General features: G+C 43.8%; 2 protein-coding genes across 2 annotated transcripts; one reads left to right on the top strand and one right to left on the bottom strand.

The window, feature by feature from the left end:
- Window positions 1-29329: 29329 nt before the first annotated feature.
- On the top strand, window positions 29330-110675 carry LOC122942147 (piezo-type mechanosensitive ion channel component 2-like). The gene is made up of 53 exons (XM_044299646.1): window positions 29330-29375; window positions 32358-32464; window positions 35435-35472; window positions 45065-45227; window positions 50766-50973; window positions 52029-52242; window positions 53122-53284; window positions 53918-54001; window positions 56105-56228; window positions 57307-57419; window positions 59288-59551; window positions 59628-59733; window positions 64593-64774; window positions 66482-66630; window positions 66931-67104; window positions 67202-67243; window positions 67387-67419; window positions 71100-71203; window positions 71924-72081; window positions 74895-75071; window positions 75177-75320; window positions 75475-75675; window positions 75915-76119; window positions 76877-76978; window positions 79782-79947; window positions 82917-83160; window positions 83248-83344; window positions 83423-83585; window positions 84056-84145; window positions 85052-85149; window positions 87546-87614; window positions 88535-88647; window positions 89113-89227; window positions 90002-90070; window positions 90155-90321; window positions 90415-90611; window positions 90687-90800; window positions 91891-92103; window positions 93920-94178; window positions 94998-95186; window positions 95389-95593; window positions 96535-96664; window positions 96785-96932; window positions 97025-97239; window positions 97991-98149; window positions 98270-98417; window positions 100543-100731; window positions 102588-102680; window positions 105765-105934; window positions 106018-106134; window positions 108152-108231; window positions 109074-109305; window positions 110388-110675. The coding sequence occupies exons 1-53, from the start codon at window positions 29330-29332 to the stop codon at window positions 110641-110643; spliced, it is 7806 nt and encodes a 2601-aa protein (XP_044155581.1). The 3' UTR covers window positions 110644-110675.
- Window positions 110676-111728: 1053 nt separating this feature from the next.
- NPEPL1 (aminopeptidase like 1) lies at window positions 111729-134757 on the bottom strand. The gene is made up of 12 exons (XM_044299255.1): window positions 134538-134757; window positions 130193-130378; window positions 129698-129868; window positions 129527-129616; window positions 128982-129063; window positions 128686-128828; window positions 124752-124829; window positions 124219-124319; window positions 121514-121637; window positions 120221-120397; window positions 116496-116606; window positions 111729-112205 (listed from the first exon to the last, which is right to left on the bottom strand). Exons 1-12 carry the CDS (start codon window positions 134685-134687, stop codon window positions 112053-112055), a joined length of 1566 nt encoding a protein of 521 aa, XP_044155190.1. The 5' UTR covers window positions 134688-134757; the 3' UTR covers window positions 111729-112052.
- Between the last annotated feature and the right edge of the window lie 9422 nt (window positions 134758-144179).

Here is a 144179-nt window from a genome sequence, read left to right as displayed (position 1 = left end):
TCCCTCCAAAACTCAGCTCTTCATAGTCCCTTATGGTAACTGTGGAAAATTACTAGTAAAAAATTCCAAAGTCTCTCAGTATTAGCTGGCTGTGAATTAACCTTTTCCACAGTGCAGTGCAAATGAAAAGGATGAATTACAATAAACATATAAAATGCAGTTCAACAATATGAAAGTGTATGTGCACTGAATGGCATAAATCATAGTTCAATTTAACTCTTTAAAGGGCATTACAGTAGGGAGCTAATGGCTATTCATAGCAGCAATAGGGCAAATATCCACAAAAATCCATACTCAAGAGTAACTTTGCTCCGGGGTACTACAACTCCAAAACATGTAGGACAGTTACATGGGTTTCCGGACATGAACAGTTTTTTTTTGTACTAATTTTAATCTTTCTATTTAAGCTTGCAGTTTTTAGGGTACGATCACATGTTCCTGTTTCCTGAAGCAGTTTTGGAAGCTAAAACCACAGGTAACATAGTAGTTTGCAAGGCTGAAAAAATACATCCGTCCATCCAGTTCAGCCTGTTTATCCTACAGGTTGATCCAGAGGAAGGCATAAAACCTAGTGAGGTAAACGCCAATTTTCCTAATTTTAGGCAAACAAAATGCATTCCCAACTCCAATCAGGCAATCAGAATAACTCCCTAATGAATTTAAAAAAAGAGGAGGTTGTATCTGTCCATCATGCTTTGTCTCAGTTTGCTATTTATGCATTGCAAAGGGTGAAATTCATGGTGGAAGTTGACATTCTGTGGATTTAAAATTCACACCGCAAGTCAATTTACGATTTCTTATGGAGGGATTTGTTTTATCCTCATCCACTCATCCATTGTAAAACACTGTGGATTTTCTTCACTAAGTTTACTGCGGAAACCCACATGATGGGTTCTTCTGGACAGATCATCAATATCAGATCGGTGGGGGTCCGACACCTGGCATCCCCCACTGATCAGCTGTTTTGGGCATCCTAGAAACTATACAGTGTATAGAGCGTAGCTTCATGCTCAGGGTGGTGGCTGTGTTGTGGCACTGCAACTCAGCTCGCATTTATATGAAGTCTTCTACTTCCATTCTGCACACAATATAGTTTCCAGAGCCGCAGCTGGCCCAAAAAGGTGTTCTGTCGGACCCCCACCTATCTGATATTGATGACCTAGTCTGAGGACAGGTCATTAATATTTGTAGCCTGAACAACCTCTTTAATGTAGAAGGAAAAACAAACTATAGCTCAACAGTGTTGTTCACCCCTTCAACCATTGCTGGTCCCTGTCAACATCCACTGTGGTGATGTCACTCATGGATGTCACCCCATTTCATAACAAGGAGTGACCGTGACTTGCAAAGGTTGAGCACATCTCAAGATGTTTTGTTGTCTGTGTCGAAATGGCAGAATTAATTTTGCAAGCTGCTTTTATGCTTACGGCACACGTTTTTGTTAAATTTGTACAGCCGTACTAATGACATTTCTGTCCAACACAGCGCTCTAAATATGAGCCTCAGAGGATGCGCTAGTCTATATCTTAGTTACTGTCTTCTGATCAATATACCATTACTCATTTACATTTAATATCCTGTGTGCAAAAAAAATATTTATATCATTTCAGTGCATGTGGCCTTAATGCATAGTTTAGTGTTCACATCTCTCCTAACATTTTGAGATGTATCTCACATTAACATAATGCAGTGTCATCATGTCCAGCCTGCTGCTAGCTCACATTAAACATTGCAAACACTTATATATTTTGCAATAAAATGCCCTCATTACTCCAGCTGTCATCACCGATGATGAGAAAGACTTGAGTTTCCTTTCCATTTTAAAATCTGCTGTATCTGGTAGCTTGTCAATTATATCCAGACATCCCATTGCTGATCATCGGCAGTTTCTTCTCTGCTGATTACATTTGTCCAGGGTCTGTTATTACAGCTATACAGACATCTGGAGCCAGCAAAGAATGTTCACTTAAAGCATTTTCCAATGCATGATATCAAAATATTCAATCCTATATATAACCTGCTTGCAGTGTCGGACTGAGGTACTTAGGGCCCACAGGTGTAACTGATTCTGGGGACCCACCTTAGGGCTCCTGCACACGAACGTATTTTTTTCCCGTGTCCGTACCATTTTTTTTGTGGCCTGCATGTGAAACCATTCACTTCAATGGGGCCGCAAAAAGTGGAAATGAATCCATGTGCATTCCATGTCTGTATGTCCACATATCCGTTCTGCAAAATTATAGAACATGTCCTATTATTGTCGGCATTACAGACGAGCAGGGGCATACATACAATTCATTGAGCAGGAATCTGAATTGGGCCCCCATGGTCCTTTCCAAGCCCCGCTGCCTACCCATCCCTGGTCTCTCCAACCTTCGTTGTCGTCCGTAGGACTGTATTTTTTGCAAAATTTTCCTTTGTTGTCTTTTTATTAAAAGTGGATGAGGTCAAGAATCGGTGGCAGAGCTGCAGGGACCAGTTCAGGAAGGAGATTCAGCACCAGGGGCGTAGTGGTTCCGGCCCACCGAAGAAAAGGCCCTACATGTTTAGGGAACAACTCATATTCCTACGTGAAGTGATGGAACTGCGTCCGTAAGTTAATTATAAACACTGACCACATTAATAATTGTAAACGGTTAATATACATTAATATCACCCAAATACGCTTACTATATAAACTTGATTTCTCAATCAGTTACACACACTAATATTAATGTGGTTATAAACAATATCAACAAATTTATACACTTTATTCAACAGATTTTTATTTATAATACATATCTACAAAACATTAAAAAAATATATAATGTCCATTATGTACACGATAGGTAACACAATACAGATGGAGTTTAGTGACATGACACATGTAATGATAGGTTTTTATTAAATCAGAATTAGGCCAACTACAACTTTATTAATGATGATGGTGAAACATGTATACATTTAGTGCTAAAAATGACACTTTATATTAATGAGGTATTAGTACATATTTCACATACCGTGTTCCAAACAATATATGTAAGCTCGCAACCCACGTCAAGGGTCCTCATTATCTTGCGAGTCCCTAACAAAAAATACAAAAACTAACAAAAAATTCACCATCCAGGTTGTGAAAAAAAAATATAAAATGGCAACTACAACCTTCCATGTGTCGAGTACTACTGCTGGAAAGGGAATGAACCGATAGGGGACATAAAATATTCAGAAAATAAGTCCCTCACGCTCAGTCCATCAGATCTTGATCTTCCAAGTTGGAAAGTGTCTCTTCCAGATGGCGGCCTATATACTTGGGGGTCTTCATCAGGTGTTGACTCATGGGTGCGTATGTAGTTGTGCAGCACTACACACGCTTTGATGACCACATTAACATTTTTGGGGGCCAGCTGTATGACCTAAAGAAAAACCCACCATTTGCTAGAAAAAATACCAAAGGCGCACTCCACAAACCTTCTGGCCCTACTTAAACGATAATTAAAAGTGCACCTCTTTTCATCCAAACCTCGTCTAGGAAAGGGACGCATGAGGTGGGTAGAAAGGGCAAAACCCTCATCCTCTAAGGCGCAGGTGGACCAGAGGAGCCACGAAGGTTTGCTGGCTGTGGTATGTCCAGTTGGTTGGACTGAAGCCACCAACCTATTCTGGAAGCCCTGAAGATGCAAGCATCTGCAGTACTTCCATAGGACCCAATATGTACAATTATAAACCTGTAGTTTGTGTCAGCCAAGGCCAACAAAACTACAGATAAAAACTGTTTATAATTATAGAATCGGGACCCTGAGTTCGGTGGCTTCTTAACCCGTATGTGCTTTCCGTCAAGGGCACCAATACAATTTGGGAATTGACCCCTTTCCAGGAAGCCCTGGGCTATATCAAGCCACTGCTGTCTAGTTGGATGTGGCAGCACCGAAGCTTTCAGTCTCAACCAAATGGTGGCACATGTAGCCTGTACTACGCCAGCAATTTGGAGGTCCCCTTTCTAATCTCAAAATGTAAGGACGAAAAAGAGTTGCCAGTCGCCAGATATCTGAAATGTAAAACAAATAATAATTAGCACCATTAATACCCAAAAGATCACGTTTAAAAATATTGAACATTATTTACAAGTATTTCATGGCAATGTGTCTGCCAAGTGGAAATAAAATTATACCATACAACAAGATTAGGACTCAATACTTTATATTGAAATACACTTTAATATAAGGAAAACCGTTTAGCTACATCAACTTCCAGACCATTATCATATACACACAGGTGACATATCCTCATCTTTACAGCCAGGATTAGAACCCACCCCCCCCCCCTCCCGCGGAACTTTAATCTGGTGTGACTAATCAATGACTTGATAGTACATCAAATGACTGTATAAAAAGTGGCCGGGGCAAAGGCACACACAGTTTCTTACTGTAAATGTACAATATACAATACATGTGTACTACAGAATATACAGGCCATAGACCATACTGCTATGTATTGGCATACAGTGAACAGTGGGTCATTCATGTCTGAGTCGAATAATATAGTCTTACTTTGAAGTAATAATGAGACGTTCTTCAGGTGACACACTCCGCCGCATGTTGGTGTCCTGGAAAGTCAAGGCAGGCCGCAACTCCCCCAACAGCCGATCAAATGTAGCCACCGACATGCAGCAATAATTAAAGAACTTCACAGAGTGCGCATGGAGGTCAGAGTGCAAGCCAACAAATTGACCTTTGCTGGCCTGCTGCGAAATGATAGGGTGCACCCACATCCGCTTCCTCCGCGGTTCCCCCTCTATCATTTCTGGCTGCTCTCCAAAACAGTGGGAGACCAGCCAGTGCAAAAACACATGGTCAGTGGATGACACAATGAAAGTGGACATCCTGCAAAGGGAAATCCAAAGACCAAACACACAAACCAGCCAAATGACCTAAATCTCCCCCCAAAAAATTGAGCTGTCCAAAAAACCAATGCGTGCTGGGGGTATTTATATGTGTATACAAAACGGACTGCACACGCAAGCAAAATCGTGCAATTATCATTGAACGCACCGTGAACGCATCGGGACCTAATCCGTCACGCTCATGTGAAAGGAGCCTAAGGCTTCATTCATATCTCAGGTGGCTGTATCTGGCAGGCTGTTCTGACAGAGAACATCCTGCCAGAGTTGACTGGATCCAGCATTGCTAGATTCTGCCGTTTACCAGGGATGCCCAACCAGCACCCTCCAGCTGTTGTAAAACCTTAACTCCCAGCATGCCTGGACAACCCAAAGCTATTACGGCATGCTGGGAGTTTTTCAACAGCTGGCGGGCTGCAGGTTGAGCTTTCCTGCCATAGATTATGGCAGACTATCAGCAGGGTTTTGGCCTGACAAAAACTGTTCTACTCGTGAAGGGCAGAAACCAGCAGTGGTGGATTAGTGAACTCTGGCAGGATGTTCTCTACCCCAAGGATCAGCAACCTCCGGAACTCTAGCTGTTGTAAAACTACAACTCCCAGCATGCTCCACTCACTTCTATGGGAGTTCCGAGAACAGCCAAGCAAGTGTGCTGGGAGTTGCAGTTTCACCACACCTGGAGTGCCGAAGGTTGCTAACCCCTGCCCTACCAGATGCCGATCACCAGAGATGTGAATGAAGACTAATGCGGCATCAAAGTGCAGCGATCAGATGGCTTTATTTTGTCTGGGTTCAGAGCTGAACCCCGGACTATATCCCCTTTTTCTCCCACTCAGCCCCTGTAACATGAGCATCGGAGCATTTCCCTTGCCCTGCGCTGAATCTGGAGAATTTTTCTGGAGATTTGGTGACGTCACCGGATCTGCAGAAAAAGCCCTTGCCTTGCGCAATTCAGCGCAGGGCAAGGGAGAGCATTGGAGCATGAACTACCATGATGCTCATATCAGAGGGGCTGAGTGGGGGAAGACGGGAATTTGACAACCCCTTTAACAGTCACAGTCATAACTAGTATTGAGTGAACTTGTATTTTCAAATTCGGCACACAAGGTTCGGGTCATCTAAGAATTCCGCTATGGATTCTGCTACCACGGACCATAATAGAATTGTATGACAGCATAGCATGGTCAGCATAGACTTCTATTATTATAGGCTTCCGTGATCGATGCCGTCATAGAATTTCATTGTGGTCTGTGGTAGCGGAATCCCTCGGGATTCTTAGAAAACCCAAACCTTGTACGCCAAACACAAGTTCGCTCAACACTACACATAATGCATTAACTAAATGTGAAAATGTGAAGTGTGTGTTAACTCTGTTACATCTGTGTATGTATATATATATATATATATATATATATATACACACACACCATATATACTGTACATATAGTACACACACATATATACATTTACTCATTCACATATATACAGGTACATTAGACAATTACACACATATATCACATACATACGTGCAGAATAAAGTACACTCCACAGACATAAGTACATATATGTATACACACACATATTACACTGGCACACACTTACCTGCTGAGCAGGTCTCCAGGGTAAACAGTCAGGATTGATGGGAGGACATCTTCTCCTCAGCCGGCAGTGCAGCAGGCTCTCCTCCCCCCTTCCTCTGTCCCGACTGCTGCACATGGATTACAGAACAGCAGAGGAGGACTCTGCAGTGTGCCAGGATCGGAAAGAGGAGCAGAGTGGGGGAGGGGAGCACTGGGGAGGCTTCTGATAGCAGCAGCACATCATGCTCTAGCTTCTGAAAAACAAGTCCACTGTAGTTTTTGCCCGGCTGCCTTTTGGCATGTTTGCCGTGCTGCGGCCGGACCTCCGGCCTGCCCCCATTATAGTGAATGGGACTGGAGGGGACTGGAGGAGACTTCCGGCGGCACAGTGGGCTAGCGTAAGCACGGATCCGGCAGGCTGTTCCTCCACTGCACATACACCACTGATACATATTTAACGCCCCAGAGGTGCATTATCACCATTGCACCTTGCTACTGTCTCCTATGGTTAACCACGTGTCATCCTATGTATTAATTTCCAGGTCCTGCAAAATGTGTATTCATATTTCTTATTTTGTAACTGTTCACGTGTAATATGCCTAGTCCACCAGCAGGTGTCAGCATATATGGCAGAGCTACAGGTACATAGAATGAAACCTTCCTTTCCATTCTAACCCCCCTCTGTGGTGTGGTGGGCATGTCCCACTTGCTGCAGGGAGGGTGGAGTTCAGTTGTAGTTTACCCCCTGCCAAGTGAGGGTATGTAGCAGGTGCACGTCACTGTTGGAAGTGGCCTTGTCTAGGCCAGCTGGAGCACCTTCAGCTCAGCTGGACATGGAGGCAGAAGCCTGCAGCCTCAGAGACCAGGAGTAAAGTGTTCCCTCGACAGATTACAAAGTGAAGTACAGCATAGAGAAGAAGCTGAGTTCTATAGTCAGCCTGCCAGTACAGCAGAGTCAGAGAGCAACTGATGTAGCAGAGAGGAGTTTGCCTGCCACAGTTAATGCCAAAGCCTGCTGGAAACCAAGATAAAGCCTGTAAATTGTTTGGAAGAACGTTTATTGGGAGTAAAGCTATTATTTAAGTTCATTACAAGGTCTGGACTTAAGTTATTTCTTCTAATTCCTCAATTATTCTCCCTATTGCTCTGCTTCGGACGACAACGCCTGGGTTCTAGCGTATCCAGGTAGGAGCACTGTGACATGTGCACCAACATTAAGGGACATTTAGGCCACCCTACACCTGGCGTCACAAAAACATTTACTTTAAGGGACCCATGGCCGTTGCCCGTGCGTCGCACATAGATCATATATAGCACACACCAATCACCCATAGGAAACATGCAATGCACACACCAATACATGTATGCCTAACCCTATCAAGTGTAGCACACCTAAAGGGGTTGTCTTACTTCAACAAATGACTTTTGTCATGTAGAGAAACACTATAGGTAGGCAAAGGTAAATAGTAAAAAAAAAGTGGCACACTCGGATGGGCGCACTTGAATAGACAATGATATACAATTTATTAAAACCTAAAAACATAATTCCTAAAAATGGACATACATAAAATACAGGCCCTATAAGGAAATATAGCCTATATATGCATAATAATCATGAGTCCCGTGTACCAGTGCACCACTATGCACCTGTCCAAGAGTGGTTCCTATAGCACCTATGCCAGCTGTATATAAATGAAGTGCAGCCCGTGCTGATGAATAGGCGAGGCCACTGAGGAAGAGGTACAGCACCTCGAAACGCGTCTGGTGTAAGGAGTGAGCGTTCCACTAACTAATCCAGCAGATACAATACCTGCAACAAGAAAATAAGAGAAAAGAAAATCGGCAATGTCTGGATCCGGTGTAAGCAGTCGCCTATCTGTGACGTCATCTCAGCTTTACCCAGTCTCCCAAGCAACCAGGTCACGTGGGATGCCACGCTGAGGTCTAGCACACCACGTGGAACGCCGCTGTTGTGTGACCGCCTGGAATCAGCGCTGCAAAGCGGCAGTGAAGACTGGTAAGACCCAGCTCCTGAGGAGTACCTATTCTGTTATTGTAAACTTACCAGGTGACTTTTGGAAGTGGTGCTGAGTTACTAACTGTGAAAGTTGCCGTATATATGAATCGGACCTCAATTGGGAACGACCAGAAGCTATTGTGATTGGCATCAAGCGCTATACAGCCATTAACATTGCAATACACTTGTGCATGTGTTGCACATTAAGTGATATACAGCTGGTTTAGGTGCTAATTGTACCATCTCCTTATATTTTGCAGTACACTGGTGCACGTGCTGCATTTCTAGTGCTATACAGCAGGCAGCGGTGATATATGTGCCATCTCTCCTATTCATCAGCACGGGCTGCACTTCATTTATATACAGCTGGCATAGGTGCTATAGGAACCACTCTTGGACAGGTGCATAGTGGTGCACTGGTACACGGGACTCATGATTATTATGCATATATAGGCTATATTTCCTTATAGGGCCTGTATTTTATGTATGTCCATTTTTAGTGATTATGTTTTTAGGTTTTAATAAATTGTATATCATTGTCTATTCAAGTGCGCCGATTCGAGTGTGCCCCTTTTCTATTGCCAATTACGTTTTTACTTTGGGCCTAAGGGTGGGCCATTTAGGTGAGCACCTTTTCCATTTACGGTGAGAGGTTGAGCCGCTGAGTTTTCCATTTCCAGGTAGGTAAAGGTGTTGGCCTATGCGCACTTCCAGCCTTTCCCTATAGTGTCTACGCACGGCCATCGCTGCTGGATTACACGGTGGTCGTAACCACGGATACGTGCTGTGTATAATGTGATGGAAAGGAGGCAATTGCTGCGGGTGTGACTGCTGGAAAACCCACTGATCATGATAAAAGGGGTCCTGAGACATTCAATTACATTACCGCCAATCTATGTACACTTATCACCTGTCGTGTCATAGCTGTTTTACCTTTTCACATTCCTTATCCTTAAAGGTTTTCTTTGGGTGTAAAAAATAAATAAAAAATCTGGGCCAAAATATGTGTTAAACTAAAATAGAAATGCTTGACTGTTAAAGGGGCTGTGTCCACTTTTCTAGTTATCCCATGCTAAATAGTTATATCACACTGGCGCTTTTATCCTCTATACCTATCGCTGACGCTGCGGTACCATAGCGGTATCACAGCTGCTACAAAAAAACAAGAAGTCTAATATCAAAGAATAGGTTCCGCACAACGCTATCCCACACTCTCTACAACACCTTCAACAGAGGCAGACGTGCATATATAGCATCAATACAGTTATACATAAATGTACCTGTTTGAATGTTGCTGTTGTTTATCTGCACGTGCCGTTCCTCCTTTATGTATTGGTATTCGTATACTTAAGTGGGGTAAGGAGCCGGTGGCACCGCTCAATATTAAACTCACTAGTTCACTCTCGACTTTGAGCGCTGTGTGACGTCACAAAACCAGAGTAAGAGTATCTAGGAGTGTCAAAAAGCTCCAACGTGTTTCGGATAATCGTTATCCTTTATCAGGGAACCTTTTCTAGTTATCCTCTATCCACAGGATCGGGATAACTAAGTGATCCGTGGGGGTCTGGACGCTGGAGCCCCCACTGATCCCCCTTCTTGACTGAGTGGCAGGTCGAGCATATGTCCTGCCTCTCCATCCATTCTCTATGGGGTCGCCGGAGATGGCAGAGTACAGCACTGGTTAATTCCAGTGGTCCCAAAGAGAATGAATGGAGCAGCAGGGCGTATGTGTAGCCTCTCACACCATAAAAAAGGGGGAACAGGACCCGTTCCTGGGATCAGTGGGGGTTGTAGATTCAGACCCCACTATTCATATAGTTATGCCCTATGGTGTGGAGAGGATAATTTGAAAACCTGGACAACCCCTTTAAATCCTCCACCACTCCACCACCAGTATCTCTTTACATGGCAGCAGTGATGCCTGTAAATACGGAATATCATCACTACCGCCATGTAAACCATACGTGTCGATACTGGAGAATATTATGCACTGTGCAGAATTTTTTGGGCATAAGTCCAAGCCCCTTTGCAGGTCACAACCTTTAACAAAGCCCAAGCAAAGGTGCTAGAGGAGCAACGTGAGCAAAGGGCACAAACGGAGGGTCATAACTGAAGCAGAGGCATTAGGGTCACCTGAGGCAGGGTAGTAGTGTGGACCCTAGAGCAAGGGTAATTGGAGAAGAGGCAATATTAGCGGTGCATTTAGAGTGGGGGCATCTGGAGCTGGGGCACTTATAGGGGTGCACCTAAAGCAGAGTCATTAAAGTCACCTGTGGCAGGGTAATAGTGGGGATACTGGAGCAGGGGTGTTAGGGGGGCACCTGGAGAAGAGGCAATATTAGGGGTGCATTTAGAGTGGGGCATTAGGGGGCATCTGGAGCTGGGGCATTTATGGGGGTACACCTAAAGTAGAGGCATTGGGGGGGACCTAGAGCAGAGTCCCCCCAATGCCACTCTGAACTCTGCAGAGAGCAGCACACATACACAGATCTGAGTCTGCTATAAACAAATCCCCTATATCACCCTTACAGTCTCCTACAGCTCACTACTGTCACATACCTGAGAAATCAGCCCAGCACCGCAGAGGAGTCCTTCTCTCCAGCAGCCACAGTTTTCTGACAGCAGGGAGGGCAGAAGGATAATGTATGTTCTCTCCTCCTTCACTGCCAGCAGCCTGGGAACCTTAGAAAATACTGCAGGGTCTCCTGTACAATTTACACCAGTAGGAGGCTGCATCACTGTGCGATACTGCCACCTAGTGGCTACAATAATTATCTCCTGAGAAAGGAGAAATAATTACTCCTCCATCTTATCTCTGGGCGCAGGAAACTGGAGGCCCACCAAGGAATCCCCCGCCTCCCCAGTGGGCCAGTCCAAGCCTGCCTGCTCATATGTTCCACTATATAATTCACAGTGACTGTCCTCCACAAATCAAGAGGACTGAGAATTACCAGTAAGTTCTACTGAAGACCAGAGTTTCCAGAGTGAACCGTCTGCTCTTCCACGTTCTTCCCAGCCCATAATTATTGGCCTCTCTTGGGGAGGATGGTAATTAAATTGTAAATTAAATTGTGCAGGTGTCCACAGCATTGTTTAGAGTGGCGGGAATAGCTACCTTCAATGCTATGGAGGATCGAAAGAGCTTCTCATCAAACATGGTTGATTTTTGTTTGAAATAATTGAATTTGATAGTTCACCCGTGATTATCTCCCATGGTAATTATTACGTTTCTTTTTGTATAATTAGACAGCACTCTGCTTGATTGATATCATGATAAGTGATATTTATTCACCCGGACATAATGATGCACAATGCACTGTTATGGCAATGTTTTGGGCTAAATGAAAGCCCTTCATCAGGCCCAAATCAGGCAACACATGAAACGCCGGCACCGGTGTGGTTCCTGAGGTGGAGCAAGGAATATAACTGTGACGCGCACCCCCAAATAAGCCAGGTTATTGTTGAGTGATGTGACTACTTGGAATTATACTATTGTTTAAGTGTCTGATTGTTAATAGCATCTAAATTATTTCTTGCGGTTGCCTGGCAACATGTTCTGCAGTCAGAGGGTGACCACCCTAGATTCCATATTTTTGCATACTTACCAACATTTTCGTTAGTAAAATCAGGGCATCTGACAAATTTAAATCCCATGAGAATACATGGGGAACTATTTATCATGCAACTTTTTCTGCAAGTGCATTCTCCCACATGTGAAGGCACTTTACAGGTATGTGCTGGTTGATAGAGACGATCAACTGATTGAGGAGTGTTTGCTTGTTCATTGGGTGATCGCCAGCACCTCTTACACAGGCCAATCATAAGGACCGAGCGTTTCCACAAATGCTTATCCGTGATAATTGGTCAGCATATTGGGCCGTGTAAAAGGAGCATCATTTGGCAAATGGAATTTGGAAATTCAAAACTGTCTGAGCATTGGATGTCACTAACATTTAAAGAAAATTAGGTTGTGTGCCGTTCAGTAGAATTAAGATGGTTGTTCTTCCCATCTTCGATGAATGTTTTATTATTTAAATGTTATTTAAAAGCATTTTGAGGTCAGTACAAGTCCTGGCAGAATGCGGAGTCCCTCTACTCCACCGTCCGAGGGAAGAACAGCCTTTCATTTTCAATGCAGCCCTGATGATGCACAGACAGCGGCATGAAAAATCGACATCAACCCCTTTTGCATTTCAATGGTTTGCCCATAACCCAGGTAACGAATAAGGGTCTATTTCTTATTATTTTGTGCCTGCGTTTCACTACAGCCTTAACTATGTTGTATAATAGATATACTGTATATGCTTTATCTGCCTTGTGGTATTGCTGTATATAAAGTGCAACTGCCGTTTCAATTTATTTTTAACATAGTGTAGAGACAGGGATGTTCAACATTTTTGTAATATACTTTATTAGGGAAAGATGTTTCTTTGTACTAGAAAACATGATGTATGAGTCTTCTTAGTAAAGCTTTGAGTGTTGCTAAGAAGGGTCTGTCTTCAGGATTTTATTGAGCGCTGAAGACATCTGTGTGTATGTGTGTCAGTGGGCAGAAGGATGGGCAGAGATAGTTAGGGCACATGTACTTTGTCAGGGACTAAGGTAGTGACGAGACGCAGGCTTGAAACCTCTATGTGTTACACACAGGACAGTTATGCTCAGTTACAGCTTTGCAAAGAAAACTGTTAGGCTGCATTCACAAATCCGCAAATGGGTCCGCATCTGTTCCGCAATTTTGCGAAACGGGTGCGAACCCATTAATTATCTATGGGGACAGAAAAGATGCGTCTGCGTCCACGGCTCCGCAAAAGAATAGAACATGTCCTATTGTCCGCAATTGCGGACAAGAATAGGCAGTTCTATGGGGGGGTGCTGACCGGGTGTATTGCGGATCCGCAATACACTACGGATGTGTGAATGGACCCTTACACCCAGTTTTCTTGTACAAAGAAACATGTTTCATTAATAAAGTCTATAAAAAATTTTTTGAACATCCACTATGTTAAAAATAAACTGAAATGATGGTTACACTTTAACTACAAGTGGAGAGAAGGATGAAGATGCGATTATTGACTAATGGTGTATTGTCCCCTTGACTTTTACAGCTGGGTAATTGTACTTGGCGAAAATGAGAGTAACTTGTATGGAAATAAAACAATTTTTTAAAAGTTAGTTCAAAGGAAAATTGATGCACCAAAAATGTTAATGCTTGCATGCTCTTAAACGGCCTCTGAGAAACAAAATCTGAAATCTGGTTGGTTGGTGACATCCTTACATGCCCATGGACAGAGAGGACAGTAGATTTCTATTGTTCTCAGGTCTGGATCAGGGGTGCACCTAGCCTTTCTGCTGCCTGAGGTGAAAACTGAAATGGCACCCTCCATGCCAATTTCTTAACCTAACCCCTTTGCCACAATGAAAGCGCTCATAGCCCATGGCCCTTCCACTGCCCCCCTCTTGCCCCTACCTGGTGCTGCCTGAGGCGATTGCCTCACCTGGCCTCATTGGTGGTGCACCCCTGGTCTGGATTATGTCACAGGCAAAAGGGACAATGGCTCTCCACCAAGGTCTAAACTTACATCATGGCGCCCATTGGAATTTTGTCTAGGTACAGTGTAGCATTATAATTTGACCACTACATGGCATTTTTATTTTGGCACTCTTTAATGTATGGTAAACTATTATGTAGACACTTTATTGCTGAAATTCTCTAAAAAATAAATGACAAGGGACACCACACATATTTGTTTAGGGGCCTCCACAGACCCTAACCTGCCTATACTAAGCACTGTACACAACACTGAAGGAATATCAACTTTACAAACATACACATGGAGCTGTAAGGGGGTCTTTAGGCTGGGGCTACATGGTGCTCTTATGACCAAGGATCACAGTGTAGCAGGGCAGCCATAGCTATGAATGGGATTGCAGAATTGCAAAAAATCCAACAAACCTTTAAGTCATTCCTATGGCTGCCTTGCTAGTGTGACAGCTGTTGCACCCAAGATCGTTGTGTTGCCCCGGCCTTAGGCCTAATTCACACGTCAGTGTTTTCCCATCAGTGATTGTGAGTCAAAACCAAGATTGGAGCCTCCACAGACATAAGGTATAAGGGAAGGATCTGCACCTGTTCTGTGTTTAGAGCTGCACTTGGTTTTGGCTCAAAATCAGTGATGGAAATCACTGACCGAACACTGACTGTGTGAATTAGGCTTTACTGAGAATTTTTTTGGTCTATGAGTGGCATATGTGGATTCTCACTGAAGGATGGCGAAGAAACCTAGGCAGACACAGATATGACAAGAACAATGGGTGTTACAAATGTCTTACAAGAGGCAATTAGCTTAGTGGTTACAATCTCACATGGCTTAGAAACTACTGTATCTCAATGAGGGCACAGGCTTAGTGGCAACAGGGTTGGCAGACTTACTCTCTCAGCAGATATTGCACCTAACCGGTCTCCTGGTTGACAACAATAAAGATCTCAGTGCAGCTTGAAAGGCTGTGTGTCTTTACTCCTGTCCTGGCACCTCCACAGGTCCTCTGCTGCTCTAGAGTACAGCAGCTAAGAAGTGCAAGTTACCCCTTCTCCAGCCTACCCCCTACCACTCGGGGGTTCAGCTGATTGACCCTCTCTTTGTCTAGAGGGGGTGTACCAAGTTGTGAGTGCTGTTCACCTCTACTTGCTAGCTACCATTGCAATGTAAGAGGGGGTGCACACCATTTCAACAACTCTTCCAGAGCCTACCATACATCTGTTTGCATCTACAGCCTCCTGATATATCATACCCAAGTTTTACTGTCAGAATCAGACAGAAATAAATTGGGATACGCCTCCATAGATGCTGCACTGCTGTGGTAGTGTCCCCTACATATCAAGTAGAAAACAGGCATATTTGGAGTATATTTCGGCGTAATCAGCTTCTAAAATTCTTCAAAGTGACATCCCACTTTTTGAAGTATTTTTTAAAACAGCGGTGTAAAAACACGTACCCATGTGAACTATGGTGCGTGTTTCTCATTGAAAACAATAGGAAGCTGATATTATGTGTTTTTGAAGCATATTACAATGTAAATTGCCTGATTAATGTGATAAAATATGCTGCGTATTTTGCTGTGTGAACACCTCCTAAGTGTATAGTCACATGTGGAAGATATGTTGCAGAAAATTTCTACAACTGTCCAGTAGAGATGGCCTTGCGGTACGCCCGGCAGTCGTTTTGTGGCAAACTTTGCCTGAGGGGTGTCATATACTTATAATATACTTTCTAACATAGAAAGTATATTATAGTGCATTTGTATTGTCCAGCAGTTGTGTGCGGTTCTGCTGAGATACCGCAGCTAGATAGAGGGACAAACGCTGTTGGAATAACTAATTGCAACTGGTGTGATATACCTGTTGCCCCCACAAAAAAAACTGATTGATGGTTGTGATATACCTATAATATACCTTCTAACATAGAGAGTATGTTATAGTGCATTTGTATTGTGCAGCAGTTGTGTGCGGTTCTGCTGAGATACTGTCACGGCCCCTCAGGTAACTGATGTCAGGAAATCAAGGCGATTGGCTGAGCTGGAGGAATCTAACAGCCTCCTTGATTTCTCTTGATTCAGTGTTGATAGGGTTAATGACCATTTCCCTTTTCTCAGCTGTTGCTCAGTGGTCATCACTTCTACCCTTTATAGTCTCACCCCACTCTTCTGACTATGCAGTTGATAGCTTCATTTGGGTTTGGCTGAGCTGGTGTGAGATTCTCTCTGGTGTTCCTGTTTTTCCGTCTCTACAGAAGTTAAGTGTTGCGTTTGTTTTTATTTGTTATATTTCTTGTATTGTTCCATTCGTCCATCTGGGGAGGAATGGGTTGTCTCTGGTCCTATACTTATTCCAGGGCCTTATAGTGAAATAAGGGCCTAGGTATCCTGCTTATGAATATTCCTACCTTCAAGTCTATTCATATTGAGTCAGGGCCTGGATTAGGGTTGTCAAGGAGATGACCTGTTTCTTCCCTAGTTTCCAGGCCCAGTTACTGTTCCCCTTCCCTCCTGTGTTCAGTGTGGAGCTTCCCCCCCCACACTGATCGTGACAGATACCGCAGCTAGATAGAGGGATAAACGCTATTGGAATAACTAATTGCAACTGGTGTGATAGACCTGTTGCCCCCCCAAAAAACTGATTAAGGGGTGCGATATACCTGCTTCCACAAAATATTGATTATGGGGTTTTCCTATGCCGCATTGTTATTTTCCTACAGAGCTTTTAGAATCACCAAGTAAAAGAATCAGCGCAACACACTACACCCCTTCCCTGCAGTTTTAAATATAAAGGGGGCTTTGAAAAATTTAATTAGCACAGCGCACTACACATGCCTTTTTTTTGTGCCTTTCGGACATCCATAGGCAAAATTCCTGGGTGCTCCCCTGCTTCCAGCAAATACTCATTAAGGGGTTCTATATACCTGTTTCCACAAAATACTGATAGAGAGGATTGATATACCAGCTTTCACCAAATATTGATTGAGGCCTGCAATACACCGGCTTCCACAAAATATTGATTGAGGCCTGCGATACATTAGCTTAACCAAATATTTATTAAGGGGTTTGATTTACCAGCTTCCAGCAAATACTCAATAAGGGGTTCTATATACCTGTTTCCACAAAATACTGATAGAGGGGATTGATATACCGGCTTCCACCAAATATTGATTGAGGCCTGCGATACCCCAGCTTCCACCAAAAATGTAATTAAGGGGTTTGATTTACCGTCTTCCAGCAAATACTCATTAACAGGTTCTATATACCTGTTTCCACAAAATACTGATAGAGGAGATTGATATACCAGCTTCCACCAAATATGGATTAAGGGGTTTGATATACCTGCTTCCAGCAAATACTCATTAAGGGGTTCTATATACGTTTCCACAAAATACTGATAGAGGGGATTGATATACCGGCTTCCACCAAATATTGATTAAGGGGTTTGATTTACCGGCTTCCAGCAAATACTCATTACCGTGTTCTATATACCTGTTTCCACAAAATACTGATAGAGGGGATTGATATACCAGCTTCCACCAAATATTGATTGAGGCCTGCGATACACTGGCTTCCACCAAAAATGTAATTAAGGGGTTTGATTTACCAGCTTCTAGCAAATACTCATTAACAGGTTCTATAAACCTGTTTCCACAAAATACTAATAGAGGGGATTGATATACCGGCTTCCACCAAATATTGATTAAGGGGTTTGATTTACTGGCTTCCAGCAAATAATCATTAACGGGTTCTATATACCTGTTTCCACAAAATACTGATAGAGGGGATTGATATACCGGCTTCTACCAAATATTGATTGAGGCCTGCAATACACTGGCCTCCGCCAAATATTGATTAAGGGGTTTGATATACCAGCTTCCAGCAAATACTCAATAAGGGGTTCTATATATCTGTGTCCACAAAATGCGGATAGAGGGGGTTGATACACCGACTTCCACCAAATATTGATTAAGGGGTTTGATTTACCGGATTCTAGCAAATACTCATTAACGGGTTCTATATACCTGTTTCCACAAAATACTGATAGATGGGATTGATATACTGGCTTCCACCAAATATTGATTGAGGCCTGCGATACACCGGATTCCACCAAATATTGATTAAGAGGTTTGATTTACTGGCTTCCAGCAAATAATCATTAATGGGTTCTATATAACTGTTTCCACAAAATACTGATAGAGGGGATTGATATACCAGCTTCCACCGAATATTGATTGAGGCCTGCGATACACCGACTTTTACCAAATATTGATTAAGGGGTTTAATATACCAGCAAATACTCAATAAGGGGTTCTATATACCTGTTTCCACAAAATACTGATAGAGGGGATTGATACACCGGCTTCCACCAAATATTAATTGAGGCCTGCGATACCCCAGCTTCCACCAAAAATGTAATTAAGGGGTTTGATTTACCGTCTTCCAGCAAATACTCATTAACGGGTTCTATATGCCTGTTTCCACAAAATACTGATAGAGGGGATTGATATACCGACTTCCACCAAATATTGATTGAGGCCTGCATACACCAGCTTCCAACAAATATTCATTAAGGGGTTAAATATACCAGCTTCCAGCAAATACTCATTAAGGGGTCTATATACCTGTTTCCACAAAATACTGATAGAGGGGGTTGATACACCGGCTTCCTCCAAAAATTTAATTAAGGGGTTTGATATACCAGCTTCCATCAAATACTCATTAACGGGTTCTATATACCTGTTTTTTCACAAAATACTGATAAAGGGGATAGATATACCGGCTTCCACCAAATATTGATTGAGGCCTGCGATACACCAGCTTCCACCAAATATTGATTAAGGGGTTTGATTTACCAGCTTCCAGCAAATACTCATTAACGGGTTCTATATGCCTGTTTCCACAAAATACTGATAGAAGGGATTGATATACCGACTTCCACCAAATATTGATTGAGGCCTGCGATACACCAGCTTCCAACAAATATTCATTAAGGGGTTTGATATACCGGCTTCCAGCAAATACTCATTAACGGATTCTATATACCTGTTTCCACAAAATACTGATAGAGGGGATTGATACACCGGCTTCCTCCAAAAATTAAATTAAGGGGTTTGATATACCAGCTTCCAGCAAATACTCATTAACGGGTTCTATATACCTGTTTTTTCACAAAATACTGATAGAGGGGATTGATATACCGGCTTCCACCAAATATTGATTAAGGGGTTTGATATACCAGCCTCCAGCAAATACTCATTAACGGGTTCTATATACCTGTTTCCACAAAATACTGATAGAGGGGATTGATATACCGACTTCCACCAAATATTGATTTAGGCCTGCGATACACCGGCTTCCACCCAAAATTTAATTAAGGGGTTTGATTTACCGCCTTCCAGCAAATACTCATTAACGGATTCTATATACCTGTTTCCACAAAATACTGATAGAGGGGATTGATATACCGGCTTCCACCAAATATTGATTAAGGGGTTTGATATACCAGCTTCCAGCAAATACTCAATAAGGGGTTCTATATACCTGTGTCCACAAAATGCTGATAGAGGGGGTTCATACACAGGCTTTCACCAAATATTGATTGAGGCCTGCGATACACCGGCTTCCACCAAATATTGATTAAGGGGTTTGATATACCAGCTTCAAGAAAATACTCAATAAGGGGTTCTATATACCTGTTTCCACAAAATACTGATAGTGGGGGTTAATACACCGGCTTCCACCAAATATTGATTAAGGGGTTTGATTTACTGGCTTTCAGCAAATACTCATCAACGGGTTCTATATACCTGTTTCCACAAAATACTGATAGAAGGGATTTATATACCGGCTTCCACCAAATATTGATTGAGAAGTTTGATTTACTGGCTTCCAACAAATACTCATCAACGGGTTCTATATACCTGTTTCCACAAAATACTGATAAAGGGGATTGATATACCGGCTTCCACCAAATATTGATTGAGGCCTGCGATATACCGGCTTCCAAATACTGAAAGGCCTGAATCCTTTGCGATAGTGAAATCTGGGCGCAGGCACGCGTGGTGACGTCATTGCGCGCCCCTGTATCGGGACTCAGCAGCACAGTGCCGGGACTCTGCAAGCAAGTGCAGGTAAGTATTTAGCTTTTAGGGTTTCTTTCTTTCTTTTTTCTTTTATGTGGCAACTTTGGGGGACATGAGGGGACCGGGGTGGACAGAGGACGTGTGGGGGCAAACTCTTATTTTATATTATAATGTGGCAACTTTGAGGGGCCCAAGGTGCACCCAGGACAGAGGACATGTGGGGGGCAAACTTTTATTTTATAATGTGGCAACTTTGGGGGACATGAGGGGGGTGCACACAGGAGGAGGTGGGGGGAATATGGTGGGATACTGTGTGACACAGTGGGGGGGCAATTTATTATGGGAGGGATGGTAATGTGGGGGACACTGCAGTGTGGGGGACACTACTGTGTGGGGGGCAGTGTGGGGGACACTACTGTGTGTGGGGCAGCGCGGGGGACACTACTGTGGGGGGGGGCAGCGTGGGGGGACACTACTGTGTGGGGAAACTACTGTGCGGGGGCAGCGTGGGGGGACACTACTGTGTGGAGGACACTACTGTGTGGGGAGCTGCTTGGGGTACACTACTGTGTGGGGGCAGCGTGGGGGACACTACTGTGTGGGGGCAGCGTGGGGGGCAGTGTGGGGGAAATTAGTGTGTGGGGGCAGCGTGGGGGGGCACTACTGTGTGGGGGGAAGCGTGGGGGGGAAACTACTGTGTGGGGGAAACTACTGTGTGGGGGACACTACTGTGTGTGGGGCAGCATGGGGGGACACTACTGTGTGGCGGGACTACTGTGTGGGGGCAGTGTGGGGGAAATCACTGTGTGGGGGACAGCATGGGGGGGACACTACTATGTGGGGGACTACTGTGTGTTGGAAGTTACTGTGTGGGGGTCACTACTGTGTGGGGGAAATTACTGTGTTGGAGACACTACTGTGTGAAGGGCAGCGTGGGGGACACCACTGTGTGGGGGTCAGCGTGGGGGACACTACTGTGTGTGGGTCAGCATGGGGGACACTACTGTGTGGAGGGCAGCATGGGGGACACTACTGTGTGGAGGGCAGCATGGAGGACATTACTGTGTGGAGGGCAGTATGGAGACACTACTGTGTGGGGGGCACTACTGTGTGGGGGCAGTGTGGGGGAAATTACTGTGTGGGGGACAGCGTGGGGAGACACTACTGTGTGGGGGGACTACTGTGGGGGAAATTACTGTGTGGGGGACACTACTGTGGGGGGTAGTTACTGTGTGGGGGACACTACTGTGTGGAGGGCAGCGTGGGGGACACTATTGTGTGGGGGGCAGCGTGGGGGACACTACTGTGTGGTGGACACTACTGTGTGGGGGACAATATGGGGGACACTACTGTGTGGGGGCAGCATGGGGGCCTTGCTATTGAGGAGGTACTGTAGAGGCCATTCTATTATTTCTGGGGACATTATACAGGGATTATTACCTGGAGCACAATATAAGGTGTTATTATTACTGGGGGCACTCTAGGGGACATTATAGCTGCTGTAGACACTATAGGGACATTTGGGGTAATTTATCAAACTGGTGTAAAGTAGAACTGGCTTAGTTGCCCATAGCAACCAATCAGATTCCACCGTTCATATTTTACAGCTCTTTTGGAAATCCAGTTCTACTTTACACCAGTTTGATAAATGGGAGTGAGAGCAGGATGACACTGTGGGGACACCAGGATGGGGAGGTTGATGGAAAAATTTAGAAATCTAACGTGTCTGTGTTACAAACTCTGTAGAGACGAGATGCGGCTAAAATAATTTCTCATGTCGGTCTAACGGAGGAGAAGAGAAGGTCTACATGACAAGAGATATCCCTGGATGTAAGAGGTATGTGGTCAAGTATTGGGGGGGTGCCAGAGAAAGGACCCGCCCCGGGTGCCAAACACCCTGGGCACGCCACTGGGCTACAGTAAAATTGTTATTCAGTGACTGCATAATGTACCTCGAGACAAATAATTTTTAGGGCCCATACTCCTGTGGCCTAAATTAAAATTTTTCTAGGTTCCAGCAGGGCACCTTTTTGAGAGTTTCCCTTTAAGATGCATAAAAATGGCCCCTAATTAAAATACATATTTTTTGTGGTGATTTATGTCATTGATCCCCCTCTAGTATGTCACTGTCCATGTTGTGGGACTATTTGTGCACTTCTAGTAAGTATTTGGTGGCTGCAAATCTGACCTAAAGGTTTTTCAGGTTCGCCTGCCATTAAAGTGAATGGGGCCCACCGCGAACTTGCGGTTCACAAACATTTGATCGCGTTCGCGAATCTTCCCGGCCGATGTTCATCCATCACTACTGTCCAGTTCATTGTAGGTTGTCCTGTGGCCGAAAATTTAAAAATAACTTTGCCACACGTGAACATACCCTAATGGTTAAATGGGTTTTCCAGGATTCTAATATTTGAGATCTACGCACAGGACAGGCCATTAACATCTAATTGACGAGGGTTTGTTATTCTGCACTTCTCTGACTAACTGTTTCAAAGTAACATTCATTTTAATGGAAGCTACTCTGAGACAGTTGATTGACGAGTTTTTAGACCCTCCCCCCACGATCACATATTGATGGCCTATCGTGAGGATAGGTCATAACTTAGTATTAAAATACTAAAGGCCATTAGTATATTGTCAGCCTAACCCGCCAAGAACAGCGAGTTCGGTCGACAGTTTGATGTGTGCAGGGAAGGCCCGACTCTTCCCTGACGGATGATTTTTGCTGAGAAGTAGATCGGGTAAATGGAATATTTTCTCCCAATCCTAATACTCCTGGACGATGAGCAGAGGTGGACTAGGAACTTAAAGTGGCCCTGGAAAAAATAGTAAAAGTGGCACGGTTTAATAGTCGGGTACAAAATAATGGAAGGCAGGGCAACACAAGTAGGCAGGGCCAGTGATACCATATTGTGGCACATTATACCATCCCAACAGAGCCAAATACTACAGTCCATCACAAAATACTGCAAACAGTACAAAATACATGCCCAAAAACTTCCACTTCCCCACTGGGAAGTTTTCCTGTAAGGTCTACGGCCAGTCCGCCCCTGGAGGTAAGTGTCATGCCCTGCTCCTATTTCCCCTCTTCACCATCTCAGGGAATCTAGGGTGTTTCAGCCCAGGCACGGGGACACTTCATTCCTACCACCAAGGTCTGAATATGGGCTGAGCAGTGCAGGGAGAGAAGTCAGGGATTAGCTAGGAGGTGACCCTTCCCCTGCTTCTCGCCTAGAGCCTGGTAGTTGGTTTATCTGTGAGTCTGAGTGCGCGTCCGCCATGACATTATAATCCGCTATAACTTTGACTGTCATTGCTCAGCGGTTTTGTGATGGCGTCAATTGAAGCGTTAGTTGACCGCATGCAGGGGCTATCCCTGGAGGTTGCGGAGCTACGTGGTTCGGTCACACGGTGTCAGAATGCTCTGGCATCAGGTGCTGGTCAAATTTGTATGGAGCCTAAAGTGGCTCTTCCTGATCGATTTTCAGGGGGTATGGATGACTTTATCCGTTTTAGAGAGTCCTGCAAATTGTACTTTCGGCTGCGTCCATCGTCGTCAGGTGATGAGAGTCAGAGGATAGGTATAATAATTTATCTGCTTAAAGGGAACGCGCAATCCTGGGCCTTTTCTCTGCCACCCGGTTCTTGGGCCCTCCGGTCGGTGGAGGAATTTTTTTTAAGGCTCTGGGAGTTGAGATTACGTAATTTATTTCAGGGGGAACAGACTGCAGAGGCTTACTGTGTTGAGTTTAGGAGATGGGCTACTGAATCAGAGTGGAATGATCCCGCGTTACGTAGTCAGTTTTGGAAGGGGTTATCTGAAAGATTGAAGGATGCCCTTGCTTTTCATGAATACCCAGACTCTTTGGAGAACGCCATGTCTTTAGCAGTATGGCTAGATAGACGTATCAGAGAAAGGTGTAGGGCTCCCTCTGCGCAAGGGATCCCTTCTGTGAGTGGTTTCGTCTCTACTGCCTCCCCGGGTGATGTTACAAGTAACTCTGGGGTAGCGGAGGAACCCATGCAGTTGGGTCAGTTTTCTTGCCACTATGTTACTATTGTGGAAAGAGTGGTAATTTTATTTTTGCTTGTCCTTATGTTAAACCGCAGGTGGAAGAGAAAAAAAAAACAACTTTGCATGAATGGTGTGGTGGAGCAGGCAGGTATGCAAGCTCCCTGCAGTTCCCGTTTTCTCCTTCCAGCTATGGTGGCGCTAGAGTCAAGAATTTTTTTTGTTGAAGTGTTCCTTGATTGTGGTGCTGGGGTAAACCTAATTGACTTTCTTTTCCATCAAAATCTAGGACTAAGTACTTGCACTTTAGAGAATGAGATTCGAGTTTTTGCAATTGATTCTTCCCCTCTTTCTCAAAGGAGCCTTACTCACATTGTTCATGGTATTCATTTAAGGGTGGGTGATTCACATATTGAGATTATTTCTTGTTTTGTCATGAAGGATTTGGCAGCTCCTATAGTTTTGGGGTTGCCATGGTTGACTAAACATAACCCAATTATAGACTGGCAAGCGAGACAAATCATTGGTTGGAGTGAGTTTTGTTCGGATAATTGTCTTGGCACATCTATCTCTGGTGTGTCCATTATGGCTTTACCTCAGTATCTCTCAGATTTTGCAGATTTCTTTTCGGACGGTGGGGCTCAGGAATTGCCCCTTCATCGAGACTATGATTGTCCAGTTATTCTCATCCCGGGGGCTAACCCGAAAGAGAGGTCAACAACCTCTCTCAACCCGAAAGAGAGGTCATGCGAAAGTATATCGCCGAGAGTTTGGCAAAAGGTCATATTAGGCCATCTAAGTCTCCGGTGGCAGTAGGTTTGTTCTTTGTAAAGAAAAAGGATGGATCACTGAGACCTTGTTTGGATTTCCGGGAATTGAACCGTATTACAGTCCTGGATCCATATCCCCTGCCTTTGATCTCTGACCTTTTTGATCAGATTGTTGGAGCCAAGGTGTTCTCCAAGTTGGATTTGAGAGGGGCCTACAATCTGATCAGAATCAAGGAGGGGGATGAGTGGAAATACGCTCGAGGGTCATTTTGAGAACCTGGTTATGCCTTTTGGGTTGACGAACGCGCCAGCAGTATTTCAGCTATTCGTCAATGACATTTTTCATAATTTGGTCTGGAGGTTCGTAGTAGTTTACCTGAATGACATTTTAATTTATTCTCCTGATCTGAAGACCCATCAGGATCATGTGAGACAGGTCTTGATGATCCTTCGGGAGAATAAATGATATGCCAAATTGGAGAAATGTTTGTTTGCGGTGCAAGAGCTTCTGTTCTTGGGATATCTGCTTTCTGATTCTGGTTTTCGTATGGACCCACGAAAAGGTCCGGGCGGTTCTGGAATGGGACCGACCAGACAATCAGAAAGCTTTGATGCGGTTCTTGGGGTTTACGAATTATTATAGAAAATTTATTTCAAACTATTCTACCATAGTAAAACCTCTCACTGATATGACTAAGAAGGGCGCCGACGTCTCTGTCTGGTCGGATGAGGCATTGCAGGCCTTTTCGGCTATTAAGGAGCGTTTTGCGTCTGCTCTCATTCTGGTGCAGCCGGATGTGTCTCAGCTATTCGTAGTGGAAGTTGATGCATCAGAAGTGGGGGTTGGAGCGGTGCTGTCACAGGGTTCATCCCCTGGCAAGTGGGTCCCGTGTGCCTTTTTCTCCAAGAAGCTCTCGGTCCCCGAGAGGAATTATGATGTTGGAGATAGAGAGTTGTTGGCTATCAAGCTGGCCTTTAAGGAATGGAGTCACTGGTTGGAGGGGGCGTCTCACCCCGTTACGGTATATACAGACAATAAGAATCTGGCTTACCTGCAATCTGCCAAGCGTCTGAACCCTAGACAGGCCAGATGGTCACTGTTTTTTACCAGGTTCAATTTTGTGGTTACCTTTCGCCCAGGGGTTAAGAACGTCAAGGCAGATGCCTTGTCTTGCAGCTTTCCTGGGGGAGGTGATTCAGAGGATCCTGCGCCGATTTTAGCAGACGGAGTGGTGGCCTCCGCTCTGTACCCTGAATTGGAGATGAAGGTGTTGGGAGCCCAGGAGGGGGCTCCTGGTTCTTGTCCCCCAGGGAGGTTGTTTGTTCCTGAGGGCCTGCGATACAAGGTGTTCAAGGAACATCACGATACTGTCCTTGCTGGACATCCTGGTGGTAAGTCCACCTGTGATCTGGTGTCCCGGAGTTTCTGGTGGCCAGGGTTACGTAAGAGCATTGAGAATTACGTGACAACTTGTGAAACCTGTGCTCGGTAAAAGGTTGCTCATACTCGACCGGCTGGTTCACTTCTTCCATTGTCTATTCCGTCTCGTCCTTGGACGCACTTGTCTATGGACTTTATTACGGATCTGCCGAGTTCCTCTGGGAGAACAGTGATTTTGGTAGTAGTTGACCGTTTTAGTAAAATGGCTCACTTTATATCATTAACTAGTCTGCCTAACGCCATGACTCTTGCGCAGATTTTTGTAGATAATATTGTAAAATTGCATGGTATTCCTTCGGATGCGGTCTCTGATAGGGGCACGCAGTTTGTCTCCAGGTTTTGGAGGGCGTTGTGCTCACGGCTTGGCATTCAACTTTCATTCTCTTCGGTTTTTCATCCGCAGTCGAATGGTCAGACGGAGCGTACTAATCAAAACCTGGAGACCTACGTGAGGTGCTTTGTGGCTGAGAATCAGGACTGGTCCTCATTCTTGTCCCTAGCAGAGTTTGCGTTGAATAACCGTAGGCAGGAGTCCACGGGTAAGTTGCCATTTTTTGGCTCATACGGTTTTCATCCTCAGTTTGGTACCTTTTCTGGGACTGGTTCCTCTGCGATGCCAGAGAAGGAGAGATTCTCTTCTGCCTTATCCTCCATCTGGCGGAGGATCCAAGGGAATTTGGAGAAGATGGGTGAGAGGTATAAACGAATGGCTGACAAGAGATGTGTGACTGGTCCGGACCTGTGTATGGGTGATCTGGTGTGGTTGTCCACTAAAAATATCAAATTAAGAGTGCCATCTTGGAAACTGGGTCCAAAATATATTGGTCCGTATAAAATATCTGCGGTGATCAATCCTGTAGCGTTTCGGCTGGATCTTCCGCAGACTTGGAGGATCCATGATGTGTTCCACAGGTCTCTACTAAAAAAATACGTGAAACCGGTGGAACCATCGCCATTGCCTCCTCCTGTTCTAGTCAAGGGAAACTTGGAGTTCGAGATCTCCAGGATTCTCGACTCTAGAATTCTTCGGGGTTCCCTTCAGTACCTGGTGCATGGGAGGGGATACGGCCCTGAGGAGAGGATGTGGGTTCCAGCGCTGGATGTCAACGCCAGCCAACTGGTGAGGGCTTTTCATAGGTCCCATCCGGATAAGGTTGGTCCGGGGTGTCCGAAGGTCACCCGTAGAAGGGGGGGTACTGTCATGCCCTGCTCTGACTATGTGCGGAGGTCGGCCAGAATAGCAGCACGTGTTTAGTGTGTTGTTTTGGAGCCATGCTGGATCCGACTCCCATCAGGTGCACTGGGTGGGGTCATTAGTTTAAATAGCACTCCATCCCAGTGCCCTGAGCGGATTATTGAAATCACTTTGGTCTTGGAAGCAAGGAAGGAAGGTTGTTTGTTCCAGCTCAGGAAAGATAAGTGTGGTTTCAAGTTTTGTTGTTTGCTGTCTTGGTTGTTTTTGTGTCATCTCTCCTATCCAGGTTCTATGCGAGCAGGCTGCTCCTATTTCCCCTCTTCAGCATCTCAGGGAATCTAGGGTGTTTCCGCCCTGGCACGGGGACACTTCATTCCTACCACCAAGGTCTGAATGTGGGCTGAGCAGTGCAGGGAGAGATGTCAGGGATTAGCTAGGAGGTGACCCTTCCCCTGCTTCTCGCCTAGAGCCTGGTAGTTGGTTTGTCTGTGAGTCTGAGTGCACGTCCGCCGTGACAGTAAGCCACCACCAGAGGTGTCCAGCAGCGGTGTTCTCCACTCTCCCCGTTGAATACACATACAGGGAGAGAGATTGAATGTGTACAACCACCCTGAGGAGTACATTTTCAATACTTGCCACTTCCAAAAGCATATTTCAAATCAGCGTCATAAAAATATGAGCGCAAATTTCCTATATAACCCAACGGTAAGCTTATTAGCAGTGTGTTATTAGCTTATTAGAACATTTAAAATGGGCGTTTTTCACAATGAAATACGGTGCTGATTTTTCCTTGTGAACATAGCCTCATTGTAAAAAAATGGCTCATGCATATGAATGTATTTTCATTCCAAGTCCGTTCTGTTTTTTCTGTGGACTGAATGCAGAACCATTTATTTCAATGGGTCCGCAAAAAAAAAAAATTATGCCACTTGAGGAATATTATAATGTCATTCAGTATCAGTAATGGAAATGTCTGTCAGTCAATGAGCAGAGTCAACAGCTGGCATTGTGTTTCCCTGACCTAAGCGTTGTCTGAAGGCTTCATCTCTGCGCAGTATTCCTCTGTGAACAGCTTGTTTGTGTGCAGCAGAGACTGGAGAAGGTGAGGAGTGAGATTTAATAGCAGTGTGAATTGCCCAGAGAGCAGTGGGATATGAGGGCATCTGGATCAATATGTTCCTTCCCTCAGCTCTCATGCACCTCCCCTCACCACACTGAAGACCTCTCACTCCCAGCTGCTCTCTGGCCAGTGTGGACACTCAGGTGGGTCTGTCCTCTTCATTTACACTAGCGAACCCTTGAACTTCTCAGTCAACCCTGGGCATGGGACGTAAATGTCAATCTACTACTTTCCTAGGTGTTCAAGATGTCTACCCTATTGTGACCAGACTGCTTAGCCCTTCCTAACCCACCTCGGCAGACTGGCATAGAGAATGGCAAATGAACTATTATGTGGGCTAGTCTTCCGTTTCCTCCTCCCCAGCTGCTTACTGGCAGGTAGGTATCAAAATCCACGTCTCAGACAATCTTCTCAAATGACGTAATTCTGTATATTATGTTATGTAGAATTATTACTTTCGAAATGACACTGTGTATTCTAAGGGATTATCCACGATGCATTACGTATATCTGTGTACTGTTATTAACAGAAATATATAGTCTCAGAAATATACAAATATATGTTTTTTAATTCGTTTTTATTATTATATGATTTCTATAATTTATGATCAATGCTGAAGAAATCTAATATCACTATTTTGCCTCCTGGAGCCATTTGCATCCGTTTCAATGGATTCTCCATAATCTATTTTGTGTACCTGATGCTGATCCCTCTTCTATCAAAACCAACATACACTACGATGAAAGGTAGACTTATCTGCTGCTTTGTGACCATATTCTTCATATCTTAAACTTCCGCTATAACCTTGTTTCATTGATTGCTTGTAATGTTATGAGCCTCGAAATTCAAATTTCTACGAGTTGGAATGTTTTTACTGAACCCTCTCTTTTTTACAAAGTAAATGGAGTAGGATTTTGTATATGACCCTTCATGATATTATTAGTTATCATTTATAACATTATTCCCATCGTCTGGTAACTATTTGCTGGGAATATTACTATGCCGTGCAGTTACATTGCCCCTTGGTCTATGTTGGATGACAACGGACTTGACATTTTTCTTTGTTTTTCTTCAGTTAGGCTTCTTACACACAGGTTTTAATGGGATTTTCTGCACTTTTAATGGGATTTTCTACTATTTTGACATCCCCTGCTCTATAGGGGAAAAAACATGAAAAAACACTAGTGAACAATCGCAAACTGTGTGTAAAAATGCCAAAACAAAGCCACCAAAACCTTAGCAAAAGCAACAGGTGGCCAAAAAGTGTTTTTGCAGCCCCAAAAAGGGCAGACAAAATGTATGTGCTTGTGTAAGGACCATAAGGGTGGCTGCACACTGTGCAGATTTGTGTGCCGCACATAAATCCGCACTCTTTGGGCTCATGCACACGAACATATGTATTTTGCGGAAACCAAAAAACGGATCCCCCAAAAATATGGATGATGTCTGTGTGCATTCCGTATTTTGTGGAACGCAAATCTGGCCCCTAATGGAACAGTACTATCCTTGTCCACAATGCGGACAATAATAGGACATGTTCTATTTTTTTGCGAAACGGAAATAGGGACAAACAGAAACGGAATGCACACGGAGTAACTTCCGTTTTTTGGACCCGTTGAAATGAATGGTTCCGCATACAGTCCGCAATGACACCGAATGAAAATACATTCGTGTACGTGAGCCCTTTATCTCAGAATTGGTGTGTTTTTTCGTGCAGATTTTCTGTTTATGTTAACAACCGCATTGAAGTCTATGGGGGAAACCACTCTACAGAAGGTGTGGAATGGCGTAAACAATTGACATGTGAGGGTGCCTTTTACACATTTCAGATTTTGTTGCAGAAATTTCCTGTAACTAAAAATAATTTCCACTCATTTGATTGGGCTGCTTTTTTTTTTTCGTGGCAAGCACATGGATTTCTGTAAGCCCCATTTAGGTGAACTATTTTGCATTTGCAAGAAAATTTCTTTAACAAAATCTGCAGTGTCTGAAGGCAACACATATAAATCCATTTCCATGTGGATTTATGTGTGTTTCTGCAGCATACCTGCACCAAAATTCGTAATGTCTACCAGCGGTTTTTGGTGTAGCTTTTATGTGTTTTTTCCGCCCAGCTAAAACGGCAAACATAATTGACCTGCTATTTATTTCGAAATCTGAATGGCAGGTCAAATTCCTGCACTGAAAAAATCTGAAGTGTAAGTAAGATTTGTGTAATCTCATACACTTTGCTGATACTGTAATACACTGCGTTTTTTCAGCACATAAATCGGCACGTAAAAAAAACGCTCTTATTGCGCAACATGTGCAGGTGGCCTTAATCTACTTGCACACATTCTGGATTACATGTGGGTTTTCCACAACGATTCTCGTACAGAAAAAAATGCAGCGTAATAGTGTATCAACAAAGTGTATGAGATTTCACACATCTAAGTACGGAAATTGACCGGTCGTGAAATCCTCAGCCTGTCAATTCTTTGTGTGGATTCCACCCTTTTCAACACAGTGGTGAGATCTGGGGAAAAAACACATCAAATACACACCAAAAACCAAGTAACATCTAGTATATAGTATTATAACCAAAATAATCATCAAAAAGATGAAAAATCATGTGTGAGCATAAACTCAATATGCCCAATATACAAGAACACACATATACATAAATAACAATTTTTTTTTGAATGGTCTCATAAAAGACAACAAAATAGACAGTAATAAAAATAATTAATACATAGCAGTAATGCAGTAGCGCTGCGAATCAGCGCCACACCAAAGATACACCGGATCACTGTACCCCCTTAATGCACCCCTCCTAATGGCCTGACAATGTTATAAGTGCAGAGATAATAAATCTCCCCAGCAGGCCAAAGGCAAACGTGCATTATAATAGTCATACAGGTGATAACATACCAACGGTTATTGGAAATAATATATGATATCAGTATCAAAAACATCAGACACACTCATGTGCCAAATCCATCTGAAACCCAAGTAACCACAACAGGCATGTAAACACCAATCAAACATGTAATGGGGGACAAACCGTAGAGCCTTGGTGAGCGCACCCCGACACGCGTTTCGCTCGGCTTCTTCAAAGGGGCGCCCCTTTGAAGAAGCCGAGCGAAACGCGTGTCAGGGTGCGCTCACCAAGGCTCTAAGGTTTGTCCCCCATTACATGTTTGATTGGTGTTTACATGCCTCTTGTGGTTACTTGGGTTTCAGATGGATGGGTGCATTAAGGGGGTACAGTGGTCCGGTGTATCTCTGGTGTGGCGCTGATTCGCAGCGCTACTGCATTACTGCTATGTATTAATTATATTTATTACTGTCTATTTTGTTGTCTTTTATGAGACCATTCAATAAAAATGTGTTGTTTATGTATATGTGTTCTTGTTTATTGGGTATATCTAGTATATAGTAGCCATACAAAAAAGTTGACAACCTTCCACCCGTTAAGGAAATAAAAGGGACCAGAAGGATAACTGAAAAATGAATAAAATAAAACTAAGTTGATGCATTAGCATGTATTCACATGTGTATCTTTTTTGTCTTCACCTTTGTAAAAACTACGTGCAATCTAAAATATCTATTGTCGTGAAATTATTTTTCAGTTCAGTGCGGTAAACTTGTGCCACAATATAAAAACTTTTAGGCCTTTTTGGATTGGAGGAATTTGAAGTTTTCATGTTTTCTCTATTTAATTTTTTAGTTTTTTTTCTTTGTTTTAGAACACACTGGAAAATTCCTAAAGTCCATATACTATACCAGCTTCTTTCTCCTCCTCATACAGTCCTCTTTCCAAATTGTGTTTAATTACATTCCACCTGAAGGTAATATACTCGTGGGCTAGGATTAAGTACTGGTGTGCGTTTTAAAGAGGACCTGTCACCGCTCCTGACATGCCTGTTTTAATAGCTTCGTGCATTCCCCATGTAATAACAATTCTGGAGCATCTGTTCTTATGTCTGTATGTTGTCCCATTCCTTTATTATTACTACTAGAAGTTATGAATGAATTGCTAGCAGTCTGCAGTAAGGGTACAGAGGGGAGGTAACCAGTTGGGGGGTGTACCTGCACAGTCTGAAAGTGGCAGCACTGATTGGATACAGTGCGTCGGTGCAGGTACACCCCCCCAACTGGTTACCACCCCTTACTGCAGACTGTTAGCAATTCATTCATAATGTCTAGCAGGAATAATAGAGGAATGGCACAACATACAGACATAAGAATAGATGCTCCAGAATTGTTAGTAAGCGGGGAATGCATAAAGCTAATAAAACAGGCATGTCAGGAGCGGTGAAAGGTCCTCTTTAAGGGGGTATAGTCTTAGGGTACAGCCACACAGTCAGGTTTTCTGATGCAGTTTTAGAAGCCAAAATCAGGAGTTGATCATAAAAGGAGAGAAAGTATAAAGAACAGCTACAACTTCTTCTTCTTTTTTTATTTCGCTCCTGGTTTTGGCTTCCAAAACTGCATACAGAAACCTGACCGTGTGGCCATACTCTTAGGGTACTCTTACACGTTTATCAGCTACAAGACAATTTACTGCTTTGGACTATAGCTCAATATTTAAAATTAATTTAAAAAATGCTACAAAAGTCTAGGTGTAGCCCCATCCTTATATGTGCCCTTTGTTTATTATCTGTTCCTTTGGCTTCAAAAACGGCATTAAAAACCTGAACATGTAAGGCCAGCCTACAGTGTCACCCCCTCATCATGAAAACAACAATTTATCTTGGACCCTATATCATATTATAAAGAACAAAAAACTATTGGAAGTAGAAATAAGCATTGATCAGAATACCAATAATGGTTATTTATGTGGACTATACAACTGCTTAGGCCTCTTTTACACAAATGTTTTTCCCCCGTGGCCATGCTACGAACCGCAAATTGCGGTCCACAATGCACAGGCACCGACCGTGGGCCAGCCGCATGCAGATCGCGACCCTATTCACTTGAATGGGTTCCGCGATCCCTCTGTTCCGCAAAAAGATAGAACAAGTTCTATCTTTTTTGCGGAACGGAAGAACGGAACAGAACCCCACAAAAGCACTCCGTAGTGCTTCCATTCCAAGAATCCGTTTCATTCCGCACTGCATCCGTGGATTTGCGGACCCATTCGAGTGATGCGGAATGCATATGGCCGGTTCCCCGTGTATTGCGGACCCGCTGTATGTGGACCGCAATACGGCCATGGGAGACACACAGTCGTGTGAAAGAGGCCTTAGGCTGAGGCTGCACCTAGACTTTTTGTTCATTGTTGATTCACAGATGCAGTGCATAAGATGGCATAAAAGTCAATTTACTGCTTCAGACTAAGGCTACGTCTACACAACGACATTTGTTGCGCAACATTTTGTTGCACTAATGTCGCGCGACAATTTTTATAATGGCAGTCTATGGTGTCGCACTGCAACATGCAACATGCTGCGACTGTGACACAACAGTCGCAGAAAATCCATTCGAGATGTTGCATGTTGCAGTGCGACACCATAGACTTCCATTATAAAAATTGTCGCGCGACATTAGTGCAACAAAATGTTGCGCTACAAATGTTGCAATGTAGTTGTGCCCTATCTGTCGCGCAACTTATTGTCACGCGACAAATGTCGTTGTGTAGACGTAGCCTAAAGCCTCATGCACACGGCCATTGTGCGGCCATAATGTGCATTGGGGGGGGTCGCAATTTGCGGTCTCCAATGCATGGGCAACGTCTGTGCGGCAGCAGGGACGGATTGAGACCCATTCAACTTGAATGGGCCCAAGATCCGTCCACACTGCAAAGAAATAGAACATGTTCTATTTTTTTGGCGGTGCAGAGGCACAGACAGAAACACCATGGAAGCACTCCGTAGTGCTCCAGATTGCGGACCCATTCAAGTGAATGTTTCCGCATCCGTGATGTAGGGAGCACATGGCCGTGTGCATGAGGCCTAAAAGTGCTACAAAAAGTCTAGATGTAGTTGCAGCCCTAAGGTACGGCCACAAGATTAGGTTTCTGGATGCAGTTTTGGAAGACAAAATCAGGAGTGGATCATAAAGGAAGAGTAAGCATTAAGGACAGATCCGACTTCTGCATTTTTTTCTGAATCCGCTGCTGGTTTTGGCTTCAAAAACTGCATCAATGTGTGTTAGCGGCCTTAGTACTGCATGCCTCCCAAGTGTCCCTCTTTTTGACCCAAGTCCCTCTGTCCCTCTTTGTTACTTATGTGTTCTTTTTTTTGACCTGGGTAATAAATGTACAATAATAAAGTTACTAAACTGATCCAGAAAACATCTGTCTGGTTCCTACCTATAAATTACACCTTAACTTATATATATTTTTTCATTATTTGGGCGATTGCGGACCTTACAATGTCTATATTAGATGATTTTTGTGTGGGGTATTCCAGCACTGGGGCTGCACATGCTGTAAAAAAAATAGCGGAATTATACCGCTTTACCGATTCTCCAGTGCTGCAGTTATTACAGTTACGGGTCCCTGAGGCCCCCCCCCCCCCCCCCCCCCCTTGCTACTGTCTCGACATGGCAGGAAATGTCTGTGGTTCCTCAATCACTAGCCGCAGCCATGACCTGCCTCAGCCAGTGATCTTATACACAATGAGCCATAAGTGTCCCTCTTTGACTGGCCAATAGGTTGGGTGGCATGCTGATAGTGTCCCTCTTTGATTGGCCAATAGGTGGGGTGCTGATAGTGTCCCTCTTTGTGCTTTTTAAAAGTTGGCAGGTATGCTATTGTACTGTGTGCAGAGTCTGCTATACTTGACAATGACTGTTATTTGTTCCTGTCTGTTCAGATTACCTCTGGGAAGAAATCCTGAAACACTTTGGAATTGTGAGGTAAGAAGTATCATTTTTTTCAGACTATAAGACGCGTCCATAATTAGAAGCATAAAATTAGAAAATACATATATGGGTGATACACAGTGGATATGGTACAGACACAGTAGAAAAGCCAAAACAGTGCCAGCGACAGTGTATCCTGGCTATGACAGCCATAGTGCCTCATCACATTACTAGCCATAGTGCCCCCTGACTATGCCAGCCCCAGTGCCTAACCACATTGCATGCCACAGCTCCTCCAGACTATGCCAATTTTCCAAAAAATGCTCGAACTGTAGAAATACATGGGGTAATTTATCAAACTGGTGTAAATTAGACCTGGCTTAGTTGCCCATAGCAACTAATCATACTTCACCTTTCATTTTCCAAAGGAGCTGTGAAAAATGAAAGGTGGAATCTGATTGGTTGCTATGGGCAACTAAGCCAGTTCTACTTTACACCAGTTTGACAAATGACACCCAACAGTGTTTGCAGACTTAAGGGGATGTTCACAAAGTGGGTGAGATTTTAAGAAAACTGTAGCGTAAAATCTCCACTGTGGATTTCACCTTTTGCAATGGAGAGAGCCAAATCCACAGCTATTTCCCCTGCAAAAATAGCCGATAATAGATGCAGTTATTGCAGAATTTTTTGGTGTGGATCTGAGGCAAAATATGCTGTAGACTTTTCATCGCAGGTGGATGTACCTTTAGGGCATGTTAACATTGCGAAAATATACCATAGATGATTTTGTTGCAGAAAAATGCAGTTTTTGATATCGAATCGCCAGCTTCTCATTGAATTCAGTGGGAAAAATACCAACCTGCACACGGTGACATGTTCTTCCCCCGCTGATTTCCAGTCTGCCTGAGAAGTGGCATTATTTATTTATTATGTTATTTTGTCTTGAGAACAGCCGTATATCAGATAACACTGATTGCTAGAGTTGTGATCTGGCCATACAATCCTCTGGTGACTTCTATTACAAACAATGTTATGGCCAATCTCATGGCTACAGTAAAACCATCAGCAATGGTCTACACTTTTTTATTTGTATATTTTTATCAGACATGCTTTCACATTTTTGTTGATTATTGATTGGTTTCATGGGCGAACTGGCCATAGACTCTACAGGGAAATTGCTGCTAGCCAGTTTGTGTTGGCTCTGCCTACTTCTGTTGCCCCATTTTCTAACAATTTGGATCCACCTACAACATGGGGCCATTATTAAAAAAAAAATCCAGGGCCACATTAAAGGGGTTGTGTCACTTCAGAAAATAGCATTTATTATGTAGATGAAGTTAAAACAAGGTATCTACTAATGTATTGTGATCCAGCCAGCAAAGGAGGCAAAATGGGTAATAACAATACATTAGGAAGTGCCTTGTATTAACATTCTCTACATGTTTAATACCACTTGCTGAAGTGAGACACCCCCTTTAAGGCCCCCAATCCACCCCTGATTGGTTTGGGGTCAAGGCCATTTTCACCACTGTGTGGCATCTCCCCTTCTTCTTACAACACTCAACAGACGTCTGGGGACCGAGGAGACCAGTTTCTCAAGTTTAGAAATAGGAATGCTCTCCCATTCTTGTCTAATACAGGCCTCTAACTGTTCAATCGTCATGGGCCTTCTTTGTTGCACCTTCCTCTTTATGATGCGCCAAATGTTCTCTGTAGGTGAAAGATCTGGACTGCAGACTGGCCATTTCAGTACCCGGATCCTTCTCCTACGCAGCCATGATGTTGTGATTGATGCAGAATGTGGTCTGGCATTATCTTGTTGAAAAATGCAGGGTCTTCCCTGAAAGAGATGACGTCTGGATGGGAGCATATGTTGTTCTAGAACCTGAATATATTTTTCTGCGTTGATGGTGCCTTTCCAGACATGCAAGCTGCCCATGCCACACGCACTCATGCAACCCCATACCATCAGAGATGCAGGCTTCTGAACTGAGCGTTGATAACAACTTGGGTTGTCCTTGTCCTCTTTGGTCCAGATGACATGGCGTCCCAGATTTCCAAAAAGAACTTCGAATCGTGACTCGTCTGACCACAGAACAGTCTTCCATTTTGCCACACTCCATTTTAAATGATCCCTGGCCCAGTGAAAACGCCTGAGCTTGTGGATCTTGCTTAGAAATGGCTTCTTCTTTGCACTGTAGAGTTTCAGCTGGCAACGGCGGATGGCACGGTGGATTGTGTTCACTGACAATAGTTTCTGGAAGTATTCCTGAGCCCATTCTGTGATTTCCTTTACTGTAGCATTCCTGTTTGTGGTGCAGTGTCGGTTAAGGGCCCGGAGATCACGGGCATCCAGTATGGTTTTACCTTGACCCTTACGCACAGAGATTGTTCCAGATTCTCAGAATCTTCGGATGATGTTATGCACAGTTGATGATGATAGATGCAAAGTCTTTGCAATTTTTCGCTGGGTAACACCTTTCTGATATTGCTCCACTATCTTTCTGTGCAGCATTGTGGGAATTGGTGATCCTCTACCCATCTTGGCTTCTGAGAGACACTGCCACTCTGAGAAGCTCTTTTTATACCCAATCATGTTGCCAATTGACCTAATTAATGTTAATTGGTCTTCCAGCTCTTCATTATGCTCAAATTTACTTTTTCCAGCCTCTTATTGCTACTTGTCCCAACTTTTTGGGGATTTATTTACACCGTGAAAATTTGAATCAACTTATTTTTCCTTTAAAATGATACATTTACTCGGATTAAACGTTTGATCTGTCATCTACATTCTATTACAAATAAAATATTGACATTTGCCATCTCCACATCATTGCATTCAGTTTTTATTCACAATTTGTTTAGTGTCCCAACTTTTTGGGAATCCGGTTTGTACCTAAGCTTTTTAAACTAATACAGGGCAAAGTGGGACCATTGGTATTCAGAGTCCTCAGAGGCAGTCCATATGAGCAATGAAGCAAGGATGCTAACTACAGTATCTAGCTAACAATATAAAATCCAAAGTCCATTCAAAAAGTGCATAAGAGGTCACATTGTTCTACCCGTAACAGAGTCCATACAATGGGTAAATTGCTTAAATGTTGCAGAACCATAGAACTTTAGTGCAAAAATATAGTGAAAAAATGTCACACTAGAAATCACAAAGAGCTCAGGTGCACGTTTGAGTCCTTTCTTTGGGTGCTGGCTTGTAACGTTGCAAAACCGGAACATACAGTATAGTGAAAAAAGTCATTTATAATCCACATAAGGTAGTAGGTAATTCCCACAGTGGGTAGTTTTCCTCACAGCATGAGGTATCCTCTGGGAGGGGTTGAAGTCTTTCTCCTGGGTCCCATATTTGAGGGCACAAAAATCCTTGTTAAGCTGTGTGACATCCTCATCGCTGCCACGGCTAGCAGTGGTGCTCTCTGCGGCTGCAACTCCAGCAGAAACTTCATCTGCGATCTCCTGGTGGCCTTCTGTGGCAGAATTTAGTACTGCAGGATCACCTTCCTCTGGAGGATCCTCTGTAAGCCTTGGCCTTTTCCTGGTAGGTGACAGATTCTCCAGTGTTTCATAGCAAAGAGCTCCGGATTCTTTGGTGGTTCTGGAGTGCATGGAGCAGTATCAGTAGATTCCTCCTTATCCTCGCACACCTCAGGGCAGTGCTCCTATTTGGTGGGCTCAGGCTGTACAGTAGCAGTAGTAGTAGGCCTGGAGATTTCTATAGTGGCAGTGATAATGGCCACAGACTGGCTTTTTTCTGGCTCTGCTACTCCAGTAGTCAGGGGCAACTGTGGTAACCTTCGCCTGGCAAATGGCCCGCTGCTCCCTAATGGAGGGACTGGAAGTCTTCTTCGCTGTTGTTGCAGTGGTTAAAAGTCCCAAGTGGCAACGACAATGGCCACAGGGCAGTCCTTCTCTGACCCCACTGTGGAGGTACCTAGAGGCATGATGTATGTGGCTGCAGCTGCTGATAGTGCTGATGGTTTGCTGCGATCCAAGTAGGGTGGCCACTGGCTTCCCCTCAGAAAGCCGGACCTCAGCGGCCACGTCCCTATACCAATAAACTAGACCCACGTCTATGAAGCCATGGCCCCATCACAGGCTGGTTTTTCTCCATGAAGAAGAGGAAGGTGACATCTATATATACAATGACATCTATATATACATTTTTCCCTAAATTTATTGTTTTACATGTCTTTGATATAAAAAAAAATGTTTGGGTAAAAAAAAAAATGGTTTGGGTAAAAGTTATAGCGTTTACAAACTATGGTACAAAAATGTGAATTTCCGCTTTTTGAAGCAGCTCTCAATTTCTGAGCACCTGTCATGTTTCCTGAGGTTCTACAATGCCCAGACAGTAGAAAAACCCCACAAATGACCCCATTTCGGAAAGTAGACACCCTAAGGTATTCGCTGATGTTCATAGAACTTTTTATTTTTTGTCACAAGTTAGCGGAAAATTATGATTTTTATTTTTTTTTCAATTTCCTTACAAAGTCTCATATTCCACTAACTTGTGACAAAAAATAAAAACTTCCATGAACTCACTATGCCCATCATGAAATACCTTGGGGTGTCTTCATTCCAAAATGGGGTCACTTGTGGGGTAGTTATACTGCCCTGGCATTTTAGGGGCCCAAATGCGTGCAAAGTAGTTTGAAATCAAAATCTGTAAAAAATGGCCGGTGAAATCCGAAAGGTGCTCTTTGGAATGTGGGCCCCTTTGCGCATCTAGGCTGCAAAAAAGTGTCACACATGTGGTATCGCCGTACTCAGGAGAAGTTGGGGAATGTGTTTTGGGGTGTCATTTTACATATACCCATGCTGGGTGAGATAAATATCTTGGTCAAATGCCAACTTTGTATAAAAAAATGGGAAAAGTTGTCTTTTGCCGAGATATTTCTCTCACCCAGCATGGGTATATGTAAAATGACACCCCAAAACACATTGCCCAACTTCTCCCGAGTACGGCAATACCACATGTGTGACACTTTTTTGCAGCCTAGATGCGCAAAGGGGCTCAAATTCCTTTTAGGAGGGCATTTTTAGACATTTGGATCCCAGACTTCTTCTCATGCTTTCGGGCCCCTAAAATGCCAGGGCAGTATAAATACCCCACATGTGACCCCATTTTGGAAAGAAGACACCCCAAGGTATTCAATGAGGGGCTTGGCGAGTTCATCGAAATAATTTTTTTTTAGCACAAGTTAGTGGAAATTGTTTTTTTTTTTTAGTTTTTCTCACAAAGTCTCCCTTTCCGCTAACTTGGGACAAAAATTTCAATCTTTCATGGACTCAATATGCCCCTCAGCGAATACCTTGGGGTGTCTTCTTTCCGAAATGGGGTCACATGTGGGGTATTTATACTGCCCTGGCATTTTAGGGGCCCTAAAGCGTGAGAAGAAGTCTGAAATATAAATGTCTAAAATATTTTACGCATTTGGATTCCGTGAGGGGTATGGTGAGTTCATGTGAGATTTTTTTTTTTACACAAGTTAGTGGAATATGAGACTTTGTAAGAAAAAAATAAAATAAAAAATCTATTTCCGCTAACTTGTGCCCAAAAAATGTCTGAATGGAGCCTTACAGGGGGGTGATCAATGACAGGTGGTGATCAGGGAGTGTATATGGGGTGATCACCCCCCTGTCATTGATCACCCCCCTGTAAGGCTCCATTCAGACGTCCGTATGTGTTTTGCAGATCCGATCCATGGATGCGTGGATCCGTAAAACGCATACGGACGTCTGAATGGAGCCTTACAGGGGGGTGATCAATGACAAGGGGGTGATCAATGACAGGGGGTGATCAGGGAGTGTATATGGGGTGATCACCCCCCTGTCATTGATCACCCCCCTGTAAGGCTCCAATCAGACGTCCGTATGTGTTTTGCGGATCCGATCCATGGATGCGTGGATCCATAAAACACATATGGGCGTCTGAATGGAGCCTTACAGGGGGGTGATCAATGACAGGGGGGTAATCAATGACAGGGGGTGATCAGGGAGTGTATATGGGGTGATCACCCCCCTGTCATTGATCACCCCCCTGTAAGGCTCCATTCAGACGTCCGTATGTGTTTTGCGGATCCGATCCATGGATGCGTGGATCCGTAAAACACATAAGGACATCTGAATGGAGCCTTACAGGGGGGTGATCAATGACAGGGGGGTGATCAATGACAGGGGGGTGATCAGGGAGTCTATATGGGGTGATCAGGGGTTCATAAGGGGTTAATAAGTGACGGGGGGGGGGGGTGAAGTGTAGTGTAGTGGTGTTTGGTGCTACTTTACAGAGCTACCTGTGTCCTCTGGTGGTCGATCCAAACAAAAGGGACCACCAGAGGACCAGGTAGCAGGTTTATTAGACGCTGTTATTAAAACAGCGTCTAATATACCTTTTAGGGGTTAAAAAAATCGCATCTACAGCCTGCCAGCGAACGATCGCCGCTGGCAGGGTGTAGATCCTGTCTCTTACCGGCCGATCCTGTGAACGTGCGCTCCTGTTTGCGCGCGTTCACAGGAGGTCGCGCGTCTCGCGAGATGCCTGGAGCTGCCGCCTCCGGACTGCGATTAAAGGTGATTGATCAGAAGCACTGGATTCTTGCTGCCTTCCATCACTACGACTCTACATGCGATCCTGGCCGGGGGGTTCAAGTCACAGGTGTTTTATAATTATCCTGATGACTACCCCCCAGTGAAGTGAGTGTTACTTGTGTAAATTGTCCTGAGGGGCACTTCACATTTTTATCATTACTAACTATACTATTGTTATTATTTTTATATGATTTTAGTCGGGCCTTTCTCTATAGCTGTGTGTGTTCTACCCGGTGTACTTACCATCTGTACTTCAGAGTCTTCTACCTGGAGTACTTACCATCTGTACTTCAGAGTCTTCTACCTGGAGTACTTACCATCTGTACTTCACGCTATTGTTTTATGATACATTTTGTGTCATTTAGTCACCATCACTGCGAGTGGTGCTTTCTATTCTATTTCATTTCTAACTGTGCTCTAAAACAGGGTTTGGCGCTCTCTCTCCCTCATTCCGTCCTTGGGGGTCTATATTGTAAGTGATTGACCCTGTTCAACACTGTAGATATATCACCCTGCACACTTATATACTATGCTATCCTTACTGCCAGACATGGCTTTTGATACCCTGTACCAGACTTGAGGGGTCAGTGTAAGCTAACATGCAATTTAAGTGTATGTTGCTATGGGCAACAGCAGCAGAATTGATGCATGGCTCCTTTAAACCACAACTGCTAAATTCTGGGGAGTATGATGCTCTGGCATGCAGATAATGGCCCCAAACAGTCTTTAGCAAGGTTATTTTCCCCAACAGTACTCACTCAGACCTCTGGACATTGCTTCTCAGGATCCAGGGAAGGAACTGCATTTTCCCTTTTCCAAAATCGCCACCGCTTCTACTTCCTGTAGGGGGTACAGTTCGTTTCTCTGTCCTCCTGGGAACTTGTAATGAGCACTATAGTTCCTTCTGCTGTAAGAATGGTTCCTCTGTGGAGGCAGGCTCTTTGGTTCCCACCCCTTTGATGGGTGGATGTCTTCCACTCAACACACAATGCCCAAATCCAAGATGGCTGATTAACCACTGTTTTACCACAGTGCTGCAACCGATGCAGATTCACACTATCCAGCAGTAAAAAGATGCTATAAAGTCTCTTGTAGGAGGGTTTACAGATAGAGTGGGCCTTCAATGCCCAAAAGTAGATCCTGTCCCCAGGGCCCTCTATTGCGTCCCAGGTGTAGTAAATGCCGAGTGGTGTAGTGCGGCCCAAATGTCTCTTTATGTGTGTCACGGTGCTCCTACCTGCTCATACCGCTGGACCCCAGGCTTTGGCTCCAAAGCAATAAAAAGGGGGAATAATTGAGGGATGGAGGAAAAATAAGTCGTGACCTTGAGATGAAGTTCAATGGCAGCTTTACTTGAATAAATGTTTTTCCAAACAATTTTCAGGCTTTGTCTTGGTTCCAGCAGGCTCTAGCATAAACTAGCAGGCAAACTCAACTCTGCTTTATCTTTTTCTCTCTGCTGTACTGAAAAGCTGACTGAATAACTTGGCTTCTTCTTGATGCTACACTTCACTCTGTAGTCGGACATGTTCAGTCAAGGAACTTTTCTCCTGGCTCCTGAGGCTTTAGTTTTCCGCCTCTATGACCAGCAGAGCTTAAGGTGCTGTGGCTCGTCATGGGCACGTCAGGCAGTGACGTGTCCCTGCACTCCTTTTCCCTGTCTAGAGGAGCCTAAAACAAACTGGAAACTTCTGCCCCACCCTTCCGGTAGGAAGCAGGACTGGCCCACTTCAGCCCAAAGGGGGGAGAATGGAATGGTAAGTTCTATTCTTTCTAACTATAGCTCTGCCATATTTGCTGCCCCCTGCTTGTGAATCAGGCACATTACATGTAATAAACAGTTGCATAACAAGATTAGGAATGCACATTGTGGAGAAGACCTGGAACAAAATACATAAGATGAAATACAGGTTAGCCCATTAGAGATAGTAGCAGGGTACAGGAGTGGTAACACCACTCTGGGGTGTTACAAACATTTTTAATAAGGTATTTATTTTTCAAAACATGAAGATTATTCAAACTATAAAGAAAGAGATACAATTTTCCAATCTAGCTTCTGTATCTATTCCACGGTTTTTAAGATCTCTGCTTGTCGTCGTTCTGCAGGAACATTCATTATTTTACTTCCATTGGATAAAAATGTGTCCTGTTCATGTCTTGATCACACTGGTACTGTAAATAGCCGTGTATCTGCGTGTCCTCTACCAGGACAAATATTTATCGGTCGGTAATATGCAATGAAGGATCCCACCAAATGACGGCAGATATTTCAATTTTTTTTGCAAATTTGCTTAATATTTGTTGGAGAGTACTTATAGTTTGTGCTTTGACTTAAAGGGGTTGTCTCCCGAAAAATATTCTAAGGTTTTCAAACCAGCACCTGGATCGAAATAGTTTTGTAGTCACATGTACTGTAATAAAAAAATTTGCAAAGCCACTGAGTAATTCAATAAAATGTATCTGTATGGCGCCACCTGCTGTATGTTTTTTCCCTTATTTCTTTGTCCGGCTCACTGACATGGCCACACATGCTCAGTTTCATCCTTCAATTGAGGTGTGATGCAGCAGAAAAGACACTCCCCTTGAGATGTCACCTTGATATAAATCTAGCACAGCAATAAATGGGGATATTTCCATGTAAGGTACAGGGCGGGTTCTAGCTTTGTTAGAAAGAGATTGTCATGTACTATATGGTGTCTGATTTTTATTTTTAACATTAGTCATGGGAGAACCCCTTTAAGTTGTGACATAAGACTAAAGTAGCTTATTACATGGGCCGGGGATCGGGACGCATATTGGGAGCAAACATTCCTATGAACACTTGTCTTTGATAATTGGTCCATGTAAATTTGCTGCTAATCACCTGAATTGTAATAGCAACCATACAGAGGAGATGACTGCGGCATGTATATACGGCTCCTATGAGCAGACAAACAAATGGTTCATTCCCAGTCATGTGTGTGTCTTGTAGTACATTCTCTTCCTCTTGCTCATACAATAAAGAATTTATTGTATGAATTTAAGTATTTTTTTTTTTCTGTTTTAGACTTAGCAACGTAGATGCTTGGAACATAGTCCGACTGTTGGTCTCCGATATTGGCATGTTATTTTCTGGATATTTTATACGAAGGGCCTGTAAAAAACTAGTAAGATCAGGAGCTCCCAAAATCAGTGTTCGCGTGAGCAGTGAGGAGGAAGAAGAAGATGAGGTGAGCCCATCATTTTTTGGTGTTATTTGTCATGGAAGGGTCATCTTTGCAGTTATCTCTCCCACACACACACATTGGTGGAGATGTACTAAGAGGATTCCAACTTAATTTTACCAAAAAACTAGCATATATGCACCACATTTATTTTGTGATTTTAGACACGTTTTGTGCTTAACTTTGCAAGGGGGTGTGACTTAATCGGAAAGGGCTTAGGTTAAAGAAATACTGTACTTTCACACAATTTAATAAAAAATGTTGTATCCACCCAAATAAAATTATCATATCATATATGGAGATGTCCTTGCGGTTCGCCTGGCGGTCATTTCATGGCAAACTTTGCGCATTCGCGATTCGCCGAACATGCAAACATAGGGCGATGATCGCATGCCTCATATTCTTTTGCATTGAGCTGAACTTTGACCGATGACACATCCATCAGGTGGGAAAGGACAGCAAATTGAGACATTTCAACCCTATAACAGAACCCGATCTGGCAGTTATTTTACATTCTGTGTTTTGCCAGTGTAGGGAGAGGTTGCTTTGTGGAGCAGGGACAGACTGTTAGGGACACCAAATGATAGCTAATAGGGCCACAAAAGTCCTTTTAAGGACTGGCATAGGTGTGCTATCGATAGGTGTGATATAGAGGGGTGTGATATACTTATAATATACTTTCTAACATAGAAAGTATATTATAGTGCATTTGTATTGTGCAGCAGTTGTGTGCGGTTCTGCTGCGATACCGCAGGTATATAGAGGGACAAGCGCTATTGGAACAACTATTTGCAACGCTGTGATATACCTGTTGCCCCCCAAAGAAACTGATTGAGGGGTGCAATATACCTGCTTTGACAAAATACTGATTAAGGGGTTCTATATACCTGCTTCCACAAAATACAAATTGAGGGGTGCGATATACCTGCTTCCACAAAATACTGATTGAGGGTTTCTATATACCTGCTTCCACAAAATACTGATTGAGAGGTTCTATATATCTGCTTCCACAAAATATTGATTAAGGGGTTCTTGTACCTGCTTCCACAAAATACTGATTAAAGAGATTGATATACCTGCTTCTAACAGATATTGATTGAGGCCTTCGATACACCTGCTTCCACAAAATACTGATTAAGGGGATTGATATACCTGCTTCCACAAAATATTGATTGAGGCCTGCAATATACCTGCTTCAGCAAAATACTGATTAAGGGGTTTGATATACCTGCTTCCACCAAATACTGATTAAGGGATTTGATATACCTGCTTCCACAAAATACAGATTGAGAAGTGTGATATACCTGTTTCCACCAAATATTGATTAGAGGGTTCTATATACCTGCTTCGATAAAATACTGATTGAGGGGTGCGATATACCTGCTTCCACAAAATATTGATTAAGGGGTTTTATATACCTGCTTCCACAAAATACTGATTAATGGGGTGCGATATACCTGCTTCCACCAAATATTGATTGAGGCCTGCGATACACCTGCTTCCACAAAATACTGATTGAGGGGTGCGATATACCTGCATCCAGCAAATATTGATTAAGGGGTTCTATATACCTGTTTCCACAAAATACTAATTGAGTGGTGCGATATACCTGCTTCCACAAAATATTGATTAAGGGGATTGATATACCTGCTTCCACCAAATATTGATTGAGGCCTGCGATACACCTGCTTCCACAATATACTGATTAAGGGGATTGATATACCTGCGTCCACCAAATATTGATTGAGGCCTGCGATATACCTGCTTCAGCAAAATACTGATCGAGGGGTGGGATATACATGCTTACACAAAATATTGACTAAGGGGTTCTATATACCTGTTTCCATAAAATACTGATTGAGGGGTGCAATATACCTGCTTCCACAAAATACTGATTAAAGGGTTTGATATACCTGCTTCCACAAAATACAGACTCAGGGGTGTGATATACCTGCTTCCACCAAATATTGATTAAGAGTTTCAATATACCTGCTTCCACAAACTATTGATTAAGGGGCATGATATATTTGCTTCCACAAAATACTGATTGAGGGATTCTGTATACCTGCTTCCACAAAATACTGATTGAGGGGTTTTATATACCTGCTTCCACAAAATACTGATTGAGGGGTTCTCTATACCTGCTTCCACAAAATACTGATTAAGGGGTTCTATATATCTGCTTTCCCAAAATACTGATTAAGGGGATTGATATACCTGCTTCCAACAAATATTGATTGAGGCCTGCGATACACCTGCTTCCACAAAATACTAAATAAGGGAATTGATATACCTTCTTCCACCAAATACTGATTGACGTCTGCGATACACCTGTTTCCACAAAATACTGATTGAGGGCTGCAAAATTCCTGCTTCCACAAAATATTGATTAAGGGGTTTGATATACCTGCTTCCACAAAATACAGATTGAGGGGTGCGATATACCTGCTTCCACCAAATACTGATTAAGAGGTTCTATATACCTGCTTCCACAAAATACTGATTGAGGGGTGTGATATATCTGCTTCCACAAAATATTTATTAAGAGGTTCTATATACCTGCTTCCACAAAATACTGATTGAGGGGTGCAATATACCTGCTTCCACCAAATATTGATTGAGGCCTGCGATACACCTGCTTCCACAAAATACTGATTAAGGGGATTGATATACCTGCTTTCACAAAATATTGATTGAGGCCTGCAATATACCTGGCCACTGCGTTTTAAGGATACTCCTTTATCACACGCCTGATACTCATCTGCAATCTGCACATCTGGAGGCGGTAAGACTGTATCTTACTAATTTTGTGATCTGTCCTCAAGCAACTAGACTGGATCTGAGGGTATGACAAGATAATAGTAGGGTGTGTTGATAGCGGTTCAGTCTTTCAATGTTTTTGGTGTTGTTTTTAACCTTATTGATCTATTATTTTATGGCATATCTAGTAAAAGTTATATTTTAGAATATGAGAATACCCTGTCCCCAGAGAAATTTTTTAAATGTTGATTGATAACCATTTTATGAGGTATTACAAATTTTTGGTACATTTTGGATTTTTTTTAAATAAAGGTGAAATATATTGAAATATAGATTTACCACTGTCATGAAGTAAAATGTGTCAAGCGAAAACATTCTCAGAATGGCTTGGATAAGTAAAAGCGTTCCAAAGTTATTACCACATAAATTGACACATGTCAAATGTGCAAAAATTGGCCTGGATACTGAAAGGGTTAAAAAGAACCTGTCATCAGAACAGGCACATTAAGCTATTCAAATCTTCACACTGGTCACACTGCCAAGGTTCAGAAACAGTTTTTCTTCAGTTGCCTAATAAGAGTCACTGGGGCGTGGAGTCACTAGCGGAGTCACTAGGGGGTGGGGTCACTAGCAGAGCCACTGGGGCATGGAGTCACTAGCGGAGTCACTGGGGCATGGAGTCACTAACGGAGTCACTGGGGCGTGGAGTCACTAAAGGAGTCACTGGGAGATTGAGTCACTAGCGGAGTCACTGGGGGTGGTGTCACTATCAGAGTCACTGGGGCATGGAGTCACTAGCGGAATCACTCCGGGTGGAGTTACTAGCGGAATCACTGGGGCATAGAGTCACTAGCAGAGTCACTGTAGCGTGGAGTTACTAGCGGAGTCACTGGGGGTGGAGTTACTAGCGGAATCACTGGGGAATAGAGTCACTAGCAGAGTCACTGTGGTGTGGAGTCACTAGCAGAGTCACTGGGGCATGGAGTCACTAGTGGATTCACTGAGGTGTGGAGTTACTAGCGGAACCACTTGGGCGTGGAGTCACCAGTGGAGTCACTGGGGCGTGGATTCACTAGCGGAGTCACTAGAGTGTGGAGTCACTGGGGTGTGGAGTCACTAGTGGATTCACTGGGGCAGGTCGCAGCCTGAGACGAGTGCGTAAGTCATGCTGGCAATCCTGCCCACCTCGCTGTTAGAGCCACCCATTCTATTCTGCAAGTCAGGCCATTCTAAATCTTGCGCAGGTGGAGAAGCACTCCTTCACATGGCCAGACGCTGACATGCCAGATAGGAGGTCCGGGCTGTAAAATTCACATTCAGGGCCATAATTATAATTAAACTGAGAAAAACTACCAGATGTCATAACTGCTCTGTAATAATACAGTGTAATAATCACTATATAGTTTGCACTAGCCAAAAAACATTAAGTAAGAAGGATTCTGTTTGACACGCCATAAATGTAAGTGGTGGTGCTGTGACTCAGATGGGAGGTGAGGATGGGAGGAGTGGTAGTGGCAATGAAGGTGGTAGTAGTACTCACAGCTCAGGGTTGCTAGCTCTACACTTGCGCTCCCTAGAGCCGTGCAGTGACTAGAGGATGCACGATTTCTTCCCTTGGGGCACATCCTGGTGCTGGGGCTCCTGCCTGGTGGTAGTTGGCATGCCTTTGATGGTAAATGGTTTGGCTTGGTGGAAGACAGGAGTGCTGAGGCAGAGGCTGACAGATGGTGGAGTCAATCATGGATGCAGGTTGCAATAAATAAAGTCTTTCTTTAATAAATTAAAGATGGGAGTAGTAGTACATACAGCAGTAAAAAGCACATATATATCACAATGTAAAGCTCCATTCACACTACCATATGGCCGCCATGCCCGTGTTGCGGATCGCATACAGTGGGTCCACAAAACATGGGCACTGGCCGTGAACTCTGTATCTCAGTATGGACACATTGACTTAAATGGGTCCGCAATCCACGAGATACGGCAAAAGATAGGACATGTCCTATCTTTTGCAGAGCAGAGGCACGGACGTGGAAGCCCATGGGTCGCCATATCTTGCAGATCGTGAACCCAATGGGTCCACACTGCGATGCATAGTTCACACAGCCGGTGCCCATGTTTGCAGACCCTCAGTTTGCAGTCCGCAACACGGGCACGACGGCCATACGGTTGTGTGAGTGGGGCCTAATCCTCTCCCAATATCAGTATATAGACATGAACAATGATGGTAGTTGTAGTTCTCCCTGGCTCTCTTTTCCCCTAAAGACACTTTGAAGTCTATCAACAGAACCACAGACATGCAATTAGTTGCTTACTAACTCTTTCTGCTGTTCCTGTAGATGCCGGAGACAATAATCCTTTTTACTGCACTAAAGTCTGTTATTCCATAAATAAGCGAATACCTTACTGACTTGTCAGCACAGCCTGGATATTCTATATTCTAAGCTGTCAGATCTCCCTCCCTCAGTCCCAGAGACTAAGGTTCTCTGAACCTGGATACTGGGAGCTTTGTCTTCTCCCTTGCTCTGCTCAGACAAGGCTTCTCAACTGATTAACTAACCAGGGGGCAGGCCCAGTCCATCACCCTGGTAAGCTAAACAGTTTGCCAATATATTAACCCTCTGGTTGCTATAAAATACAATAAATCACAACAATTTTTTTTCTTCTTGTAATAATAATTTGCAGTAGTCCTTCTAGAGAACTGTAGTGGGAAGACAAGCTACAATAAGAACATTTTATTACGTTTTTATTAATGATCTGATAATCTGATTTATTTTACCTCAGGAATCTGGGACAGAAAGTGAGACGGAAGAAAGTGAGAACGAGACAGATTTTTCCACAGAAGAAGACACTGTGGATAAGGACACCAACGACACTCGAACAAAACTCATCGAGAAGGTCACAGCCTTCGTTTCTGCAATGAAGATTTTGTTTGAGGCTCTTTTTACGACAGCCGGAAAAGTGGTGGTTACTCTTCTACTTGGCCTGTCAGGTAGCTTCTCAACAATTTTTTTGTGTTGCATGATCCAGCCCCCCCCCCCCCCTCCCCCATAGCATTTAGGATGGATACACTACACATTTGCCTTGTGGATTTGCATGCAGTGTTTTACAATTTCAGTACAATTAGGATTTTAAATTGGCAAGATTTCAGTTTCCATTTCCCTTTGCAAGGCATGGGGTGGGGGGGGGGGGGGGGGTCTTATGAAGACCAGTTTTTATTTGCAATGCTCCATGGGAAAATAATATCGAAAGATGTATCTCCCAGGTAAAGAGAACCATCTCTCTAGCGTCTGACTTTTTCCCAAACCTTGGAACCTGACAAAGCAAATTATGGTTCAGCTATTTTCCCTTGGAATAGGGAGAAATCTACTTTAAAAATCCATGGAAAATCCACCTCGACTGGTCGCAACCTAACATTGAATTATCTATTATCTGATTTACTGAACGTCTATGACTGGAATTACTTTATTACTTTCTTCCCTGCCTAATAACAAAGCTGAAATCTCCTCCACTGAATATGACGCAAATGTTCCATTTTAGGTTGTGCTTCAGAAAAATGCCCTCAACCCCTAAATGACCAATGCAGACATCATTAAACATTTATAGAACATTTTATGAAAAATAATTAGTGTATGGAACCTTTTTTTTTCCCCTAAGGTTGTATTTCCCATCAGTGTAATGTTAGTTTGCATTAGGCTATAACTGTGTTGCCACCCACCCTCCAAAAAGAACTGCTGAAGTAATGGAATCATCACCAAGCCATTAAAGAACATGATTAGGTCACATCATAGTCTACTGCAATCCAGTGATAGAAAGCACATAACTGATACTAGTCTAACTAAAGAAACTCATTATCAAAGAGTAAAAATTGCATTAAAGATGCAGTCAACTGGTTTCCATTGGTGGTTTTATAACCAAGAGTCAGCATTGCCGGGTGCGGCCGAGGCCGCATCTGCAGGAAATTGCATGTTCTCCCCATGCAGGTTTTATTCAGGTGCTCCGGTTTCCCACTCCATTGCAGTAACTGCTCCCGTCTGTCTTCTGCAGGTATAATTTTACCGTCTGTGACCTCTGCCCTGTATTTTTCCATCTTCATGTTTTTGTGTTCCTGGTGGGCATGTAACCGCAGTGTTAGCCTAGTGGTTTTCAGCAGTCTCTGCGTCATGGCTGCAGTCTTTAGTGCTGGTCACTTGACGGCTGTCTATCTATATCAGCTCCCCTACTTCCAAGAAGTAATTCCACCCCAGGATTTGTTTGCTAGGTAAGATTTTAAATGATTGTTCCTTGTATTATTATTTAAAAAAATGTTTTTATGCTTTTTTTTATCTGGGGTACATGCTGCCAAATACCTTAACCCATTATTAACCAGCAGTTTTTTAATTCTTTGTCATTGTCGCATTCCAAGAGCCATAACTTTTTTTCCCCCGTCGATGCGGCTGCATGAGGTCTAAAAAAGTGGGCGTGGCGTGGGCGAGGAAGGTGACGGGTAGGCAGACCCGTCTCATTTACCATTTTCTACGTGTGGTTTAGGCATAGAAAATTGTCTAAATGTCAGACAGCTGAGAAGCTGTCTTACATTTAGAAGCGGCGGTGGGGGTTATTAAGACCGGCGTCTAAAACGCCAGTCGTAATAAATGACCCCCATGTTTTTATAGTGTTCAATATAAATTATAAATAGCATGGTAAATGTATTCGCTTGGCCAGTATAATTGTGGTGATACTCAATTTAGATGCAGCAGTTGCTATTGACCATGGCATCTAAGGATTAAATGGTCTGGATTGGAGGTTTCTCTAATCCCATCTGCTAGAGTAGGAGACTGGCTGGCACATAAAATGAGTGCCAGATTAAAATTGCAGATTAGTAAAAAACAAATATAGGTGGTCAGTAGGGGTTTGGGACCACAGTAATCTGTATATTATTTGACTTTTTAAGTGCAGCATGGTATTTCCATCTGTATTTTCATACATCATTCATGCAATGTCCAAATATCTTAATGGCGTTCGCCGGTAAGTTTAGTGAGTCATGAGCCTTTAACACAAGTATAGGATGACCAGAGCCCATCGATACCATTTCATATTATTGTTTGACATGTCCAACGGAGCATTGTAAATATAGCCCTTTTTTATTTTACATTTTTAGGCTTTTTGGGATAACAGCAATTATCAGGACCAATCAGACGGAATCATGGATGATCCATCTTCACCAAGATCTACACTGGCCAGTTTTTGCAAACCCGTTTATGCTGCTAGTTTTATATTATACCTTAGTCATGTTGGTGCAGCAATGGGCTAAACTTCCAATGGTATGTCACAAATTGCTCCCAGTGCTTTTAGTCAGGTGTGCACAACTTATTCTGGTTAGAGGGCCACACTGTCATATTGAACCAGTCCCAAGAGCTGCAATAAAACTTGAAGGAGTATTTACCATCTGAGACATTTATGGTATATTGAAAGCACATGTCATAGATACCCAAAAGGTGCTTGTTCTATTTCCAAAACTCCCAAATATTGGGTGAATGGATGATCCCTTCTTCTCTGCTTACCCTCCTGAAATGAAGAGACCATGCATGTGGCTCTCTCCACTGTAGATTGCTGAAACAACCAAGTGTTTCACTGCTCCCATAAAACTGAAATGAAGATAGTTGCATGCACGCTTGGCCTCCTGTACACCTCATCTACTCCTTTTTGGAGTTCAGGAGACCTCAGTTCTACCAATATATAGACATCCCAGAGATGACCACCATTCCTCTTCTCTCTAAAATGGATAATACATATGAGCAGCCACCAGACACAGATAAGCATGACTGTGACCATATTGTTGGGGGACACACAGAACTGCATTGCGGGCTGCATGTGGCCCCCGGGCCAACGGTTGTGCACCACTGCTCTTGGTGCTACATTGGGGAGATCTATTGTTTTTTAATTATCTGTTGAAGGAGGAATCTACGGGTGTAACAGAAAACAGCCCCAAAGATGATCACCATATGGATGAAATGCTTTGGACCTCAAATGCTGAGCAAGTGAGTATTTCCATGAATTTTCTCCAAAATTAATCTAAACACAGGATAACAGATATTTACAGCCAATGAGTCTATTGTATATGCAATAAATATATTTTAAAGGGCTAAGAAGGATATACTGTACCCAACCAATAACATGGTTGATAAAGATTCATGATTTGAAAGAACCAAGCATTACTAGTGCATTGTGATTTTTTATATTTATAGAATTTTTCTTCAATTTTATATCCGTTTATCCTGCATTAAGATTAGTTAACTTCCTGGAGGTTCTCCCCAAATCAAATAATCCCGCCCTCTCACTCTTCTTCGTCTGCTGTCTACCCCCTTTCTTTTTTCTTGTATCTGAACTGACTATACGGTCATTGTCATTGCCACAAATTTTGCATAAATCAATAATACATGACAGTATAAGACATTGATGATATAGCTTATTAGGGGAAATGCTTCTTTCTCCACTTATCAGCACCTTTTGATCTACACCTCCCTAAACTGTTCAATTACTGTGAATTCACTGCTCATCTTAGGAGACAAGATGGAGTTTCAGCTCACTAAGGAAATTATTTTATGATGCTCATAGTTTTCGATGCACAGAGGAGGGGATGAAGGAGCTCTGCTTTTCTATGTATGCAGTGGGAGCCATCATAGCAGCTAGTCTCTAACCATTGGCTCAGAGCCAACTGAGAATGATAGACAGAGCCTGCAAAGGTGTAAGCTGGTGAAAGTTATCATATTATCATACACAAGTCATGTAATGGTACAGTATTACGGCAGTTTATTCTGAAAACTCACCTGAAACAACAGGCGCACTTTATGTCACACTACAAGTAATGGAATAACATGCTACTACACTATAAAACAACATGCAATCTGAAATGTAGCCAAAGTAGTCTCTGCACACACCGGACCTATCGCCTACACTTGATTATGTTACTGAGAATTAATAACTAATTCATGCAGACATAGTTGCCATCAGTCTTGAATTTACAGAGACAGTCCCTGCAAATGTATTTTTATTTATTTTACTCACTTACGGTATATAGCGCTGACATATTTCACAGCGCTTTACAGACATTATCATTGCTTTCTGTCTCCAATGGGGCTCACAATCTAAGGTCCCTATCAGTATGTCTTTGGAGTGTGAGAGGAAACTGGAGTACCCCCGAGTAAACCCACGCAAACACATGGGGAGAACATACGAACTCCATGCAGATGTTGTCCTTGGTCGGATTGAAACCCAGGACTGCAAGGCAACAGTGCTAACCACTGAGCCACCCTGCTGCCCAGTTCAGGCTGGGCAGCATGGTCTATTTGTCCCTAATTTACCAACTGCAATGTTTGTAAGTATGTGCGGTTCAGAGGAGAGGAGTCAACTCATTGACTATAGTCACAGTGTTTCAATTAAGCAGTCACTAACTTTTCGCAAAACTTTTTATATATCATAGAAACATATCAAAAGTTGAGATCGGAGGGGTCTGAGCGCTGAGACCCCATCAATCCCTAGATTGATGTGAGAGAAATGCATGCATAGAGTGCTCTGTCTCGTGCAGCGAGGAGAGAGAGTGTGCTATGTGTGCGCCCATCTCCCCTTGTTCTAGGGATCGATGGGGGTCTCAGCACTCAGACCCCCACCGATCTAAACTTTTGATATGTCTCTATGACATATTTACGTTTTGTAAAAAGTTTGTGACCCTTTAAAGGGGTTTCTTGGGCATTTTTTTACTGATGACCTACCCCCCAATAGGTCATCAGTATCTGATTGGTGGGGGTCTGACATTTGAGAAGGCACCAGCGCTCGTAGTAGCCTCGCAGCCTTCTCTCTGCCCACCAAACACTGTGCTGTACATTGTATAGCCGCAGTGCTTGATATCGCAGCTCAGACCCATTCACCTTTATGGGACTGAGCTGTGCCTAGGCCACGTGACTGATGAACGTGACATCATATGGTCTAGGAAAAGCAGGAGAGAAGGCTGTGGCACTACTGTGAGCAACTGTGCCTTCTCAATCAGCTGATCGGCGGGGGTCCTGGAAAACTGGTGTGTATCATCAATTATACGTTTTGATTTTGCCAGATGTTAATTGCCTGTTTTTTTCCCTACCTTTTAGACTGAATATCTGATGCCTAATGGGTGGCAAGAATTGCCTCTGCTTCAGTGTGAAGTACAACAAGCACATACTGATTTCTCTCTGCCTATATACCTTGAAGATGACATAAAAATAGTGGCGTCAGGTCAGTTTGTCGCAATAAGCCCTATAGTTATGTTTCTGGTTATTATCCTGTGCTCACCCAGAAATCTCACTAGCCCATGCCCTTTGTCTGTCTGTATGCACATGCTAAATACAAACATTTTTGCAAGACAAGGTTACAGTATATGTGTTTAAAGGGGTCTTTGGGACTTAAATATCGTAGTCCTGTCTACAGGATAGTTAATCAATATCAGGCCAGTGGGTGCCCAACGCCAGCACCCCCACCGATCAGCTGTTTGAAGGGGCCTCGCTAGTAGGGTGAGTAATGTGGCTTATTTCTTGCCCTGTGATGTCATATCCATGGATCACATGGCCTTTCTACAACTCATTCCCATTCAAATGAATAGGATTGAGCTCTGAGCTGTAATATAAAGCTCTACAATGTATGCCGCTGTGCCTGGTATACTAAAAAGAGGCTGCAACCCTTGTCCTAACAGCTGATCAGCCGGGGAGTGACAGGAAGCGGACCCCCACTGATTTGACACTGCTGACTTCTCCAGAGGATAAGTCATCAATATTTAAAGGCTTTGTACACATTCGGAGGCAATTTTTTTTAAATGATTGTATGTATTTTTGGCAAAAAATATTTTTTTTCAATTGGCCTTTATTAGAAATATTGAGCTGTTCTGTCACAAAGGGTTAATGGATTTTCTAGCTGTGTGACTGGTACATTCACTTTCAAATTCTGCTGGTCATCTAATAAGTCTTATTTTTAAACTACTGAGAGGTCATAAACACTTATTTAAGCCCCATTCTTATCCGTAAGAAAAGAACTGAGCTATAATGAGTGTCTATAAGGTCAGAGAGCAGAGATAAGGAGCCCATCTGCTCCCAGTATGACGGAAAAGACAGAAAATCCAAACGGGGCTACTAGAGCATGTCAGCTCTGTACGGAAAAAAGCACACACAAAAGTGTACATAGCCTTTAAGTCCTGAAAAATCCCTTTTAAAGATCTAAAAACAGTTTACATACATTGTATTACATTTGTAGATGTTTCTATTTCTCAGGGTTTTGCTTGCTGTATTTTTAAAGAATCAATTTTGTGTTTCATGTCACTTAGAGAAGGAGGAAGCAGAGGAGATCGCTCCAGCAGAGTCAAAGCGAAGTGGAATGGCTGTCCTTGGCCAGTTTATCATGAGGCAGAGTTACGTCAGTGCCTTAATTGTCATGATGGTGAGATGGCGTTTCATGCTCAAAGTGGATTCGTATATAGTAGTGCAAGTGTAGATTAAAATGAATAAACTGGTCACAAATATTCAGTTATTTTACATTTGGTTTTTAAATAGTTATTGAATGGTCGAGATGGGAAAACCAACGTAAGCAATGGCCCAGAGTAGGCAGAGTTACAGAAATGACTGAGCGAGCGGTGTTCTGCTGTTTCTGTAACTCACTCAGCATTCAATCGAAGCTATGGAAACAGCATAACAAAGCAAACTATACTGCTTCTATAACTCCCACATGATGGAAACAGTGTAGACTGCCATGCTTGGCTGTTTGAGTAGCTTGCATTCTCTCGTGTGGGAGTTAAGGAAACAGGGGACTACCACCCCCCTCTGGCCACCCCCAGCCATAGCTTATTGTGGTTAGTTCAATCTCAACCATAGAAATACCCCTTTAAACGGAGTATGTCAGCCCACAGAATCGCTAGTTAGAGACTGGGGAGAGCAGTAAAAGTAAACTTTTTAAGGAGCTTTTCTCATCAGGAGTAGTGTGAATATGGAGCTTTATTCTGCCAGATTTTGCTTCTGTCAAGAACCCAGGGCAGCTCTTCACTGTGAAGGGTTCTCTGCATTGACCTGCTTCACAGTCCCCCCCCCCCCCCCTCTGCTCTGAGTGACAACTGTATCATCCAACAAGTAGACCACTACAGTTGTCACTCAGAGCACAGGGAGGGGTTGTGAGCAGCTCAATGCAGAGAGAAATTCACAGTGAAGCTAAGGGCACATGCTGGAGCAGAGCCTCATAGAATAACAAAAGGTTTGTAACGCTCTCCTCAGCTAGTGCTGTCCAGAGTTTAGCATGGTCAGAACTGCTGACAGACTCCCTTTAAAGTAGACGAATAGAAGAAACTCAAAAAAGACACTTTAATGTAAATTAAAAATTAAAACTTTTTTTAAATATCTTACTTCTTTTCTGACATATGGGTGCTTGAAGTAACAGGACCAAAGCCTAAGTCTGTAAATCAGAAATTCTGATGACAATGTGTTATCATGGAGACCTTGAATAAAATTTACCGAATACAACTTGCCCCCAATGACAATGAATGGGGAGAAAACGAATGAGTTTTATTCCGCTATTGAGATCCTATGACGGATCTCAATAGCGGAATTGAAAACGCAGATGTGAAAGTAGCCTTATAATTCCTATCAGGTTTGGATAGTGACATTTATATGGGTATATGTGGAGACATTAAAAGGGTTGTCTCATCTCAGGCAATGTTAGATAGGTGTGGTTCCCACCTCTGGAACCTGGTGTAATTTTTAGGATGGGGCCCCCAAAATGAAGGAGCAATCACAACCACCCTATGGAAGTTCTGAAAATAGCCAAGTGTGCTCCATTCACTATTTTTGTAACTCTCACAGAAGTGAATGGAGAGTACACTGTGCATGCATACTGCAGTCTCCTTTGCTTTGGGGGCCCGGTTCTGTAGATATGAGCAGGTCCAAGGGGTGGGACCAGCACCTATCTGACAATGGTGACAAATCCTTGCAATATGCCACCAATCTCCCTTTAATGTATGTGGTATACTAGATTCAAATAAAGTATCTTTGACAATACTGCATCTGACAGAAACCAGAACAGGTAGAGTTGTCATGAGAATCTCTCTTCAGCCATTGGGCCTACAACTTCAAACCAGCATATCTCAGCTTAGAAGTAAGATGATAAAGCCTGCTCTTCACATTTCTTATGTACACTGAAGGGCTGTTTTTGTTCTGCTCATCGTCTTTAATGAATTATCGGGAATTAGCATGTGTTCTATCTGTAATTATTGCTAGTCTACGTGTTATTTTTGGTATAAATGAGATGCATTTGTTCCCTAGGTTTGGAGCATCACACACAACAACTGGCTGACATTTGTTTTATTAATATGGTCATGCATAATTTGGATGACTCGGGACAGGCGTCGTTATGCCATGCTAAGTGCACCGTTTTTGGCTTCTTATGCCAACATTTTAGTGGTCCAGAATTTTTTTGTTGGTCTCAATATCTCCCAAGAAGAACTATTCCCTGGAATACCCACAGCTGTTCTTATTGACTTTGACTTGAAGCCTTATACTATGCCATGTGTGCATCTTGGACTAAAGGTGAGACAAACTAAATATCTTTTTACCTGTGTGTGTAAAATTACTTATTGTTAACCATGGCATTTTTCTTTTTAAGATTTTCTATGCCTTTGTCTTCTGGACATTGTTAAGGCAGAATCTAAAAGAACGTCAACAGGAAGGAGACATGGAATCACTAAAAGAGGTTCTGGTGGAGGAAAGTGGTTAGTAGATCTCTCACTAAAGTCCTTTTTTAGCTATTATACATACTGGATTAAAAATCTTTATACTGCAAGTGCCAAAAGCTGTCAGACTTCATAAAATTATCATTCATTTTTTTATTTTTTTTATTCTTGAGCTGTCTATTCTTCTCATAAAAGAATGTATTGTTGGGACCAGGCTGGCCAAAAAATAGTCTTCTAGTGGGACAGATTAAAGCAGCCCTCTGACTCAAGAAAAAATATTCATATGAACTAGGGAAACTGGTGTTCTGTTTTTCATCTTTTCAGCTGCAGATTTGCCAATTCCCATAATCCTCTCCTCACATTTAAGATGGGCAAAATACTTCTCAGACCACCTGATGCATACCGTACATTTGATAGTCAAGACAGTTTGTGCTGCCTTATGTGAGCAGTACTGGCCAATCCAAGAGCAGAGCTGAATAAGCTGGAAGGGTCTTCGACTACCAAATGTACAGTGTGCATCAGGAAGCATGAGAAGCATTGTGTCCATCTTGGATGATCTGGGAATTGGAAGATCTGCAGGTGAAGAGGCGAAAATGAGGGCACCATGTAAATGTTCTGTTCGTTCCCTAGTTAATGTGGTTTTATTTTCTTCAACTTGAGGGTCACTGTTACGCTGTGCTACTACTCTGGGCATACATAGGTGGTCCTTATGTTGTTCTGGCCATCTGGACCCATTTGCCCATCTCTGCCCACCAGCAGTGGGTCAGGCTATTGGAGAACCAAGTATCTCTACCCAGTGGTGCCGCGTGGGTTGCCAGCACCTGGGACAAGCTATGTATTGCGCCCCCCCCCCCCTCCCCACTTGTGGACACGCCCCTTTTAACAGATAATGCAGTAGTCTTTTGTAACACCACAGATAACATGATGATAATTCTAAGTACAGATGATGTAGTAGATGGGTGTAAGACCCCAGAATTCAGAACACACACAGTGTGACCTAAAGTCTGGGGCCAGGATGCAGCAGATGGGCCATATTCTCAATCCACCCCCCAACCCTACTGTGAAACAGATATGTGGATGGACATTACATACATCCCTACAAAATATACAGTAGAATACAGCACTACATACCTCTTGTATCCATTGACATCTCCTGTGATGTAGACTTTCCTCAATGTCTTCATTTGGAGATAAGATCGCCATGATACCTTCTTTCAGCCGGGTCTCGTCTTTGCAGAGTTTCACAGAAAAAATGCTTAGATTCCTCACTTTACTATCATCCTCCCCTTCTTGGTGCCTCAGCACTCATCCTGCTGCTACACCTAATACTGTGGTATAGTCAGACAGATAGTCCCCATAATAACATGCTCCCAAACTGTCCTCCATGGTAATAGCGTTCCCTACAGCAGTGTTACTCACCTCCAGTCCTCATGGCTCACCTGATCGTCATATTTTCAGGATTTTCTTAGTATTGAGCAGATGATATAATTAGTGTTAGTGCGTCAGGACTTTCCACAGGTATTGATTCTGTAGGCTATTCTGAAATCATGACTGGTTGGTGGGCCAGGAGGACTTGAGTTAAGGAACTCTACCTTACAGTATCTCCAATAGCAACCCCATTAATATGTGCTCAATAAGAATGCCTCCATAGTGCCCCTAGTAGAAATAAGGCCTCCTATAGTGATCCCAGCAGTAACAAGGCCCCTCTATAAGATACCCCAATAAGAGCCTGCAGTAGTAATAAAGCCCCCTATAGTGTCTGTAGTAGTTATAATGCGTCCAATAGTGGTACAAGTATTTATAAAGATCTGCTGACCTTGAGTTATAATGACCCTCTGTAGTATACCCTGTATTAAACTGTCCCCTGTAGTGTCACTAGATAAAAGACCCCCCGTAGTGCCCAAATGTATAATGCCCTCTATATGGATAGTATATATAATGCCTGACCCCCTCTGTATTATTAGTGTATATATATATAAATATAAAATAGCCCCCTCTGTATAATATATAATAGCCCCTCTGTAATGGGCCATTATATATATATATATATATATATATATATATATAATAATACGGAGTTGGCCATTATATATAATAATAATACAGAGGGGTAATTATATATAATAATTATACAGGGGGAGCATTATATATAATAATTATATAGGGGGTCATTATATATAATAATTATACAGAGGGGCATTATATATTATACAGAGGGGCCATTATATATAATAATTATACAGGGGGAACCATTATATATTATACAGAGGAGGCCATTATATATAATAATTATACAGGGGGAACCATTATATATTATACAGAGGGGCCACATTATCTAATATATAAAGCTGAGTGTATGTGTGTATGTCCGCTAAAGGAATCCACACCGTTGCATTTACAATCACGAAATTTGGCACACAGGTACTTCAGGTGTCCGAGAAGGTCTCAGCTCTCTAGGACGTACCGTTCCTGAGATATTTCCAAAAAATGCATTAGCCAATAGAAGCTCACAGTGACTCTTATCAGCCAATAGAAGCTCACCGGTCCTCCAGCCTCCACATACACAGTTTTACACCAGGTTTCCATAACAACCCAGCCATTTATTTTCACTGCTGTAGGTCAGTTTTAAAGTAAATCTGTCATCAGGATAATTACTATTGAAGTAAAGCCATGGCCTAATAGCACTTAGTACCTTATTTCAAGATGTGCCTTTGTTCCAGCAATAGATGTTTTTATCCTCTGAAAATCCAGTTTATTTGAAATGCAAATGAGCCAGTAAGGTGCCAAAAGGGCGTCACTCTTGCAGGAAGGAGCCCAGACACGCCCCCTGTCACAATGTGTCCACCCTCAAATGATGAACTTAATACCCTGCCCCTGGTCTGGTTAGGCCATGCCCCTCCCACTCCTTAGCTGACAGGGATTGAAAAAATGAAGTTAAAAATCTACTTCTAGGTCCCGCTAAGCCACGCCCCGATCTGGTTAGGCCACGTCCCTCCCACTCCTCAGCCGACAGGGTTTAAAAAAATGAGGTTAAAAATTAACTTCTGTCAGCTGCAGAGGTGGGAGGGAGGGTGACTTTCTCCCTGCAGCTCACGCTCAGACAGCACAGTCTGCACCGCGTCATCACAGCATCTAGTGAGACCCGGCGCAGAAAGTCACGGTGGTGTAATCGCGATCTCCTGCGCCTTTCTACTGCCTCATACGCTTTAGGCCTGGCCTGAATCTTATGAGGCAGAACAGAGGGCGTATGGCTGCCTGGCGCCCCTGCAATTTGGTGCCCCCCCCCAATGCTACGCTACTGTCTCTACCTCATGAAGGATGTGGCCTGTGCTTGCCAGCCTGTCCTCTCCTGTCTGCCAGAAGGGCATGCATGCTCTCCCCAGCTCTTCAAGGGCCAACTAGGACACACCCTAATCTTCACCAGCTAATGGCTGGTCATCCTTAGGGAATTAAGACACCTTCCCCTCTTGAAAGGTACCTGAACAAAAGGGGTTTCTAGCATGCTAGTCCCCGTAAAGGTTTTCTGTCTGTTTGTATGCCAGTGTACCAACCTCTGCCTGAATTCTGACTCTGAATCTCTGCTGCCTGACTTGACCTGTGCCTTATTACTCTTTTAAACCTTAGCTGTTCGCCTTGACCTCAGCCTGTTACTGACTAGGAGCTTTGCCTGATCTCTCGGTGCTTTGCACCAGTGTGACTACTGTGGGTCACCTGTCAACTACATTGGGACTACTCCTTGAGGTAGCAGCCTGGTGGCTCCCATGCAGCAAACTCCAAATTCCTGTATAGGGGTTAAAGGGTGAATACCAGGGGACTGCTAGGATAGGACTCTTAGGTTTAGCCCAAAGTAAAACCAATTGGTTGACATAGTGGTTCCATACCAAATAATCCTTACAGTCATCTAAAAACAATATAAAGAGGCCTAGATATAACAGGGTCCATGAATTTCTGCAGTGGGTGTACCTGACTTGATCATCACTTGCTCATAGGGTGTATGACTTTTGGGCTAATTCACATTTAACAAAGATGCATAACCTTTTCTGGTCTGAGGGCCACATATTCTACCACTCCCAAGGACCGCAATTGAGAGGTATGCCCATCTGAGACATTTATGGCTTATCCACACTATCTGCTCTCTACATGTCTGAATGGTGGGAGTACCAGAAGTGTATGAAGAGTAATTTCCTGATCCCTTGAGATGAAGTGTCTGTAAATATCGACATCATAGTTTATGGATGTTAGTGAAACAACTGAGCATTTCACAACTTCCATAAACCACAATGGAGAGAGCCACACATGCCTGGCCACCAGTCAACCTTGTCTCCCCCTTTCTGGCTTGCTGAACCTATTAGACATTTATAGTACTGTATATCCTATGGATATAGAATTAATGTTTTACATAGAAATTCCCCTTTAAAGCAGAAATCTGAGTAAAACAAAAGCACAGTGTTATGCCTAGCACCAGGCCTTATGGGGTGGCGCATGACACAGGGATTCAAAATGGAGAATACCAGTGATGGTCCAAACTAGGCATAACAGTAACAGTCTTCTCCTTTCAGACTGCTTAAAGTATCCCCCCCCCCTCCCCCCAAGTGCCAGTCTGATAGTTGGGGGCTGAACAGAATGGCATTTTGGGCCACAGGTTGGGCACCCCTGACATATAACCTATCAGTCCTAATTAATGGTAAGATGCCACTGAAAGTGAATATGCATATATTTTATGTAGCTAAAAGGTGAGCCATGTACAAACTGGCTAATATTCAACAGAAATGTGCATTGGCATCCAGAAATGAAAATTAGCAATACTTAATAAACACGTCATGATTATAGTCAATGGGCACCTTACCGTTTTTAATAATTTCAGAAATGCTATTTCATTTTTATTTTGTTCCATGCAGAAATCGAGGAGCCTCCAAACGCATTCATGGAAGTAGTTGGCTCCTTGGTGCGGGGTACACTCGTGAAGTACTGGATTTACTTTTGCGGTGCCATGTTTTTTGTCATTAGTTTTAGCGGGAAGGTTGTGGTATATAAGATCCTCTACATTGTGCTTTTCCTGTTCTGCGTTTCTCTGTACAAGGTGAGGGCAACTTTTGACTCAAATCTGAAAGCTAAGCTCTTAAGGTGGCCATACGCGTTAGTCTAAAGTTGATCCAAATGGATAATTTCAACCACAACGATCCTTAGTCTGTGGAAATTTAACAAGATTGATCATTTTAGCCAACGAATAACAGACTATCATTGTTTGACAGGAAGTTACTCTGGCGGTTAATAAGACTTAAGATCTTTTGTTCTATAATTGTTCGTGGGCGAAAATTCCTCCTTTGAAAGAATGATCCCAGAAAGATCTTTCATCCATCACCAACATGCATGGGCAGTTTGATCAACTGTAATGACCAATATGGACTAAAATGTGTATGGCCGTGTCTGTGAAACCATTGTTCACCAGACGATCGTTTGCTCAACTGATGTTAAATCGTCAACCAACTTCTGTCTAATGTGTATGGCCAGCGTAAGAAGGCAGTTTCTTAAAATTTTGAAACAAAGTAAATAAAACTGGGTTGTACAAGCAGGCGGCACCTTTGTTGAGGGTGAGCCATTTCTGAGATTTTGCAGCTCTTCCAGTTGATCACTAGGCAATCATTCATTTGGATACTGGAGATCTTGGAACCCTGTGCTATAGTAGTGAGCACCCTCAAAAGCAGAGTTGTCATTACTGCAGTTTACTAACACCCACATACAGAGTCATACAGGTAAAATATGTATTTATTTGCTCTACAATTGGACATTGATTACAAAGGTGCCATTCACAAACAACAGTACCAAGTGTAGCTGCTACGAAAAGTATGACATTGTGCAGTATAGACCAGTGTAAACAATGGAGACCTCGTAGCTCTAGTCCGAGCTCTCTAGCTGATCTAGCTAGTCTTACCCCCACAGATTTAATACCTAAGGAAAGGCTATCCATTTTCAAAAGTCTAGATAAATATATGCTAATCCACTGGCGCTGATGCTCCCTAAGTAGTGTGCTGCAGTACCGCAATGGACCTGATTGTATGTATATGATATTAGAGAATACATAACATGCAATAGTCGGGAGTAATATATGCAATTATATGCCCCTGTAACAAGGTCTACATTGGACGTACAAAAAGAGGCACCGAAGGGTCTAAATGTGGAAATAGGGTCATTTGCTTGTGATTAAATGGGAGACATGTATGCATAATGAGAAAAATAAGAGGTTGAAAGTAAGATGTGACACATGAAGAGTTAAGGCAGGCAAACTAAGGTGGTATAAAAGGGAGGTATCGTTAAGTGCCAGATTGATTCCCTAACAAAGGACAGCGCATTGTCGGAAATGCGTTGGAAGTTTGGCACTTGTAGAGATCCGTAGCTTGGATAGTGATGTCACTAGGTCGCTCCATTTGAGCGCGAGCTTTCAAACTTATCAGTACGGAGAACGCCAGCGGCCGGGGCGCACTCCTGTGAAAGAGATACCAGACCCACAATAATCCTGTCATCAAGCCTGCAATAGGAGCTGGATAAAGATCACGGAGGAAGAATCAATAGCAAGGTAAACTTGATTCAAGTATTGATACGCGATAGTGGTCTAGTTCTGGCAGGGTTAGATAGGACTAGTAGTGGAGAAGGTAATGCGCGATATCTTGTATTTTAGCGTTTTTTAGAAAAGTCTAGATAACCACTTGAATTACATTTTTGGATTGCAAGCCCTTGTAATACATTGGACTGTGTAAATTGTGCAACGCTTTTCCTGGATAATTTGCAGATTCATTATGAATTGTGGAGAAGAATCCTAAAGTATTTCTGGATCACAGTGGTTTCCTACTCTATGGTGGTTCTCATTGCTGTCTATGTCTACCAGTTCAAGACCATCTCTGGATTTTTCCTTCAGATCCTAGGAATGTCAGAGGAGGGGTGAGAAAATGGGGATCTTATATAGCATGGTAATACGGGTTGGAAACATTTTGGTCACTACTGCATATGAATAGTAATATACTTGGGAACCAATAAAAGGTGAATTTCTTGACTCTCATATGACAAAATGCCATTATGTTTGGTAAAGGATCATACCAAGGCATATATTCAGATAGAACCCTATTAAATAGCACTTTCCTGTACAAGTCATACACCTGTAAAATTGCACAATGTACAATATACAAGGCTGCATTTAAGATTGGTGACCATTGCTTCTCCCAAACTAATATTTGTGGTCAGATTGAGAGACCTGGGTTTGGAGCAGTACAGCACTGTGGAGCTGTTTGCTGGGATATTACTTCCGTCCTCCTTCCTCCTCGCTTGTATCCTTCAGCTCTACTACTTCAATGAGGACTTCCTGAAGCTAACAGATCTTAATAACATCCCAGTCAATGAGGGAGGAATTCATGACAGGTCTGTATATCAAAGGAAATTGGCTTCTGTAAAGCAAAGTCTAGAAAGATATCGAAGTGCTTTACATTGCATTACTTATGTTTCCTTGTGTACACAGCAAGAAGAAACTGGAGAGCCGTGTCCTCATTCTGGCCAACGTGTGAGTAACCAGTTATACATACAGTATGTGGCTTCATGGAAGAATGAGTGAGAGTTTTCTACCCTAACTGCCCCTTGTGGGCACTTTCACTTATATGTATACTCTTCATGATAGAAATCTCTGTCTGTGCTTTCTCTTTGCAGGATAAAAGGCAACCTTGGCAATCTAAAGACAACGTAAGGAACCATCCACCATGTTTCCACTAACTCCAAATGCAACAAAATATTTTATTTCTATGTTTCCATAGTTTTACTATTTAAAATGTTTTCCAAAGGACTGGTGATACAAAATGCCTAGAATGCAACATCATTTTATTTATTTTTATTTTCGGGCAGTTTTTCTTTCTCATTTTGGCCGTACTATGCCACTCAAAAGGAAATACAAAAATATTTTCCTTATTATATGACCTCCTAAATAGATCAGTAAACCATTGGCAATTTACCATTGGCAAGGAGAAAATGTTATCTGCTAGCTAATGCTCATGATAATAGTAGATGTAGAATTTAGGATAAAAGTATGACAGCTCTATTGTTCTTTTGATGGTCCTAATAAAGTTGCCCACAGAAGAGCAAATTGAACTGATCAGTGCAATGTGTGATGCTCCAACTGAGTCAAGACAGGAAGCAGAATAGATGGATTGACAATCATCCACCTACGTTTTATTAAAATAATATACACATGGGCTATTAAGGCCTCATGCACACGACCGTTGTGTGCATCCGTGGCCGTTGTGCCGTTTTCCATTTTTTTTCGCGGACCCATTGACTTTCAATGGGTCCGTGATAAAATCGGAAAATGCACCGTTTTGCAGCCGAGGCCGTGATCTGTGTATCCTGTCCGTCAAAAAAATATGACCTGTCCTATTTTTTTGACGGACAACGGTTCACGGACCCATTCAAGTCAATGGGTCCGTGAAAGAACACGGATGCACACAAGATTGGCATCCGTGTCCGTGATCCGTGGCCGTAGGTTGCTTTATTACAGACGGATCCGAAGATCCGTCTGCATAAAAGCTTTTTCAGATCTAAGTTTTCACTTCGTGAAAACTCATATCCGACAGTATATTCTAACACAGAAGCGTTCCCATGGTGATGGGGACGCTTCTAGTTAGAATACACTACAAACTTTGTACAAGACTGCCCCCTGCTGCCTGGCAGCACCCGATCTCTTACAGGGGGATATGATAGCACAATTAACCCCTCAGGTGCGGCACCGGAAGGGATTAATTGTACTATCATATTCCCCTGTAAGCGATCAGGGCTGCCAGGCAGCAGGGGGCAGACCCCCCCCCCCCCTCCCCAGTTTGAATATCATTGGTGGCACAGTGTGCGCCCCCCATCGGGCCCCCCTTCCTCCCTCTATTGTTAGAAATCGTTGGTGGCACAGTGTGCGCCCACCATCGCCCCCCCTCTATTGTAATAAATCGTTGGTGGCACAGTGTGCGCCCACCATCGCCCCCCCCCCTCCCTCTATTGTAATAAATCGTTGGTGGCACAGTGTGCGCCCACCATCGGCCCCCCCTCTCTCTATAGCAGTAACAACATTGGTGGCAGTGTGCGGCCTCCCATCTCCCCCCCCCCCCCCCCCCGATCATTGGTGGCAGCGTGGTTCCGATCGGAGTCCCAGTTTAATCGCTGGGGCTCCGATCGGTAACCATGGCAACCAGGACGCTACTGCAGTCCTGGTTGCCATGGTTACTTAGCAATAGTACAATAGTAGAAGATTCATAGTTACCTGCTTGCTGCTGCGATGTCTGTGTCCGGCCGGGAGCTCCACCTACTGGTAAGTGACAGGTCTGTGCGGCGCATTGCTAAAGAACTGTCACTTACCAGTAGGAGGAGCTCCCGGCCGGTCACAGACATCGCAGCAGCAAGCAGGTAAGTATGAATCTTCTACAATTGTACTATTGCTAAGTAACCATGGCAACCAGGGCTGCAGTAGCTTCCTGGTTGCCATGGTTACCGATCGGAGCCCCAGCGATTAAACTGGGACTCCGATCGGAACTACGCTGCCACCAATGATCGGGGGGGGGGGGGGAGATGGGAGGCCGCACACTGCCACCAATATTGTTACTGCTATAGAGGGAGGGGGGCCGATGGTGGGCGCACACTGTGCCACCAACGATTTATTACAATAGAGGGAGGGAAGGGGGGCGATGGTGGGCGCACACTGTGCCACCAACGATTTATTACAATAGAGGGAGGGAGGGGGGGGCCATGGTGGGCGCACACTATGCCACCAACGATTTATTACAATAGAGGGAGGGAGGGGGGGCGATGGTGGGCGCACACTGTGCCACCAACGATTTATAACAATAGAGGGAGGAAGGGGGGGCCCGATGGTGGGCGCACACTGTGCCACCAACGATATTCAAACTGGGGAGGGGGGGGGGGTCTGCCCCCTGCTGCCTGGCAGCCCTGATCTCTTACAGGGGGATATGATAGTACAATTAACCCCTTCAGGTGCGGCACCTGAGGAGTTAATTGTGCTGATCACGGCCCCCTGTAAGAGATCGGGTGCTGCCAGGCAGCAGGGGGCAGTCATGTATACAGTTTGTAGTATATTCTAACTAGAAGCGTCCCCATCACCATGGGAACGCCTCTGTGTTAGAATATACTGTCGGAAATGAGTTTCACGATGTAGCTCATATCCGACAGTATATTCTAACATAGAGGCGTTCCCATGGTGATGGGGACGCTTCAAGTTATGTTCGGGTGTCCGCCTGGCCGTGCGGAGGCAAGCGGATCCGTCCATGTAAGTCAATGGGGACGGATCCGTTTGAAGATGACACACTGTGGCTCAATTTTCAAACGGATCCGTCCCCCATTGACTTTCAATGTAAAGTCTGGACGGATCCGTCTGAGGCTACTTTCACACTTAGAAATGTGCTGCCACTGGCCCAGGAAGAGGCCCTGACTTCTTCAAACAGCTGATCGGCGAGGGTGCTGGTGGTTGGACCCCCATCTTTCAGATTTTGGTGACCTATCCTGAGGATAAGTCATCAATATTGTACTCCCAGAAAACCTCTTTAATATTTGATTTTAAAAAATTATGGTTGCATTTTTTAAACATCCTAGCATCTAATTGTCACACTTTTAAAGGGAATTGCCTGGTTTAGAAAACCCTTTATCAAATACCTGATAAGGTAATTCTGGGTTAATGAGGGGTGGGGGTATCTACTCAGGATTCTCATCTACCACTTCAGCTAGATCTGAAACATGCATCACTACTTTTTCTTCAACATGTTAGACACCTTGGCAGAAGCTACTGGACCCTATTATAAGTACGTTGGGCAATGGATCCAGCTCTGCTTAGTGGTTTCCTTTTACAATGAATGTGAACAGAGCCTTGTATATCAACCTTTGTTGTCATGAAGGCAAACGTGAAAGCGTGGTGACTGTAGATCCCCTGTGGGATGTGCACCTAGAATGATTCTTTCCACCTAAGGCATCTTGCACACAAACGTTGTGCATCCGTTCCATGCATTGGGGACCGCAATTTGGGGTCCCCAATGCACAGGCAACATCCGTGCGACGGCTGGGACGGATCAAGACCCATTCAACTTGAAAGGGTCTGTGATCCGTCTGCACCACAAAAAAATTCTATTTTCTTGCGGTGCGGAGGCACGGACAGAAACACAATGGAAGCACTCTGTAGTGCTTCCGTGGGGTTCCGATCCGTATTTCCGTTCCGCATCTCCGGGCACACAACGTTCTTGTGCAAGAGGCCTAAGAAACATAATGCAAATAAAGAGAAAACTAAAGATGCATAAATTCCATTTACACCAAACGGTGCCGACTCACGTACGTGCATATAACAATCACACGTAATAGTGATTAGTGCATGTTCTCTATAGGTTGGATGCTGACAAAAAGAAAAGTTCAAGTCAGAACACACTGGAAAACATTACTAACAGTACTGAGGATGAAGACACAACCGAGGATGATACACAGTCTCCAGGTAATACACAGAAGCTTGTGCACAAAATCTAGTTGTCTCTTTTACAGTTTACTGACCTTAAGGCAATGCTTATTCTGTTTTCTGTATGTCCCTATTTCCATTCTGCAAAAAAATAGAACATGTCCTATTATTGTTCACATTACGGACAAGGATAGGACTGTTCTATGAAGGGTCAGCTGTTCCGTTCCGCAAAATACAGAATGCACACGGATGTCATCTGTATTTTTTGCGGATCCGTTTTTTTTGCGGACCGCAAAATACATGCGGTCGTGTGCATGAGGCCTTTAATGTCCCTCTTTTTGATCTGAGGTATAGATTTGCATTATTACATTTACAATATTGATCCAGAAGGTTTTTGTCTGGTTCCTCTCTGTATATTAGAGCCCGCCTTGTATATTATTTTATCTTTTGATGTAATTTCAATTTTAGAAATTTCTATATTCAGATAATGTTTGTGCTATTGTACACTAAGAAAACTATTAAAATGTATAAATATACAGGAAAAAATGAACCATAAGTGTCCCTCTTTGACTGTCCAAAAACTTGGGAGGTATGATACTGAGTATGATCTATGCGCTATGTAACCCAAAAAGGCTATGTATGGGTAGGAAGCAGTTAACTGGCAGTTCTTACTGTTAGTTACTGGTATACTTGTCTTCCATATGCACAGATGCTGGATCTTTAGGTTGCGAATAACTAAAATATTTAGTCCATTTCCAGATAAAAACCCATGGCTGCTAGTGATCGATAAGCTAATGTCCTTGCTGCTGAATCTGCTCAATTTCATTCATGATGTCCAAGTGCTCTTGTGGAGATTACTGGAACTGCACATCATCAAGATCGTCTCCGCCATAGTCATCTGGATCACACTCCAAGAGGTATTTAAGATATTAAGTGGACCCATGTGTCATAACAGCAGTGAAAACATTACATGTGTGTATTAATGAAGAGTCGAAAATTATGCACAGGTAAAACGTCTACGTATAATATCTATATAAAATAAATCGCTTATTTTGCTGTGGATCTGTGGTGAAAACCATGATGAGTGCTCCGCAAGATCAGCATTAGTTATATAAGGATTTTGTTGTAGATTTCACCCTGTGCACTGCAAAGATGAAATATGGAATGTAATCGGCAGCATTAATGAACATGCTGCTGCACCATAGGTCAATGTATGCAGCAGACCAAGCGGCTGCCTTAGGGCGCACCCTGCGCAGAGAAGGGGAGGGCGGAAAATGAATGACCTTTTTTATCACTTACTTAACTTACTTGCGACTCTGAGTTGGGGGGGGGGGGGGGTATTGCGCCAAAATGTAGCTTCGCTTGTGTTGGCAAAAATCCTTGCACCGGCCCTGAATGTATGCTGCAGATTTTTTTTCACACTGTATGGCTGAGCCATTTTGCTGGTCCTTTAAAACTCTGCGGATTTACTGCGCGCAAATCCACTGAGGCAAATCCGCAACCTATTCATGGGGATGTGTAAAACCGTGTACCAGGGTGGGCTCCCCAGGATACAGCGAAGTCACTGAAGAGGAAGGCAACACTGACACCAGCTTTTGCAAAAACAGAAACTTTAATGAACAGTAGAATTAAACACAATGTCAAATGTAGTGATACTGTCCTGAAGTTACATATGCTCGGCTTGGACGCCGAGACCCTTGTGCTGCACAGCACGGCACCCCAAGATGGCCGACAGACATTACTTGCAATGCTTTACCTATTGCAAGCACAACTATCACTGCCTCGCTTACCTATAGAGAACGGGAATAATTGTGCGGGATGCAAGATACAGGCAGCCCGCGGTGCAGCACAAGAGCTCACAATCTTAAAGGTATATACTATAATTTTCCCTTCCCTTGTTCCCAAACGACACTGTTGCACATGTCCTTAATACTCCCAGCCAAGACGCTGGAGTAGCTGAAGTTTGCAGTGAATAGTTTTAGCATCTTTGTAACCCAGTCCTTGTAGCACAATCCTTGTAACACAATGCTTGTGACACGATCCTTGTAACCTGCTGAACACAGAATCCCTAGCTGTCTAACTAAACGCAGGCTAGATCACAATCTCAAGTTGTTGTTTTTTTTTTTGCGGTGCGTGCACGATCTGGCTTACCGACAACCCGGTTATGGTCTTTATCCGATGGTGACTTAAACCAAATTATAAGTCCTTCCATCCACCATGAGGCTCTGCAGGGTCTGTAGCTCCTCTTTTCTGGACGACATCTGGATTGCTGACAGTCATCAGTCACTTCCAACAGTGACTCCGGCCATCCCAAGTCTCACTGACGCGCGGATGCCACCCGATGCTGTCTCCCAGCCTCTGTCTCTCCAAAACATGTCTGCTCTCTTGCTTGCTGTTTCTTGCAGCAGCAGCAGCATGAGTCATCAGCTCCACCTCTTATGCATATTCAATTACTTAGCAAAACTTAAAGGATAACTGTCACATTTAGACCCTAATTTCAATTTTCATATATGTAGTTACTAATAACATGATATTCCAGAATCAGTTGCTATTAGACTGACTTACCCCATATTTAATAAGATTCAGCCCTTAGCAACCAGTCTGCATAAAACTGCAATCTCACTATTCAGTTAAGATGGCCGCCACTGCCCTCACCCTGAGGCTAATCCCGCCTGCCCTCACTAGCCAGTAACAATAGCCACCCAAAAGTTTCATAACCAGAGCCCTCTCCCCTAAAGGGTTAATCTCCTGCAGCACAAAGGGGTCCTCTTACCACATGTTGCTTTCATTTATACACTGAGCAGACGGCAGATCTCCCTTCCCTGGTCTGCGCTGCACCAACTCTGCATTCTCCAGCTCTGCTGAGTGAGGGAGCGTCTGCCAAGCACAGGGACAGGGAGAAGTGCACACAGCCCAGGCACTGTTATCAGCTGCTGGGGAGGACCTGGCTTTAATCATTTACACACAGTCCCTGGCTGTCAGTAATCTGACCTTGCACGCTGCGTCCTTCGTCCTTCAACAGATAGACGGACCATGCCTAGCAACCCTATTTTAAGCACAGGTAAAAGTAGGCAGTACTGGGAACAAAAATGTGGAATTAAGTGGTAATTCAATACACAGTGAAAAGTTGAAATAGGGCCACCAAGGAGATATTAATCACCCCAATCCAATACTCCAAAAAAAATATATATGACAGTTATCCTTTAACTGTGTGGCAGAACAGCGGCCTCTTGTGGCCAGACAGCAAAATAACAGTTCTAATGAAAAGATGTGTACAGAAACAGCATGAGCTGTTTCTCCATCTTACAGATGTACCCTAAATGTCTCAGAGATGACATTCAGGCCATATTTACATGACCGTATCTGTTTTGTGGTCCACAAATCGTGGATCCGCAAAACACGGATACTGGCCTTGTGCATCCAGCATTTTTTTGTGTGTGGGGCCACGGAATTGAAATACAGTATGGATGCAGACAGCACAGTGTGCTGTCCACAGTTTTGCAGCCCCACTGAAATGAGTGGGTCCACATCCCATCCACAAAAAACGGACCGAAAATATGGTCATTCAAATCCCCCCTAGGGCTGGGGCTACATGGTGACTTTATCCCACGACATGTCACATGGACAAAGATCACAACAACGCAATGCTACATTACGACTAGTGAATGTGAATGGACTCTTAGTTATTTTTATGATCATCTGCCCCTTTTCTCTCATTCTGTGTTTCCAGGTCTCTCTGATGAATTGCCTTTTCTACCTGCCCTGGGTGTTTGCACTGCCGTACTCACACCTGCGTCCATATGCTTCAAACATCTCCACAGTGTGGTCCTGTGTGATGGTCATCTGCAAAATGATGTATCAGTTGAAGTTTGTCAAACCACTAGAGTATTCCTCCAATTGCACTGAGGTCTGGCTCTGTCTGTTTTTGCTGACCTGTTTCAATGGCTTATACATCTTAAATAAATATAAGTATAAATAAATAAATATATATATTTGTATGTCTTTATTTCAGGGCCTGTATCGCAATGGAAGTCTCTACAGTCCAATGTCAGAAGAGTTGCTACAGAAATCTTTACTATATACCGCCCCTGTGGACCCAGCATTGTGGTGTGGAGGACTGAGAAAATGTGCAGATAACGTCCTACCCTGCCTTCAGGTAACTTCTGGTTCCATATGTTTCCAAATTCACTTTGGTTCCTGAACTGCAGTGAAATAACAGGTATATATCTTCTGTAGTCACTGAAGCGCTGAGGTACATACTGTATGGAAGATTACGGCACTGATATTTGACTACTTGTCGTCCTCTACAGAACCATCTGACTATTCTGGCACTGATGGCTATCGAGTCCACCGTGTATCGACACCAGCTCTATTATCGCGAGCACAACAAGCTGACTACCCCCATCACCGGCAGCATTTTTGATAACATCACCCGCCAGAATCTTGATGACGGTCTTGTCAACAGTCTAAAATACTTTGTCAATTATTTCTTCTATAAATTTGGACTTGAGGTTAGTTATGAGGTTAAGACCATTTAGAGGGCCTAGTTCTCCAGGTACCGGCGGCTTCATGTGTGAAGGTTTCTGCAAAGTGGAATTAGCCCCGGCAGCTATGTGGTTGCTGTGGACAATATCTACTCAGTTTTTATCATCGTTCTGCTAGATTCATTTATTTCTACTGAAAGCCAAGTTACTTTTCCAGAACACGATGTTGAAGTATACTTGTATAAAATGTATTTTTTTCCTTTTAGGTTTGTTTCGTGATTGCAGTAAATGTAATTGGCCAGCGGATGGATTTTTACGCAGCTTTGCATGCTGGCTGGCTGATGTATTTGCTTCATTTGCGTCGTAGAAAAACGATTGCAGAGGTCTGGCCAAAGTACTGCTGCTTCATAGCCAGTATTATGACTGTCCAGTATTTACTCTGCATTGGCATCCCTCCGGCATTCTGTGCAGGTAATGCAAAATTATTTTAACAATGCCATGATCCTATGTAGACTGCAGGACACTCTCTGGAGCCACCAAGAAAACTGTGGTCCATGTACACTGTGTGACCTGACATGGAATCCACATGCAGATTACCGCTAATTGCAGGGCTGAATAGGTGCTTGTACGTGACACTAGCTCAGCAATTAGCATTAATCCATATGGGGATCCCTTAGGCTGGACCGCACCATGTATGAGCACTCTAAAACATTAGGGTTCCACACAGCTGTAATATAAACTGTGGGGTACTTATTTATATTTACTTCTATAAGTAGAGGGTATCATATGATGGCAGCACTATCTGCTGTACCTTCAAGCTCAGGGACAGAGACCCTCCCTGTATACAGCTCGGTATGCTGGCAGGATCCTGTGATTTTTTATGTTGTGAGACCCTGTCTCCATCAGTCACCTAGATAAAATAGGCCCCTTCCATATGGCCGGCTTTATAGGGTCGATGGTGATTGATTATGTGATTGATACTTGCTGCTTATAAACATGTCTCCTTGTGCTTGTGCTGCCAGAGGATGTCCGAGAAATACATGCTCTTCAGCACAAATATTGAGAATTTTCTGTATGATTCAATATACAGTGTACTATAGAGTGTGTTAACACCATCTATGTTCTTATTACACCCTACTGTATAATAGTTTGTCGTACTGTCTCTGATGATGCCCTGTGTAGTTTATTAGATCCTTGTCATTAATTATTCTCTTTGTTTCTGGTACAGATTACCCATGGAGGACACTGAAACTTAAACCCAACTCAAACCTTATCAAGTGGCTGTATCTTCCTGACTTTGCCAAAAGCCCCGATCCAGGATTCCTGCTTTGTATGTGACTTAACATTGTGCTCCTATATTGTGCTCGTAATAACCATTATATAGCATTTTATATGCTTATAAATGCCCTTGTGCTAAGTTTGACCATCAGTTTAACACAGTATGTATATATATGTATATAACAAAAATTCTATAGGTAAGTGACTTTGTCAAATACATTATATATATATATATATATATATATATATACAGTACAGACCAAAAGTTTGGACACACCTTCTCATTCAAAGAGTTTTCTTTATTTTCATGACTATGAAAATTGTAGACTCACACTGAAGGCATCAAAACTATTAATTAACACATGTGGAATTATATACATAACAAAAAAGTGTGAAACAACTGAAAATATGTCATATTCTAGGTTCTTTAAAGTAGCCACCCAACCCCATTTATAAGGCAAGAAATCCCACTTATTAAACCTGACAGGGCACACCTGTGAAGTGAAAACCATTTCAGGTGACTACCCTTTTGAAGCTCATCAAGAGAATGCCAAGAGTGTGCAAAAGCAGTAATCAAAGCAAAAGGTTGCTACTTTGAAGAACATAGAATATGACATATTTTCAGTTGTTTCACACTTTTTTGTTATGTATATAATTCCACATGTGTTAATTCATAGTTTTTATGCCTTCAGTGTGAATCTACAATTTTCATAGTCATGAAAATAAAGAAAACTCTTTGAATTAGAAGGTGTGTCCAAACTTTTGGTCTGTACTGTATATGTATATATATATATATATATATATATATTGTAATGTAATAGTAATATTTATGTAATATGTGTTAAATGTCTTTTGTGGGGCATCACCTATTTAATGCAGTGACTTGCATTCTGGATGAGTTGTGTTTTTCACATTACTGTACAGTGCCTGTTATACCAGTATATGGACTATTATTTCAGAAGACTTAAAGGTAGGCAGACCATGTCATAGAGCAGCAGGAAATGCTAGCAGAATGCTTGGGTGTATAGGGAGAGGCATTACTAGTAGAAAGAGGGAGGTGCTCATGCCGCTCTACAGAGCACTAGTGAGACCTCATTTGGAGTATTGTGCTCAGTACTGGAGACCATATCTCCAGAAGGATATTGATACTTTGGAGAGAGTTCAGAGAAGAGCTACTAAACTGGTACATGGATTGCAGGATAAAACTTACCAGGAAAGATTAAAGGACCTTAACATGTATAGCTTGGAAGAAAGACGAGACAGAGGGGATATGATAGAAACTTTTAAATACATAAAGGGAATCAACAAGGTAAAAGAGGAGAGAATATTTAAAAGAAGAAAAACTGCTACAAGAGGTCATAGTTTTAAATTAGCGGGGCAAAGGTTTAAAAGTAATATCAGGAAGTATTACTTTACTGAGATAGTAGTGGATGCATGGAATAGCCTTCCTGCAGAAGTGGTAGCTGCAAATACAGTGAAGGAGTTTAAAAAGGACCTTTCACCTGAAAATGCAAGTTAAACTAAAAATATACCCTTACTTGCCGTCCCCCGGTTGTGCTTATTCAGTTCTTCATTTTGCACTCAGTGCCCCCGTTTGTCTGCGGTGCCCCCCGTAATATTTCCCACCTTCTATGCTATTGAGCCATTCGGCTCAACTGGGCGGGCCTGCAAAAGTTCTCCCGGGCGTGTCTTTTTTCTCCCTGGCACGAAGCGCATCCAATCAGCGCGCTCTGCTCTTAGCCAGGGAGAAGAAGCTCCAGTTCTCACGAGATCTGGAGCGATTTCATCCACCCTGAGCCGGCGCCATCTTGGAGTCCCGCGGCGAGCATTGGAGCAGTGTCGGAGGCGGTGGCTCAGGAAGGATGAAATCGCTCCAGTTCTCAACGAATCTCGAGAGAACTGGAGCTTCTTTTCCCTGGCTAACAGCGGAGCGCGCTGATTGGATGCGCTTCGTGCCAGGGAGAAGAAAGACACGCCCGGGAGAACCTTTGCAGGCCCGGCCAGTTGAGCCGAATGGCTCATTGGCATAGAAGGCGGGAAATATTGGGGGGGGGGGGCATCGCAGACAAACGGGGGCACTGAGTGCAAAAGGAAGAACTGAATAAGCACCACCGGGGGCCGGCAAGTAAGGGTATATCTTTAGTTTAACTTGCATTTTCAGATGAAAGGTCCTCTTTAAGCATGCATGGGATAGGCATGAGGCCATCCTTAATATAAGATAGGGCCAGGGGCTATTCATAGTATTCAGTATATTGGGCAGACTAGATGGGCCAAATGGTTCTTATCTGCCGACACATTCTATGTCTATGACTACACCTCACAGGTGAAGACCAACATATTAAACTCTGTATAGTCTGTGAACAAGTAGAAAAGGTTGGGATATATGGGCACATTCAATTTTGCATAACAATGGGCTATGAAGTTGTCCATACACCTTCATTAGCTGTCGGGATAGCTATCAGTTCCTACACATACACATGCTTGGTTTAACCGATCATGTATGTGTTTTCAATGGGGAGAGAGGAGATACCAGCTGCCAGAGACATCTCCTGGGAAAGGATTGGTATGGTATTCTCTCCCCTGATATCATCTGTCCAGAGCTCCCCATATACATTAGGTTGCTGTCTGGTCCTGCTAAATATGGCATGTTTGCCCATAATGTGTATGGGGGCCTTTAGACATGTTGTAACTATGGATTGATGCTTGACAGAAGAAAGAAAGTCATTGCACAATTATAGATTTATTTATTTTTATTACATGATATCTATGTGCAAACTGTACAATGGAGTTCAAATGTTTTAATATTAACCTGTCATTGGATGAAGTGATTATCTTCTCTTCTCCATCTTGTCCAGATGATGCCATGCTGCTGCTCCTTGCTTCTCTGCAGTGCCAGGTATTTGAGGATGAGAACTTGACTTGCGTGCGAATGCTAGCTGGTGACAACATTGAGATTAGTAAGGACCTGGATCCAGGAGATCTGAGCCAGTATAGCCCTGTACCCAACTTCCTCCACTGCAGGTGAGTTCTGGCAAGCATACGTGGCTTCTAAAAGAACAATATCTAGATAGGTTTTTACTTCTTAAATATAGTATATTATCTATTCTTATAGTGAAGGATTGTGTAATGCCAATGCTTTTACACCTTTCAAATAATTTTACTCACAGCTCAGCAATATACTTAAAAAGATGTGAATAGTTTTGTCTTTTAAGGCTTGTTCACATCATGTTTGGCCTGTATATTGGCTATGTACAGTCGTGGCCAAAAGTTTTGAGAATGACACAAATATTAGTTTTCACAAAGTTTGCTGCTAAACTGCTTTTAGATCTTTGTTTCAGTTGTTTCTGTGATGTAGTGAAATATAATTACACGCACTTCATACGTTTCAAAGTCTTTTATCGACAATTAAATGACATTTATGCAAAGAGTCAGTATTTGCAGTGTTGGCCCTTCTTTTTCAGGACCTCTGCAATTCGACTGGGCATGCTCTTAATCAACTTCTGGGCCAATTCCTGACTGATTGCAACCCATTCTTTCATAATCACTTCTTGGAGTTTGTCAGAATTAGTGGGTTTCTGTTTGTCCACCCGCCTCTTGAGGATTGACCACAAGTTCTCAATGGGATTAAGATCTGGGGAGTTTCCAGGCCATGGACCCAAAATGTCAACGTTTTGGTCCCTGAGCCACTTAGTTATCACTTTTGCCTTATGGCACGGTGCTCAATCGTGCTGGAAAATGCATTGTTCTTCACCAAACTGTTGTTGGATTGTTGGAAGAAGTTGCTGTTGGAGGGTGTTTTGGTACCATTCTTTATTCATGGCTGTGTTTTTGGGCAAAATTGTGAGTGAGCCCACTCCCTTGGATGAGAAGCAACCCCACACATGAATGGTCTCAGGATGCTTTACTGTTGGCATGACACAGGACTGATGGTAGCGCTCACCTTTTCTTCTCCGGACAAACCTTTTTCCTGATGCCCCAAACAATCGGAAAGAGGCTTCATCGGAGAATATGACTTTGCCCCAGTCCTCAGCAGTCCATTCACCAAATTTTCTGCTGAAGATCAATCTGTCCCTGATGTTTTTTTTGGAGAGAAGTGGCTTCTTTGCTGCCCTTCTTGACACCAGGCAATCTTCCAAAAGTCTTCGCCTCACTGTGCGTGCAGATGCATTCACACCTGCCTGCTGCCATTCCTGAGCAAGCTCTGTACTGGTGGCACTCCGATCCCGCAGCTGAATCCTCTTTAGGAGACGATCCTGTCGCTTGCTGGACTTTTTTGGACGCCCTGAAGCCTTCTTAACAAGAATTGAACCTCTTTCCTTGAAGTTCTTGATGATCCTATAACTTGTTGATTGAGGTGCAATCGTAGTAGCCACAATATCCTTGCCTGTGAAGCCATTTTTATGCAACGCAATGATGGCTGCACGCGTTTCTTTGCAGGTCACCATGGTTAACAATGGAAGAACAATGATTTCAAGCATCACCCTCCTTTTAACAGGTCAAGCCTGCCATTTTAACCCAATCAGCCTGACATAATGATCTCCAGCCTTGTGCTCGTCAACATTCTCACCTGAGTTAACAAGACGATTACTGAAATGATCTCAGCAGGTCCTTTAATGACAGCAATGAAATGCAGTGGAAAGGTTTTTTTGGGATTAAGTTAATTTTCATGGCAAAGAAGGGCTATGCAATTCATCTGATCACTCTTCATAACATTCTGGAATATATGCAAATTGCTATTATAAAAACTTAAGCAGCAACTTTTCCAATTTCCAATATTTATGTAATTCTCAAAACTTTTGGCCACGACTGTACACCTTTGGAGGGAATTTTTATTTGATTGCATTTTACTTATTTTGAGCTAAAAATCATTTTTTTTCAATTGATCTTTCCTAAAAATATTGATAAGGAGTCCATCAGATTAGCTAATTTGTCAGAAGAGAGAAAATTCAGACCCCTTAATTAGAGGATCTCAGCTCTGTACAGAAAAAAGGGCTCCATATTTGTAATAAAAAAATATATATTTTTAGCTCAAAATGAGTACAATGCAATAATAATAAAAACAATTGCCTCCAAAGGTGTACATAGCCTTAACGTACTGTATATGTCATGATTGAAGTATATATTAAACATATGCCTCTGACGAATGCCATAGAGTGGTTATAGGGTTCCATTGTTCCAAAAGTATTGTTTTTACTTGATACCCTTATAAAGAATGGAACAGTCTACTGCGCTTTTCTGTACTTGGTGTATGACCAGACAGAGGCAAAAAGGACGCTCTGGCTGATAACCCTTTAGACTCCCCATGGACACAGTTGGCATATACATTGGGCGCTTTTCATGCTAAACAGACACTTATAAGCTGATGTGAACATAGCTTTACTCATAATGTGGACACATTTATTATTACTTTTGTAGAACAAGGTTTAAGTGTTAGGCTACTTTTACTCTAGCGTTTTCACTTTCCACTATTGAGATCCATCATAGGATCTCAATAGCAGGGGAAAACGCTTGCGTTTTGTCCCCATTCATTGTCAATGGGGACAAAACTGAACTAAATGAACGGAATGTACCAGAATGCATTTCATTCTGTTAGGTTGCATCCCCATCGTGGACCATGGTGTGGTGCGGAGCAAGACGGTTCTGTCATGACTCACAATGTAAGTCAATGGAGATGGATCCATTTTCTCGGACACAATAGAAAACGAATCCGTCTCTCATTGACTTTGACATTGCTGAGAGTCCATCAGTGACATGGATCTTCGAAGAGTGATGCCTGAAAGGAATGTATTTTGGTGTGTACTTGTGTGTTAATGGATTGGTATCTCGTCAGCTGTAACGACGGGTGGTGGCAGTGTGTATTTGGGGAGTGAGAATTGTGTCGGGAGTGTGATTATTGTTTAATTTGCAACCTAAAGTAGAATCTGTAACTTTCTTCTTCTGCAAACTGAAAGGTCTACTAGCATGACATATTTATGGCCTATTCTTTACAGGTCCTATCTGGATATGGCTAAAGTGGTGGTATTTAGTTACCACTTCTGGTTTGTGCTATGTTTGATTTTCATCACTGGTACCACCCGCATAAATATACTGTGTATGGGTTATCTGATGGCCTGTTTCCATTTCATGCTGTTTGGTGGTAGCCTTCTCTTAAAGCCAGTCCGTCATATTCTGAAGCTTTGGGACTATCTCATTTCCTACACTGCATTTGTAATCACCATGAAAAACATTCTTTCGGTAAGTGTGGAATAACCAGGTTTCTGGGTCATCAATAGAAAATGAACAACCAAAACCGTTGATTGTTCTTTTGTTTTTTTTCCTCAGATTGGGGCATGTGCCTACCTAGATAAACTGATGAAGAATAATTGTTGGCTCATCCAGACATTTAGTATGTTTTGTACCATCAAAGGCTACGACTTGAGTAAGCTGGAGTTCTGCTACATAACAGGTATCTACTGAATGCCTCTTGAAACTTCATCATTAGGGTCTTGCCTTACAGGTATCCCATCTGATGGCACATGTGAACTGCCAGAAAATGAAGCAGGAATTGTATGGGATGCAATCTGCTTTACATTCCTTTTGATCCAGCGGCGTGTGTTCTCCAGCTATTACTTCCTCTATGTGGTGGCAGACCTGAAAGCTTCTAAACTCCTGGCTTCAAGGTATGACTTTTCTGTCACATTTCTTATATCAATTGATAAAATCTTTTTACTTTCCTTTCAAATGAAATACTATAGTGAAGGTAATTCATTGTAGACAACCCCTGCTTAGAATGAAACCACCCCACCAAAAAGCTGATTGCAGCAGGTATGGCTTCTCTGATCCCCAATGATAAGCTAAACAATAGACTGAGGATTTTATCCTTTCGTGTGTTCTATGTATAGTATCAAAAGCTGGTAAATTCAAATGGGTATGATGTTATTAGTATAAAGGGATGAAGAGATTGGCCAAGGACATAGCTGGAAAGAGAGGAGGCGGCCGTCCAGGCATGTAGTCCTGGTGCTGAGTGTCACAGGAATGCTAACACACCACTATGCATGGGCCAGAGTACTAAGAAATAGAACTCTGTCCGGATAATGAAATGTCAGCCGCTACCAGTGTAAGTTTTTCTATTTCCTCCTTTTTTTGTCAGAGGAGCTGAGCTGTTTGAAGAGAAAATTAAGAAAGTAGTGGCTGCACGTCTAGAAGAGGAAAAAAAATGTGCCCAGGCCATGAAAAAACAGTAAGTGCTAAAAATTGTATGAGGTGATCTATGTCTAACTTTAATAATAAGCCTAATGTTTCTTCTACAGTTAGAGTACATGATAAACTGCATGGCATATTGTTCTTGTGTATTTATGACTATGTAATCATTTACAATAATCAGGATTTTCCTTAAGTCTTCTAATACTGTATGGTGTATGTCCATTTCAACAATGTGTCAGTCTTTGAATGGGATGAATGCTGATCTCCTACTACTAACCCACACAGTCCAAGCAAACCCTGCAGTTACTTTTGAAAGACAGGAATATACACTACCCCCTATCATGAGTAGTGTTTTCATGTGAATTCAAAGATTCGAGAATAAATAGGATTACACAGGCTAAGTGAATACAAATATTTACTAAGTGTGATTAAATATATTAAAACAAGACAAACAAGTCACATATATAGTAAAAAAAACAATTGCACTGATCTGGGTAGGCTCCTGTTTGCTTTCTGGCAGGTGCAGTCTCATAGCCGACACTCTTATCAACTGTCCTAGCAGTGCACAGACCCATAGCCGGCACCCATTCATGGTTGAATACAAGAGAGGGAGTCTTCTGACATACTCCCTTATGGATGGTCCAATGGAAGTTTGATGCTCTTTGTTATTGCACAAAAATGTGCACTTTTTAGCCCCCCTGAGAGGATTCCCAGTCTGCAGTATGCATGTCTTGTGAGTTAATAACTCTGGAATGTGGCCTGGTGGTCATCTGACCCAGACCCATGGCTTTGTACAGTATATGTTGACTATCTATCTCTGACTCACTACATTACAAGAAATATAAATGTTAATGGAATAATTAAAGCGGAAAGAACCAACCAGTACTTAATTAAAAATACCCTTACAAAACAAGTAATCTGTGTGTGTCATATGAACCTGCAGGATGGAGCAAATTAAATCTAAACAGAAGTCAACAAGTAACGAGAAAACGAGAAAGGAGAGCGGAGGAGAGGATACGTCTGAATCATCAAAAGACAAAGGTAAAAAATAAGAAGGTCTCTAATGGACGTGTAGTTCCATTACTGAGATGTTTATTGCAGAATTATCCACTCCAATCCGCATAACCACAACTTTCTTGTGCAAATCTGGTCCGATAATCTCAGAAATGTTCTTTTTTAAAGTAAATAAGTTTTTTGGTGCATCAGGCTTCCCCTGAATCATCACTAACAGCTCTGAAATCTCAGGGCCTTTCATCAAGCAATACAGGAGGCACAGGGTGGTGTTAAGGGGGAGCAGTGGTGCACCAAACAAAGTGGCCCTGCCTATCGTGCACTGAAAGCCGTATTTGCATAAAAATAAAAAGGAGCATTTCTCAGAATCAGAGAATCAGATTTTCACACCAATATGTTTCAGGGCATCTACCCTGCATGGTGGTATGTTTACTTACAAACTGATTTTGGAGGAGGCAGACTACTTGTAAGTTTAAGTAGTACATTTATCATTATCTAATCCTTCTAACTCACTCAACATTTCTTTTTAGGCCTCATGCTCACGGTCGTTGTTGTGGTCCGCATCCGAGCCGCATTTTTTTGCGGCTCGGGTGCTGACCCATTCACTTCAATGGGGCAGCAAAAGATGCGGACAGCACTCTTGTGCTGTCTGCATCCGCTGCTCCATTCCGTGGCCCCGCAAAAAAAATATTGCGGAAGGCACACGGACGGCTTTAGTTTTTTTGCGGATCCGTGGTTTGCGGACCGCAAAAAACGGAACGGTCGTGTGCATGAGGCGTTGCACAGAATGCTCAATTTATGCTTAACCTCAAAGGGAATGTATCACTGCAAATTTTTTTCTGCCAGTTAAAATCAGATAGTGGCATATCCTTTTTTCCTAATCTGTTTTTATTTTCAAATTGTATATTTTTTTTTCTTCTGTTTCCGGAACATGACTTATGTGGGAGAGTTTTCTAGGCATGGCCTGAGCAGGGTTCAGGAGAGAGTAGTTAAGCTGTGATATCACCTACCATGAATGGTAGATCCTGCGTTATCTAAATATAGGTGATATCTGTCATTCTAATCCTGCCTCTGATGATAATGAGATAACTTCTGAAAATGATCTGTACAGACCAAGACCATTGCATCCATTAATAAGCTTAGTGGCCAGTGTGAAAACTACAAGATTTAATGTTTTAAAAAATATATATATTGTGACTTGAAAACTACCAAAATATTTTTAAAAATGTTACAAAAAATCTGATTTTAACAATAGGTAATTTTTTTGACACATTCCCCTTAGGCTACTTTCACACTTGCGTTGCTTGATTCCGGCAGGCAGTTCCGTTGCCTGAACTGACTGCCTGATCAGGCAAACTGTATGCAAACGGATGTCATTTTTTCTGACTGATCAGGCATTTTTCTGACTGATCAGGATCCTGATCAGTCAGAAAAATGCCTGATCAGTCAGAAAAATGCCTGATCAGTCAGAAAAATGCATTGCAATACCGGATCCGTTTTTCCGGTGTCATCAGGCAAAACTGATCCGTTTTTTTTTTTTTTTCATTTTTAAAGGTCTGCGCATGCGCAGACCGGAAGGACGGATCCGGCATTCCGGTATTTTGAATGCCGGATCCGGCACTAATACATTCCTATGGAAAAAAATGCCGGATCCGGCGTTCAGGCATGTCTTCAGTTTTTTTCGCCGGAGATAAAACCGTAGCATGCTACGGTTTTCTCTTTTGCCTGATCAGTCAAAACGACTGAACTGAAGACATCCTGATGCAAACTGAACGGATTACTCTCCATTCAGAATGCATGGGGATATGCCTGATCAGTTATTTTCCGGTATAGAGCCCCTGTGACGGAACTCTATGCCGGAAAAGAAAAACGCAAGTGTGAAAGTACCCTTAAATAGGTTGTTTGGGTATAAATAACAGGATCATGAAAGCTTTAACATTTTTATATATTTTATTTGCCTGCAATGTCTGTTTTGCAAGATCCAAACTCCGATCACATGACCCCGTCCACCTCTCTACACAATGCTTCTGCTGACGTCACGTCCATCACTAAGCTTTAGAGTGTTCTCTTTAGAGGTCCAGGGAGAGACTCTGAGCATGTCTCCACCAAAATTATTTGCCTGGGTCAGTGGGTGGCCACAGAATCTGACCCCCGTTCTAGCGCATGTGCAGGTGCCTACAGTCCTGCAAACCCTTTGTTATGAGAGCATGTGCCAGGACTGGGGACAGGATTCATTGCAGGTATATAAAGTATATTAAAAGATTGTGTAAAAATTGGGATTCACGACCCTAGTTTTGCCTTTAATACTAGTAAGTGAAAAATGCAGCTGATTGGTCATCAGTGATGTATGTTATATGTAAAAACTCACTTCTGTAACATGTAAATGATGGCATCACTTCAGAGGTGACTTCTCTGTGTAATTACAGATGACAGTGAAAAAAAAGACAAGGATGGGAAAAAAAAATGGTGGCAGCCCTGGGTCAGTCACACAACAAGTAAGAAACATGGATCTGCTTATTTTGAAGTGTAACGTAGGGATATTAGAATATAGATTTGCACACAGCACGTCTTGGCAATAAAATGTAAGGTGACATTAGCTCTGAATTTTTGAAATTCATCTTTCCCAGTTGCATAATACTTGTGGTAGAAACAAAGACAACAGCAACCCTCCAAGGTCATCTCCTCGGTTCCCACATCTTCCTCTTTATTCAGAGGGGAAACGCCTTTAATTTCATCAGACGCTGATTTCAAATCTTAAAGGGGTTGTCCAGCCTTTATAAGTGATAGCCTATCATCAAGATAGGCCAGCACTAGCTGATTTGCACAGCACCGCCGATCACCTGTTGGGTGTAGCTCTGTCTCCGAAACTACACAAATACATCTGTCTTGTAATTGGAGGGAACGTGTTACTACAGCGCTGCTCCCATAGAAGTCAATAGGAATAGTGCTGTACTAACTAGCTTCCTTCACTACATGGTTTACAGCGCTGTGTAGTTCCGACACCGACTTCTGGTGACAGCGCTACACCAAAACAGCTGATCAGTGGGGGTTCAGAGTGTCCCAGAATAGGTTATCACTTAGTAGAGGCAGGACAACACCTTTAACATAAAGAAGAAGTCATGCCCCTGCTGAGATTGCTGAAATAGGTTTCTGTAAACCCTCTTTCATCTCAGTTTGATCTTTTTGAACCGTCTATTTTGTGTTTGTGACTATTACATATCATTACTGGTGAGAAAACTCTACTTCTGGGGTCAGCAACCTCCAGCACTTCAGCAATTTCCAACATGTTCCATTCACTTCTTTTGGAGTTTTGAAAACAGCCGAGCAAGTATACTGGCTGAGAGTTGAAAAAATAAATAAAAAATAACAATCTGATAGGGTCAGTCCTTTTTAAATATACATTTGTATTTTTCAGTGGTTCGTAGTGGAAGTTATAGCCTATTCGATACAGACAGCGAAGATGAAGAGGAAGAAACTCGAGAAGAAAAAAGAGAAGAAGAGCCCCCTAAAAAGAAGACAGCGTTTCAGGTAAATAATTTAAGTTCCACCATTTTGTCCCAAGGTCTAATAAAAAGGAACTTGCACTGGTACATATTGCTTGGACCTGATTGCAACCTTTTTATGAAACTTTGGTAGGTTAGCCATATTCTTTCAGCATAACCATAGCTATTGCCTACACATTTGACTTCCTAGTGCAGCTCGTCTCTAATTTTGCTGAGTATAAGTATATGGCCACACACTCAGGGTTCATGATGCAGTTTTAAAAATTAAGAGTGGATCATAAAAGGAGAGAAAGTATTATGGACACGTACCACTTCTCCTTTATTTAATTAACTCTTGGTTTTGGTTTCCAGAACTGCATCTGGAAACCTGACCGTGTGTCCGTACTCTAAGCCAGGTAGTAAGCTTCCAGATTGACCAATGTATGAGAAATCCATACTAGTTTCCTTGTGAGTAGAAATAAAATGCAAAGATGTTTGCCTTTGTCTGCAGCTAGCATATGAAGCCTGGACCACAAGCTCTAAATCTGCATTGAACCTACGGAAGAACGATGAGATGACCATCCAAGAACAAATCCGCAAAGAGATGGAGAAACAGCAACCAGATGGTACATTGTGATCAACCTAATTAGTCTGTTTACTTTTTTGACGACCTTTAACCTTGGATGACTGTAATCATTTTTTTCTGTAGATTAATGAAGGTGTCCAGTACTTGTGTCACCAGCTTATTTTGACCTTTTTATCCCAGTTTCCATATTGCATAAACAATTAGTCTACATATAAAACTGTAAGTTACAACCTATATTATACTCTAGAGCTGTATTTAAAATTCCATGGCTTCAGAGCTGAAATTTCCCAACATTCCCTACTGGCTCAGTGCCTGTGCAGAACTTGTTCTGGTGCACTTTTAAAATGCAGTCTCTTTTGCACCAAACACTCACCCTCACCAGGTTCTAGTCTTTCTTACATCAGTAGTCTGATGTAAACTATTTGGGGCACATTTATTAAGACCGTCGTTTTAGAAGCCAGTCTTAATAAACCCCTAAGCTGGCGGTGGCTCCCCCGAAGTTATGAAGAGGTGCCTGCCTCTTCATAACTTCGGTGGATCTTCCTCCAGTTCTAAATATAAGACAGCTTCCAAGCTGTTGACTGTTTCCAGTACCAGCAGTTCTGGGCTATAATATAGTCTTTAACTCAGGATAAGTACTAGGCAAGTCATACAATTTATTTACAAAGTGTTTTTGGCTTTTTATATACATCATAGTAATATGTGAATTGTAAAATGGTGAAAAATCAAATACAGATTAGTGTCCTGGTTTCTTGGATTTCTACCCATCCATTTCAATTTTTTTTTTGTTTTGTTTGGCAAGTAGGAAATCAAGGGAAAACAGAGGAACCCCAAATAGATCAATCCCAGACAGAAAGTCAGGAGGATACTGCAGATGGACCAGGTAAACCCTGGTAATGGACTTATCCATTGTAGGTTTTTTAGGACCACCATTAGCTCACACTCTTTTTATGTTCCCACGTCACAGAAAATATTGTCCAGAGGATCATAAACATTGTCAAATTTTCCTGGGTCTTCATCCAAGCTCTCGCAGATGACACCATTGAAACTCTCGACTCTTTCTGTAAAAATAGCGTGGATGTTGCCACCGTCTTGAGGATAGAGCGCTGCATGTTACAGAGGAACTTGGACAGGGTAAAATGTCTAATAACACGTGCTTTTGGAAACATTTTCTATAGTTTCCTATTTAGGAGTGTAATAAACATTACAACAGACTTTTGATTTCAGGGTAAAGAAGCCTCTCAAGAAGGCATATCTGAGTACTACAAAGCCAAGCAGCTTTCAAGGACTCAAACCTTGTCCAGTGAGGAGAACGACGACCATATTAGTTGTGTAAGAGAAGAGACTGTTCAGTCCAAGAGGCTGGAGATCTGTAAGATCCTCAGTCTTGAATCACAGCAGTCTCAGGACAGTTTTGTCTCCAGGTAATCACAGTTCATGATTTATAGCGTATGGGGGGTCAGATAAGATATCAATATATGATAGTATTTTTTTGGCAGCTGTGTCACAGAAGATTTGGTTTTGTCCTGTGAAGACCCTGCTGGCCCAAAAGGCCGAAAACCCCATCGTATGCTTGCCTTTGATTCAATTTCTGTTGACAGTTTGGATTCAAGGTAAATGCTAAGTGCTTTAACATTGCATTCAACTGTATCGACATCCTCGGGGAACAGGGGACAGCCGGCAAATTCCAGGACTGTCTCGCTGGATGGTTGGGAAGTATGATTAGTGCGACTGACTTTGAGAAATTAGCACGCTTTTTTTAGTTCACTTTTTTTTTAAATTATATATGATTATTTACTGTACATATGACAGTATTTATAATTAGGCTACTTTACATACTTTAATACTGTTTTACTATTGAGTTTCCCCTAGTGGCAGCTGCAGGCAGCCATGGTTTTATAATTGAAAGGGACACTCCTGTCAGAAAGGTGCATTTTTAACGATTTTTCGCCAGTTTTTCTTTTTCATTTTGGCAGTATTATGTCAAGATTAAATACAAAAGATTTTCTTTCTGTATCAGTCAACGCAGAGACATAATACTCCTATATAGGGATCTTATTGTTTAGCTTATTACTGCTGTGAGGAAGGAATAAATTCACCCATTTTTTTAAATAAAATAAATAAACATTTACATATAGGCTGTAAATATGTGTTCATTTTGTGATGGTAGTGTCCCTTTAAAGGGGTTGTCTGAAAGTGGAAACTCATTTCCAGGTGTAAAATAAAATACAAAAAGGTTCCCCTCTCCATGGCTTCTGGTTCCCATAAACCTGAAGAGTGTGCTTTCTGACTTTGCTGTATGACAGGGATCAGCAACCTCCGGCACTCCAGTTGTTCAGGAACTACAACTCCCAGAATGCTTCATTCACTTCTGTGGGAGTTAGAACAGCCAAGCATGTTTGCATGCTGGGAGTTGTAGTTTCACAGCCTCTGGAGTGCCAAAGGTTGCTGATTCCTGCTGTATGAGAACAGAGCAGCAGCTAATACTAGTGAAGTGATCATAAAAAAAAATGGTTCGCCAAGAGTGTAAAGCTATGCCTCTGGACATTGCATATATGTTTTACCATATATTGTTTCACTTGAGCTGTAAAGTAAGCAAAATACTAGTTACAAAGCAATATTTCTTCTTTTTTTTTTTTCTCCTGTGCAAAATTTCCTTTTAAATTTCTCCTCCATTAGTCACATCCTACAGGAAGATGTCAGATTGGAGCTGGGTCATGAAGATGAGGACTATGAAGGGGATGCAGAAATGACAGAAACCAGAACAGATCTCCCACCATCATATAGCACAGTTATTTTAAAGGGAGACCAGCAGGCCCTGGAAGCTGAAGAAACAACCCAAGGACTAGATGACAGCAGCCGGTCATTGGTGGACGTTCCACAGTTATTAACTGCTAGTGAACTGCTACTGAACAAGTAAGAAGGACAAAGCTCAATGAAGATAACGTCAGAAGTTACGTTTACAAGCTGTATTTCATCTATGTTGAAATAATGGCATTGTCACAAGCCTATGTAAATATTTTGAGAGTACCAGCAACGTAATACATTGAATCTACTTGCTAAGTGTGCACATAGGGGTAAATAATTTGATCATTTAATCAAGTATACACATTAAAGCATAATACATAAGGAAGGCAAAAACCCCTATAAGGCCTCTTTCACACGTCAGTGAATGAAGGACTTTATTGTGTGTATTCTCCCACCAGTGGTTTTCCATGGACAGTGAGTTTGTGGTGACACCACTGAAGCATGGCCTATTTTTGTCTGTGATTATGGATCCCTCACGCCATCTGTTTGGTCCATGATTTTCACTGATTGTTGCTAGGAGATGCTCTGAAAATTCATTTTCAGCCTAGCAGTGTTCTTTGAATACGGATGACACACAGAGAGCATAAAACAGACACACAGACCAAACACAAATTCTTCACGGACATCGTCACGGATGAACCACTGCCCACATTTGTCATGGATGTCATCATGGATGTGTGAAAGAGGCCTAAGGTGGTGGGCAAGTACCCCACATAAAAAATATATATATACACCGGTATATATTTATTTCCATTTCTGACCCAAAATATGATGATAATTGGAATACATCTGCAGCAAGTCTGGAACGCGACGAGAATGGTTGTGATAGAGGTTCTCCTCCAATGATGAAGGCAGTAGTACTCACAATGGCAGTCTTCATTCTGGAACTCACTGGGCTGAGAAGTGAAGGGAGGGGTGCACCCTTTCTTCCCATCAGCACACATCTTGATTTGAGGTCTTCTACCTGGTGTTAGGTGGGGTGCCCTTGGTGTCATTTTGTTTAGAGGTGCAAGAAAGGGCCCCCTTGGAGGACAAGGCAATACAAGTGGCAGTGCAGATGACGGTGCAGTACAATGATGAGGTCAGTTCTTGATGAAAACAAGTCAACTCTATTTTACTGAAGCAACTTGACAGGGGTACACGGGGATTCTTTCAAAATTAGGCACAGTCTTTGCAGGTTGCATAGTCAGTTTACCCAAGGTTGTATATAGGGAGGAGTATACAGTATAACAGTGAGTATTTTTCCCTTTTTCAGTTAATCTGTACAACCTCTCCAATCTGGCCAAAGGAGTGTAAATACTCTCTCTTTCTATTTCCTTCTGTTTAATCAGTATTTCTACAATACGCAGCTGCAGTTTATAGTCCTTTAACAGATGGAAAATCTGTCTCATAGTATAGTAGAGAGTCTAAAGCTTCTAACCCCAACCAAGATGCAGTGAAGTCCACAGCCAACATGCATTACCTTCACTGACTTTTATTTTCCAAGCACTGTCCCAACCTGACTGACCCCATTATAATCAATGGGCGCTGTTTATCTTGGTTATTACTGTCAGTTTCAGTGTTCTGCTCCTATAACTGAGCAGAACAACGGAGAGTTCTATCCTGTTATGAACCCAGCTCAACCCGTGATATTATTACTTTCAAGAAGTGCATCCAGACCACTCTTGGACTTGCACAATGAATCAACCATCACAGCCTCCTCTGGCAAAGAGTTCCATAGTCTAACTGCTATTAAAGTAGAGAATTCCTGTCTATGTTGATGGTAAAACCTCCTCTAGATGCCCTCTTGCCATGGTTATAGGCCTAGGTGTAAAAGGATAATTAGAAAAAGACCTCTTAATTATATATTAGATTATTTATGCACCAACAAATGTTTGGTTTTTTACCCAAAATCATGTTCTTTCAACTCTCTTCTGTCCCCCAGGATGTTTTATGATGAAGAGCTGGAGGAGTCAGACAGGTTCTATCAGAGTCTCCCGCGCCCCCTGCGCCTCGTCTTTGCTCTCTATAATACCATTGTATCAAAGTCTGAAATGCTTTGCTATTTTGTCATCATTCTTAATCACATGATATCTGCATCAATTTTGTCCTTGATTCTACCTATTCTCATTTTCCTATGGGCAATGTTATCAGTACCTAGACCCACAAAACGCTTTTGGATGACGGCCATCATCTATACTGAGGTATGAGGTCCGGCAATTTCCTAGATGTGACCAGTATATTATTCCTGTCCTTAGAAGTCAGGAAATGCAAGGTTACTTATATGACTTGTATTAGTTTAATGTCTATGTAGATATTACTGGCATCTGCTAAGCCTAACATCTCTCAGATTAAAGGGGTTGTCTGGGCTCAGAAAAAAATAAGGTCCTACAACTACTACATCATGTTTTTAGTTAGTACAGCAAATATGCTAGCTAGCAAGTAGCTACGTAGTGGTATCTATTCATTGTGTGCACCTTTGTTGTGTTTGTCGTCTATGGCTTCAGTGATATGCTGAAAGCTACATTTCCCAGCATGCCCCAACTCCTCATCATCTCATTGCATCGTTTGTAGCCCATCAAGGCCACCTCCCTCAATTTTACTCCCTGTGTTGGCCAGCCTGGCCTCCAGCCCTCTACTTCCCTCTAGTCTACATTGTTGTCTGCCTCACCAGGTCCTCCTCCTAAGACTATCCCTCCACCATGTACAGCACGTGGTTGCTCGTGTACCGTACTTAGCGGGACTAAGTTCATGCTCATTGAGCTTGCGTCAGAGCCTCTGTGGCACAAGCACAGTAACTCTAAAACTTATGAATGCCACATGATTCATGACATGATGGACATTGGGGACATTTTTTTTATTGAGCTTCTTCACTTGACCCATATGAATTTCAGGAGAATCACAGTATCAATTATAAAATGTAATTTAACCCGAAAAGGGTTCTAAACATAAGATGTTTATGTCTGTTTTCTATGATTACTTTATGACTGCCTCTTCTTTTGCTCTCCTGCACGTCTCATTAGATTACAGTTGTCATCAAGTATTCTTTCCAGTTTGGCTTTTTCCCATGGACATCTACAGTGTACCGTAGCATGAATGCAGATAAACCATTCCGTCTCCCCAACATAATTGGCATTGAAAAGAAAGACGGCTATGTACACTTTGACCTCGTACAGCTTCTCGCCCTATTTTTGCATCGGTCTATCCTAAAAGTAGGTTAAAATATATACATGTGTTACCCATACATCACATTGTAATGCAGCTGTAGGCAATACTGGACTCTCTTTATGTTCCTGAGCTATAAATTACAAATTGTTCTGACTACCCAACCTGGAAAGCGAAGGATGGTTCATCATACAATATGAGGTTGTGTGGGTGTGGCAGATCTGTAGTAATGATAATTCTTGTGTGTAGTGCCACGGTTTATGGGACAACAAGGAGGTCTGTCTACCAGAGTCCAAACAGAAGAAGAAGAAGACAAAGAGGCAAAAAAAACGAGGGAGTAAAGGAGAAGATGATACGAACTCTGGGCTGGTTCCATGGCATCTATTTAAACACCAGAATGCTTCAAAGAATGTTTTCAGAAAGAGGAGAACCTCACAAAAACCAGCGGTTGAAGGTACTACAGCATTAATTGGTAGTTTTTTCAAGGGATACCCTAGTGTATGTATGTTTGTGTGTGTGTAAAGCCCTTCCATCTCCCATAAAATTTTTGCTAATGTATAGATTAGCAAGAAGTAAGGGGGACATATGATTTAAAATACTAATCTTGCAGAAATGTATTTTTTAGTTAGGTTCAGTCGCATCTGGAGGACTGAATGGGTTAAATGCGAAGAGGTAAAATGTGCATAATGTTAGAAAAGTCACTAATGGCGTTTTTTCACAGACCGATTGTTGGGCAGATTATCGGGGTGGACATTCCTATGAAAACTCATTCCCAATAATCTACCAATCAAAAGGTGCAGCCGATCACCCAATGAACGAGCAAAATGCTCTTTCATCGGGTAAAACTGTTATTTGTTCAGGCAAGTACCGTAAATTTCTGGGCAGCAGATTGTAAAGCAATGTAGCTGTATGAGGTTGATCGCTCGTTCTCATACTGTGGGGGTGATTTCTGCATGTAAATGCAGCACTTCACCTCCATTGAACGAGCGCTTTCTTCCCGATAATCAGCTGCTCTTTGGAGCATGTAAACCTACCTCAACTGTTCCAGCTCAATAAAAATGAGTGGTGGTGAGCACAGAGGGGCTAAAAATATAAAAGAATGGATCCTCACTCTTAGGGAGCCCTCACCAATGCTCTGGTCTCCACTTTCTGCCTGAAACTATGGAAATGCCAAAAAAGGACCCCTCAGGGAATCACCAGTATGGCCAGTGATTAGCTGAGTGGGCCTTTCTGGTATAGTGGAAGTGGAGATCAGTAGCATTGGAATGGCAGCAGCTGGGGATCGTGGGGGCTACAATATGTTTTAAAGCCCCTCTAAGACCACTGACAATTTGTTCTGCGCTGGAAACCCCCTTACAAGGCAAGCTGTTTGTTCACATTTTTTTCACTTCTTAGGTACGCCTCAGAAGAAAGACAACAAGAGGAAGTGGAATTGTTTAAGACGTAACCCAAAAAAGAAACGTCAGTCAATAAAGGAAAGGCTAAAGCAGCAGTGGCTCAAGCTGAAGAAAGTGGCAGTGAAAATGTAACATTTTATAATTGTATATATAGAAATAGAGAAGTAAAGGCATCCATGCCTAAGTGATTCCAGGATCTTATGTAGCGCTCTCTCCAGTCTTGTGATGGCCTGCTTGTCTTTTCACAGAGCTCTGCAGATCTACTTGCCAATCAGACAGTTCTTCTATGACATTATACACCCAGAGTATAGCCCAGTGTGTGACGTCTACGCTATTATGTTCCTGGTTGATGTTATTAATTTTATCATTGTCATCTTTGGATACTGGGCATTTGGGGTAGGTATTGTTTAGCAAGATGAGTTTTCTTATACAAAAAGATAAGATTAGCTTAAACGCAAAAACTGAAAGCCAGAAATTTTCATCTGCAGAAACATTCTGCTGCAGCAGACATCACAGAATCTCTGTCCGAGGATCAGGTACCGGAGGCTTTTCTGGTTATGCTTCTACTACAGTTTGGCACCATGATTGTTGACAGAGCCATCTACTTGAGAAAGACCATGTTTGGAAAGTGTGTCTTCCAGGTTGTCCTCGTGTTTGGAATTCATTTCTGGATGTTTTTTATCCTTCCTGGAGTTACTGAAAGGTATAGCAGTAAAACAAGAAAAAATCCTCCATATTCTATAATACAAATAGGTTGCATATGGTACACAAATACCGGGAGGTGGTGACTGGTCACCCTTAATTAAAATTTTATTAACCTTTCTTTAACATAAGATTTTGATCATTCAGAATGCGATCTTCAAATCCCAACAATTTTCAGTGCATCAAACACAACAATCCACCAAAGCCCAGTTTTCAGCTGGTGGAACAGTCGTAAAGGAACGCTGAATGTAAAGTCATCTACTATTATCAATGTATAGAAATGGCTCTGGAGGTTCTCAGAATTAGATACAAGACAAAAAAATAGTGATCACGAGGGAAGGGATTTTCATGGTGTTCCTGTCACTTATGCCATTGAAGAACACTCTGTCTCCTTTGCCTAATTTGTCTTCTTCTAGGCGCCTGTAGATGCCATTTCACTGCACAGTAAAGAGATAAGAGAGATGTCCAGTGAAACCAGATGATGGACAAACAATCTTTCATCTATGAATTAAAGATCAAATGAAAATTTCAAACAGGAGCCTTCTTTTCAGATGATAATGTTGTGTCATCGGTTGTCTAAAATGATCGTTTGTTAAATTTCACCTGACGAAAGTTTTGGTTGAATTCGTCAAAAATTGTCTGTTTTGATTAACTGCACATGACCATCCTTAGTGTCCCTTTAAGCCTATGATTGATTTTAGGGTCTGCTTTATTTAACACATTCTTATTCTCCACTATTGTCTGTTTTGCAGGAGGTTTAACACAAATCAGGTGGCGCAGCTATGGTACTTTGTGAAATGTCTGTACTTTGGTCTGTCAGCTTACCAGATCAAGTGTGGCTATCCCAACAGAGTCCTAGGAAACTTTCTAACGAAGAGCTACAACTGTATCAACCTCTTCCTATTCCAGGGGTGCGAGGCACAAGCTTATAAGTTACATTTATAGTTTTAGACTTGGCCGATTTACGTGTTTCTTTTGATGTTTTAATGTCAAGAATATCAGGATGTTCCTTTTTTACTCTTCTCCCATAGTTTTCGCATGGTACCTTTTCTGACTGAGATGAGGGCTGTCATGGATTGGATCTGGACAGACACCACACTTAGTTTGTCAAGCTGGATATGTGTGGAGGACATCTATGCTAACATTTTCATTATGAAGTGCTGGCGGGAGTCTGAGAAGGTAAACATTTTGTGTGCATCTGCCCTTTTCATACCAGGTTCAGTGTGCTTCTAGGACCAGATGTTTTCCAAAAGGTTGTCCTTTTTGCATAGCTCTTTTCCAGCTGTATTAGAAATCGCAGTTGAGCGTATTTACAACATGAATGGGTTTTACTAGGAAACATACCACATTGTATATTATTTATTTTCTTTACGCTATAGTGTAGGCTCCAAGCCTGCTGCCAGCATTTCCCAGCAGAGAGGCGTAGCCTGCTGGTGAATGTCAGTATTCCCCGGCCGGGAGCTCCTCCTACTGGTAAGTGACAGGTCTGTGCAGCGCATTGCTGTCACTTACCAGTTGGAGGAGCTCCCGGCCGGACGCAGACATCGCAGCAGCCAGCAGCCAGGTAAGTATGAAAATCTTCCACTCCGCTGCCACCGATGATGATTACAATAGAGGGAGGGAGGGGGGGGGGGGGGTTGGGGGGGCGCGCGCACACTGGCCCCAATGTATTAAAACAATAGAGGGAGGGAGGGGGGGTTGGGGGGGCGCGCGCACACTGGCCCCAATGTATTAAAACAATAGAGGGAAGGAGGGAGGGGGGTGCGCACACTGGCCACCAACGAGTTAACAACAGGGGGGGGGGGGGGGGGCCGCACAATGATATTCAAACTGGGGAGGGGGGGGTCTGCCCCCTGCTGCCTGGCAGCCCTGATCTCTTACAGGGGGATATGATGGGGTTAATTGTACTATCATATCCCCCTGTAAGAGATCGGGTGCTGCCAGGCAGCAGGGGGCAGTCTTGTACAAAGTTTGCAGTGTATTCTAACTAGAAGCGTCCCCATCACCATGGGAACGCTTCTGTGTTAGAATATACTGTCGGAAATGAGTTTTCACGAAGTGAAAACTTAGATCAGAAAAAGCTTTTATGCAGACGGATCTTCAGATCCGTCTGTATGAAAGCAACCTACGGCCACGGATCACGGACACGGATGCCAATCTTGTGTGCATCCGTGTTCTTTCACGGACCCATTGACTTGAATGGGCCCGTGAACCGTTGGCCGTGAAAAAAATAGGACAGGTCATATTTTTTTCACGGCCAGGAAACACGGCTCACGGATGCGGCTGCCAAACGGTGCATTTTCCGATTTTTCCACGGACCCATTGAAAGTCAATGGGTCCGCGGAAAAAAACGGAAAACGGCACAACGGCCACGGATGCACACAACGGTCGTGTGCAGGAGGCCTACACTGACATTAAAATGCACTGTGCTATAGGAATAGTGCATTGTATTTTAATATCATCTATTATAGTCCCCTTGTGGACTATTAAATAGTTAAAAAGAGTAAAAAATAATAATAATTCCAATAAAAAATAAGCTTTTTTTCTATTGAAAAAACTTTTGAGAGGAAAAAATTGCACAAAAATGGTATCGCAGCATCCATAATAACCCACAGTACAAAAATATAATGTAAATTATACCGTACGGTGAACGCTGTAAAAAAAGTTCCAGAATTGCTGCTTTTTGCTTAGTCTCCATACAAAAATGTTATAAAAAAAGTGATCAAAAAGTGTTATGTGCCTCAATGAGAACTACAAGTCATTCTGCAAAAATCAAGGCCTCACATGGCTCCATAGAAGAAAAAAAAAAATTATGTTATGGGTCTTGGGATGCAGTGATTCAAAAATATTGAATTCTTTCAAAAAAAAGGCTTTTTATTGCGCAAAAGTAATAAAACTTAAAAAAAAAAAAATGTATTTGGTATTTCTGAAATCGTACTGATCCTTAAAAGAAAGTAATGTTATTTATGCCACAAAATGAATGCCGCAAAATGGCAGCATTGCTGTTTTTTCCTATCCCACTCCCAAAAAGAGTTAATACAAATTAAAGGTGTATCCCAAAATGGCACCATTAAAAATTACAACTTGTCCTGCAAAAAAACAAGTTCCCCCCCCCCCCCCCAATACGGCTACATAGACGGAAAAATAAAAAAGTTCTAGCTCTTGGAATGCGATGATCAGAAAGTTGTTGTTTTTTTTAATCGCTTGGTCAGTAGGGCCCAAAACAGAAAGGTCATTTAAGGGGTTAAGTTTTAGCTTTGTTTTTGTCTTTATATTTTAGAGCTTTTCTATTTTTTTTTTTTAGAAATACCCAGAGCCTCCAGGTCAGAAGAAGAAAAAGATTGTGAAATATGGAATGGGTGGAGTCATTATTTTTGCCTTGATCTGCATTGTCTGGTTCCCGTTACTGTTCATGTCATTGGTGAAGTCCGTGGCCGGTGTTACCAATCAACCCCTGGATGTTTCTATTCAGATCAGCATTAGTGGCTATGAGGTACAACATCACTGCAACCTTATTACACTACATCCCACATCGTACAGACTAGATAATATAATAATGATCACCGTTTACACCCAAATCATCCGATCTGAGAGTTCTGAAGCCTCTCCCTTCCCAGCTGTCAAAGGTTTCTTCCATCATGACACTGTTTTTTTTTTCCCTTATCTGCGGCATAATGCTGCAGTTTTAGGAAAATCATAAAAAAAAAAAAAAAAAAGACCGTGGCATGTGCATAAGGCTACTTTCACATCTACGCTTTTACTGTGCGGTTTTAAGATCCAGCAAAACGCTTCCATATTTATAATTCAACCGGCTGCATCTGTTTAGAATGGATCTGGTTGTATTATATCGAAAATTATGAAACGGGATCCGGGACTAAAACAATTGTAAGTCAATGGGCACCGAATACGTTTTTTTTGTGTCCCAAAAAAAAAAGAATCGGATCCGGTATCATTGACGTACATGTTTTATTTCAGTTTCCCATACCGCAAAACAAAAACACTGCTTGCACCGGTTTTGTGTATGGCATGGGAACGCAACGAACTGGAACGAAACGCATTCTGGAGCTCTCCGTTCTGATTTGTTCCGTTTGTCCCCATTGAAAAGAGAATGGGGACAAAACTGAAGCGTTGTGCTGCAGTTTCGAGAGCCTGTGCCTGATGTCAAAATCGGACAGCACAACGCAGATGTGAAAGTAGCCTAAACCGTAACATTGTCCCACTCTTCATAAGGTGATTATGCGTTGACCTTGTCATAAAAAATGTACCAACACCTGGTCCACTTTAGCACATTTTTGGTGCATTTAGGTTTAGCTTTTTTTTGTGACAAAAATTAAAATCTACTGCATCTAGCTTGCCACTGGGTTAGATAAGTAAGAAAGCGTTGCGAGCTAAAATGCACCAGTTTGCGCCAAAAATGCAACAAAATTTTGGCGCAAAATCCTGTCACAAAGTAACTAACTAACAGGCAGTATAAAAAATATGCCATGCACCAAATTTATCATCCAGCCTAAGGCACTGTTAGGAGTTTCTCACTTCTTTAGACTGCCTAAAATAAAAAAAATTCTAAAAATATCTTTAACATAAAAAAACTTGATCAAAAGAAACAGGCTTTTATTCCCTATAGGCCTCATGTACACGGCTGTACCGTGTTTTGCGGTTTGCAAAACACTGATACCAGCTGTGTGCGCGCCGCATTTTGTGCAATGGAAGGTCTGGCCCTCAATAAACCAGTCCTATCCTTGTCCATGATATGGACATGTTCTATTTTTTTTTGCGGGGCCAGAGTGCTGTCCGCATGTTTTAGGGCCCCATTGAAGTGAATTGGTCGCAAAAAATGTGGCTCGGATGTGGACCCAAACAACGTCATGCACACGACCGTTGTGTGCATCCGCGGCCGTTGTTCAGTTTTCCATTTTTTTCCACGGACCCATTGACTTTCAATGGATCCGTGGAAAAAAATCTGAAAATGCTCCGTTTGGCATCCGCGTCTGTGATCCGTGTTTCCAGTCCGTGAAAAAAATATGACCTGTTCTATTTTTTTTTAACGGACAACGGTTCACGGACCCATTCAAGTCAATGGGTCCGTGAAAAATCACAGCTGCACACAAGATTGTCATCTGCGTCCGTGATCCGTGTCCGTTTTTTCCTATCATTTCAAAGGCAAACTTGACTTAGATTTTTTTTCATTTTTCATGTCCGTGGAGCCTCCAAAAATCAAGGAAGACCCACGGAAGAAAAAACGGACACGGATCACGGAACAACAGAAGTCGTTTTTGCGGACAACAAAAAAAAAAATGTTCGTGTGCATGAGGCCTTAACCAAAGGTTTCTCTTTTATTTTATCTTCCAGCCTCTGTTCACCATGAGTGCTCAACAACAGAACTTGGTCCCTTATTCCCAGGCAGCCTACGATGAACTGACATACAGATACGCATTACATCCTGTGAGTATGCATGGGTAGGGTGATGGGGATTAAAGGGAACTTGGCACTCAACTCACTGAGGGCAGCATAGAGAAGTGACAGACATGCTGATTTCAGCGGTGTCTCACTCATAAGCAGACGTAAAGTGGCCCTAAAAAATAAATAAAAAATTTACAGAAGGTGGGGAAACACAAGTAGGAGAGGACATCAATACCATAGTGCAAAATACCATCCAAGCAGAACTAAATAACAGTGTAGCACAATGTACTGCCCCAAAAACTGGCGCTCAATAGCTGCCATTTTCTGACCTCCTCCTCCAGTTGTCTTTGATTAAGATATGGAGCGGGGGACAGGAGGGCATGTGTGGTTGCTGGCTGGGTACATAAGTACTTGATTCATATAGCGTTAATTACTGTTGAGAGCTCATTATGTACCAGGTCAGCAGCAGAGAGGAGAACTTGGGTGACCCCCTGGGGAATCGGCCCACCGGGAAATTTCTCTGTTGGGTCTATGACCAATCTGCCCCTGCTCATAAGCTAAAAGTAAATGGTTGCTGAGAACCAGGTTTAGGCTCCATTCACACGTCCGCAAAATGGGTCCGCATCCTTTCCGCAATTTTGCGGAAAGGGTGCGGACCCATTCATTCTCTATGGGGACGGAATGTGCTGTCCGCATCCACATTTGCGGATCCGCACTTCCCCATCCGTGCTTCCGTTTCCGCAAAAAAATAGAACATGTCCTATTCTTGTCCGCAATTGCAGACAAGAACAGGCATATTCTATTATGTCGGCAATGTGCGGTCCGCAAAATGCGGTAAGCACATTGCCGCTTTGCGTGTTTTGCGGATCCGTGTCTCCGTGTATCCGCAAAACACATTGCGGACGTGTGAATACAGCCTTATAATTATTGAAGCCCGAGCCTGGAAGAGAGAGTCCTGGTTGCCTGAGAAGAGTCATGGTTCTTCAGGGGATCCTGCTCTCCCCACCCACCTGCTGATAATTGCCCGTGTTCTCTCAGGGGTAACACTGCCAATCCTCAGCGGGTGAGTGGGGAAAACAGGAGCTCATATTCTCAGGCAGCCATGACTTTCAGACCCGGTGTCCGTGATTATGAGCGCACTGCTGAATTCCATGTTGCCGCCTGTTTTCATGAGTAAAAAGCCTGTCTTATCTTTTAAGTCTCATTTACCAACAGTTTTTGTGCCTGTTTTGAGGCATTTGTGTCTGTTGCTCCTATTTTGAGTTTTAAGGCAAATTTAGAAGTTTTCTATTTATGTTAGTGCGCCTTATTTGCACTAGATTTTGTCCTAAAAACAGTCTAATTTTGATGCCACTCCAGTCTCTGTTTTGAGTGGTGAGTTGCGCCACAGTTTACCTACTATCATGGAGAGGTGTGCCAAAATTTAGCTTCCATGTGCCACATTTTCATGCGCATACTATTTAGACCAGTTTTGTGAATTTGAAAATTGGTCTTAAATGAAAACGCAATGCTAGGCAGGCTCATCCCCGTCACCGCCTACCATTGCGGTTCCAGATGTTTTTTATCCGCGCATCAGGGTGATGCCGTGTCGGTCGTGCGGGCTTCAAAAGCTATGCGGGTGCTGGGGAGCGAGGTAAGTACATTGTGTGTGAGGGGCCCAGGCATATGGGGGGGGGGGGGGGGGGGGCATTTCAGGGGTCAGATAACCCCTTTAAACCAAAAAAGACAAAGTAGATAAGGATAATAAATCAGGCAAAAATTGCAGACAGACTTTGCCAATACGCCAGTTTTTTTTTTTTTTTTTTACTCCAAAAATAAGGCGAGCTTAGCTTAGTGCCCCAGTGTGTCCGAGTCATGAACCTGATGTCAGGTTCCCTTTAATACAAGGCAAGGCTGGGGCTACACTGGGACATGAAGATCATGATGTTGCTTTGAGTGGAATGCAACATGCATTGACTGCGACACAAGTCGCAAAAAATCAACACTGTTGTGACTTGCTTGTGAGTTTTCTGTAATTTGATTGTCTTTATAGGCTAATCACAGATTTTAATTTTATGGGTGACATGGCGTGCTTTGCATGAATAGCCTCTGCATAGCCCAAGCCTGAATGTCCATACTAGCCATAGACTACCTGCATACAGGTGCAGGTAAACGCACATAAGATCTGCATGAATTTCCATGCAGATTTAAGTGTTTCTGCAGCACATCTGCAGCAAAATTTGCAATGTCTAACGGCAGTTTTTGGTGCGGAATTGCCGCAGATCTCACCTTCCATTGAAAAGGGAAAAATCTGCAGCTAAAAATCGCAAACATAATTCACATGCTATTAAATTTGAAAATCTTAATTTATGCACTGAAAAAAAAATCTGCAAAGTGTACATGAGATTAGTGTAATCTCATACACTTTGCTGGTACTGTAATACACTGCGGTTTTTCTGCACTGGAATCGGCAAGGAAAAACCGCACATATTCCGCCAGATCATTGGATCAGTCAAAGTTTTCAGAGATCCACCAGGACCACTGTTGTCCGGCAATATGGATAAGATCAGGTATGTTTGATAATCCATTAGGATGTATAAATTTAGGCTACTTTCACATTCGCGTTTGGTGCGGATCGGTCATGGATCTGCACAAACGCATCCATTCAGATAATTCAACAGTCTGCATCCGTTCAGAACGGATCCGTTTGTGTTATCTTTAACATAGCCAGGAGAGATCCGTCTTGAACATCATTTAAAGTCAATGGAGGACGGATCCATTTTCTATTGTGCTATATTGTGTCAGTGAAAACGGATCCGTCCCCATTGACTTACATTGTGTGTCAGGACGGATCCGTTAGGGTCAGTTTCCTCAGACGGACACTAAAAAGCTGCAAGCAGCGTTTTGGTGTCCGCCTCCAAAGCGGAATGGAGACAGAACGGAGGCAAACTGATGCATTCTGAGCGGATCCTTATCCATTCAGAATGCATTAGGGCAAAACTGATCCGCTTTGGACCGCTTGTGAGAGCCCTGAACGGATCTCAGAAACGGAAACCAAAACGCCAGTGTGAAAGTAGCCTAACCCTGCATCACTGGTAACATCAGATGATCCCATTACTTTGTTTTCTGCTCCTGTTTCATACCCAGTCTGCGATGCAGTTCATTGTTAATTACATGCCTGAGGACATTGTGACTGCCAAGATAAAGAGTAATGCCAGCCTGCTCTGGACCATAAGCCCGGCCAGTCGTCAGGCGATGATACGGGAGCTATCAGAATCTACGCAGATATACTTTGATATTCACTGGAGTATCCTCAGGTAAGACAGGATATGTACCGTACATGGCACCAGGCAGCTGACAGTCCGGGGTTCATACTGATGCCCAGAACTTTGTGTTCCAGGAATGCGTCCATTGTAAAAAGCGCAGAGAGTGTTGGGAAGCACACGGTATGCTATGAGGATACAGAAACCCGCGACCATATAGTCCAGATGCTTACAGGAGAAAGGAAGGAGCCATTGTATGTATTGTACATGAAGCCTTTGATTTAAGCCTACTGCAGTTAGTTCACCATTTTTACATTGCTTCAGTGCATTTAGAGCAGTGATGGTGAACCTTTCAGAGACCGAGTGCCCAAACTGCAACCCAAAACCCACTCATTTATTGCAAAGTGCCAACACGGCAAGTTAGCCTGAATACTACAGTCCAATATAGAATATCTTCCATGTACTTTATCATTTAGCTATAATAGCCTGCCTACATTCAATGCGCTGCTTGTGCCATTCATAGAGCTCCCTGCGCTGATGAACGGCAGGAAAAGTCTAAGGCTTATTGGTACACCATAGACTTTTTCCAGGGTGCAGTTGCCCACAGAGAGGGGTCCAAGTGCCGCCGCTGGCACCCGTGCCCTAGGTTCGCTACCACTTATTTAGAGCATAAAAAATGAAGAAACTGAAAGCAGTCCTAAAATCTATCATTATGTGTGTACAGCTCCTATAATAACCTATGTGTATCCATGGTAGACCATAAACTGACCCTGTCTAGTCTAATAGTACAGTCACACTTCCATCAGTCCCCTTAAGCCAAAAAGCAGGTAAAGGGCTCATACACACGAATGTGTGCCGTCCGTACCGTGCATTCAGGACCTAAAACTGCAGTTCCCATTGCATGGACATCGTCCATGTGGCCTTTGCTGGCAGATGCAGACCCATTCACCGCAAAAAATAGAGCATGTTCTATTTCTTTTGCAGTGTGAAGGCTCGGACCAAAATGCCAGAGAAGCGCTTTGTATCTTCCAGATTGTGGACCCATTCAAGTGAACGGGTCTGCATCTGTGATACGGTGCACACATGGCTGGTACCTGTATACTGCAGACCCGCTGTTTGAGAGCTGCAATACGGCCATGGCGTGCATACGTTTGTGTGCATGAGGCCTAAGTGGTTGGGGACAGCAGTTGGTTCTCTGAACCATGGAGAAACATAAGTCTGCATGGGAGCTGTACACACAAATCAGTAGATTGTAATTTAAGACTATTTGCAAAGATTATTTAACTACGGTATACTATAGCGGCATAAAAGTTTGAAAAGATAAACATGCTTTAAAGAGGTTGCCCCACTAAGAACATCCTTTACTGACAAATGCTGAACATTTTTGTATTTAAAAAAACAACATTAGTATAGTGCCACCTACTGTTTCTGCTCCATAGCCTTTACTGCGTCCACCTGAGTAAACGTGCAGAGGTGGAAACAGTTGCTCAGTCTTGACTCTCTCTCTTGTGAAGAGCTGCCTGTCTTAAGTTGCAGCATCTTCTCTCCTTCCCACGTGGAAAGTGACACAGCGTTCCTGTAATTGCATTTGCTCAGCATCTCATCTGATAAGTAGAAGATACTTCAGAAGCAGCTGGTTCACCACACTAGAAATCCCTCAACCTACATGAAGGAGCAGATAAATAAGCAAAAATGACCATGTGTGTCCACCTCAGCACATTTACTGAGGTGGACACAGAAAAACTGTTCAATAGAAACAGCTGGTGGCGCTATACTAATTGTTATTATAATATATAAGTATTTTATAAAAAGATAAGTGTAAAGGGAATTTAAAGGAGTTTTCCAGGACCTAAGTGTTGATGACCATTCAGGATAGGTCATCAATATCTGATCAATTGGGGTCTGACTCGTGGTATCCCTCTCGTCAGCTGTTTGAAGGGACTGTGTTGCTGGGTCGAGCCTGCCAATCTCTTCATAATATACTAAGCGTATCATCATCAATTGTATAGCAGCTCAGTCTCATTCCTTAGCTGCCATGTGACCGATGGGTGTGACATCATAGGCCTGAGTGATGCAACCCCTTCCAACAACTGATCCAATCTTCACCCTTCAGCTATTGGTGACCTATCCTGAGAAGAGGCCTTCAATATTTAACTTCTGGAAAATCCCTCAACTATTCTTTGTAGGTCTAGGTGGTAAACTTGCACATAGGGAACTAGTGTTAATAAAAATAAAGTTTGTAAAAAGTCTCTACAATTTTATTTTCCTTAGCATGCTCAAGAACATTTTGCCAAAACATCTTAGATCAAATTCTGGACCTGAAGCAAAAGTCGCTCACCGGCTTCAGACAGGTAACATCAGGTATCACTTTTTCACTCTAGAGGTCAAACCTCTTAAGGCCTCTTTCACACTTGCGTTGTCCGGATCCGGCGTGTACTCCACTTGCCGGAATTACACGCCGGATCTGGAAAAACGCAAGTGTACTGAAAGCATTTGAAGACGGATCCGTCTTCAAAATGCTTTCAGTGTTACTATGGCACCCAGGACACTATTAAAGTCCTGGTTGCCATAGTAGTAGTGGGGAGCGGGAGAGCAGTATACTTACCATCCGTGCGGCTCCCGGGGCGCTCCAGAATGACATCAGAGCGCCCCATGCGCATGGATGACGTGTCCATGCGATCACGTGATCCATGCGCTTGGGGCGCTCTGATGTCACTCTGGAGCGCCCCGGGAGCCACACGGATGGTAAGTATGCTGCTCCCCGCTGCACTTTACCATGGCTGCCAGGACTTTAGCGTCCCGGCAGCCATGGTAACCATTGAGAAAAAGCTAAACGTCGCATCCGGCAATGCGCCGAAACGATGTTTAGCTTAAGGCCGGATCCGGATCAATGCCTTTCAATGGGCATTCATTCCGGATCCGGCCTTGCAGCAAGTGTTCCGGATTTTTGGCCGGAGCAAAAAGCGCAGCATGCTGCGCTATTTGCTGCGGCCAAAAAACGTTCCGTTCCGGAACTGAAGACATCCTGATGCATCCTGAAGGACGGACTGTCCATTCAGAATGCATTAGGAAAATCCTGATCAGTATTCTTCCGGCATAGAGCCCCGACGACGGAACTCTATGCCGGAAGACTATAACGCAGATGTGAAAGAGCCCTTAACGTGGAGATCTGATTGCTTTGGTCTTTTTCCAGAATTTTCAGAAAAGCCAGAAGATATTCAGAAATACGCTTTCTTCCGTAATTTAACCCTAAAACTGCAGCAGCTGTCTGTGAATAATAGCACATCGAGCCAAGTGACAGAATGGTGGTTGATTCAGGAGTGGAATCCAGCGTGTGGCCCGGATGGCTGCAGCAAGAACATTGAGCTCGTTATATACAACGATAAAGCTAGTCCTCAGAGTCTGGGATTTCTTGCTGGATACGGGTAAGATCTTTTATATTTCTTTACTATAGAAAGATTCAGTCCCCATCATCTTTACCGCATTGTATGTCAAACTTGACATTTACAACGGCATGCAGGACTTTTCACAACGCTAAAGACTCCCAATGGAGCCTCAAACAAAAATGTGGACATAGCCCAAGTCTTATCCAATCAGATAGACCTTTAATTAAAATGTGTATATATTATTTGTGGAAACCACAATTTACATAGAACTGTGCAGTCTGATAACCATAGAGTGCATGACAAATGTAAGTCCACTTCTTCCTATGGACTGACAGGTTCGGAAGGAGTTGTCCAAAGCAATGGTCAAACAGGAGATACGGAAACAGCACTTTGTTATCCCCATATCGCCTATGTAATAATGGTTGAACATGGGCACAGTCCACTCTATAGTTTGTATGTTCTCCCCGTGTTTGTGTGGGTTTTCTCCAGGTACTCCGATTTCCTGCCATACTCCAAAACAGACTGATAGGAAACTTAGATTGTGAGCCCTATTGGGGACAGCAAGTGACAATGATGTCTAAAGCGCTGTGGAATATTTTGGCACAACATAAGCAAGGGAGGAGAGAAAAAAGGTTCCCTTGTAGAAAAAGTAGGGGAAGGCTTCTGATAACACCCCCCCCCCCCCCCCCCCCATTGATCTAAGATCAGGTTACCTTTAAAAACAATTGCTTTAATACTGCCTTGTGTAAACAAGGCCGTACTGCTCCAATAGCTTCTTCTAGGCTGATACATTGTGGTTTCACCTTATAACGGAAACGACATCACAGATGTGAACAGGGAAGTCTGTCACACAACGGAGCCTAATGGATTCCTACATGGCGTCTCATTTTGCAGGGGAAGATTATAACTGCATGTCGTGCTATTCTTCCCGTCACATTTGATGTAATCTGTAAATCAGGCTCCTGGCAGATGTGATCACAGCCTTAGCGAAGCAACCATGGGAGCAGGGCAGTTTTGATCATCCACATGTCATTATAGGATTATAAAAAGACTGGATGAACCACTTATACCATTTCTGCACATGTTCATTGCTTGTTTGTTTTTTTCCCCTAAATTTGCAGCATTGTGGGTCTATATATGTCTGTCGTTCTGGTCATTGGCAAATTCATCCGAGAATTCTTCAATGGCATCGCTCGGTCCATCATGTTTGAGGAGTTACCCAATGTGGACAGAATTCTGAAACTCTGCACAGACATCTTTCTAGTCAGAGAAACTGGAGATCTGGACCTGGAGGAACAATTGTTTGCAAAACTAATCTTCCTCTACCGCTCTCCTGAAACGATGATAAAATGGACAAGAGAACGGCACGACGAGTGACTAAACTCCCTTCACGGCATGTCCATAAAGTGTCTGCTCAATGGATGAATTTACCTTCAAGCAAATGACTTTGTATATTATTTAAAATAAACACTAGTTTATAAAAGAAATGACAGGTTTTCAGTGACAACCCAGACAGTGTCTCTACGGTGCCAACATATAAAATGACTCAAATAGCCCATATACCTCCCCCTAAGGGCCAATTATCAGGAACAAATGCTCTTACGAACATCTGAATGCTTGTTTCATGGCTCCAAAAATAATAATTTCCACTGATGTACTGACAAATGGAACATACTACTAACAATATGCAAAGTGACTAGGGGACAAACAATCGTAACGATCCCTCGCTTGCCTTTTACTTTGCATTGGGCTAGGGCAGTGATGGCTAACCTCTGGCACTCCAGCTGTGGTGAAACTACAACTCCCAGCATGTTCCATTCATTTCTGTGGCGTTCTGGGAACAGCCAAGTAAGGGGGGCATCTTGGGAGTTGTAGTTTTACCACAGCTGGAGTGCCGGAGGTTAGCCATCATAGGGCTAGGGTGAAATGCCCCTTTGCCTGATCAACTTCATTTATTATGAGTCCACGTAATAGGATCGGAAAACATGTTGTTTTCCCAACAACACAGCCATCTCCAATTACTGTAAGACAAAACAATATAAAATTCCACAACTTGTGTTATAAAAGGCGGTGGTGGACTGGGAACATCAAGTGGTCCCATTTTGTAGTTGGGTCTCAATTGACAGAAGGCAGGGCCAGCTATACTATATTGCAGCACATTATTCCACCCCAGCAGAGGCAAATGTCACATCACAAAATACCTCCCCTAAAACTGCCCCTCTGTGGTGCCACTTGCCATGTTCTTTCCTCCTACTGCAGTTGCCTTAGGATGGCAATACAGTTAATTTCAGGAGTCAGGAGGGGAGCGTCGGATCATTACTTACCAAGGCTGCCAGACGTAAGGAGGGTTCAAGGGTTCTCCTGGATATCAGACCACCTGGAGGTTTCCCTGTAGGGTCTACGGCCAGTCCACCAAAATTAAAGGCACACTGACAACAAATGTACTGAATGTAAAAGCCAAGCCAGGTATGCAGACAGTTTTAATAAAAACGGCAAGTCATGTAGAAAGACAGACACTAGTACATCCCATGAGAGGAAGGAATGGCTACCGAGATAAGTGGTGATAGTGTGCGCCTTCCAAGACTCATGTAATCAATTATACTGATGAGCTTCAGGTATCAGGACCTACTCCTGAGTACACAAGCATTAAACAGAGATAGAAAAAGTCCATCCACATATGTACACCGTTAACAAATACCAGAAATACAAATGGTCAGATCAGAGACAGGAAAAACACTGTGCACGGATCAGACCAGCAAGATTCTTTAGTGGTCTAGACAAGGTGGTCACACAAGACGTCTCCTTTTGGTATCTCGCTCAGGAGTCTCAACTACTTCATCCTCTCCGAGGGGGGAAACCATGTTTAGTAAAGGGTCTTCTGAAGCACGGCCAAACAGAGACAGAAGTAAGGCGACGCCAAAGCCGGTGGCTCTCTCACCCTGCGGAAAAAATACAGTATTAGGCTACATGCACACGACCGTATGTGTTTTGCGGTCTGCAAATTGCAGATACGCCCAAAAAATAAATAAAAATAATAATACGGATAGCATCCGTATTCCATCCGTTTTTTTTCCGGATCCATTGTAACAATGCCTAAAACAGACAAGAATAGGACAGGTTATATTTTTTTTTGCGGGGCTACGGAAAAGACAGACGGATAGTACACTGTGAGCTGTCTGCATTTTTTGTGGACCCATTGAAATGAATGGGTCTGCATCCTATCCGCAAAAAAGAAAAAAAAGGGACCGGACATGGAAACAAACAACGTTCATGTGCATGTAGCCTTACACCAACAGAGTCCAGAAAGCACACATCAGTAATAAACAGCATTGAAAATGTCTAAAGCGCTGTAGAATATGTCAGCGCTATATAACCAAGTAAAATAAACTGTATAAATAAGGCTACTTTCACACTCCCGTTTGGTGCGGATCTATCATGGATCTGCACAAACGCATCCGTTCAGATAATACAACCACATGCATCCGTTCTGAACAGATCCATTTGTATTATCTTTAACATAGCCAAAACAGATGCATCTTGAACACCAATGAAAGTCAATGGAGGACGGATCCGTTTTCCATTGTGCCAGTGAAAACAGATCCGTCCCCATTAACTTACATTGTGTGCCAGGACAGATCCATTTGGCTCAAGCAGTGTTTTGGTGTCCGCCTCCAAAGCGGAATGGAGCCAAACGGATACATTCTGAGCGGATCCTTTTCCATTCAGAACACATTAGGGCAAAACTGATCCGTTTTGGACCGCTTGTGAGAGCCCTGAACGAATGTCACAAACTGAAACCAAAACGCCAGTGTGAAAGTAGCCTAATGGACAACATTGAAGGTTCACAAGAACAGATATTTGCGATCGCCAACACAATCGCTGCTAATGGCCCAATTCCAGACAAGCATTTATACACCGTAATATCGTATATATAATTGTTCTTAATTCATCATTTGGTCAGCTATCCAAAAGGAGTTATCCCATGAAAGATGGGTGATTGAATAACAAATCGTGGGTCCAACCACTGGGACTCCCCTGCATCCCAAGAACAAAGGGTCATTGAATCCCCTCTCTGAATGCATTAGTAGTACACGTCAGTCCACCGCTCCATTCACTTCCATGGGGCTGACGAAGACTGTGCTCTTTAGTCCAACAGAAGTGAAAGGAGATATGGACCAACATATAAACTGCTGCTCCTTTCAGAGAGGGGATCTCTTGTTCTCAGGATCACATCGGAATAATTAATTTTGCTCATGTAAATGGACCTTTAGTTGGGTGCAACTTCACCCTCTCCGTAAAAAAAAAAAAAAAAAAACACATAAGGGCTCTTTCACACTTGCGTTCTTTTCTTCCGGCATAGAGTTCCGTCGTCAGGGCTCTATGCCGGAAGAATCCTGATCAGTTTTAATGCATTCTGAATGGAGAGAAATCCGTTCAGGATGCATCAGGATGTCTTCAGTTCCGGACCGGAACGTTTTTTGGCCGGAGAAAATACCGCAGCATGCTGCGCTTTTTGCTCCGGCCAAAAATCCTGAAGACTTGCCGCAAGGCCGGATCCGGAATGAATGCCCATTGAAAAGGCATTAATCCGGATCCGGCCTTAAGCTAAACGTCGTTTCGGCGCATTGCCGGATCCGACGTTTAGCTTTTTCTGAATGGTTACCATGGCTGCTGGGACGCTAAAGTCCTGGTAGCCATGGTAAAGTGTAGTGGGGAGCGGGGGAGCAGTATACTTACCGTCCGTGCGGCTCCCGGGGCGCTCCAATGTGACGTCAGGGCGCCCCACGCGCATGGATGACGTGATCGCATGGCACGTCATCCATGCGCATGGGGCGCTCTGATGTCATTCTGGAGCGCCCCGGGAGCCGCACGGACTGCAAGTATACCGCTCCCCCGCTCCTACTATGGCAACCAGGATGCCATAGTAACACTGAAAGCATTTTGAAGACTGATCCGTCTTCAAATGCTTTCAGTACACTTGCGTTTTTCCGGATCCGGCGTGTAATTCCGGCAAGTGGAGTACACGACGGATCCGGACAATGCAAGTGTGAAAGAGCCCTAATTTGTATAAAGATGCTCTGCAGATGACCTGAATTTATTATACTACATTACACAAACCCTTAGAGAAGGCCTGTCACCACATAATGCAGTGCCATCTGCAGGCAGCATGTTACAGAACAGGAGGAGCTGACTGATCTATAATTTGTGGTAAAAGATTCAGTAAGTGTCATTGATCCATTTAAATCTCAGCTATTTCAGATCACTGTTCACATGGGAGGCGTTATTAGTGGTTGATAGCATTCCCTGTGTGATGCTGGATTTATACAGCCCGATTGTGCAGGCGATTATTGGGAAAGAAGTGCTCCTTCCTGACAATTGCCCGCTTGTCAGTGGAGGTCAAAAATTACATTTACATGCAGTGATCTGTATGGGCAATGGCTACTTATCATTCAGATTCATTATTTCTGGGCAGCAGAGTGCCGTTTACACAGCAAAATCTGCTGCCCAGAAACGATGATTAAGGTGTCCGTATGAAAGATGAAGGAGAGCGTCGCTGCTTCTAAAACGAATACTAGTGAGCACTTCCATTATGGAAGCACTCACTAGTATTCAGGAGGTGCAGGAAGCAGCTGCTATTGCTTGCTGTACTCACCACTCCCTGGTCTTCTCTGGACCCACGCTGCACTGTCCGGACTGCGTACAGCTATGATCGGACGTTGTACGCAGTCAGGCCGCAGTGCACCGCGGGCCCAGAGGAGAACGCTGGACCTGCAGAGTAGCTGCTCTGGAGGGGCAAGTAAATTAATTAATTTAGGATCTGACAATTTTTTTTTGTTCCGATTTTCCTCCTCTAAAACTTAGGAATATATATATATATTTTTTTTTTTTCTCGCTTTATAGTATACTCCTATCTGTCCATCTATAGTCAACTTCTGCTCTTTAACAGATTTCACAGCATTTCGTAGTGACAGGTTCTCTTTAAAGCGTGTTCAGATCTGCGGAGTGGATCACAGTACAATAAGTGAGGATAGGGTTTTGAAAACTACATGAGAAAAATCATCACGCTGTAAATTTTCAAGTGAATAACTGCGGAAATGCTGCAGATTTTACACCTTCATCACAAGTATGGAATGCAATGTGTATGTAACAAATGCTGATTTGCGGCCAGATCCACAGCTACATTTGGTTAACTGTATATTAGGCTACGTCTACACGACGACATTTATTGCACTAATGTCGCGCGACAATTTTTATAATGGCCGTCTATGGTGTCACATTCGAGATGGATTTTTCTGTGACTGTTGCATTGCAGTCGCAGCATGTTGCAGTGCGACACCATAGACTGCCATTATAAAAATTGTCGCGAGACATTGGTGCAACCAAATGTCGCACTACAAATGTCGCACTACAAATGTCGTTGTGTAGACGTAGCCTTATCCTTAAAGGAGTTCTTCACTTTCATTTAACTGATGATCTATCCTCTGGATAGATCAGCTTCTGATCGGCGGGGGGTCCGACACCCGGGACCCCCGCCGATCAGCTGTTTGAGAAGGCAGCGGCGCTCCAGCAGCACCACTTCTCATTGTTTACCGCCGGGCAGCCCGCCCACTGACGTCACGACTTGTATCAACTAGAGTGGGCGCGGCTAAGCTCCATTTAAGTGAACAGAGCTTAGCCGCGCCCACTCTAGTTGATACAAGTCGTGACGTCAGTAGGCGGGCGGCCCGGCGGTAAACAGTGAGAAGGCCGTGGTGCTGCTGGAGCGCCGCTGCCTTCTCAAACAGCTGATCGGCGGGGGTCCTGGGTGTCGGACCCCGGCCGATCAGAAGCTGATGATCTATCCAGAGGATAGATCATCAGTTAAATGAAAGTGAAGAACCCCTTTAAGAGATGCAGCATGTTTTCCCGACATCCATAAAAAAAAAAAAATAATCCAATTTAGGATACATATGGAGGGGAAAAAAAATGTGTATCAAAGCACAGCAGTGTTTAGGTAATTTTGCATATACTTTTTTTTTTACTTCATAGTCAATGGATGTCGGCTAGAAACATTGTGTCATTTAATCTGTCAAATGGATAAATTTTTCTGGTTCGGAACAGAACAAAAAGAAATGAACAAGCACTGAGTGGATTGTGGAAGGTGAGGCATGGAGATGAGGCCTCTTCACTTACAGCTGTACTAGGTGTGACTGTAACCTTAGAGTCATATAAAGCTGGTCAATACTCACCGCATGAACAGGGGAAGCGATATCAACGTGCACCCAAACTCCTGGCCAGTCAAAGCCAATGTGAGAAGCAATGAAGAGGCCTGCACAAGAGCTCTGAGCATTCTCCCGGTCCTGTACAGATCACAGACAAATATCAGTGGAAACCCGTTAATGCCGCATGTGTCTGAGGCCTTAATGACTGGGCAGTTTTTAGTGATGTTGGTTATATGTTTGAAGGCTTCATTTACAGGCTTTTTAGCCTTGTAAAACACAACATTCATTTTTGGATGGCAAATTTTATTCACACAATTATTTTTAAATACTTCCTATAGGATAACACATACCCCTGCCCCACACAGCAAATGCACTGTGTTTCATACTTTCCCATCACCTTACAGATAATATCTGGATGCAGTGGTTTCTATGGGTGGTGTCACCCATGACTTTTTGATGTATTTTGGCAAAGCCAGAAGTGGGTTAGGAGGGAAAGAACAATAAAGGGATGGACTTGTACTTCCTTCTCCTTCCTGCTGGGTCCACATAAGGCTTTGGGTTAAAGGGAACCTGTCACCAGGATTTGGGGTATAGAGCTGAGGACATGGGCTGCTAGATGGCCACTAGCACATCTGCAATACCCAGTCCCCATAGCTCTGTGTGCTTTTATTGTGTAAAAAAAAAAAACCAGATTTGATACATATGCAAATTAACATGAGTCATATCTTACTTGTGTGACCAGAGAAGAGTCATATTTTTAAGCTATGACTCATCTCAGGTTAATTTGCATATGTATCAAATCGGTTTTTATACACAATAAAAGCACACAGAGCTATGGGGACTGGGTATTGCGGATGTGCTAGTGGCCATCTAGCACCCCATGACCTCAGCTCTATACCCAAAATCCAGGTGACAGGTTCCCTTTAAGAAAAAAAAAAATATGTGATTACACTTACCAGTAATCTGTTTTCTTTGAGGCTATGACTGCACCCCTGGAGAGACACCTCCTCAGGACAGGAACCAGAACCGCTTTAACATTTATTTTTTGTTCATGGTAATGCAAATGGATCCGTTCTGAATGGATACAATCGTTTGCATTATAGGTGCGGATTCGTCTGTGCAGATACCAGACGGATCCGCACCTAACGCAGGTGTCAAAGTAGCCTAAATCGTCAAGGATCGGCCCAAATAAGTATTCACCTTCACACAGAATGACACAAAGCTTAGCTTTAGAACTAGTATCCCCATTCCAGCTTTTTAACCAAATAGCTCTACGAGCAGAGTTAGATAAGGCGGAAGCTCTGGCAGATAACCCCAAGATAAGTCCACGGAAGCATCGGCCAGGAAATCCAGAGCATTATATACAGTAGGGAAAGAGGATATTAACTGCTCCCTAGGGGTACCCCCTTTTAGGTGAGCCTCCAGCTCCCCCATGCACACTTTTAAAGATCTAGCAACAGAAGTAGCGGCAATAGCAGGTTTAAAGGCTGCTGAAGAGGCTTCACAATTCTTTTTTAAATACATTTCTGCCCTTCTGTCCATCGGGTCCTTAAAAGAACCCATATCTTCAAAAGGAAGGGCGGCTTTTTTTAGACATCTTAGCTACCAGCGCATCAAGTTTTGGGGCCCTATCCCAAGAGGCAGACACTTCTTCATCAAAAAGGATATTTACGTTTTACAGAGGAAGGACAAAAAAAAAAAAAAAGTTCCCATCAGTTTTTTTCAACTCTTTAGCAATGACTGCCTGAACATTTTTATGCACGTCAATTCCTTCTCTTGGGGCCCAGACCCTCAGAGTCCTGAACTGACTGCAGTCGCTTCTGGTCATCTAAGCCCATGGTAGCTCTTACTGCTTTGTCTAGGGAGTTAATGTTTTCAGCATGAAAGAGCGGTTTCCCTGCAAATTCATCATCAGAGGACTTATTAGATTATAGCCATTCTCCCTCTTCCTCCAATCCTGAAAGTACATCACTGTCACTGGAGGGGAGTATAGATGCGGCTGCAGAGGTACTAGGGCGGTTTTTAAGCAGACCGCTAACCGATTCTTTAACCTCCTCACGGATCTGCTTGATGCTGCCCATCAGAGACGGAGCTTCCTCCTCCATTACCTTGCTCACACATGCTTGACAAAGGGGTTTAGCCCAAGCAGAGGTTAGCTTCCTTTTACAGCAAAACCCTTTTCCTTAGATCTGGAGATCTTTCCAGAAGACTCCTTAGATACCTAAACTTAGAAGATGACTCCCATGAGTAACATGCAGCATAAATATCTGGGTACAACCCCTCTTACCCCACCGTGGTACCGGCGTATCATTGGTGGTTTCAGCACACCGAGTCTTCTCCATGCTCAAACAGCAGTATCAGCCAGAATGGAGGAACTGCCAGCTTCTTCCACACCAGCATGGCAGCGAGTTGGCCGGCCTTTTCTCTCCGGACACGCAAACCAGCTGCCCCCACTTCCAGTCTTTACAGAGTTAGCTTCCGCCTACTGCCGCAACCTGGAAGTGCTTCTCCCCACGCGCGAGCAGGCAGCCGGACATGCGATCATGGCCGCAGAGGTCCAGACGCCCCTGGAAGGCAGAAACCCTCTGGACTGAGAAGGAGACTGAGTGGAGAGGAGAGAGAAAGAGGCCCAGTTTCTAGCAGCGGCTCCTAAAAGGAGGCTTACACCGCCCGGGATAACCCTCCCAATACTATAAACTAGTCAGGGCTACCGCAGCTGCTCTTCAGCGGTTCCGATTCCCACCTGTCCCTTAGGCTGGGTTCACACCTGAGCGTTTTACAGCGCGTTCCTATGCGCTGTAAAACGCTCAACAAGGAGAAACCAATGATTCCCTATGGGAATGGTTCACACTTGGGCGTTTTACAGCGCGTACGATCGCGCTGTAAAACGCCCGACGCTCCAAAAAGTACATGAGCGACTTTTGGGGCGTTTGTGGCCATAGGACACTGTAGTGAATCACACAAACGCGCGTCAAACGCGCGTTTACTATTACAAAAACGCGCATAAAAATGCGCGTCAAAAACGCGCGTAAAACGCGCGTTTGCGCAACGCTCAAGTGTGAACCCAGCCTCCGGGTAGGAAACATAACGGTTCTGGTTCCTGTCCTGAGAAGGAGGCAGTCTCTCCAGGGGTGCTGTCATAGGCGAAGGGGAAAAACTGTGACTCCACTCAAATAGACATTCATGGGGCTTTATACACACAGTTAAAATCTATTTCAATTATTTATTGATTTTTTTTAAAGAACGGTAAAATTGCATTTCTTCTTTTGTCCGTTTATATGATCTAGACTGTGGAATAGCAGTCTATGGCGTTAATGTAAAATAAAGCCCCACAGCAGCTTGCTATAAAGACAAGAACGGGCAGGGCAATAAAATAAAATTCTGGTATTCAGTTATGGCATAGGTAGAGAATACTGGAATTCCGGTGTCCAGCGTGAATCCGGTCATTTTGACGGAAAATTACCGTGCATGCGACATTTTGTCCACCAAAATGCCGGAAAACCCCCATTATAGCGAATGCAATCTGGAGCCACCGGCAGTGCCAGAAGAAATTGCTAGAATTTATTCCGCCCGGGTTACGCTGCTGTTGTATGTTTGAATTAAAATCACAGACAACAGTTTAATGTTAATAAAAATGTTAAAATACAAGTGGTTATAACTGAAAGGCGAGCCTGTGAGAAGTGAAGATAACCAGATAAACCTGTGCGATAGATTTATATAACTACACCACCACATCGTTCTCCTCTACTTACCGCCACCGAATTCTTCATATCGGCCACAGCAGATGAAAACTCGCTGAAGTGCAGCTCTGGACAATAAACCAATGGGTGAACCAGGTCTCCACACTTCCGGCCAGCCTTCACACAGGCCATCTCCCACTCCTCACTATTGGTCAGTACTGCGGCATGGTACTTGCCCGTTGCAATGCCCTGAAAAATAAAGAAACATGAAATTAATTCAAGAAACTCCCCCCTTCCCCTCACAAAATTCTAATTCCTATCACTATAAGGCCTCTTTCACACGACAGTATGTCCATTTCAGTGTTTTGCGGTCCGTTTTTCACGGATCCGTTGTTCCGTTTTTTGCTTCCGTTGTGGTTCCGTTTCCGTTCCGTTCCGTTTTTCCGTATGGCAAATACAGTATACAGTAATTTCATATAAAAAATTGGGCTGGGCATAACATTTTCAATAGATGGTTCCGCAAAAAACGGAACGGATACGGAAGACATACGGATGCATTTCCGTATGCATTCCGTTTTTTTTGCGGACCCATAGACTTTAATGGAGCCACGGAACGTGATTTGCGGCCAAATATAGGACATGTTCTATCTTTAAACGGAACGGAAAAACGGAAATACGGAAACGGAATGCACACGGAGTACATTCCGTTTTTTTTGCGGAACCATTGAAATGAATGGTTCCGTATACGGACCGTATACGGACCGCAAAAAACGGCCCGCAAAACGGAAAAAAAAAACGGTCGTGTGAAAGAGGCCTTAGGCTGAGTTCACACGGGCGAGATTTCCGCGCGGGTGCAATGCAGTAGGTGAACGCATTGCACCCGCACTGAATCCTGACCCATTCATTTCAATGGGGCTGTGTACATGAGCGTTTTTTTTCACGCATCACTCCTGCAATGCTTTAAAATCGCAGCATGTTCTATATTCTGCGTTTTTCACGCAGCCCTGGCCCCATAGAAGTGAATGGGGCTGCGTGAATAACGCATTGCATCTGCAAGCAAGTGCGGGTGCGATGCGTTTTTCACTGTTGGTTGCTAGATGTTGTTTGTAAACCTTCAGTTTTTTATCACGCGCGTGAAAAACGCATCAAAACGCATTGCACCCGCGCGGAAAAAACTGAACAACTAAACGCAATTGCAGACAAAACTGACTGAACTTGCTTGCAAAATGGTGCGAGTTTAACTGAACGCATCCGGACCTAATCTGTCACGCTCGTGTGAACTCAGCCTAACAGGCAGGTGTTGCAGAGAACACAACCAGAATATGGACCTGTAGACCAGTCACAAATGACCTGCACCCGTCTCACCTGAGCACCTGTCAAAGTTGCCATATCCAGAATGATATCTGCATTTAGATCCTTGCAGGCATAAGACACCCCATCAGCCAGCACCAGCCTCCCCTCTGCATCAGTGTTGTTTATTTCAACCGTTCTAAGAAAATAAAAAAATAAAAAAAGACAATTCCATGTTGGCAACAGAACAGAGGGAGAATATTCTGCCACTCAGAAATAATAATTAAAGGGGTTGTCTCACTTCATCAAATGGCACTCATATAGACATGGTTAATACAAGGCACTTACTAATGTAAATGATTCTAGCCAGTAATCACAATACGTCACATCATACACTGCTCATATCTAGGGGTTACGACCACCCTGAAATCCAGCAGCGGTGGTCATGCTTGCACACTATAGGAAAAAGCTCCGGGAGCTGCTGCCCATGCATGCCTATGTGCACACTCGCAGCCCCGGCCACCAGAGAGGCTGGTGCCTTTTCCTGTAGTGTGCAAACACTGAGAATGCTGCTGGATTGCAGGGTGGTCGTAACCATGGAAACAAGCATTGTATAATGCAATGGAAAAATGAATCCAGCCAGCAATGGAAGCAATATGGATAATCACAATACATTAGCGCCTTGTATTAACTTTCTCTACATGATGAATGCCGTTTGCTGAAGTGAGACTACCCCTTTAATTCCGCAGAACTGCTCAGTTCTATAATCCTTGCAGTGCCTTATTTTGCATTTCAGAGTCAGGCATAATGAACAGTTTTTTTGTTTTTTTTGGCAGACGTTTTATTTTAGGTATAACTGGGTTATGAACTTTGGCCATCAGCTTCTCATAATTTTCAAAATCTCTGCTTGCCATCTGCGAGAGATACATGGTTTACATTCAGTTGCCAAAAATGTGCCTTGCCCCAAGTAGTGGCTGTCTGGCTGGGGTTTGTGTAAGTGCATCTGTATCAGTTGGACATCTAATGGATCTTTCTGGCTGTCCCTCCAGGGGATCTCACAATAAACTAAGCTCTAGCTGCTTTAAAGGGAACCCGTCACCTGGGTTGTGTATAGAGCTGAGGACATGGGTTGCTAGATGGCCGCTAGCACATCCGCAATACCCAGTCCCCATAGCTCTGTGTGCTTTTATTGTGTAAAAAAAAACGAATACATATGCAAATTAACCTGAGATGTGTCCTGTACACGAGATGAGTCCTGTACATGAGATGAGTCAGGGACAGGACTCATCTTAGGTTAATTTGCATATGTATCGTTTTTTTGACACAATAAAAGCACACAGAGCTATGGGGACTGGGTATTGTGGATGTGCTAGCGGCCATCTAGCAGCCCATGTCCTCAGCTCTATACACAAAATCCCAGTGACAGGTTCCCTTTAAACTGAGACCAATGAGATTTACCCTCCAAATCTCAGGTCCCTCAAATGTAGGGAACACGCCAGACATTGCAGACTCTTTATGCCAAAGATCTTGCTGCTGTTCCACAGTCAAATTCAAATGTTTCATGCAGATTCACTGCTCACCCCTATACATTGAAGGTGCTTGCTTTTCACCCCCACCCACATGCAGTGTATTGTAATTTGTTGTGGGACTGCACCACAAATCCACAGCACATTTGTCACATCTGAACTTACCCTTACCCTCCCAACCAATCTTAAGATCGGGCATAGAATGGGCGATATAGTTTCTTAGGCAGCCGTCTGCATGACACTCAGCGAGTATCGTGTACTGGTCCCATCAATTAAGGTAGGACTTGTGCATGAAACTCGCTGGGTGCTGTACTTTTGCCGTGGCAATGATAACCAGCGGGCATGTAAAGAGACAGGAGAATAACACTGGGGGACACGTTAATGTGACACCACAGAAATACATCAGCGTGATAATGCCACGTGCATTAAAGCCATAAAGACCCAGCTTAAAGGGCTTCTGTCAGCCCACTAAACCCTTTTTTTTTCCCCGTTAATATTAATCCCTACACTGCAAGCTCCATGTACATATGCTAAATATTAATTTTCGTTCAGTAGATATTGTTAAAAATCAAGTTTTATCATATGTAAATTACCTTGCTACCAGCAAGTAGGGCGGCTACTTGCTGGTAGCAGCCGCATCCTCCTCTCATCATGACGCCCCCTCCTCCGTTTGATTGACAGGGCCAGGGAACGGGTTCGTTCTCTGCTGGCCCTGTTCGAATTCAAAATATCGCGTCTGCGCCGTACCTTTCTTTAATCGGTGCAGGCGCACTGAGAGGCGGCCTCTCTCCCGGCCGCTCCATCCTCAATGCGCCTGCGCCGATGACGTCACATCTACACCCGGCGCAGGCGCATTGAGGATGGAGCGGCCGGGAGAGAGGCCGCCTCTCAGTGCGCCTGCACCGATTAAAGAAAGGTACGGCGCAGGCGCGATATTTTGAATTCGAACAGGGCCAGCAGAGAACGAACCCGTTCCCTGGCCCTGTCAATCAAACGGAGGAGGGGGCGTCATGATGAGAGGAGGATGCGGCTGCTACCAGCAAGTAGCCGCCCTACTTGCTGGTAGCAAGGTAATTTACATATGATAAAACTTGATTTTTAACAATATCTACTGAACGAAAATTAATATTTAGCATATGTACAGGGAGCTTGCAGTGTAGGGATTAATATTAACGGGGGGGAAAAAAAAAGGGTTTAGTGGGCTGACAGAAGCCCTTTAAACCTGCTCAAGTAAAGACAAGCAGACAGCCTTACTTTCCAGAGTACAGCAAGTGGATGTCATCTGGTCGAGTTGCATTTGGTCCAACGGAGTTCTCTGCCAGGCAGAACAAGGCGTGGAGGTTGTCTTTAAAGCCCTAGAATAGAAAAAGAATGGAGATTAATCCCTACTACTTCTTCCATCACATCCACGACCTAAAGTGCTGGTACCATGTGTCGCTGAGCAGTGCCCTGTGTATTGCAGGATGGCGCTTATCAAATAGCGCAAGAATATATAGTGTGTAACCCTTTAATAGGCAGAAAAGGCTTAAAGCACCACATACATCACTGTGTCTCTAGTCTGAATCTAAGGCAGGGGATAAGCAACCTCCGGCACTCCAGCTGTGGTGAAACTACCACTCCTAGCATACACACCTGCGTGGCTGTTGTCAGAACTCCTATAGAAGGCAAAGGAACATGCTGAGAGTTGTAGTTTCAACACAGCTGGTGTGACAGATTGCCGACGCCTGATCTAAGGCAAGAACTGCACAAAACAGAAATATGCTGTGTTTAAATCCTGTTCTAACAACCTGTTTTACTGTAGCTTTAAATGCTCCGAGCACCGCGGCTGCTCCTCCACAGTCTCTCTTCATACCCGGCATAGTGGTCTGTGAATGAGAGAGAAATCCATCAGCGTATGTTCATCCGACACCTCCAGTCATTACCAGGATACATTCTGACATCGCTCTGTCCTGTCATGGGAGATAGTTATAGCGAGAACATAACTGCAGCCAATCGTAGACCACATTCTACACTGGTCTGACACTTACTAATATGAGTGCACCCAGATGTTGACATCATTGCACCAATATGTGGGGCGATTTGTCACCTCTAGGTTTACGCTAGTTTCACACTAGCGGCAAGGAACTCTGGCAGGCTGTTCCGGCGGGTGAACAGCCTGCCAGATCCGTGCTGCTGCTAGTGCATGCCCCCGGACTACCGCGCCGTCCCTACTGACTATAATGGGGGCGGGCTGGAGTTCCGGCGGCAGTACGGCAAACAGGATGAGAGGAGGCTCAGTGCTGAACTCCTGTTCACTACATAAACCCATGGCATTTCCTGCATCCACCACTAGGGGAGCAGGGCGAATACATTGTTACAGCTTCCATTGCTTTCACTGGTAACTATATAAATTCCTGTATACTGAGCTCCCCCTACTGGTGGTTTCAGGCAGAAAATTTTATCATGTACTGCCGGGAAGCATGTTACCTGCTACTCTATATGAGGGATGTTTATCAGTGTATTTATGTCAGTTGTCTGATCCAAGTAAATTAAATGGGATGTTCATATTTTTTCCATATTAAAAGTTTCCTCCTCCTCGTTAGCTCATGAGAAATCTCACTTGGTGGTGGAGTCTGATAGGGCCCCACAGCAAAACTAAGAGACCTGTGTACCCATGAAATAAAGATCTTGAAACAAAGTACATTAGTTGTCAAACCTTTCACTTGTACAGTGATTACATAAAGCCAGAAACCCATTTAACCTAAGAGTCACATAAAAATTGGGAAAAACCCTCCCAAAAACTTTTATTGTAGATTTTTAATGTGTGTCTGAAGTAAATCTTTTTGGTGCACAACTGAATTGCATTTTAACCCCTTAGTGACAATTTTATCCGTAATGGCCTATAACATTTTCCCCATTTGTGTTCCAGCAGTCATAACTTTTTGGGGTATATATAGTGTATTAAATAAATTGAATTATTTTATTTGTAGGGAGAAAGATTTAAAAAAAAAAAAAAAAAAAAAACACACAACAACAACATTTTAACATCATTTTGTGTGCATTTATGGCGTTCACCGTGTGGTATAAATAACTTAACTTTATTATGTGGGTCACTACAATGATGATAATGCTGTCAGCTCTGCAACTGCCCCCCCCCCCCCCCACCCCTTAAGACTGAAGGGAAAGGGGCGGCTGCTTTAGCTTCTTGTATCTCTGGTTTGGTACCAGCTAGAGATATGGGCTTTGTATTGTATTACTGACATTCCAAGTTCTCTAACAATAGCAGAATGACAGCATTATCTTCAGTACATGGGAAGATATCACTGTTAGAAATCGGAATGCAACTAAAACAGGTTTTACAGCGATTATTCCAGACTTGAGATTTCTAACAGTGAGATGATAAAGCACCTGGGGTGTAAAAACCCAAGAGCAGAATATAAAATCAGTGATACAGTCCTAACCTCAGTATCTGAGGAAAGGGATTTGGGGGTCATTATTTCAGAAGACTTAAAAGGAGGCAGACAATGTCATAGAGCAGCAGGAAATGCTAGCAGAATGCTTGGGTGTATAGGGAGAGGCATTACCAGTAGAAAGAGGGAGGTGCTCATGCCGCTCTACAGAGCACTAGTGAGACCTCATTTGGAGTATTGTGCTCAGTACTGGAGACCATATCTCCAGAAGGATAGTGATACTTTGGAGAGAGTTCAGAGAAGAGCTACTAAACTGGTACATGGATTGCAGGATAAAACTTACCAGGAAAGATTAAAGGACCTTAACATGCAGAGCTTGGAAGAAAGACGAGACAGAGGGGATATGATAGAAACTTTTAAATACATAAAGGGAATCAACAAGGTAAAAGAGGAGAGAATATTTAAAAGAAGGAAAACTGCTACAAGAGGACATAGTTTTAAATTAGAGGGGCAAAGGTTTAAAAGTAATATCAGGAAGTATTACTTTACTGAGAGAGTAGTGGATGCATGGAATAGCCTTCCTGCAGAAGTGGTAGCTGCAAATACAGTGAAGGCGTTTAAGCATGCATGGGATAGGCATAAGGCCATCCTTCATATAAGATAGGGCCAGGGGCGATTTATAGTATTCAATATATTGGGCAGACTAGATGGGCCAAATGGTTCTTATCTGCAGACACAGTCTATGTTTCTATATCTCCTGCTGATATTGTGCTAATGCTGTCATTTTGGTCAGGAATGTATAAAAGCCTGGAATGCCAGCTCTCAAAAAAGACCAGATTCATCTCTCTAGCTGATACCAATCAGAAGATGTCAGCAGCTAAAGCCGCCCCCTTCTGCCTAGCTGGCCTATTGCAGAAAAGTTAAAGAGGTTATCCAACCCCGAACAGGAACATGCCTCCCTAGCCGAGCGGGGAGCAGGAGCAACGCGGGTGCCAGGCAAGTATAACCTATATGAGGTGCCCAGGTATTGGGGGGTGGCTCATTATAGGGGTTGGATAAACACTTTAAAGGGAACCTGTCACCAGGATTTTGGCCATAGAGCTGGGGACATGGGCTGCTAGATGGCCGCTAGCACATCTGCAATACCCAGTCCCCCATAGCTCTCTGTGCTTTTTGTGTTAAAAAAAACGTTTTGATCCATATGCAAATGAACCTCATATGTGTCCTGTATCCGGCGATGAGTCCAGCGGAAAGGAGCCCAGCACCGCCCCGCGTCCTTCGAATCTCCTCCTTGCTGGCTGACGTCACAGAGCTGGAGCGCCAAAATCTCGCGATGCGCGAGCTAGCGCATGCGTAGTTCGTTCCCTGTGCTGATGCCAGCACAGGGAATGAACATGATGCCGACACTGCGCATGCGCTAGCTCGCGCATCGCGAGATTTTGGCGCTCCAGCTCTGTGACGTCAGCCAGCAAGGAGGAGATTCGGAGGACGCGGGGCGGTGCTGGGCTCCTTTCCGCTGGACTCGTCGCCGGATACAGGACACATATGAGGTTCATTTGCATATGGATCAAAACGTTTTTTTAACACAGTAAAAGCACAGAGAGCTATGGGGGACTAGGTATTGCAGATGTGCTAGCGGCCATCTAGCAGCCCATGTCCCCAGCTCTATGTCCAAAATCCTGGTGACAGGTTCCCTTTAAGTACTTTTCCCAGAGCCCGAGCTGAGGCAAAATAGTTAGGTGGTTAAATGGTTTATATGCGAATAATAGCTATTAGAGTACATTTAGATTATGGAAACACGGTCCCTACTTGGGACTTCTATTTTCTTCAAGGTGTTTTTAAAAGGGTTGTTCCATCTCAGCAGAGATGGAATAACCGCAATAAGCTCTGGCAAGAGAAGGCAGAGTTACGAAAACGGCTGAGCTCCACTGGTTCCATAACTCCCAGTGAATGGGAGCTACACAAACAGGGCACAGCAAGCTATGCCGTTCCTGTATCTCGCAAGTCCACCCATGGCCAGCACTTACTGTGGTTATTACCATCTTGGCTATGAAATACCAAGATCGGACAAAGTCTTGCCACATCAATAGGATATGGTGTCATGTGCTCATACAAAACAAAAGATGTTCTATTTTACCAGTGGTGCACCAACAAAGTCAATGCAAAATACAAGCAGTGAAGTCTCCCATAGCAAGTGAATTCCGGCTCTCATCTTTCCTACTCCAGAAAAGGGGTGGCTTAGAAGGGCAACATCTCAAGAGAAAGGTGTTGATAAATTTACAGCAAATTACAGCAACTCCCTTTGTCATACATCTCCCTCATAGAACCATACCTTTCCCTTAATGCTGAGTCCTCCGGTATCGTACACAATGCCCTTACCAACCCAGGCAATGGTTTGTGTGGCACCTTCAGGCGTGTGGCTCAGGATGACCAGGGCAGGAGGATGTTCTGCTGCTTTTCCAACACCATATATTCCTACAGGACGCAAAGAAACAGATCAAAATACATTTAGTATTTCTGCAAGAGGAAGAAAGGCCAACAAGGAGATTTTAGGTTCTCAATTCATCGTAAACTAGCCAACGGCTTTGCTCGTGTTCATCTACATCTTATAGGACACCTCATTCTCACCTCCAAATCCTTTCTCCTTCAGCTCCTCATCTCGAATAATCCTTGGAGTAATGCCAAGCTCCTTCCCAACAGCTGCAATCTCCTGCAAAATGAGTGTGCAGACTTAGACCCCAAATCTATGACATAAAAGACACAGACAAGGCTGAACACGAATGCAGAGCACACTGGGTAGTGTTACCCAACCACCCCGCAGAATGCCAATACCAGGACAGTGGACAACTGGCAGATAGTAGGCGTTTCACTCATTTCTTTCCCGGCGATAAAAGTCGTCATACACGAGAGATAGATATAGATATAGATATAGATATAGATATAGATATATATATATATATATATATATATATATATATATATATATATATATATATATATATATATATATGAGGTGCCAGATTTTGAAGATGAAAGGCAATGCTGATAAATTTCTTCCCAAAGCTCACGGTAGATAAAACCTTTTGGCCATTGCTCCGCTCCCATACCCTGTGCCTGTAAGAAGACATGCCATTTGCTTCCCAGAGGTGGATGCCAGTTACCAGTCTACTCACCTCAATGAAGTGGTCTGTGTTCATCTCATTACAGGGGGTATCCACAATACGTGCGGCCAGTCTCACCCCCTCAGTGGCACTTTCTAGGCACTAGTACGAGAGAAGCAGACTAGTATGAGACAGCGTCGACCCCAAAAAGGAAAAAGAATCTACATATGGGTGCCATATTACCTTCAGAGTGGTCATTTCCATGGGTCCATTGTTCTGTCCAATGAGCAAAAACTCAATGGCAATGTTCTTTTTATCTGCCCGGCGGGAAGCACTGGAGCGGCGGGTAAAGAGTGGGAAGGCTCGAGCAATGGCACAAGCACTGGCGAACACCTCTGATCGCTCGCATACCATCTGTAGAAGGTCATCATGCTGTTATACACTGCCCATACATACATTATATTTCAATAGATTGTTCTCAGGGTTCTCATCTCTTGGTCAGAAGGAAGAGTGGTCACAAAGAGTGTCTCTGACTCTGTAGGACCTGTCCTGTGTGATGCATTTGAGTGGGCACTGTGTAATGTGTAGTTTCGCCTGTGGTGACGCACCAACTGGAGGTCCCTGCAAAAGGGGGGGGGGGGGTCACTTTCTAAATGTTAGAAGGGTCCTATGAAAGTTTCACAAACAGAGAACCCCATGGAAAGCCAACACAATGTTTTCTTTGGCATCATTACTTACCAGGATACATCTCGATGTTCCAGATGGGAGGGAGCTTCGGATCAGACGTGTGATGAAGTGCGAAGCGGAAGGGCTGTTATGGCGGCTGACACGGGAAGGCAAGGCGGCAACTGTGGCCAGGTTCAGGTACAGAGGACAGCTGTCCGTTGGGTTGGGACTTAAAGTGCTGAGAGCATTCTTCCAAATCTAGAATGAGGAGAGACAAATGCACAAATGACTTCATGTATGAGGTAAAGCAAGAAGCTCCACCGAAGTGAATGGTGCTGAGCTACAATACCAGACATAGCCCAAATAGCCCAAGGACAAAACTGGCCCTGTCATGGGAAAAAAAATAGTAATGCCTAATAGAGAATGTGCCCGCAGCTCTGGAGAAGAACCTTTCACTATGTAGACTGCAGATCCTGCCCACCTCAGGCCAGGGACAAGTACCGGTATATCACCATGAGCACGTGACAGACATATGACAACACCCACCGTCATCTCAACCGAGCCGTCAAGCTTGTTTAGAGGTTGACACTTTCCAGTCTCTCCTTCCTGATCCAAGACAATCATTAAACACGGGCTGACACAGCAGGCAATTATCGGAAACGAACCCTTCGGGTCTTGATAACTGCCTGCTCATTACAGAGGGTGAGAGCAGTGTTTACATGTGGCAATCACCTCCGCTGCGGGGGATCATTACTGCAATCGCTTGTTCCCAGAGAGCGAAGGTCAGCAACCTCTGGCACTCCACAGTTGAGCAGGGGAGATGGCTAGGAGAGGCTGATGAGTTTTTAACACAAAAAAAAAAGTTATTTTACTTAGTTTTTTGTTATTAGAGTTAGGGGTGGGCGATATGGCCTAAAATCTATATTGCGATATAATTTTAAGCATGTGCGATATGCGATATATATTGCGATATATTGTTTTCTATATTGGGGAGTGTTTAAACTTTATTTTTATTTATTAACTATTGGCCTCCTTAAGGGCTAGAACCCTTGTCATATTCACCCTAATAGAGCTCTATTAGGGTGAATAGGACTTTACACTCTCCCTGCTGCCCTGTGCTTTGTGCACACAACAGCAGGGAGCTGACCATGGCGCCAGCCTCTCATGTGCCCCCCCAGCCTCTGATCTGCCTCCCGCCCCAGCCTCTGATATGCCTCCCCCCCCAGCTTCTGATATGCCCCCTCTGGTAACGCAAACCTCCCTCCCCAGTATTAATTATTGGTGGCAGTGGCCACAGGGTCCCCCTCCTCCCCCCCATCATTGGTGGCAGTTTGCAGTTCCGACAGGAGTCACGCTACTGAAGTCCTGGCTGCCATGGTATGTTAGTGAGCAGAGAGCAGCGCATTATACTCACGTGCGCCGTGGCCGCTGGTCGTTCCTTCTTCTGTCTGTGCGGCGGATTGCTAATGCTTACAGCATTAGCAATGCGCCGCACAGACCTATGAGAAGAAGGAGCGACTGGCGGCCACGGCGCACGTGAGTATAATGCGCTGCTCTCTGCTCACTAACATACCATGGCAGCCAGGACTTCAGTAGCGTGACTCCTGGCTGCCATGGTAACCAATCGGAGCCTCCTCCTCCTCTGTGCCGGCCGGCTCAGGAGAACATGGTGCGCGCGATCATATCGCGGTCTGGCGATATGGCGAAAATCCATATCGTGGCCCAAATTCATATCGCATATCGCCTATACCGCCCACCCCTAATTAGAGTACTCAATTAAATCGATAGAATACTTGATTACAAAAATAGTCGATAGCTGCAGCCCTAGTGCAAATGAGAACTGGAGCATGCGCTGAGAGCAACCAGATTCCAGCTCCCAGAGCCTCTGAGCAACTTCACTTTTCACAAGAGTAAAAATGATCCACATCTGCAGGACATAGAACATACGTGGATGATTCAGACAGACCCCGGTACTCGGTGACACCCAAAGACACCCTGTGATCCGCTCATCATTGGGAGACCCTTTACCGCTGCTGCTTCCACACACGCGTTCAGAGACATCCTGGGACTTTATGATTAATTTAGATCCATCATTACTATACATGTCACTCCTCCAGTTACAGTGTGGTCCTATAACCTCATCCCAGTAGTCCCTCTCCTATTTATCCCTTTCCCACCCGTAGTGTGGACTCCTTTTGTATGTTTTTATGGGTATGGACTCAGATTTTATGGATTATGAACATGATTGTTATGGTTTTTTCAATACCCTGGGCCTACACAATATATATACACTGATGCTGTCCTTTGCATAGGGCATCAATATCTGATCCGTGGGGGTTCGACCCCCCTCATTAGCGCCTGAGGAGGACACGGCTTCCTCACTGCGCTGTACATTGTCTAGTGGCTGTTCTTGGTATTACAGACCTGGCGCATTCACTTGATGGGGCCGAGCTGCTCCTAGGCCATGCGACGATGAGTGCGACGTCACTGGCCTAGGAAGACGCTATGGCGCTCTTATGTCTGTTTTACACTAACAGTAAAACAGATCCATCCGAATCCGTTTTACTCTTGGTGTGAAACCGGCCTTTTAGGCTCCATACACACGTCCGCAATTTCGTTCCGCATTGAACGGAATTGCGGACCCATTCATTCCTATGGGGCAGCACGATGTGCTGCCTGGACACGGAATTGAGGATCCGCACTTCCGGGTCCGCAAAAAAAAAAAAATAGAACATGTCCTATTCTTGTCCGCAATTGCGGACAAGAACAGGCATATTCTATTAGTGCCGGCAATGTGCGGTCTGCAAAATGCGGAACGCACATTGTCACTTTCCGTGTGTTGCGGATCGGCGGCACCGTGGATCCGCAAAACACGTTGCGGACGTGTTAATGGAGCCTAAATGTGCGTTTACTTTCACAGTATTTTGGATCGTATAAATATAGGTTCTGCTCCATCAATCTAAGGGACGGTTATTATACGCGCCATTTATGAAGGAGTAAGTGTATAAAAAACATCAGAAATTTGGATTTCGGACTGCACTGCCATGGCAGCGACCCATCTGTATGAGGTGGGCATGTCGTGGCAGGTGGGCTCACACCATCAAAACGGGCACTAAAAATGCATTAGTATAGTAAATATAGCAGTAATGTCATTTAAGGCTCCATCAGACATCCGTATGAATGGTCCGGAGCCGTTCGGCAATTATGCGGAACAGGTGCGGACCCATTTATTCTCAATGGGGCCTGAAAAAGATGCGGACAGCACACAGTGTGCTGTCCACATCCGCACTTCCGTTCTGCGGCTCCGCAAAAATACAGAACATGTCCTATTCTTGTCCGCAATAGCGGACAAGAATAGGCATTTTCTATTATCGTGCCGGCCACGTGCACATGGCTGGTGTCAGACGTGTGAATGGGCCCTTATATTGTGCATATATTCAGCGTCTGTCTTGACTTTTCTGCTTGTGAAGATAGAAGTGATCACACCTTACTTACAGGGAGCAGCAAGGGTTAAATGGGTTACCCCAAATAATGTAAATAGTGAAAATTAAACAAGTAGTCCACGACAATGTCTTTCTAACAAAGCTAGAACCAGCCCAGTACCTCACATGGATCCAGAGATCTCCCCATTCATTGCTCTGCTAGATTTATATCCTGGCAGCTCAGGGGGCGTGTCCTCAGGGGGCATCTCCTTTATACTGTATCAGTCAGTGTCTGTGCTAAAATTTTAATCACATGCAATTACAGAAGTATTCAGATCCGGGTGCCGGTTTTAAAACTGTAGAATAAATTTTCATGGGACGACCCCTTTAACAGAAGGCTGTTCTAACGGAGCTCTAGACGTCCCATGTGGACTGTGGCCCCTGTAGTCCAAGCTGTGTGTAGGGAGGGGATCCGCCACGTCTCAGGGTAAAGTACAGCTTTATGGCAGTCGCTGAATCCAAGTACATAGAGGAGCAGTGACGCGCCCTATGCCACGGTACTACAACTCCCAGGACATACTCAGGATGGGGGTTACAGTTCTACACCCACCAGTTAGAGAGACAGGAGGATTAGGGCGAGTGAAGAATGATGCGACTAGTCCCATTACGCCATCAACCTGCAAAAGGATCCATGGGCGGCCATCTATCATCAAATCCAGACAAAACAGGGAGTAATCTGCAGCAGCTGAGAAACTACAACTCCCAGCATGCCCTGACAGCAGCTTGGCATGCTGGGCGTTCCAGATTCTCAACAGCTGCAAAGCTTGGTCTGTGATTGCAGGAAGAGGGCTCCTGCCTGTACCAGCCCTCTGCACCCGCCGCTTACTGCCCTGCCATGGATAACCCCCTCCTCCACACAAACCAGGACACAGGGAAACAAGGTCGGAACCTCTGAGCAGGGCACAGCACTTCCGGCCCGCGGTCCGTCTCCTCACCTCCTCGGTGACCCTGGGCTGCAGCTTTCCCCTCACATCGTTCCACAGCACCCGGTGCAAGTTTGGCAGTTGGCCCAAGATCAGCACAGGCCTAGCCTGGGGGTCCGCGTCCCCGGCGCTGGATTTGAATTCCAGCCGCACATTGGCCATGTCAGATGCTTGTGCGGTCCCTAACCGCGCCGCACCTCGCTGTCACCTCCAGTCCCGCCCTTCCGTACAGGAGCCAATCACATGACCGGAGGAAGTAGCCCCGCCTCCCTCTTGCTGGCAAACTGTTCCTTATTTGTTATTCTTAAGCTCCGCCCCTGGTCAGGCTCCAATGAGGAAGCACGTAGGCTGTGCGTTCCACGTTCCGACCTAAGATGATTCTGGTGGAATCAAAGGACAATCACTTTAGTTCCTACTTGGGTGAAATCTGCCTGCAGGACATAGCTGTAAATCTAAGCGAAGTAAAAACTGCTAAAAATGTGAGTAAGGCCTTATACACACGACAATATGTATTTTGCGGCCCCCCCACCCAAAAAAAATAAAATAAAAAATAAACAGAGCTCTAGACGTTGCATCCATTTTTATTTTTTTGCAGATCCATTGTAACGACGCCTGTCCTCGTCCGCAAAAAGGACAAGAATAGGACATGTTCTATTTTTTGGTGGAACCGACTTGCACACAGAGTCATTTCTGTTTTTTTGAATGGTTCCGTATACGGGCTGCAAAAAAAACTAAAGAAAACTGAAAGGACACGGAAAGAAAATACAGTCGTGTGCATGAGCCCTGAGGGGCGTATGTTTTTTGCTGTCCGCAAAATTGCGGATACGTTTTGCTACAGTGTACTTTTGCGGCCCCATAGAAGTGAATGGGTCCGCATCTAATCCGCAGAAAGCAACATACTGTACAGTGGTCTGAAAGAGCCCTAAATCTGGTGCTGAGATTTCATAGAGTCCATGCAATCCCCAGGGGATAGGGCTACAGATCATACACCCAGGAAGCATTTCCAAGGGTACCGTATTTTTCGCTTTATAAGACGCACCCGATTATAAGATGCACCTAGGTTTTTGAGGATGAAAAAAAATAAAAAATATTTTGAACCAAAAGGTGTGCTTTTGGTAGGTTTTGAACTAATGGTGGTCTGTGGATGACGCACTGTTATGAGGGATCTGTGAATGACACTATTATTGGGGATCTGTGGATGACGCACTGTTATGGGGGGATCTGTGGATGATGCACTGTTATGGGGGGATCTGTGGATGACGCACTGTTATGGGGGATCTGTGGATGACGCACTGTTATGGGGGATCTGTGGATGACGCACTGTTATGGGGGGATCTGTGGATGACGCACTGTTATGGGGGATCTGTGGATGACGCACTGTTATGGGGGATCTGTGGATGACGCACTGTTATGGGAGATCTGTGGATGACACACTGTTATGGGGGGATCTGTGGATGACGCACTGTTATGGGGGATCTGTGGATGATGCACTGTTATGGGTGGATCTGTGGATGACACACTGCTATGGGGGACGTGTGGATGACACACTGTTATGGGGGGATCTGTGGATGATGCACTGTTATGGGGGGATCTGTGGATGATGCATTGTTATGGGGGATCTGTGGATGACACTGATGGGGGATCTGTGGATGATGCACTGTTATGGGGGGATCTGTGGATGACGCACTGTTATGGGGGGATCTGTGGATGACGCACTGTTATGGGGGATCTGTCGTTGATGCACTGTTATGGGGAGATCTGTGGATGATGCACTGTTATGGGGAGATCTGTGGATGATGCACTGTTATGGGGGGATCTGTGGATGACACTTATGTCATCCACAGATCCCCATAAGTGTCATCTACAAATCCCCCATAAGATGCATCAGTGTGGAGGGAGGAGGCGGAGACACTCATGGCGGGACCCGGTGCAGTGACTCTACTCTAATACACCGGGCCCCGCAGCTAAGTACATTCAATCCGACCCATATCTTAATGTATACCGCAGTGTTCTGTACTTACTGTAGTACCGTGTTTCCTGTGGGCGTTGCCATTTTGGGAGTGACGTCTCCGGCTGTGACGTCACTTCCTGTTTCTAGGAGAAGTGTTTTCCTCCTTTATAATGTATTTCTTTCACCGGTTTTGATGAATTGGGCTATTAGTGGCTCCCCATAAGCCTTGTACTTCTATTTTTCTCTCTTTTTAATAATTTTTATTGATGATTCGATTTTAGCGCTAGCTCCGCCCCTTTTGGGGCAGAGCCTATTTTTCAGAGCCACGGTTGCTATTTAAATTCTGCACCAATGGTCATTCGGCCTCCTGGAGCGCAGGTGTATGGGTATCCTTACTCTGTCTATCTTGGATTGGTGAAGCAATTTCCATTCTTTCAAACGTTTTTGCTTTGATCAGCTAGTGCTGTTCCTCTGCTAATTACCCTTGTGGGTTTTGTTTGTAACAGGCCTCGTTTTTTTCTGGGTAAAAGCCTATTTGCTTGGACTTCCTTTCCTCCTTCCAGACTTAACAGTTAATTCTGTTTGTTTCTTGCAGCCATGTCGTCTACAGGGGACGGTGATCGGGACCCGGGCAGGAAGAGTTCTGGCAAAAGACGCCATCTTCAATGCCACGACTGTCAAATTGTCCTGGAGGACAATTATTTATTCTTGCGATGTCCACCGGTATCGGGGGCTCAAGATGCTAGAGAGGGATCTATCTCCTCTTCTTCTGAAGAGGAGGATGAGTTTTCCTACTTCTTCCCTCCCGAGAAGACCCAGCGGCTGCTGAGATCCATCCGGTCGGGGGACCAGGATGTTGATCAGGGTGAAGCCTCTACCTCCACCTCTAAGGGGCCCAGGCCCTTTAAAGCGGACAATTCCCTCCTGTCATTAATGAAGACGGAGTGGAAGAAACCAGAAAAGGGTCCCATGCTGACCAAAAGATTTAAGTCTGTCTTCCCGTTAAGAGAAGATCAATTGTCCTCTTGGGGGCCAGTATCAAAAGTGGATATGGCCATTTCCAGGACATACCGCCTGTGCAGCTGATTCAGCTGCACAGGGGCCCAGCGTGCGGGGGGCCCATACAGCTTGGACTGGTCCACTGGTGAGAGGGGCCCCCTTCCTGAACTTCAGACTGAAAGATAATGTGCTGCTCAGGGGCTGATTCATTGGAGGGCTGACAGGTTTTAGTGTAATCAGCTCTCCTGGTCAGTAAGGCTGTGTCCACAGGGTCTGATTTTTACAAAATCACGGCCAAAAAACACCACATTTTGCCACGATTTTCTCAAAAATAGGATCTTGTGAACCCAACCTTACTGACCAGGAGAGCTGATTGGTCTAAAAACTGTCACTCAAAAGCACTGACAGCCTCTCCTCCAATAGGCTAGCACTGCAAATCAGTGAGGAAGGAAGGACCCACTGCTGCTGTGTGGAGACGGAGCCTTGCTACTGAGAGGGGGAGGAGCCTGAGCCTATTACTGAGAGGGGGAGGAGCCTGAGCCTGCTACTGAGAGGGGAGGAGCCTGAGCCTGCTACTGAGAGGGGAGGAGCCTTATGCTGCTACTGAGAGGGGGAGGAGCCTTATGCTGCTACTGAGAGGGGGAGGAGCCGTATGCTGCTACTGAGAGGGGGAGGAGCCTGATCCTCCTACTGAGAGGGGAGGAGCCTGATCCTGCTACTGAGAGGGGGAGGAGCCTGATCCTCCTACTGAGAGGGGAGGGGCCAGAGCCGGCTACTGAGAGATGGGAGGAGCCGGCTACTGAGAGATGGGAGGAGCCTGAGCCTGCTACTGAGAGGGGGAGAGGCCTGATCCTGCTACTGAGAGGGGGAGGAGCCTGATCCTGCTACTGAGAGGGGGAGGAGCCTGATCCTCCTACTGAGAGGGGGAGGAGCCTGAGCCTGCTACTGAGAGGGGGAGGATCCTGAGCCTGCTACTGAGAGGGGGAGGATCCTGAGCCTGCTACTGAGAGGGGGAGGATCCTGAGCCTGCTACTGAGAGGGGAGGATCCTGAGCCTGCTACTGAGAGGGGGAGGATCCTGATCCTCCTACTGAGAGGGGAGGGGCCGGAGCCGACTACTGAGAGATGGGAGGAGCCTGAGCCTACTACTGAGAGATGGGAGGATCCTGAGCCTGCTACTGAGAGGGGGAGAGGCCTGATCCTGCTACTGAGAGGGGGAGGAGCCTGATCCTGCTACTGAGAGGGGGAGGAGCCTGATCCTGCTACTGAGAGGGGGAGGAGCCTGATCCTCCTACTGAGAGGGGGAGGAGCCTGAGCCTGCTACTGAGAGGGGGAGGATCCTGAGCCTGCTACTGAGAGGGGAGGATCCTGAGCCTGCTACTGAGAGGGGGAGGATCCTGAGCCTGCTACTGAGAGGGGGAGGATCCTCAGCCTGCTACTGAGAGGGTGAGGGGCCTGAGCCTGCTACTGAGAGGGGGAGGAGCCTGGCTGAGGACACCAGAACCAGCAATACAAAGCCAGGAGGTGAGGGAGGGATCTGTATGTAATGTAGTGTAAAATAGTTCCTGCATATGTACAAGAGTGTGTGACAGTGTATGTGTGACAGTGCCTGCATGTGTACAATTGTGTATGTGAGTAGTGCATGTGTGACAGTGTATGTGAGTGAGTGCATGTGTGACAGTGTATGTGAGTGAGTGCATGTGTGACAGTGTATGTGAGTGAGTGCATGTTTGACAGTGTATGTGAGTGAGTGCATGTGTGACAGTGTATGTGAGTGAGTGCATGTGTGACAGTGTATGTGAGTATGGTGCATGTACAGTGTATGTGAGTGAGGCTGGGGGCCTGTGTGACGGTGTCTGTGAGTGAGTGCATGTGTGACAGGTATGTGAAGTGAGTGCATGTGTGCACGGTGTATGTGAGTGCGTGCATGTGTGACAGGTGTATGTGAGTGAGTGCATGTGTGACAGTGTAGTGAGAGTGCTGGGTTGGGTGCATGGTGACAGTGTATGTGAGTGAGTGCATGTTTGACAGTGTATGTGAGTGAGTGCATGTGTGACAGTGTATGTGAGTGAGTGCATGTGGACAGTGTATGTGAGTGAGTGCATGTTTGACAGTGTATGTGAGTGAGTGCATGTGTGCCGGGTATGTGAGTGAGTGCAGTGTGACAGTATGTGGAGTGAGGCAATGTGTGCACGGTATGTGAGTGAGTGCATGTGTGACAGTGTATGTGAGTGAGTGCATGTGTGACAGTGTATGTGAGTGAGTGCATGTGTGACAGTGTATGTGAGTGAGTGCATGTGTGACGGTGTATGTGAGTGAGTGCATGTGTGACGGTGTATGTGAGTAGAGTTGTTGCGATACCAAATTTTTTATTCTATTTCGATACCATAAAAAAGTATTGCGATACTCTATACCATTCGATACCACGCGAAAAAATAACCAAAGAAGCCACGTGCATTCCGCATTTTAAAAAAAAATGGCGATTCGCGCAGTTTTAATTATTTTTTTCTGTTCCGGCGTTCACCGCATATATTTTTTTTTTTATATTTTAATAGTTTGCACTTTTTTGACATGTCAATATGTTTATTTTAGATGTGAAATTGAGAAAGGGGGTGATTTATACTATTATATATTTTGGTGGGTCTTTTTTACTATTTATTATTTTTTTACTTTTTATTTAATACCTATTTCCCCCCCTTAGGGACTAGAACCTGGGATATTTTCATCCCTTCTCCTATTCACCCTAATAGATCTCTATCAGGGTGAATAGGACCTCACACTCTCCCTGCTGCCCTGTGCTGCCCTTGTGCACACAGCAGCAGGGAGATGACCATGGCAGCCAGGGCTTCAGTAGCATCCTGGCTGCCATGGTAACTGATCGGAGCCCCACGATTACACTGCTGGAACCCCGATCAGAAGCTGCCACTGCCACCGCCACCAATGAGGACGAGGGGAGGGGACCCTGTGGCCACTGCTACCAATGATTTTAATACTGGGGGATTGAGTGGCAGGGCGTACTATGCCACCAATGATTTTAATGGGGTGGGTGGGGGGGAGCACTGTGCCACCAATGATAATTAACTTTTAATACAGGAGGTGGGTACTGGCAGCAGATCAGCAGAAGTTAACCCCTCAGGTGTCGCAGCTCCCTGTCAGGGGCAGGGTGACGGCTATGCGATTCTGCTGCCGGCGCCTGCCCCTGCACCCTGTATTATGTGTTAAAGACTACCTTGTATGGGTCCGGACTTAGTTACGTATTAGGCTACACAGAGCGGCGCCCAGCGATGTCCCAGCACTTACTATTATTCCTGGGGCGCCGCTCCGTTCGCCCGCTGTGCCCCATTACTGTCTCCTGCTCCGTATACTAATTACTATCGGAGCAATGGGGAGGAGACATCAGCTTCTCTAGTAGGCATTCCTTCTCCCTGCGCTGCGATTTGACAGCGCTAAAGCCAGGGAGAAGAAACGCCCACTAGAGAAGCTAATGTCTCCTCCCCATCGGTCCGATAGTAGTATCTAGTATACGGAGCAGGAGACTGTAACTGGGGCACAGCGGGCAAACGGAGCAGCGCCCAGGAATAATAGTAGGTGCAGGGACATCTCTGGACGCCGCTCTGTATAACCTGATACTTAACTAAGTCCGGACCCAGGAAAAGTCCTATCATTGGTGGCGCAGAGCGCCCGCCCCTCTCTCCGTTCATTGGTGGCAGCAGCAGCACAAGGGGAGGGAGACACTGCTTCCTTCTCCCCTGTGCTGCTGAGGGAACATGAGTGCACCGACAGCAGCGCAGCCCAGTATCGAAAAAATGGAAATCCCGGTATCGTATCGATACCAGGACAAAAGTATAAATTTGGTATTGAAATTTCGATACACGCAACAACACTATATGTGAGTGCATGTGTGACAGTGCCTGCATGTGTACAATTGTGTATGGGAGTACCTGCATATGTGACAGTGTGTGTGACAGTGCCTGAATGTGTGAGGATGTGTGAAAAAGAGCGTGTATGACAGTCCAGTATGTGTGTTAGGGCTCATTCAGAAGGCCGTCTGAAGAAGTCTGCATCTGTTCTGCAGAATGGGTGTGGATCCATTTATTTCAACAGGTACTCATAAGATGCGGGCGGCACATCGTGTGTTGTCCGCAGCCAGTTCCGCAGCCCCGCAAAAACGTTAGAACATGTCCTACTTTTGTCCACAATTGCAGACAAGAATAGGCATTTTCTTTCATAGGACGAAAGCGGCCAGTCTCAGTATTTTGTGGATCCGAAATTTGCGGACTGTAAAGCACAGCCGTCTAAATGGACCCTTAGGCTGGTGCCACCTTGTAGCACATTGTGCAGCCAAAGATTGCAGCAACACTACGATACATCACAACTAGTAAAAGTAAATCGGGCCATGACCTGACGGTCACAAAAATCCAACCTGCTGAATTTCTTGCAACTTTTCGATTGTGATTTTAAGAAACTTCAAGGTCACAATGCAACCCCATTCATTTTAACTCAATTCATCGCAGAATTGTGCTGCTGTGATCTATGGTTGCATGACACATTGTTGCCCAAAAGCACTGTGCAGCCTTAAAGGGGTCACTGTATCAATTTTTATTTTTCCCCCTTTTTCATTGTTACTGTACTTTTTAAATGTTGCTTCCTGGGCCAGCGCTGCGCTCCTGGTCCTTATATGCTGCTTGGTCGTCCAGGATTATGCACGTATTGTATATATTTACGTCTGTATGTGTTTTGGGGAGGGGGTGCATATTCTTTGCACAGGGGCCCTCTGAGGTCTGTGTCCGCCCCTGCATGGTACCATCGGACGACGGTTCAAGTCTTCAGGATCTGATGGACCGCAAGGCTGATTGCGCCTTTAGGCACATTTATTCCTCTGCTTCGGCTTCTGCCTCGGTTGCAATAGCGTCCTCTGAAGTGGCAAACTTTCTCAAGGCCAGGTTCAGCCAAGTTAAGTCTGACCTAGGCCAGGGGGTCTCTAGGGATGACATCTTGGCCTCTTGTAAGACGGCCAGTCTGGCCATTGATTTTTTGTGCGACGCTGCTCCACAACAACTAAAATTGGCTTCCAAGACCATGGCGCTCTCAGCTGCGGGCAGGCGTCTGCTCTGGCTAAAACCCTGGAAGGCCGATACAACTTCCAAACATAATCTTTGCGCCATGGCATATGAACCAGGTAAACCTTTTGGGACAGAGCTTGACCATATTATGGAGGGACTGTCGGATAAGAAGGGCAAGTCCCTCCCCCAACAGCCCTTTTATGGTCGGGGCAAAAGTTATGGGTCCAGGTCTGGATCTCAGCCCAGACAGATTGGAGCTCCCGTAGAGTGGGCAAATCCTCCAGGGCCTCTAAGCCCCCCAAGAAATCCTTGACACTCTGATTGCGGGCCTCCTCGAGGCTCTTGGTACTATGCCGGTCTGACTGGATTCTCAGAACTCTCTGCTCCCCATATCCCGTAGGCAGTCGCCTACAACACTTTCTAGAATCTTGGCAGATCCACATCCAAGACCCTTGGGTGCTTCCTATCATATCTCAGGGATACCTGGTAGACTTGGACAGTCCCCCATCGTACAAATTTGTTCTAACAAGACTGCTTCCATTCAGCAAACAGAAGATTCTAGAAGACTATATCCTGGAGTATCTTCGGAAAGTGGCCTTAGAGGAGGTGCCTCTTCAGGATCAGGGAGCAGGCATGTCGTGCATTTTCATAAGTGTACAGTCTTATCTGAAAATATTATAGTCTAAATATCAATGCTCATTGCCTTTAAGTATAGAGACAGATTGAACCAAAGTCTAAAATCTCTGTAGGATTGAAATAGGATAGATGAGGTTATGCTGAGTTTAATTTGGGTAAAATGTTTGTTGGGACATAGAGTGTATTGTCTTAAAATTATTGTGAGCAGATGTAGTGTATCTGTTAATACTATAATGGGTCCTACAGACATGTGTCTGTGAGAGATAACTATTTAAATAGCAATGTAGAAAGTCTGCCTTATAGGAAGCATTGGATGTATGAATGTCCCATAATTATATTCTATATATTCCTGTGTGGTGTATTTAGATTTGCAACATATCTTAACCAATGGTTTATATAATGTATCATTTATGTGATATATATATATATATATATATATACAGTACAGACCAAAAGTTTGGACACAACTTCTCATTCAAAGAGTTTTCTTTATTTTCATGACTATGAAAATTGTAGACTCACACTAAAGGCATCAAAACTATGAATTAACACATGTGGAATTATATACATAACAAAAAAGTGTGAAACAACTGAAAATGTCATATTCTAGGTTCTTCAAAGTAGCCACCTTTTGCTTTGATTACGGCTTTGCACACTCTTGGTATTCTCTTGATGAGCTTCAAGAGGTAGTCACCTGAAATGGTTTTCCAACAGTCTTGAAGGAGTTCCCAGAGATGCTTAGCACTTGTTGGCCCTTTTGCCTTCACTCTGCGGTCCAGCTCACCCCAAAGATCTCAAATTTGGACTCATCAGACCAAAGCACAGATTTCCACTGGTCTAATGTCCATTCCTTGTGTTCTTTAGCCCAAACAAGTCTCTTCTGCTTGTTGCCTGTCCTTAGCAGTGGTTTCCTAGCAGATATTCTACCATGAAGGCCTGATTCACACAGTCTCCTCTTAACAGTTGTTCTAGAGATGTGTCTGCTGCTAGAAATCTGTGTGGCATT

Source organism: Bufo gargarizans, chromosome 6, assembly GCF_014858855.1.
Source record: "Bufo gargarizans isolate SCDJY-AF-19 chromosome 6, ASM1485885v1, whole genome shotgun sequence".
Classification (NCBI taxonomy): Eukaryota; Metazoa; Chordata; class Amphibia; order Anura; family Bufonidae; genus Bufo; species Bufo gargarizans.
The sequence above is the reverse complement of the archived record's forward strand: the minus strand, read 5'-3'. Positions and strand labels throughout refer to the sequence as shown.

Bases quoted from the DNA above. Each gene is read 5' to 3' on its own strand.
- NPEPL1 (XM_044299255.1), bottom strand. From the start codon at position 134,687: ATGGCCAATGTGCGGCTGGAATTCAAATCCAGCGCCGGGGACGCGGAC. The intron at 129,064-129,526 runs GTGAGTAGACTG...CTCATTTTGCAG, and splicing joins ACACAGACCACTTCATTGAG to GAGATTGCAGCTGTTGGGAA. The intron at 112,206-116,495 runs GTGAGTATTGAC...TTTTTTCCGCAG, and splicing joins TCGCTTCCCCTGTTCATGCG to GGTGAGAGAGCCACCGGCTT.
- LOC122942147 (XM_044299646.1), top strand. From the start codon at position 29,330: ATGCTGATCCCTCTTCTATCAAAACCAACATACACTACGATGAAAG. The intron at 83,345-83,422 runs GTAAGCTGGAGT...CTTGCCTTACAG, and splicing joins CATCAAAGGCTACGACTTGA to GTATCCCATCTGATGGCACA. The intron at 87,615-88,534 runs GTAAGAAACATG...TGTATTTTTCAG, and splicing joins CTGGGTCAGTCACACAACAA to TGGTTCGTAGTGGAAGTTAT.